Source organism: Lithobates pipiens, unplaced genomic scaffold, assembly GCF_037356315.1.
Source record: "Lithobates pipiens isolate NorthernLeopardFrog02 unplaced genomic scaffold, aLitPip1_a1.2 Scaffold_10, whole genome shotgun sequence".
NCBI classification, from domain to species: domain Eukaryota; kingdom Metazoa; phylum Chordata; class Amphibia; order Anura; family Ranidae; genus Lithobates; species Lithobates pipiens.
Window position 1 is genome coordinate 66,403,622 of NW_027507686.1, and position 144,179 is coordinate 66,547,800.

The 144,179-nt window shown below is 43.9% G+C and overlaps 2 protein-coding genes across 3 annotated transcripts; one reads left to right on the plus strand and one right to left on the minus strand.

The window, feature by feature from the left end:
* Positions 1-1,879: 1,879 nt before the first annotated feature.
* DNAJC4 (DnaJ heat shock protein family (Hsp40) member C4) lies at positions 1,880-60,827 on the minus strand. The gene is made up of 7 exons (XM_077455786.1): positions 60,710-60,827; positions 45,284-45,389; positions 44,595-44,688; positions 27,278-27,504; positions 20,936-21,094; positions 16,685-16,771; positions 1,880-2,067 (listed from the first exon to the last, which is right to left on the minus strand). Exons 2-7 carry the CDS (start codon positions 45,364-45,366, stop codon positions 1,971-1,973), a joined length of 747 nt encoding a protein of 248 aa, XP_077311912.1. The 5' UTR covers positions 45,367-45,389; positions 60,710-60,827; the 3' UTR covers positions 1,880-1,970.
* On the plus strand, positions 60,715-120,303 carry NUDT22 (nudix hydrolase 22). 2 transcript variants are annotated; one of them, XM_077455784.1, is made up of 6 exons: positions 60,715-60,847; positions 91,434-92,038; positions 102,982-103,089; positions 107,194-107,291; positions 107,377-107,470; positions 119,791-120,303. In XM_077455784.1, exons 2-6 carry the CDS (start codon positions 91,445-91,447, stop codon positions 119,890-119,892), a joined length of 996 nt encoding a protein of 331 aa, XP_077311910.1. In that variant the 5' UTR covers positions 60,715-60,847; positions 91,434-91,444; the 3' UTR covers positions 119,893-120,303. The 2 variants fall into 2 exon arrangements, with proteins under 2 accessions (XP_077311910.1, XP_077311911.1); XM_077455785.1 differs by lacking the exon at positions 60,715-60,847 and adding an exon at positions 87,622-87,748.
* The last annotated feature ends 23,876 nt before the right edge of the window (positions 120,304-144,179 follow it).

Here is a 144,179-nt window from a genome sequence, read left to right on the forward strand (position 1 = left end):
CCCCGTTCACCTCAAACATGTGGATGGGGGATTCAAGTCATTCTTTTTGTTCAACCTGCTGGTTGAATATAAACCACTTGCCGACTGCCCCATAGCACATTTTCTGCTATAGGGTGGCCTCGCAGGATGACGTGTGTATATATACACAGTATGTACTCCTGCACTTCCAGGTATTGGGCGTGACTGCGCACCACTGGCAGCTCGCCCCGCTGAGATTCTATACAGCGGGAGCTAATCAGTGGGTCCCGCGGACCCGATGTCCACCAGCACCCACTGATCCTTCTGTACACAGGCAGACCGACGGTCTCTATTTGTGGGGAAAAAAAAGGACATACATTTTGTTTGGGTACAGTGTTGCAAGACCACGCAATTGTCAGTTAAAGTAATGGAGTGCTGCATTGCAAAAAATGGCCTGGTCAGGAACGAGGTAAAAATTCTGGAGGTGAATTATTTGAAAGATGAATTATCTCTGGGCTGACTTACTGATACTAGCACTAAATAACAAAAAAAAAGTTTTAATCCTACCTAACACACACTTACCCTGACCTAGATCAAGTGCTGATTTTGCTATTTTATCTTTAGTTTTCTTTTTCTCTATTTTTTTTTAAAACAGACTTTACATTTGTTTAAAATTTTCTTCTCTAGCAAGGAGAAAACAATAGGATGAATCTTTCCCTCTATTTAGAAGGAGAAAGAGTACAGTTCAAACAAAAGTTTTCCCACCATAGGCTGTACAGTTGCTAATCACTGTGATAATCAATCACAGGCTATTGCAGTGATCATGTGATCTAGAGCCAATCCTCTCTGCTGCTGATCGTACAACACCCAGAGCTGTCAGTGACAGCTCGATCTCAATGCTGCAAGAGTGCAAAACTGTTCCCAGCACAAACACAGGCACATATGCAGCCCCACAAAAAAACAAGTGCTGAAGTGAAGCACTTGTAATGCATACATAAGTCGCGTCCACATATGTTAATGGTGTTCAAACCACACGTGAGGTATTGTAGCGAACGTTAGAGAGATCATTTTAGCACTAAAACTCCTCTGTAACTCTAAACCGGTAACCTGTAAAAAAATATTAAATCGTTGCCCATGGAGATTAAGTATCTTAGTTTGTCACCATTCCACGAACATGCCCAATTTTAAAGCATGACGTTAGGTATCTATTTACTCTACATAACATCATCTTTCACATTATACAAAATTGGGCTAACTTTAGTGTTTTTTTAATTCAGTAAAGTGTATTTTTTTCCAAAAGACTCATGTTTGAAAGACTGCTGCGCAAATACTGTGTGACATAAATTATTGCAACGATCGCCATTTTATTCTCTAGGGTCTATGCTGTTTGGGGGCTCCAAGTAATTTTTTTAGAAAAAAATACAAATTTAAACTTGTAAACAAAAAGTTTCAGAAAAGGCCTAGTCAGCAAGTGGTTAATGTAAGGTGATGATTTAACTTAGATTATGAGAATGAATACACTGTGTCACATATATGTGTCATTGGTTAAATGTAGATCACCTTTATCTGTAGGCACTATATAAACCAATATGTGTTTTCCTGTTCAAATGAGTTAAAAAACAGAACAAAATAACATGGATGTAGTTACTTTTTCACACAACTGTCTATAGGTGTGAACAAGATCCAGCCTGGCCATCCTCAGGAAAATTGTGTGCATTGCAGGACCTACTCTGGTAATAGAAGTGAGACGTGACAAGGGGAGCTCAGGAGGCAGATGACAGCCCTTGCTGAAATTCAAGTGCGATGAACATGATTTAGAAGGACACAATAAAAGGGCGACTTTTGTTAGATGGCTGCAACCAAACACTTGTGGGCCAGTTATTGTACATTCCTAACAAGACAATTAAATAAAATATAGCACTTTTGTTTTACTGTTTTTATTTACACCACAAGCTCATAAAATATATAATGTTTTGAGGAAAACGTTAACGGTTTATCATTTTGGTTCTTCCTTATTTCTTAGCTTCAACATCGAATCCATACAATTTCTTAAGCCTTTCTTCGTGCTTCTGTATTAGAGTTTCTTGTTGCTTGCTAATCCCATTCATCCTGCAGTAAATGGAGGAACATGTGTTATTATCTGGCTGTTTTATCCACAAGCAAATGTTATGCTTCATTAGAAGAAAAATAGCATGCCCTAGTAGTTAAATGCACCATGTAATCACGATCGAATACACATGCCCTCAACATGCACCTTGTCAGCATGTTGATGAGGACAAAGGCCTCTTCCCCACAACCCAGACATGGTTATCAGAATCTGGAAACCCCTTTAACAATAAGGAGGCCCCAAGATACTGGCCCCCTTCTTATGTTAATGAGCAAGGGGAACATAGAACCCCTACTCATTCACAAAAGACGTCAATCAAAAAAATAAAATAAAACACAAGCCTTTCATTACATTTTTCTTTTACACCCCTTTCACACGGGGCGGATCAGTAATGATCCGCCCCGTGATGATCCGCTCGCTCAGCGGGGATCGCTTCGTTGTCCCCGCTGAGCCGGCTGCTGACAGGGCGGTCTCCGCACACTGTACAGGGACCGCCCTGTCAGCTCTCCGCTCTCCTCTATGGGGATTGGATGAACACGGACCGTCTGTCCGTGTTCATCCGATCCGCTCTGCAGACGGATAGAAAAATAGGATTTTCCTCCGTCTGCAGAATCAGACAGTAGCGGAGGCGGGCGATAGCGGGTGTCTGCGGATGTTTATCCGCAAACACCCGCTATCCCATAGGAATGCATGTATGTCCGTATTTCATCCGCAAACGGATGGATGAAATATGGACATACTGTCCGCATGTGTGAAAGAGGCCTTAAATGTCCCACATCCCTTGTCCATCACATTGTCCAGAGATGCAAATCGACATCAATCACGATGAACGTCAATCACAATGAATGGTGTTATTATTATACATGATTTATATTGACCAAATATGTACATTTCCATATTTGGCCAATGACGTCAACCGTTGACCCTACCCTCTTATTTACTTCAGTGGCAGGCTGAAGAGGAGATCTAATTTGTCACAAGGAAAGCGACCGGATAGGTTGGGTCTTAGTGTGCTTTTTTTCTTTTGTGCGGGTCAGTGGCTATCGTTCATCGTGATTGACATGGACCTGCATCGCTGGATGATGTAATTGACAATGGATGTATATCAGGAAAATAAAATAAAGGTCTAGTGACACACCTTCATCCCTAATAGTACAATAAACATAGGTATCGCACTTTGGGACTTTGTATGAGGTGTGCACAATTGGCTGAGGAAATTGACAAATGTAAATACAATAAAAACATCTATTGCAGAAATAATCACACATGAAAGAGTAGCATTAACAAAGGCAAAGCCGATACAATTTTGAACATGTTAAAGATTGCATTACATATGAAATACATGAGTATACATAACATCTATGTGACTCGCTTCAGGGGTGGATGCATGTAGGATATATCTGAAAATAAATGACCAATAATATAATGTAACATCACAGAGACGATCTCCTGTGTTCCTGCTTAAAGACTTGCTTTGCTGACATCCCTTCTGGCTCCAGATCCTGCTTGTTGTTTCACTATGTTGATCCCTGACTGATCGACTGGCTTGGCTGACAATTCGTCAGCCAAGCCTGTGTGATTTAACTGTACTTCTGTCTCAACCTGATTTCATGGTTTCTAACAGTAGGCGAAGGCCATGAATTCAGAAGATGCAGTCAATCCACTTGTTGGTAATTTTTTTCCAGATTGCATGAACTGGATAACTGCATGGATCAGTTCGCCATAGCGTTAGAAACGCTCCTGAGTCGTGCGGCTCACCTGTAATCTCCCACTGTGGCCGCCCTGGTACAATCTATGTTGCAGGCCGAACCTGCTGCTGCACCGCTTCTGCTGCCAAGTGCCTCATGTCCATCGAACAGAGCATGAGAATTGTTGCAGACTACGCCATTGAATTCCAGAGGTTGCGTGGAACAATGAGGCCATCGTGGCTGCTTTTTCTCATGGTCTCTCGGATACCATCAAAGATGAGTTAGCAGCCCAAGATATACCCACTGAGCTGGAGAAGTTGATCACATTTGCCATCCTCATTGACTCCAGACTCAAAGACTTTCTTTTAAGGAGCGCTTGCGGAAGACTCCTGTAAGTTTGTCTCTGAGCTTTGCAGTCCCACCCATGCCTCCCTCACCTCTCTTGCCTCCTGGTACTGAGTGGGTCAGTGAACCCAGGCACTTGGGTTTCATGCGTCTCTCTGTGGATGGGAGAGATTGTGCCTTTATTGTGGCCAGGCAGGCCACTTTTTGAAGTCTTGTCCTACCCTTCCAGGGGATGCCCGAACCTTGAGGTCCTGTCATGGACAGACCTTAGGTGGCATTGTTTAGTCCCCAGTTATCCAGAAGGATAAGCCCCTGGTATCGTTTACCCTTCTTTTTTGGGCTGAGTCGTCCATCGAGATACAGGCTCTAATTGACTCTGGGGCTGCAGGCCTGTTCATTGATGCTGCCTTTGTATCAAAGCACTCGATTTCGCTGCAGCTGCGTGACACTCCACTTGCCATTGAGGCTCTTGACCGGAGACCTTGCCTATGTGACTCATGAGACGGTTCAGTTATCCATGGCCATAGGGGCTCTTCACCATGAGATAATCCAATTCCAAGTTATTTGCTCACCTAAGTTTACATTGGTTATTGGCTATCCTTTGTTACAGAGACACAACCCCTCTTTTGATTGGCTCTGTGCTGAGGTTCTCTCCTGGTCACCACAATGCAGTGAGACATGCTTCCAGAAGGTAGCCAAGGTTCTGTGCACCTCTTCACTCTCCTCCCTGCCAGAGGAGTACCACACTTTCAGCGATATTTTTGACAAAGGTCAAGCCAGTAGTTTGCCTCCACACCGGCCGTATGATTGCGCAATTGACCTTCAACCTGGTGCCATACCCCCTCGTGGCCGGGTTTACCCTTTGTCGCTCTTGAGAGGATAAGACTATGGAGGAGTAGGTTGTAGAAACACTTTCTCAAGGTTTGATCCACAAATCCTCATCTCCTGCTGGTGCTGATTTCTTCTTTGTGAAGAAGAAGAGTGGTGAACTGAGACCTTGTATTGACTATAGGGTTCTCAATCGTTTCACAATTAAGATTGCCTATCCGATTCCGTTGATTACGGAATTATTATTATTATTTTTTTTATTCATTTTAAAAGAAAAGTTACAAAACAGAACCTTGGGGCATTCCCCAGCTCGCATAATACATAACAGTGGGTAAGGCATAACAACCTAAAAACTATCAGCCTAACCCTAAAAACATACATCAAACAACCCCGTAGCTTGCTGCTAAAATTGACAGGAGAAATACATTTCCTAGTGATCGACATTAGGCCTAGTGCTAAGAAGTCCACTAAAACAAACGCCCATAAGTGGGTGTCCATTAGCATGCGGGCAGTTCAGATGCCACCCCAGATGAGGCCATTAGAGTAGTTGTCTAGGGATTAGATTGGGCTGACAGACAGACAGGGCTCCCCTGTTCCACAGCTGTTATCTCAGACTCTAGCCATATATTCCAAACCTTCTGAAACTTTTGAGGGCATCCCTGGTTAGAATATACTTCCTTGTACAAGGGTACTGCGTGGTTAACTAATGACTTCCATGCACTCAGGGTGAGGGCCACTGTGGGGGCCCTCCACCAGAACAGAACAAGTTTCCTGGCATAAAAGAGCAGCAATCCCAGTAATGTGCGGGCTGCCCTTGAGGGGACAGTAATGAAGGAGAGGACCAATGACCTGTAATGTTGCACCTTAGGGCAAGACCAAATCATGTGAATGTACCCCGCCGAGTCTGCCCGACAGCACCAACACTGCGACATGGAGTCAGGGTATATTTTATGAAACCTATATGGGGTATAGTAAAATGTATGCAGTATTTTAAATTGAATCAGCCGGTCTCTAGAGGAGACCAAGTATCTAAAGGGGGAATCCCAAATATCCTCCTAGTCCTCCCCATCCAGCTCCGGCAGCTCCGCCACCCAAAAGTATCGAAGCCTCTCCAAACCACTATGAACAGAGGGCTGGAGAGCCCTGTAAATCGTGGACAACGGCTTAGGCAGCACTTCCTGGCTTAGGAGCAGCTCCATATTAGACTGATATAGGGGCAAGGGAGAACCACCAAACTGAGCTCTGTACGCATGGCGCAGCTGCAGGAACCGGAAGAAGTACACATTGGGTAAGTCAAACCTAGATTTAAGTTGGTCAAATGTCAGTAATGCACCATTCTCACAAATATGATGGAGATACCGAACGCCCCTCGACGCCCACACGATCGGATCTGGAATAGAGTAGAATTCAGGCAGGGAGGGATTGAGCCATAATGGAGTATTAGGAGAGCGAACCTGGGGCTCAGTCGGCCGGTGGCCGACCATCCCGGACCATGCCCTCAGCACTGTCTTTATCGAGGTAGTGAGAGGATGCGGAGCCTTAGGGCCCCTAAACAAAACATTCCGCAGTGCTTCAAATGATCCCACAACTGAAGCCTCCAAGGCAACTGCAGTGTTGGTAGCGTCTGAGGCAAGCCAGCCATGGGCATGTGTGAGCATCGCCGCGATGAAGTAAAGGAAGAAATCTGGGAAGCCAAGCCCCCCTGCATCCAAGGTCTTTGTAGTATGGACAAGCGGAACCGGGGGATGTGGTGCCCCATAAAAAACTAGATATTTGATAGTTCAATCATTGAAAAAGGACCCGGGGTATCCACGTTGGAGAATGGCGCATTACGTATAGGAGAGGGGGGAGCTATTTCATTTTAATTAAATTAATTCGACCTATCAACGTAAGGGGAAGAGCGGCCCACACTTTCAGCCTATTGTGTGTAGTTTGTAGGATAGGAAGAAGATTAAGTTTACAAAAGTCTTGTATTCTGGGGGAAATGGTTATACCAAGATATTTAATGTTTTCTGCCCACTGTAGTGGAAGTGATGGGTCGGCCAGCCTCCCAGCACCCGGGTCCACCGGCAGAATCTGGGACTTGTCCCAGTTGACCTTCAGACCAGACATAGCAGCAAAGCGTGATAGAAGCTCCAGCACCACCCGGAGGGACGGCTCAGGATCCCGGAGGAAGAGAATAATGTTGTCCGCATACAGCGCAATCTTTTTCTCCAAGGATTCCACCCGCACCCCCCGGACAGCGCCCGAGGATCGCAACGCAACCGCTAAGGGTTCAACCATCAAAAAAAAAAAAGGGCTGGGGACAGAGGACAACCCTGTCGGGTGCCCCGCTCCACCGGGAATAAGGAGGACAGCATACGCCCCAATTTAATCTGTGCTGTCGGCTTCTGGTATAACAGTTGGATCCATTTCCTAAAAATGGAGCCGAAGCCATATCATTTGAGTACTTCCTCCATATAGGTCCAGGACACAGAGTCAAATACCTTTTCAAGGTCCAAGGCCACCATTACCCTGGTGTCCTGGTCCATAGAAGGGACTTGCAGATGAGTGAAGACCCTACAGATATTGACATCTGTCAATTTCCCTGGCATAAAACCAGGTTGGTCTATGTTTACCAAAAACGGGAGGATCCCTATCAGTCTGGTGGCCAGCACTTTCATCAGTATCTTTAAATCATAGTTGAGAAGGGATATGGGACGGTATGCTGAACAATAGGAGGCATATTTTCCCGGCTTTTTAACTAATATTATGTGGGCTTGCGACATTGATTCAGGCAGAGATCCCACCTCCAGACTAAGGGCATATAAACTTATGGAGCCGTGGGGCTAAGTCGGCTATGTACATTTTGTACCAGTCACCTGAAAACCCGTCAGGACCTGGCATCTTATTAGGTGGCAGTGAGCGGATTGCTGTTTCTATTTCGGTTATCGAGATGTCGGCTTCTAGCAGGGCCACATCCTCCTCCATCATCGACAATCCCCAGAGAAATGAGAGGTGCTCAGGGGATAGCTGCATAGTGGTAGATTTATACAAGGAGGAGTAAAATATTTGAAGTTCATTAAGGATGTCAGATGGGTTAGAAGTCACTCCCCCTGCCTCAGTGTGTATTATGGGCACAACCGTTTGAAACTTGGGGTCAGCCACCAAACCAGCCAAAAGCCTCCCGTTCCTGTCCCCAGACTCAAATACCCTTGCTCTGAGCGATCTCTCCAAGGAGGGCATCATATTAGACAAATGTAAAGAGAGCCTTCTTTGAGCCTGTGCCAGGGAGGAATATGCCCCAGGAGAAGGATCCAACGCGAACTCCTCCTCTGCTGTACACACTTTAGATTCCATGTTCTTAGTCTCAGAGGCATAGTCCACCCTGGCAGCTTTTATTGCAGATATGTAATCCCCTCTAATAGTTGCTTTAAAGGCATCCCAGGTCACCTGTGCAGTGGACACATCATCATTACAGACCCAATACTGATAAATCTTCCCTCGCCTATTCTCTTCCACCTTCTCATCTTGTAGCCAGCGTGTCGCAAGTCGCCAGCCACCCCTGCGTTCCCTCACTCCAAGCTGCAGAATGACCTCTAGAGGGGAATGATCTGAAATCCCCACTGGCAAGTATGTTGCCGAGGCTACATATGGAAGCATAGCCGGAGAACAAAAGCCCAGATCTATTTTGGAGCCCGAGCGGTGGACCGCAGATAGGTGGGAGAAGCTCCTCACTTGTGGATTTTTCCACCTCCAGACCTTCGTGAGCTGCAGGGCCATGGCCCAGTGCTCCAAATCTGGGTCCGGGAGTCTGGTTGGGTTGGAGGTGTCTAAAGTCTGATCCAGAATGCCATTGAAATCTCCCGCTATGATTAGTCTCGTAACCATATGGGGAGCCAGCCTGTCGTACACCGCATGGAGCACAGACATTGAGAATGGGGGTGGAACATATATGTTCACAAACGCAAACATCTGGGCCTCCACAGTCAGCAGCAATACGACAACCCCCCCCCCCCCCCCTGACAACATGTTCCACCTGACAATTAAGGGATCTATTTAGGAGAATGGACACCCCTCTGGCATAGTTAGAATATGTGGCATGAAAGGACTGTCTCACCAAATGTCTGCTGCCCGTCAGATGGGTCTCCTGCAGGAAGAGAATGTGCGGCTTGTGCGCTTGTAAATACTTAAACATAAGTGCTCTCTTGAACCGACTATTGAGGCCACGCACATTCCATGACACTAATCTAAGCTCCATCTAGCATAAGTACATATAACAGGGTAACCCACCGAAGGAGAGGGAGAGAGGCCAGCCGCTACCACTATTTTAACTGTGTTCTCCAATGCCTCAATGCGGTGGTCATGGCTGGCAGTCTGGTCCTCCGCGGCCGATATGCGTGATTCAGATTCTGTGAGGCGGCCTCTGAACTTGTCCAGGTCGGCCTGTATGCAATTACATTCCTCCGTGAGCTTGTCAATACGGGTCAGCAGTAAGGATCTGCTGTTTTCAATAGCAAGTCATCGCCGTGTCTCCAGAGGTTGAGACCTCCGGAGCAGATGGGCCTCCCTGACTCACCTTCATATTTAGTTCGGCCAGCAAAGCGTGGAGCTTGTTCGCTAGGATGGCGTCAGATCGTTCATCCTGTGCCGGCGGTTGCTTCTTGCTAGAGTGCAGGGTAGCGGTCTTATTCTTTGCCGGCATGAAGAAAAAAATGGATCAATGCGGCAGGTCCCAATATGGTGGAGTGCCAGGCTCGTCCCCTCCAAGGCTATAAGGGGTTCCAATAGAACAAGGGCAGCCAGGTGAATAGGCAGTCAGTGCCTAAAAACAGCCTCCCTTCTCCAGCAAGTGCAGCTGCAGAGTTGGTACTAAAAAAAAAACAAGTGACCAAGGGCATCAGCTAAAATTGGTGTATTTGTTTTAAGACAGCAGAGTCCAGGCAGCAGCAGATGAGAAAACCAGGCACAGATGTTAGGTGGAGGCAGTAAGAAAGTCACCCAAGCCACAGGCACCCCAGACACAGCACCTATACCCCGATGGAGCCCCCGGGCCGGCTCAGGATGCAATGGGTAGACAGGCAGTGGGCCTAACCCTCCTAGCAAAAAATCAGGCCAGCCGCGATGGTCCTCTGCAGGCGACCCCTGTAGGAAATACCGGGGATTTGTAGGCATCACTAGACCGCATCAAGCTGCGGCCTCTGCGTCCGTCCCCAAGGCTCAGCCGGTCAACCGGGGCACACAGGAGGGATAGCTCAGCAGGACAGGAGGGCAGATGAGGGTCCCCTACCTCTGGATGCTTCCCAATGGCAGGTAGACTTCTAGGCCTCAGGCGTGGCAAGATGGCGGCCGCGAGCCTCCGCTATGCTCTGTCTCCCTGGCCAGCTGGAAGAGAGATTCCGCACAATATCGGCACCGATCGCCACAGGACACTCGGAGGAGAAGCTGGATGAATTGGCTAGCTCCCACCAAGTCAGGATTCGCAGGAAGGTAGCAGATGGAGCTCAGGATGTACAGAGCTCTCACATCCGGACACGGCGCGATTACGGAATTATTTGACCACCTCAAGGGAGCAACGGTATTTCAGGAAGCTTGATTGGAGAGGGGCATACAATCTCATGAGGATTAAGGAGGGCGACGAGTGGAAAACTGGGTTTAGTACCAAAACAGGCCATTATGAGTATCTCGTAATGCCTTTTGGCCTTTGTAATACCCAAACAGTTTTCCACAAATTTATTAACAATGTCCTCAGAGATTTGTTGCAGTTAGGTGTTGTGGTTTATCTCAATGATATCCTCATATTTTCCAAGTCCCTGGAGAGCCAGCACAGAGATGTCTGTTGTGTGCTGCAGAAACTAAGGAGAGAACAATCTCTATTGTAAACTGGAGAAGTGCGAGTTCCATCTCCTCGAAGGTACCACTGTGTTGGTTCTCATTCTTACTGACCATAAGAATCTCAGATTCCTGTCTGAGGCTAAACACCTCTCCCCCAGAAGGGCGCGATGGTCTCTTTTCTTGTCAAGTTTCACTTACATTGTCTCATTCTTACCTGGTACTAAGAATGTAAGGGCAGACGCCTTGTCATGACAATTTTCCTCCACTTCCAAATTGGAGTAGGTTCCGGTTCCTTTGATTCCTCCTGATCATATTCTGGCTACGATTCGCACCAGTCTCACTTCTCCTTTGGGTGACAAAATTCTTGCTACTCAGGTCCATGCTCTTCCTGAGAAACCTTGTGACCATTGCTTTGTCCCAGAGAGTCTCTGTACTGCTGTGCTCAAGATTTACCATTCTCTCAAGGCTGCTGGCCACCCTGGAAAGAATCGACTTGTTTGGGCCATTTTCCAACAATCCTGGTGGCCTAGTCTATGTGCTGATGTAACTGCCTTCGTAGCTGCCTGTTGTGTGTGCTCAGAGTAAGATTCCATAACACCTTCCAGTGGGCCTCCTACAACCCATACTTAATGGAGAGAGGCCCTGGACCCACCTGTCTATGGATTTCATTGTGGAGTTACCCAACTCCCAGGGTAACACAGTTAACCTTATGGTGGTTGACCGGTTCTCAAAGATGTGTCATTGTATTCCACTTAAGAAGTTGGCCACTTCTAAGGACTTGGCTTCCATTTTTGCTCGGGAGATCTTTCGCTTACATGGGCTACCCAAGGTGATTGTCGTGGACAGGGGTAGTATGTTTGTGGCCCGGTTCTGGCGAACCTTTTGTGCACAGCTGGGAATTCAGCTTGCTTTCTCCTCTGCATATCACCCGCAGTCTAATGGGGCCACAGAATGAGCCAAGCAGTCCTTGGAGAAATTCCTACGTTGCTATATTTCTGACCATCATAACAACTGGCCATACCTATTACCATGGGCAGAGTTTGCTCACAAAAGCGCCTTGAATTCTGCTTCCCGACTGTCCCAGTTTATGGCGAATTATGGTTTCCAAACTTCCATGTTGCCTGGCTCATTTGTTCCACAGAGTATCCCTGCATTAAAAGGAGCATCTCCGTGGTCTTCGTTCCACTTGGGCACAAGTCCAGGAGGCTTTGAGTCATGCTAATGATAGGTACAGACTCCATGCTGACCGCAGACACCTGCCTGCGCCTTCCTACCAGGTTGAGGACAGGGTCTGGCTGTCATCTCGCAACCTCCAACTTTGTGTTCCCTCACTGAAGTTTGCACCTCTGTTTATTTGGCCTTTCTGTATTCTTCGCAGGATTAACCCAGTGGCTTACGCATTAGACCTTCCTTCTAATATGCGTATTTCAATGTATTTCATGTCTCCTTATTAAAACCTTTAGTCTGCAACCGCTTTACCACCTCAGTGCCACGTCCTCACCCTGTATGGGTTGAGAACCATGAGGAGTATGAAGTACAGTCCATTGTTGACTCCCGCAGGATCCGAGGGTGCATAGAAGACCCAGTGCATTAGAAAGGGTACGGTCTGGAGGAACGCTCTTTGGTCTCATTCTCGGACATACATGCCCCTGTCCTCCTCAGTGATTTCCACAGACATTTCCCCTCAAGCCTGGTGGTTCTTCGGAGGGGGAGGGGTCATTGAGGAGGGGGTTTTGTCAGGGCTGGTCTGGGCTCAGCTGTCGGCTAATTACCAGCTCTCATCTATCTCCACAGTTACTCAACTGTTGATGATATCCTGCTCATCAGTCCTGCCTACTTAAGCCATCCAGTCCAGAAGATCTCTGCCTTGGTCAACATCACAGAGACAATCTCCTGTGTTTTGCGTTTTCACCACGTTGATCCCTGACTTCTGGCTTGGCTGACTATCTGTTCCAGGTACTGAACTTTGTTTGTTGAGCTATGTTTTTACTACGTTTGCTCTTTATTCTTTTATTATTAAAGTGGTTGTAAACCCTTACAACCAACTTTGACCTACAGGTAAGCCTAGATTAAGGCCTACCTGTAGGTCCAAGAAATATCTCCTAAACCTACACGGTAGGGGCGCTGCGGTCAACGGCGATATGCCGCGAGTGGCGGCTCCCGTGCGCATTCGAGGGAGTGACGTCATCGCGGCTTCGCTGAATGACAGAGGCGTGGGAAGCAGCGAGCCTCACCGAGAAGATGGATGCGCCGGACTACAGGGGACAGCGGTGACTTTGCTGGCTCCTGTGTCAGGTAAGTGACACATAATGGACTACTATGCGATGCATAGTAGTCCATTATGCTTTGCCTTTGCAGGGAATGAAAGAGGGAGTAAACCCATCAGGGTTTACTCCCTCTTTAAACAAGTGTGATTTAACTGTACTTATTTCTTGGCCTGATTTTTTGGTTTCTGGCACATGGTTCCTGACACTAGGTGCCTGTGGCCATGTTCACTGAGGATGGAAGCAATATATGTTAGGGAAGACCTGAGGGAGCGTAGCCAAACAAAAAACCCTGACTAAGGAACAATGGGAAGGCGGACATGGCATGGGTAGAAATGAGTGACCTTGGAGGTCCTAGACCTAGATAATCCATTCAGGTGTCAACTATAATATAATATGTATATAATCAAACAAAATAAATCATAAAGTATATAATGGAATGCATGAATGCATGTATAAACCAACCTGTTGCAATGGTAGGATAGATAGTAAGACCGAGGGGGAATGTGTGCAAAACTGCAGATATGTGAACAGGGATGTCAAAAGAGGCAATCCCTAAAAGGGGAAAAAAGGGGAAATGTGAAAAAGTGTGAATGTGAAAAACATAGCCAAGCACAATAAAGTGCTTGTGTGAAGGGTGAAAGTTATGTGTACCTGTATGAGATCGGTAGCTTGCAGCAGCAGAATGAGCTATCCCATGTGAAGAAAAATAGTAAAATGAAAAATCCCAGCCATGTATACTCTCCCATCAATATCCCCGCCAGAGCTCCAGTGGGGGATCCGCCCCCAATGCCATGTATAAAGTGGCAGGACACGCTGGCACTGAAACCCCATCCGCCGAATGAGGGTGTGCATGTGTAGGCTACCAGCCGGCCATTCTCGATGACAGACCATGCCCATACGCGGTGACGACGCTTCCGCAGACATCACTCGATGGGGCTGGAGACATGGTGCTGATGTGCCTGCCCATCCCTAAGGGCAGGGGGGGGGGGGGGGACAGCAGGAGGTATTAGTAACCTCCCTTGGTGCACATCACATCTCCCCACACAAATATGCCACCTTCGCCAGCCATGAGGAACAGAAAAAAGGCATGAACCAGGAGGAACGTGGCCTATGTGTATGAATATACTGAACTAAAACATGTGGCATAGAATATATATTTGCCTGAGGGTGGCAGCAGACCAGGTACGGCTAAATGAGTGTCTTCCACCCGTGGACAATATAAATAAAAAAAAAGGTCTGGTGTCACCAGTGACACACCTCAATCCCTAATAGTACAATAAAAGCATAGATATCACCCTTTGGGACTTTGGTGCCATATTTGGCACCTTTCAGGAGGGGGGGTTGGAGCGGATACCTGACAGGTATCCTGTCCCCACTTCCGGAAGTCCGGGCCACGGCGAATTACGTCACAGCTCGACTGCCTCCTCCTTCCCGTGCCGGGCCAGTAGGAGAGCGCAGCGGTGCCTTGCGCATGTGCAGTATGGACCGGTGTGAAGCCTTAATGCTACACTGCCGAGTTAGCTTACCCGCAATGGCAGCGGCAGCACCTGACAGCCGATGAAAACATCAGCTGTGGTGCTGACATTGCTGGAATCCAGGACAGGTACATTATTAAAAGTCAGCAACTGCAGTATGTATAGCTGCTGGCTTTTAATTTTTGCAGGGGTGGGCAGACCTCCTCTGAGTCTAACATCAGCCTGTTCTGGGGCGTGGCCGGAAGCGCGATGTGTGCTTTGTTAAAGCTCCGGGGAAACCTCCATTATCCTGCCTGATCCTGACTGATTCTACAGACTTTAACTGCCTACAGTTACCCTGTTGCTGCCTGGGAGTGCCTGGCACTGGTACAAAAAGCAGCCTCCGGACAGGATGAATGGCGTGATCTCCTGCCAAGATGGCCACCGCTCCACTGTCCAGCGTCCATCTCCTGTCTCCATACCAGAGCTGTTTGATGAGGCTGCAGATTCCTTACAGCCCGCATCCCCGTCAACCTCAGGATAGTTCTCTCTCAGAGATCCGCTAGCCCCGGGGCTCCGGAGGAGGCACAGGAAACTACACTGTCAGATGTGCTAACTACTCTTAAGGTAAATCACAAAGTTATGATAGGGAAAGTAGAGGAACTGAAACTAGACTTTTATATCCTATGCGAAGATGTACACAAAATAAGGGAGAGGGTTACTGACACTGAGAAATGGATCAGTGACCTGGAAGACACAGTTAACCCTCTCACCCCCAAAATGCCGACCTGCAATCCTAAGCTCCAATCCCTGGAAGACAAGGCAGAGGATTTGGAAAATAGACTCCGCTGAAACAACTTGCATTTGGTGCGCCTGCCTGAAAAGGCGGATGGTTCTGATCCTGCGGCCTTCTTGGAGAGCTGGTTTATACAGGAGTTTGGCAGGGACTGCTTCTCTACATGCTTTGTTATTGAACGGGCTCACAGTGTCCTGGGTAGACCTCTCACCTCTCCCCCTAGGTAAACCCCTCACCCAATGGTAATTAGCTTACTGAACTATCGTGATAGGGATGTGGCCCTACATGCAGCCAGGGTTAAAGATTGCAAGATTACTCCACTGTCTGGAAGCTTCGGGCTCAATTCCAGTTTGCCAAACAGAAGTTATGTGATCATTCCTTACTGTACGCTATGCTGTTCCCTGCAAGATTGCGGGTGACCCACCAAGGGCAAGCACATTTCTTCACTACACCTGAGAGAGTGTCCTTTCCTGGTTGGACTCCATTCAACATACCCTGAAGTCCTCCGCTTCACCTCCACACACTATTTTGGGTTTTTCATTGTTTGGGGGTTCTTTGAATACCCGCAACAGTCAAATAAGACCAAGTATATTTCTTGCTGGACCTTTGCCCCAAGATCACCTATTTCAAAAACAAGAATAAAGTCTACAGACCGAAACATGGCTGTGCAATGGGATTACCATGGTCTCCCATTGTAGATAACCTCTACATCGAGAGGAGAGCCTTGAACTCTTTAAGCAGAACACTACTATGCCTTTGGCTCAGGTATGTGGATAGTACATAGATCAAAATAAAACCTCTGGATTACAAGCTTCAGGTGACCAGAAACTCAGTGGAACAAAAAACCTTAAATGCAAAGACACACAGAAAAACAAATATGCCTTTTTGGACTGTGTGTTTCACTGTTTCACGTCATGTCAGGTTACTTGGACATTGAAGTCTACAGGAAACCTGCCCACACAGACCTAAGGTATAAACAAAAGTTAAACACAGAATCTATAAGATAAAACCCACAGGCATGCCAGGAGTGCGTTAAAAGGGTGAGCGGCTACCCAAATTGGACTTTTGTTAAAATATTCACAAGACCAAGCAAAGACATGGGACCACTGAACAAAAGACAGAAGCAAAATCCATGGAGCAATATAATAATCTAATATGTGGCTGAGGTGTAAAAAAAAAAAGGATTTAAACCGATTATAAAACCCACTAAAAAAAAAACAAAAAAAAAAAACCGTAAGACAAAGGCATACTGAGCTAGTATCCATAGATAACAAAGGGACACCCTTTCAAGGACAGGGAGGTGCATATTTTGGCTAGAGAGGACAACTGGTGGTTCATAAGAAAAAAGAGGCAATCTACGTCATACTGGAAAACCATAATTAAAAACGGTTGGGGCCCTTTAAGACCATCAGTCACTTCATACTTACTGGGCAGTCTCCTTTGTTGTATTATAGATATACAAAATCTTCTTCTGCTGTTTGTCCATGTCCTTATTACGAATGTCTCTTAATGTGCTGCAACACAGAAATTCAGATGTTCCTTTCAATATAGCAGAACTCGACACTCTGTGCATCACATATTGTTCCAGAAATCTTAAGAGAGGAACCCGCTAAGTGTGAATACGGTGAAAAGGGGCTGAGTTTCTAAAACTGGAGAGTGCAAAATCTGGTGCAGTTCTGCATAGAAACCAATCAGCTTCCATGTTATTTTTTCAAAGTTTAAATACACATTAGAATGAATGAATGAATGAAGTTAGAAGCTGATTGGCTATCCTGCACAGCTGAACCAGAGTTTGCACTCTCAAGTTTTAGTAAATAAACCCCATAAACTCAAGACACCAAAGCAAAGCAATAAATAAACTGGTTAGAATGGCAAATATGAATAAAAAAGAGCATTACCTTACAGTAATTCTTATGGCTTGTTCACATCAGATTCATTTAAAAATTAATGCATTAAAGCACCTTGAAGACTGAGGAAGCAGCATTAGTCACAAGGTTTCTGCCAAAAGGACATGAGGGACTCACTTTTGGGCACTGTTGGCAAATCATCAGCCGTGAATAAATAATGATGATCTCCCATTAATTTGAATTGTTTATGTACTAATCATACAACTGTCTACTGGTGGAAACATGAAACGCAATTTTCTTCCAGAACCTTGTGTATGTCAGCCCCTCTTTTACTCTTTAATTATCTATCTCAGCAACCGTTAACATAGTTTTATGTTATCATTTCAGGATAAATGATCTATAATAGATGTGCATTAAGTTAATGTTAATGTCAAGCTAAGGTGAAAATTGCAACTGCGATACATTATGTCATATAATCTAGGCCATGTTTTTAATGTTTTTACTGTGATATTAACACAATATCACAGTTAGTCATAGGCCTTAAGCAAGTATTGTGTCTAAAATCTGGGTATGTGCTAAAGACGTGGTGTATTCATTAGGATGAGATAATCACTTATAATCGAATTCCCTGGCTTTGATCGATCTCCCTGTATGGCTTTTAATGAAGCAGCTGAAACCGTTTCTCCTCCTCTCCCTCACGTGGCTTTCAGCTGCTTCATTGAAAGTCATACAGGGAGATCAGTGCTTGTAACTGCCACCTTGCACCCCCACCCTGCACTGATCACCCCAGACCATCCATCTGATAGCCCTTCCTTTTCTGGGTTACCCTGTGTGCTCCTCAGTCCCCCCCCATCATCTCCCTGCAGCACTGCCGGCTTCCCTCCTCTCCCTCCAGCTGCTGTTGGGAATCTGTCAGGATGGAGAGCAGAGGAAGGGGACAGTAAATATGTAATTTACCGACCCCTTCCTTTTCTGCATGAGCAGAGTCAGTGATCACTGTGTTTACAATGCTTCAGTTTATGAATTAACTCCTAGGAGCCTTTGTCTCCTCTTCATTCATCTTCAGTGCAACTGCGGCCGCAGACAAAGGGACTGGGGAATCTGTGTCCTCAGTCCCTTTCTCTGTCTGAAAGGGGAGATGTCAGGAGTCTCTTTAGACCCCTGATATCCCACCAAAGCCCCTTAAAAGGGCTGATAAAAAAATTTTTTCTAAAAGTTAACAAAAATAAAAAAACTACTGATACCATCCACTGCTTCCCCTCCCCCAAAAAGCATTGTGGAAAAAAAAAAAAAAATGTAAAATAAAATAACAAAAAAAATAAAAAAGTAAAAACATCCTCCACTAACCCCCAAAGCACTGTGAAAATAAATAAATAAAACTGTAAAAATAATAGAAAAATAAAATAATATAAACAAAAAGCTACTGACACCATCCACTGCCTTACTGTCACCATCCTGCACATGTCACCCGCTGCCATATACTCTACACCCTTCGTCGTACACTCCGTACTGTACATTCCCTATTTAACATTACCACATTCTGCACTATGCAAGTCATCTCAGACTCTACTTAACCACACCTCATTTAAGCCACGCCCAATATTTAGCCCAATTTTCCCCACACCCACTTATCACACCGCAAAACATTTTTTTTTTCTTATCAATGCTAGAAGGCCCCCTTTTAGTCTTGCACATGGGCCTATGCCCATGATACGCCTATGTTCTGGTGTCTTCACTGCTGTTAATTTAAGAAAGATTATTGCTATAAAAAGACTTAGGTAAGCCTCTCTATTGGACTCATTTTAGAAAACAAATGTTTATAAAAAGGCCTTACAATAACTAACCTAGCCTTAAAGGAATATGGAGCCCACCTTTCTTGACATACTTCTGAAAATGTTGGTTACCTGGCTGCCTATGGCTTTAGTACATCTTTAGTTAGCAACCTGAAACAAACATGCCAGCAAGTAAAGTCACAACTCCTTGTCTTCATACATGGTTTATTGGTAGCCCTGGAAACTAACTGTAAACCTTACCCTTTCCTAACTCCAGCATTTACCTAACACTAACCTTCAAATCCATGCCAGCCCTCAAGTAACATAAAAAAAGACTTTGTCACATGAAGTTATTAAATCACTTTAACAGAAGCAGGAGAACAATTTCCAGCCTGTTTCAGGAGCAATAAAGCATGGAGCTGCAAATCAATCAGTGGAAGGTGCCATTTCAAAAAATTTGGGGGACCTATTTAGACTTGTTTGTTGCAGTGATGCATTGTAAAATAGGTTTTCACTGCATGTAACTACAATGCACGTACTGAGTTATATTGCTATTCAATGTGAATAGTACAACAACCACTATGTAGTAACAGCAAACATAAATTCAGGGCAGAGCGTCACAGTGCAGGCATGTTGTGGTCCTATGCAATCTCAAAAATGGATCAGTTGGGGTTTTTCATCTGTTGGTGAAATTTAGGGAAAAATCAGAAATCACACTAATTAAATCCATTGTAAGATTTTACTGTAGCAGCTTCCCTCATCTGCTCATCTCTATAACATAGTGGGGAAGGGTTGTGTAATTCCCAGGGGATAACTTTGAAAGATAAAATTATTTAACATTTATTTCAGAACACGGTAAGGCCTCGCTCACCTGGGCCGCCAGGGAGTGGTAAAAACAGGTGACCCCTGACTGCCTATCTAAAGAAGAACATGCAGTCCTTCAGGGCTGCACACATACTTTGACAGTAATTGAACCCACCGCCACGTTCGGCAGGCAGTAGTGCCACAAAACACGGCCCATTCAAGTGAATGGTGCTGTGCTGCAACCGCCTGCAATATACACAGTTGTAGCATGGTGGTGTGACCTTTTCAGGGTTAAAACATATTGCCTCCCAGCTGCCGTCTGAAAAATGATCCAGTACAGATTGCTTTTCAGAGGGGTGTAAAGGGCCAGAAAAAAAAAATGAATGCAGCCACTGAATCTAAGGGCTGGTCAGCTGCAATATATAAAATTTTTATTGTGTTTAGATATCCTTTAATACAGGGGTCCCCAACCCCCTGGGCCGTGGACCGGTACCAGTTTGTGGTCTGTCAAACACCAGGCCGCACTGCCTCCTGTATCCCTTCAGCTATTCGGCATGTGCTGGCTCGAGCCAAAGATTTCCCTGAAAGTACTTAACTCCATAAATGCCAGGCAACTAATAGTGCCAATCCCAGGGACCACACAGGGGGATACAGGATTTCATGGGCGAGACAGTGCCAATACCTAGGGACACACAGGTACTGCTCTCCTCTGCTCTTACACTGTACAAAGAAAATGGAATCTGGTGGCAGGTGAAGGTGGCAAATTACATTACAAATGAGTAGCTGCATCTGGTGGCAGGCAATAATAGCAAGTGACATACTGCATCTGGTGGTAGGTGAAGGTGGCAAGTGACGCTCTGCATCTGGTGGCAGGCGATGGTGGCAAGTGACACGCTGCATCTGGTGGCAGGCGAAGGTGGCAAGTGACAAGCTGCATCTGGTGGCAGGCTGCAGTGACAAGCTCAAGGCTCCCACTGATTCTGCATTATGGCGAGTTCAACGATTTCATTATATACGACAATGTACATAATAGATAATAATAGAAATAATGTGCTTCAATCACTGATGATTGATGTGCTAAGACCAGCCACTCCCCAGACAACACTGCCATCAATCCCTGTTCCAACCCAACCCCGGGTCCTTGCCAAAAATTTTCTTCCATGAAACCAGTCCACGGTGCCAAAAAGGTTGGGGACCACTGTTTTATTATACAATAAATTAAAAAGGTTACTGGTAAATGGAAACATTTTGTTACCTAAAAACAATGAAGTGTAGGTAGATGCTTGAGAAAACCAAAAATATGCAACCCCAAACTACGTTTGTATTGCGCTCTTGTCGCCCCTTTGCAAAATCATTGAAATCCGACTGTGGAGGAAACTGCGACCAAAACCAATTGTCACTGTCTGTAGTGGACCTGAATAGGTTTTGGAGAGACAAAAAGGATGACCATTAGCAATAATATATAAAACACACAAAAAATAAGCAGAAACAAACATTTATAGAAAAGAAAAACAAACAGAGAGCAGCTGGGATCAGCATTTTTACAGTACATTAAATGATTGCTGACAGCTTGTCTCCAGTCTCATTATGCATAACAGTGCATTCCTCTCTCTGCCCCTATGTGTCAATATCAAAGAGACAAGGAATTTCCTGGTATCACAGCATCTTAAAGATAAGAAAGGAAGAACAGAGTAAGGAGCATTAACAGCAGAGGGAAGGAATGAGAGTCAAATTAGGGAAAGTTGAAATAGAGAGTTAAAGAACAAAACAAACTGCAGGTCAAAGACAGCTGTCATTGCCAACTTGGATTAAATGTGCAACTCTGCGGAAGTCATCCTGAGCCTGGCTTGTTCCACATTAATGACTTAGGCCTGGTTCACACCTATACATTTTTTTAGTTTGTTTTCAGTTTTGCAGAAACACAATACAGTCCATTTAACATGGTTTCCTATGGATGTATAGACAGGAAAAATGTGACCTGGCACAACCACCATTTCTATTGTATAACATACAGAAAGAACAGTGGTCATTAGGACTTTAAATCAGGTGTAAAATGTATTTTATTGGGATTTTATGTGCTAGACCAACACATACTGGCACACAATTGTGAAGTAGAAGGAAAATGATAAAGTCAATACTTTGTAGAAACACCTTTCGCTGCAACTACAACTGCAAGTCTTTTTGGGGATGTCTCTACCAGCTTTGCACATCTAGAGAGTGACATTTTTGTCCATTCTTCTGTGCAAAATAGCTTAAGCTCTGTAAAATTGGATGGAGAGTGTCTGTGACCAGCTATTTTTAAGTCTTACCACAGATTCTCAATTGGATTTAGGTCTGGACTTTGACTGGGCCGTTCTAACACATGAATATGCTTTGATCTAAACCATTCCATTGTAGCTCTGGCTGAATGGTTAGGGTTCAAAAGAAGAGCACACACCGCTCCAGGCAAATCTTCAGGTACAAATGGATGGCAGGTGCCGCCCCCCGGCACACCACCATCCAGTGCAAATAAAATAAAAGAGACGGTCACACTCTGAATATACAAAAAACTTGCTTGATGTACCTTTATTTTCACAAGTGCATCAGACAAACACAGGACAAGCAGTTGACATGTTTCACAAGCGATAGCTTGCTTGTTCAGCACTTGGTGAACAAGCAAGCTATCGCTTGTGAAACATGTCAACTGCTTGTCCTGTGTTTGTCTGATGCACTTGTGACAATAAAGGTACATCAAGCAAGTTTTTTGGATATTCAGAGTGTGACCATCTCTTTATTTTATTTGGATGTTTAGGGTTGTTGTCCTGATGGAAGGTGAACCTCCGCCCCAGTCTCAAGTCTTTTGCAGACTCTAAAGCCTCGTACACACGATCGGATTTTCCGTCAGGAATTGTGTGATGACAGGATGTTGGCGGAAAATCTGACTGTTTTTATGCTCCATCGGACAATTGTTGTCAGATTTTCCGAAGACAAATGTTGGATGGCAGGCTTTAAAATTTTCCAGGGACAAATGTCTGTTGTCGGATTTTCCGAGCGTGTGTACACAAGAGTGTCGGACAAAAGTCCAAAAGTACAAACACGCATACTCGGAAGCAAGAAGGAGCCAGAAGCGGTCGGTCTTGTAAACTAGTGTTCGCAATGGAGAACTCGCATTCGTGATGTGACAAATTATGAAATCTCGAAAATGCAACCGCACATTCTCTTAGGATAATAATGAAGCTGCTTTGCTGTTGATACGTTTGGCAGAACGCCATCAGTATTTTAAAAGGCTTTTATTTTCTAGTGATGTCAAGAATTATTATTAGAATATTATTATGCTTTTTTTTTTCTTACGTTACCGCAACACCATTTTCCCATAGTTTTTAAGATCAAAGATACAACTATGTTGGTGTGCCTTGTTAATTTTACATTGTATTTTTTTAAATGTAACTGCCTACTCTCGAACGGTCATTTGAAGTAAAACACATAGCCAGGTATTATTTTCCACAATTTTTTTACTGTGCATTAAAGAAAGAAAACAAATAAAATTAGACATTAGAATAAAATTCTGCCAACAGAACTTAACCAAAAAGTGCATTCTATGCATCCAAAATTATAGAAAATATACCAAATCAAACCATTAAAAACCTGTGCATGTGTCTTGCTTCTTAATATAGGGGGTCACCGATGCCAAGAGTTGGTGAAAGCAGGGGTCCCCGGACTAAGAATGTGGTTCTTGAAATAAAGTCGATAAGGCTGAGACTTGGCCCTTAATAGTACTCAAGGCCAACTTCATCTCTACTCCTAATTGTAGAAAGGAAAGAATTCTGCCTATGATACATCTCCAAGGGCTCGTCTCCACCCACTTTTCTGACCGGCCGGGCTGCGTGCTCGGATAAGGGTCTGCAATGGACTTTGAGGGGACCTCCACACCGTTTTTTTCAGCGTAGGGCTTCCCCTTTAAGTCCATACCAGGTGACAGGGCTAGCGAGGTGTCAATCTTGCTGATGGAGGCGGCGAAATTCACTTCCTTCGCTAGTCCCGTCTACCTGGAGCATGGTGAAAATGAACTGACTTTTCTCCGTGTGTGGGCAAGTTCGTTCATTTTAAAAGTTTGGCGGACTAACACACAGACGGGCAGATTGTCCACCAGACTGCCGAGTCCGGCAGACAATTTTGAGTCAAAACTTCTAAGTCCGCCGGACTTTTGGGAAGAAAAAGTCAGCCAGAGTCCACACACGGGCGGATTGTCCGGCGGACCAGAGTCCGCCGCATTGTCCGATCGTGTGTACGCGGCATTAGAGTCTAACGGTGAAGGCTGTCACCACTGCCTAGAGGCAGCTGCCCTTGGCGCAGGGGAAGGAGTACCTTTAAATAAAAGGATGTTTATACCTTCTTGGACAAAAGAATACCTTTCCTGCTAGAAATCATTTGGCTGTATTTGACTAAATCTTCCCCAATGAAAAGGGAAACTAGTCAGACGCCTTTTTGCAAGATGCTTGGGGCTGACCAACTTTTTCACCACAGGGTCCTACACATGTGTTTTAGCACAAGCGCAAGGCGGGACGCTTGGTGGATACAGTCTTTCATGGTGTCTATGGCAAAACATAGCACCTTTGGTAGGAGGATTTTAAGAAAAAATTCCAACTTCTTTTCTGTTGGATCCTTAAGCATTTATGCATCTTTATTGATGATGGAAATCGCAGCGTCTACTGCTGGTACTTTGCATCCTTTGTGAATTTTTCCTCCATGATAGCGAACCTTGTTTTTTTAAAACAATGAAGGGACCGAACTTTCAGCTCACTCTGTTAGGAGGAGCATAAAAAGTGGAATGAACCATCTCTGTAAGAGTATATACCATGAATCTGTCAGATTGTGAGGTTTGCATAAGGTTCATCAACTGTTGTTTCCACCGCAGAAGAAAATGCGGCCCCGTAATCACCTGAGGGTAATATCTCTTCTTGTGCCCACTGTTCTCTTGGAAAAGGGGTTTTGAGGTGGGGGAGGGGGATCTAGCACGCTTCCTATCCTCTTGGATGGAAGATGCGATTAAAGCTGCCAATATTCCTTCTAAGCCCTGCAGGGCAGAGGAAGATGCATCTTCAGTCACGTATACAGGGACTCAAGTGTGAGAAGCAGTTGCACCACCAATTGCTTCCAATGACTCACCCTGACTTGCCATGTCAGGTATCTCCAGGGAGGATGACAGTGTGGAGGCATGACTGGAGTTCCCAGCGTCTAGGGGTGGAATCCTTGGTACCTTTGTGGTAGCTCTGGAAGTCATAGTGCTAAGCACTATTATGTTTGCTGAACAATACTTTTAGCAAATACCAATGACACCATAAGGATCATCCTTTGATGCTGAGTAACCATAATATTTATGTCAGCAGTGTTTGTTAGGCTCCCAGTTTTAAAAGGAAGACTTTTTACAGTTCCTAGGCTTCTCCCCTTCCTTAGCTTATCCTCGCTGCTGGATACAGATGAAAACAGACCGATCCAAACTTCACCCATCACGGCGGGCAGCGTAGTTAAACCTTCAAAGACTGGGTCCCCTTTAATAGGGGGACCCAGTCTTTACAGGTCCACTCCTTTGGACCTGTAAATCACCCCTCAGGACCACCTTAGGTAATGTAGCAAGACCAAAAAGAGTCCTGGTTCCTAGGGTCCAGCCCTCAATGAGAAGCGTTACAGGCAGAACCTTGTTCTTCTATGCAAGACTCGGGGTACCATCCTGTGGCTACAGTGGCGTGGATGGATCCAGTTGTGGAGGTTTTTTAAATGCAGCATGGATCCCTCCTGGAGCTCCTCGGAGCACAACTTCACTTGTGACCAACACTTTAGACACTGGCGAAAAAACTGATGTGCTCCTGGAAGGAGGTGGAGGGGTTATATAGGGAGTGAACTTCCTAGATTGGGTATACCAGTGTCAACACCTGAAGGTGGCCCATAACCCATTAAGTAATTACTTAAGGCTCTGTGTCCCAAGATGTACGATAAAGAAATAAAAAAAAATTTAAACCGCTCCTTAACGCAGAAGCGGCTAAACACAGTATGTAAACGCGGCAAAACTGACTTTTTAAATGTTGTTTGCCATCTGTCGAGTTGAATCGCTCAGGGGAGGTTTTAAAACGTCCCCTGTACATTAAGACCCCTTTCACACTGGTGCGCTTTTCAAGCCTTCTCCATTGTGAAAGACCAAATGCTTTCACACTGGGGCAGTGCATTTGCAGGACAGGAAAAAAAAAGTCCTGCAAGCAGCATCTTTGGAGAGGTGTGGGAGCGGTGTATACAGCACTCCTCCACTGCCCCTTCCCATTGAAATGAATGGGCAGTGCTACTAAGCTCCTGCAAAGCGTTTCGGCAGCGCCGGAAAATGACGCTATTAACCCTTTCCTCTGCCGCTAAGTTAAAAGCACCTCACTAGCATCCGAAAAGCGACGCTATAACAGTGGTAAAGCACCGCTAGAACTAGTGGCGCTTTACCGCTAACGCCCGCACCACCCCAGTGTGAAATGGGTCTAAGCCTAACAGGTTTTCTAATAAGATTGCCCTGTATTTTTCTCCCTCCATCTTCCCATCAACTGTGACCAGCTTCCCTGTCCCTGCTGAAGAAAAGCATCTGCAAAACATGATGCTGTCACCACCATGTTTCATGGTGGGGATGGTGTGTTCAGGGTGATGTGCAGTGTTAGTTTTCCGCCACATGCGTTTTGCTTTTAGGCCAAAAAGTTCAATTTAAGTCTGATCTGACCAGAGCACCTTCTTTCACATGTTCGCTGTGACCCCCCCATGGCTTCTCACAAACTGAATAAGACATCTTATGGCTTTCTTTCAACAATGGCTTTCTTCTTGCCACTCTTCCATAAAGGCCAGATTTGTGGATACATGACTAATAGTTGTCCTGTGGACAGATTCTCCCACCTGAGCTGTGGATCTCTGCAGCTCCTCCAGAGTTACCATGGTCATCTTTGCTGCTTCTCTGATTAATGCTCTCCTTGCCTGGCCTGTCAGTTTAGGTGAACGGCAATGTCTTGGTAGCTTTACAGTTGTGCCATACTTTCTATTTCCGGATGATGGATTGAACAGTGGTCTGCGAGATGTTCAAAGCTTGGAATATTTTTTTTTTTATATAACCTAACCCTGCTTTAAACTTCTGCACAACTTTATCCCTAACCTGTCTGGTGTGTTCCTTGGCCTTCATGATGCTGTTTGTTCACTACGTGTCTTTAACAAACCTCTGAGGGCTTCACAGAACAGCTTTATTTATACTAAGATTAAATTACACACAGGTGGACTCTATTTAATAATTAGGTTACTTCTGAAGGCAATTGGTTCCACTATATTTTAGCTAGGGGTATCAGATTAAAGGGGTCTGAATACAAATGCACACCACAATTTGCACATATTTGTAAAAAATGTTGAAAACCATTTATAATTTTCCTTCCACTGCACAATTATGTGTCACTTTGTGTTGGTATATCACATAAAATCCCAATAAAATAAATTTATGTTTTTGGTTGTAACACGACAAAATGTGGAAAATGTTAAGGGGTATGAATACTTTTTCAAGGCGCTGTATAATTACAAGGTGACATAAATGACAATAGGAAGAATATATTACCGGTTATGAGGCTCTTCTGTTCTATAAGTGTGTGTTGTGCTATCTGCTCTGCTGTAGGTCTTATACGGACTTTGAGGTCTATAAACCGGGCTATTTCTCCGTAAAGCTTCTAAGATCTGATCATATTCCTTGCGGGAAGACTGTTTGCTCAGCACCCCATATGCCTCATTGATGCGTATAAACTGGGCATGGAGTAGAGGATTTGATGGATCACTGTCAGGATGGCACTAAGAAAAAAAAAAGAAAAAATTATAACAGGCCAAATAAATATGATAGCAGTGGCATGAAGAGGTACACAAAATAAACACAAAAAAATAATGTATTTACTGTATATGTTAAACATGATACAATTTAGAGGTAATCTGTGGCAAAGCAAGACTCGGATGTAAAAAGATGCCCTCATAAGAACTTGCTGAAGCCCCGCTCCAAGTGCTGGGGCCATAGCTAAATTGTTCCATTGCAAGGTAGTGTGCTGGCGTGCATGCTTATCCAGAAAGCTCTGTAATTAACAGAGAAATGCTGCACACTGCTGCTCCAAATGTACACTGTAAGCCCTTGTACACACGGTCGGACATTCCGACGGAAAATGTCCAATCGGACCGTGTTGTCGGATAATCCGACCGTGTGTGGGCTCCATCTGACTTTTTCCATCGGAATGTCCGACCAACAAAGTTTGAGAGCTGGATATAAAATTTTCAGACAACATGATCCAATCGGACTTTGTCTAAACGTTTGTAGAGAATTCTGATTGGACAAAGTGCCACGCACGCTCAGATCAAATTACGAGACCAAAGCTATTGGCTACTAGCCTGAACGTAGTCCCGTCGTAACGAACAAACATAATCACGTTCCAAAGGATCGGATTTTCCGACAACTTTGTCCCGACCGTGTGTATGCAACACCAGTTTCGGACAAAATCCGAAAGAAAAAAATCCGACGGATGTTGTGGTCGGAATGTCCGACTGTGTGTACAAGGGCTTAGAGATTTGAAGAGCTGCCTCAGCCCCAGCTCCTGCCTCTAGCCATGGCTCGGATGCATTTTATCCCACCCTGATCCCTATGACTAAGGTCAGGGGGCGGGGTAAAATGCACAGGAGGCATGGCTATTGAGAGAAACTGGGGCTGTTCTTCACATCTCATTGTTCAGTGTGCAGCATTTCTAGGATGGAAAAAGTTTCAGATGGACACTGTCAGCTGCATGCTAGTTTTACCAAACTGACATTACGCATACTAAAGAATAAAAGATGTACCTTCACAATCCCAGAACTAGAATGTAGCTTAAATTTGAGGCTTCCCACATTAGTGCTTTGCGTCAGGATAGATTGCCTTTGTGTGCAATATCTATTTATGCATCTAAGGACAGGGTAGGGAAAATGAAGTTCCAAACAAACTACAGCATTTACCTGCACTGGAGTTTGCATGTTCTTCCTGTTTGAGTTTCCTCCGGGTACTCCGGTTTCCTCCCACACTCCAAAGACATGCTGGGAGGTTAATTGTATCCTGTCTAAATTGACCCTAGTATGTGTATGTATGAACGTGTGTTAGGGACCTTAGATTGTAAGGACCTTGAGGGCAGGGACTGATGTGAAAGTACAATATATAAATATAGTAAAGCTCTGCGTAAATTGACAACACTACATAAAAGTACCTGTAATAAATAAATGAAAAATAAATAATTTACCTCTTGACACGTTATTAGAAACTAAATATGCTGCAGCAGTAGACTACTGAAATGCAGTGCTTGTAATACATAGAGTCCATGTGAGCTTGTTGTCAGAAAGTCCAACCGTGTGTATGCTCCATAGAACATTTGTTGGCGGAATTTCCTCCAACAAATGTTTGAGAGCAGGTTCTCAAATTTTCCGACAACAAAACTTGTTGTCAGAAATCCTGAACGTGTGTACACAATTCCGATGCACAAAAGTCCACGCATGCTCGGAATCAAGCAGAAGAGCCGCACTGGCTATTGAACTTAATTTTTCTCGGCTCGTCGTACATCACCGCGTTCTTGACATTCGGAATTTCCGACAACATTTGCGCGACCGTGTGCATGCAGACAAGTTTGAGCCAACATCCTTCGGAAAAAAATTCATGGTTTAATTCTCGGGGAAATCCTATCGTGCGTACAGGGCAACAGAGTCCTGTTAGATGGCGTGGCCCTAAACTGTCCAATTTTGCCATCTTGATAGCTCTAGATCACGATCAAAGATCAGGCTGTTTAAAGGTTACCCCAAGGATGCTGTCAGATATTTTACAACTTCCCTGTACAACGGGGACATTCCTTGTCTCTTTTCAGTGAGAAGAGGGAAGGAAGCAATGCATCACCTGAGTGGTGTAAGTAAAGTCACATGATTCTGTGATGGGTCTTGGGTCAATTAAGGATGTGCAGATGTTCTTCAAGAGAAATCAGCCCATCTATGGCCAACCCTATCCAGTCATCACTCCTGACATTATGCAAGATAGTAATCATATTTAAAGCAAACATGTGATATATTTGTTTACTTCTATTTAGAGGTTTTAGTAGGTTCATTTAGAAAGAAAAGACGATTTACGATTAGCTGGAAGGATTACACATCGATGTTGATTTGACGATAATACTGAATAAAGGCCAAGTGTCAGAAGCGCAGTTCCTGTGACAGGAAATATACTCATTAGATGTGAGGTTTTCGAATACAAGCTGGTCATGTTGCATTTGTTTTTCAGGTGTAATATTGTTTTTAGGTGGCTCCCAAACAAAAATTGACATCCTTTTTTTTCCCCACAAATAGAGCTTTCTTTTGGTGGTATTTGATCACCTCTGGGTTTTTTATTTTTTTCACTATAAACAAAAAAAAAGAGCGACACTTTTGAAGAAAAAAAAAAACGCATTTTTTTTTACATTTTGCTATAATAAATATCCCCCAAAAATATATAAAAAAACATTGTTTTGCTCAGTGTAGGCCGATACGTATTCTTCTACATATTTTTGGTAAAAAAAAATAAAAATAAATCGCAATAAGCGATTATTGATTGGTTTGCGCAAAAGTTATAGCGTTTACAAAATAGGGGATAGTTTTATGGCATTTTTATTAATCATTATTTTTAAAATGGCGACGATCAGCAATTTTTATTGTGACTGCGACATTATGGCGGACACATTGGACATTTTTGACACCACTGTAATCTCTACAGCAATCAGTGCTATACAAATGCACCGATTCCTGTGTAAATGACACTGGCATCGAAGGGGTTAACCACTAGGTGGCAGTGTGGGGGTTAAGTGTGTCCCAGGGGTATGTTTTTCCAAACTGTGGGGAGGCGTGGCTGTGTATGGCATGTCACAGATCTATGCTCCGATCACAGGGAGCAGAGATCAGTGACACTGTCACTAGGCAGAACAGGGAGATGCTTGTTTACATTAGCATCTCCCCGTTCTTTCTCCCCGTGAGGCGATCGCGGGTATCCATGCGGCGATCAAGTCCGCGGGACCTGCGACCCGACTCATGGAGTTTGCAACATACAGGTACGCGATTCTGCCTGTACGAGCCATCCTGACGACATATATCGGCGTGAGGCAGTCGGCAAGCGGTTAAGGGGTTATTTATACTTGCTTCAAAATGTGGAATTGGACACGCCTTTTAACCACTTGTCAACCCTTTAACTTAAATATATGGTGGCAAGGTAGCACTGCTACGCCGAATCACATACCTAGTACGTGATCCAACAACATTTCCGGTTTGGGGGCACGCATGCGTGCTGCCCCCGGGCTGCTGTGATTAAATTTAGCGGGAGCTGATCTGCGGGTACCGTGGACTCAATGTCTGCTGGCATCCACCGATCATCCAGCACAGAGTCAGAATGGTGTGACAGGAGGGAAGGCACGGATCCTTTGTTCCTGCAAAGCAGGGACATAAATCCATGTCTTTCTCTAATAAAAGCACCTCCCACAATACACTAAAACACTGGCTAGGAACAGTTAACCCTTTGATTGCCCCTGATGTTTAACCCCTTCCCAGCCAGTGTCATTAGTACAGTGACAGTGTTTATTTTTATCACTGATCACTATATTAGTGTCACTGGTCCCCAAAAAGTGTAAAAAGTGTCACTTAGTGTCCAACTGTCCACTGCACGTTCGCAATTCCGCTATAAGTCGCTGATTGCTGCCATTACTAGTAAAAAATAAATAAAAATATCCCATAGTTTGCAGACTTTTGCACAAACCAATCAATATACACTTATTGGAATTTTTGCAGTGCAGTACTGCAAAAAAATGGCCTGGTCAGGAAGTGGGGTAACTCTTCCAGAGGTCAAATGGTTAAAGCACTCTGAATGCCAATCAAAGCCCCCGTTACTAAATAAAATGGTAAGCTTACAGTCCAGTTCACAGGTTGTGTTTGTTTTGCTTGGCTTCAAAAATTATACATGTCGCTATCATGGTGCTTCAAAGCCTCTATAAAAGTCTATGGCAAAGCTCGCTTACAGCCCCAGCGGCTGTTGAGAGGCTTTTATTTAGCCTTAACTTTGCTTTGTTTTGGAGGTATTGCAGGTATGAGATATCCCAGGATGCAATGGGAGACTAACAAGTGAACCAGAAAGAAGTCATTATCAGTCACTTCCAGGTTTTGTGTATATTAGGGATGCACTGAAATTTTGACAGCTGAAAAAAAACTGCAGAAAATTGTGTTTTTGGCACATTGCCGAAAGGAAAATATTGCAGATAATGGAGCCGAAAATAGGGTGGGGCCTCGCCGTGGTGCCACCAATTGCGGAGGTGTCATCCTGGCATGCTCCAGTCCTCCCCTCCCTCCTACAGAGCGGTGATCTCCCGGCGTTCTGGAGCTGAATTGCACAGGCTGCAGTAACATTGCCCCGCCTCATGTGACAGACGGCACACTGATCCAATGGTGGGACACTGAATCAGTGTGACGTGATCACAGGAGGTGACATGTTGTCACTGCGACCCGAGCAATACAAATACAGCTCCGTGACACATGGAGATCGCCGCCCTGATTCAGGCAATGGCAGGCTGCATGACGGGCACTGGTGAGGCTGCATAACATGCACAGGCGGGCTGCATCTGATGGGCACTGGTAAGGCTGCATAACAGGCAATGGTGAGGCTGCATCTGACAGGCACTGGTGAGGCTGCATTGGTCTCTTGTATAATGTCTGCAGTCTCTGACCATCTCCTGTACTATGTCTGCAGTCTCTGACCATCTCCTGTACTATGTCTGCAGTCTCTGACCATCTCCTGTACTATGTCTGCAGTCTCTGACCATCTCCTGTACTATGTCTGCAGTCTCTGACCATCTCCTGTATCATGTCTGCTAGAGGTGCCCCGAAATTTTGCTAAAACTATTTGTAGTGTGTTTAAGTTTAAGTAAGAGACTGAGGACATGATACAAGAGATGGTTAGAGACTGAGGACATGATACAAGAGATGGTTAGAGACTACGAACATGATAAAAAAATGGTTATAGGCTAGGAACATGATACTAGAGACGGTTAGAGACTGCAGACTGCATTTTTCTTGAGATTTTCTTGCATTAAAGGTGCCAATAATGGCCAACGATAAATTCATATTAATTTAAATTGATGATGTTAATTAAAAAGTATATAATACAACTGTATATAAAATTATAGTGCATCCTTCAGTTTCAGCACCAACATATCCATTCGGTGCACCCCTAATGTATATATTCTGGAACTGTCTGGTGCAGACATCACATCTGGTGTGCAGCATGAAGGTAAACGAGGTCCAGACTGGAGCAGAGCAACTAGCAGATGGCATCCGTAGTGTACAAACATGGGAGTGCTATAGGGGAAGGTGAGCGGAGACTAGAGAGAGAGGACTAAGCAACGAAGGATCAGCAGAGCTTGCAGACCAGAGCAGGAGAAACTAGCAATATCGCACGTGGTGTGCAGTATGGGTGTAATATAGCGGGAGGCGAGTGGTGACCAGAGAGAATGGAGGATCAGCACACCAGAGGATCCACAGAGCTGAGGGTTACTACTGAATAGGGGATCAGCAAAGCTATAATAGCGCTAAGTCCCGGAGGTGACAAGCACCTAATTGGACTTAATGCATGGTGTGCCTGCACTTTTTGCAAAGCAATTTAAAGTGGCTGTAATATCACATGTATTAATTACATTGATCCTCTCTGTTTTAGGTCCCTGTTCAGTACAGTGTGTGTGTTTTCCTATAATTATAAGGCTTCAGGTCCCTATTTTTATAGGACACAGAATGGAGGGGCATGACACAGCCTGTGACTGGCAGAAATCCACCCATACCTTGTTATTAAAATAATAAATATTTGATTTCAGATATATATTTGTATGATCATTAAAAACAGTTTAATGATATTAGTTATTTATTTTTACTCTGTGTTCCAAAGGCTGTTTTTATATTTTATTTTGAACATGTGACCAGTAGCAGAGGACTAGAAAGCCAGATCTATTGTAACTTTGTTACATATTATAAAAGACCAAATGCATCTACACACTAAATCTGATTTGTTTATGAATTTGCACAGGAAAAAGACGTCTGCCCTTACAGACACACTACTTATCAAAAATGGTGACAACTGATAGTCGCATGAAAACAGAATTCCTTCTGACACCATGATGGGGGATATATATAAAAACACAGTAAAAGTGTTTTACATTTTCTTATCATGTACAGTTATTGTGAGCAAACATGTTAGTACTTATCTTGCGTATTGTATTAATCAGATAAGATTCCACATTGTTTAACTTCATAAGCAGCAAAGATGTGCTTAAAGCTGAACTCCCGGCAAACACTAACAGAAAAAAAATACTAAACAGGACTTTAAAGTGGTTGTAAACCCTTTACAACCACTTTTTGCTACAGGTAAGCCTATAATAAGGCTTACCTGTAGCTACCCTGGATATCTCCTAAACCTGCAGAGTTTAGGAGATATCCCCTGTATCTGCATGTGCCGATGTCATCAGCACATGCGCGCTGAAGCAATGGCAGTATGCGCCGTTGCTTCAGTTAGACTGTGCCATTAAAGGCGGCTCCCGGGACGTTATCGCGGCTCCGGCCAATAGCCCACGATACCCGGAAGTAACTCCGGGAGCGCTGTTGCCAGCTGGGGGAGTGAACGAGGACCACTGCGGGGGCTTCGATCTAAGGTAAGTAATACATAATGAGCTAGTATGCTATGCATACTAGCTAATTATGCCTTTGTCTAGCAGGTTTTTTTTTTGTTAGTTTTATTTTTGGGTTTACAACCACTTTAAAAAGGAACTACGCCACTGTGTGATCTACATATAAAAATATTAAACACTTTTATTCCATTTCAAAAGATTAAAAATCCTAAAGGAAGAGAAACAATTGCACACAGTGTTCAGACATCATAAATACATAAGCATACGATCGTTGCACTAAAAACATTCTTAGTCTTAAACGAATACACAACGCGTTCCACAGGTGCAAAGCTTGCTTCTTCAGGAAACTCAAGACTTCATAGTTATCTGATCAACATCAGGCACAATAGCGGACTCCATAGATGATGGACACAAGATCAGCTGCCCCAATGGGAAAGAAAAGTCATTCCTTAGTATATGAAGGAGAAGGCAGATGGCCCAAAGTTAGCAGCACCACATGGAGGAACAGTTAGGATGCATTTTTACAATGAGAATACTACAGAAATTAATGCCATCAAATTTTGGGGGCAATTCCCCGGACGATTGCTGTATTCTTTCTTCTGCCTTCTTTCCTTTTCTATTGGTGCTGTCAGATAACTATGACGTCTTGAGTTTCCTAAAGAAGCAGGCATTGCACCTGTGAAACGTGTCGTGCATCAAGATGAAGCTTGTTTTTGGTGCAGCAATAGTATACTTATGGATTTATGATGTTGGAACATTTTGTGAAATTATTTCACTTCGTTTTTTTGGTTTTAAATATTTTCAAATGGAATAAAAATGTATAATATTTTTATACATATATCATTAGTGGTGTGGTACCTTTAAAGTCCTGTTACGTTTTTTTCTGTTTTACCTGTTTAACCACTTGCCGACCGCCTTCCGCATATATACTGCGGCAAGGTGACTCGGCTGCACAAACCGTTGTACCTGTACGTCCTTCTGTGCATGAGATACAGTGGGCAGGGCAATACTGAGATCGGCTGTTCCTAGTGATCAGGAACATCAAGCTCTGTGTTGTTCCAGTAAGCCCATCCCTGTCATGTTTAACCACTTCAGCCCCAGAAGGATTTGCCCCCTTACTGACCAGGCCATTTTTTGATATGCCGCACTGCGTTGCTTTAACAGACAATTGCGCGGTCATTCGATGCTGTACCCAAACAAAATTGACGTCTTTTCTTCCCCACAAATAGAGCTTTCTTTTGTTGGTATTTGATCACCCCTGCGGTTTTTATTTTTTGCACTATAAACAAAAAAAGAGCGACAATTTTGAAAAAAAAAAAAAACTATTTTTTTTTTTACTTTTTGCTATAATAAATATCCCCCAAAAATTTAGGCCGATACGTATTCTACATATTTTTGGTAAAATCTAAATCGCAATAAGCGATTGATTGGTTTGCGCAAAAGTTATTATTATTTTTTTTTTTTTTACTAGTAATGGCCGCGATCAGCGATTTTTTTTTATTGTGACTGCGACATTATGGCAGACACATCGGACATTTTTGACACATTTTTCGAACCACTGTTATTTATACAGCAATCAGTGCTATACAAATGCACTGATTCCTGTGTAAATGACACTGGCAGTGAAGGGGTTAACCAGGAGGTGGGAGTGTAGGGATTAAGTGTATCCTAGGGGCGTGTTGCTAACTGTGGGGGGTGTGGCTATGTTTTACACATCACTGATCTCTGCTCCAATCACAGGGAGCAGAGATCAGTGTCACTGTTGCTAGGCAGAACAGGGAGATGCTTGTTTACTTTAGCATCTCCCCATTCTTCGTCCCCCGTGAGATGATCGCGAGTATCCCCATGGGGATCGAGTTCACGGGACCCGCAATCGGACTCATGGAGGTCCCAACCGGCGCGTGCCACCGGCGGGGCGCACGAGATGGCTATGCGGCACATTTAAAAGGGATGTACCTGTATGTCCATGCCATTCTGCCAACGTACATCGTCGTACGCCGGTCGGGGAGGGGTTAATAAGCGTATAATGATTGGTCTGCACAAAAGTTATAGCGTCTACAAAATAGGGGATAGATTTATGGTATATATATATCTAGCTATATCTATATCTATATATACACACACATATATACACACACACACACACACACACACACACACACACACACTACGACTTTTTATACTATACTATGACTACAAAAACACGTTGACGTGCGTGAAAGATGTCGATGCGTCACGCTCGTCTCATCTCGCGGGTAAATGGCGGTAATGGCAACGGCTGCTGCTGCTGCTCCTCCTCCTGCTCCCGGGAAAGGGGAAAGTTCCGGTGCAGCACGAAAAGCCAGACCACGACTTTCAAAAGTATGGGAATTCTTTAAACAGAGGCCAGATAAAATGGTCCTTTGTTCCCTCTGCAAAACTGAAATGGTGTACCACGGCAGCACTACTGCGATGCATGAGCACCTCAGAAGAAAACATCCTGGCGCTCTACGACCTTTTAGTTTTGGGAGACAATTATGGGAGCAATTATTACAATTCTGTTGTGGTCAATTAATATATGCTAGTAAATAATTACGTATACATCATTATTAGTGCATGCTCAGGGGTATTACCCATATTTGTTGCTGTGCTGTGCTTTGCGAATTGCTTTTTTGTAGTGGCCATCTCACGTTTTTTTTTAAATGTTTCACAAGGCACTTTGCACTGCAGCCCTCAGTGTCTTGCTGATCTGGGGATCCCTCAGGGCATGGTTGACATTGACAACTAACTGCAATGTATGACCAGCACACCTTTTCTTCCAAAATACGCAGAGCAGCGACGACATTGCATTTGGATATGGCCATGGATATCTCAAACTTTTTCAAATAGATGAAATACAATTAATATTATAATAATTATCATTCATAATCAAACAACATAAACATAGTTATTAATCACATTCAGTTCATATTTAATATTATGCAGAATCTGCATAATATTAAATATGAACTGAATGTGATTAATAACTATGTTTATGTTGTTTAATTATGAATGATAATATTAATTTATTGCAGATTTACTACCCTAACCGTACCCTCTTTAAAATACAGTACAAGTACATTATTAGCTTCGAGCATTCATAGATTGATTTCATGTTGGTTAAACTTGGTTGGTTCCTAAATGTTATTAATTATTGTGTGTTTTGTCGTTTTTTCTCAGGAAGAGGCAAAGCTGTGTACAGGAGTTCTTCTTTCATAAAAAGGATGTCACTGTTTGCACACCCCAAATGGCCGTTGCATATACCAATAGCATACTCAACATGATTGTAAAAGATATGAGACCTCTTTCTATTGTAGACGGTCAAGTATTTTGTGAGATGATCAACACGTTTTACCCAGGATACACACTTCCCTCCAGGTCCCATTTCACTAAGCTGATGGAGAAAAAATGTGAGGAGAATTTTGAAAGATTGAAAGCGTCACTCAAAGATGTGAAATCAATAATAGCTTTCACCACAGACGCATGGACCAGTATTGCCATAGAGGCATACTTGGGTGTCACATGCCCCTTCATTAATGAAGACTGGAATCTTACATCGTACAATCTGACCACTATGCTACTTGAAGATCGGCACACAGCTGAATACATTGCTAACTGGGTGAAAAAAGCAGCTGAAAAGTTTGAGATATCCATGGCCAATGTAAATGTAGTTGTCCATGATAACGCTGCAAATGTTGTCGCTGCTCTGCGTATTTTGGAAGAAAAGCATGGCATCTCTTCTCTCAGGTGTGCTGGTCATACATTGCAGTTAGTGGTCAACCATGCCCTGAGGGATCCCCAGATCAGCAAGACCCTGAGGGCCGCAAAGTGCCTTGTGGAACATTTAAAAAAAAGTGAGCTGGCTACTACAAAGCTTAAAGCAAAGCAGCAACAAATGGGTACCCCTGGGCATGCACTAATAAATGATGTATCCGTAAGATGGAACTGTTTACACATGATCAGCCGCCTGCTTGAACAGAGGTGGCCTATGACTGCAACTCTTTCCGATCCTGATGTCACACCCCAAGGGAAGCGCTTCCTGGATTTAAAACATGATCAGTGGAGCTTACTTGAGGAAGTGGAACAAGTCCTGAAGCCATTTGAGTGTGCTACTGTTTTCTTGAGTGGAGAGTCCTATGTGACTGCTTCCGCTCTACCTCCTCTGGTAAAGGGCCTCCAGAAATCCATACAGAGCACAATTTGCGAGACAGCAGCAGTCAAGGCTTTCCAAAGTGTTGCTGCACAGGAAATTACATGAAGAGGGGGGCGGGAAACTAAATTCAGAGATGATGGTGGAGAAAATATATGTCTTATTGCAGCAGCCCTGGACCTCAGATTCCGCAAACCAAAATTCCTGCCAGCAGAGGACAGTTTAAAAGTTCACCTCAAGGTCCAACTCTTGCTCTTGAAGTGAAAAGAAGATATGAGGAAGAGCAAGCGCAACATCGATATAAGGAACAACAGTCAGCCAGTGCAGACATGACATTTTCTGAGAAGATGCAAGTGTCTCTCTTAGCCCTTGTACACACGGTCGGAGAATCTGTCGGAATGAGTCTTATCGGACCGTGTCGTCAGATAATCCGACTGTGTGTGGTATGTATCAGACCGATTCCGTCCGAATCTCCGTCCCACCCAATTTTCCAACATGTTGGAAATATTTCCCGACCAACTGGGCCGGACGGACGTAATCCTATCATGTGTAGAGCATTTTCATCGGACCAAGTGCCACGCATGCTCAGATCAAATTCCTACATCAAAGCTATTGGCTACTAGCCTGAATGAAGTCCCATCGTAACGAAATTACGTCATCACGTTCTGAAAGATCGGATTTTTCTCCAACTTGGCCCGACGGTGTGTATGCAACAGTTTCGGAAACAATCCGTCGGACTAAATCCGACGGGCAAAATCCAACGGATTTGGTTGACAAAATCTCCTACTGTGTGTACGTGGGCTCAGACACTTTGCTCGGTTCTTCAGATTCAGATGACCACCACAGTAATGGCGAGGATGACATGACTGGTCACATCCAAGATCAAGAAACCCACAGTGAAGTTGTGAGGTATGAAATACACATGTATTTCAGTGAGCAGGCTATTCCAAAAGGAAGAAAATCCACTGAAATGGTGGAAGGAAAATGAAAAGAGGTTTCCCATCTTGGCCATGCTGGCAAAGAGTTAATTGTCTGTGCCTGCAACATCAACACCATCTGAAAGGCTTTTCTCAGTTGCTGGCAACATTGTGACAAAAAAAAAAAAAAAAAGAGCAAGCCTAACTTCAGAGCATGTCGATATGCTAACCTTCTTCCATTGCAATGCTAAAATATAGCATTGCAATGGAGTAAGTAACACAGGCCCCCAACCTTTTGTACTCATACACTGTTCTTGTTGGGCTGTATTTAAGTTGAGATGGCTGCCTTCAGTTTGCATTGTATTGGCCATTATTTTTGCACAGTGTTGAGCAATGATTTTGTTGGGCTTGGTTCCTTGAAAAGTTACCTTACAGGTATGTTTTACATTACAATTACAAGTAACAGACCATAAAAAACTGCTCAATTAACACTCTACAATAACACTATGTAATGATTACATAGTGTTATTGTATGTTGACCATTTTTGTGGTGTTACTTTATAAAAACAACAACACTTTAGGGCAACAGGCATAATGCCATATAAATTCTGCCTAAGGGCCGGTTCACACTGCAGGTGAGGCGAGGCGACTCCGACTTGCCTCGCCGCGACCTGCCGCGACCTCAGCGGCAACTTGCAGATGACTTCTGTATAGAAGTCAATGCAAGTCGCCCCGAGGTCGCCCAAAAGTAGTACAGGAACCTTTTTTCTGAGTCGGAGCGACTCGAGTCGCTCCTCTCAGAACGGTTCCATTGTACAGAACGGGGGCGACTTGCGAGAGCGAGGCGAGGCGAGTCGTGTCGCCTCGCATCGCCCGCTGTGTGAACCGGCTCTAACACTTTGCAAAAGATGCATTCTGAAGCATTATGTGGTTGAAAGTAGTAAGGTTACCACATAATGCCTTCAGAATGCATCTTTTGCAAGGGGTTAGCCCTTGTACACACAGTCCGACATTCCGACCACAAAATGTCCGAAATGTCTGAAACTGGTGTTGCATACACACGGTCAGACAAAGTTGACGGAAAATCCGATCGTTCGGAATGTGATGACGTACGTTCGTTACGATGGGACTACGTTCAGGCTAGTAGCAAATAGCTTTGGTCTCGTAATTTGATCTGAGCATGCGTGGCACTTTGTCCGATCGGAATTCTCTACGATCATGTTGTCATAAAATTTTATATCCAGCTCTCAAACTTTGTTGGTCGGACATTTCGATGGAGCCCACACACAGTCGGATTATCCAACAATACGGTGCGATCGGACATTTTCCATTGGAATTTCCGACCGTATGTACAAGGGCTTAGGCAGAATTTATATGGCATTTTCATGCCTCATGCCCTAAAGTGTTACCTTTTATTTTTTGGCACTTTATTTTTGCATATGTCTTTCATGTGTTTTTGTACACGCAGTGTTGAGAAGCAGTGCAGAGCAGCAGTGCTTTTGTTGCATTTTTATATGGCATTTTTTGATGCTTCTGGCTCTGAATTAATGGCAATGCCATTATTCGTGCCTGATGCTAAAGTGGTGTTTACATTTTATTTTTGGCACATTTTTATACTGTAAAAACTTCAACCACATTGAAGTATTTTTTGGAAAAAATGTAATAAAAGTTGAAATATTATATTAGAAGTTGTTCTTTCATTTTTTGTAAAGTTATCCAAAGGATTAATTGACTAATCACAAAAAGAACACACTAGATTAAAGGGATTGTAAAGTAAATTATTTTATTTTTTTTAAATAACAAATATGTTATACTTACCTCCACTGTGCAGCTCATTTTGCACAGAATGGCCCCGAACCTGCTCTTCTGGGGTCCCTCGGCGGCTGTCTCTGCTTCCTCCCACAGGTACTTCTCACGTTCATGTGAGCTCCCTCGCATGGTGAGAAGCACCTACGGGCGTGCTCCCGTGATACAGCCGGCGGCTATAGCCGCTCGCTGTATCACACGGCCCTGCCCCCGGCGCTCTGCGTCAGTGGATGCGATTGACAGCAGCGCGAGCCAATGGCTGCGCTGCTTACCATCCATCCACTCCAGCCAATCAGCGGCCAGGCTGAGTGGTGAAGAAGAACGGCGGGGACGAGCGTGGGATTTTTGAGGGGTCAGGTAAGTAAAAATGGGGGGGGGGGGGGCTGGGGGCGCAGGCACTGTCAGATGTTTTTTCACCTTAATGCATAGAATGCATTAAGGTGAAAAAACATTTACCTTTACAACCCCTTAAAGTAAAAAAAAAAAATAATCGTTATAGTCGATGACTAATTGAAAATTAAAATAAATCGATAGATTAGTCGACAGACAAACTAATTGTTAGTTGCAGCTCTAATGTATTATAATATATATATATGTTTATTTTTTTTTTTTTTACTAGTAATGGTCGGCGATCTGCAATTTTTATTGGGACTGCGACGTTGCGGCAGACAGATCGGACATTTTTGGGACCACTGACTTATACGATTTATACAGCGACCAGAGCTAAAAAATAGCCACTGATTACTGTATAAATGTCACTGGCAGGGAAGGGGTTAACACTAGGGGGGGGCAATCAAGGGGTTAAATGTGTCCTAGGGAGGTATTTCTAACTGTGGGGGCAGTGTAGTGACTGGGAGTACAGAGACCGGTTGTTTCTATCTACTAGAAACAGCAGATCTCTCTACTCTCCCTGACAGGACAATGGATCTGTCTGTTTACATAGAAAGGGGGGGATCTGTCATTCTCAGGAGCGATCATGGGTACACGGCAGACATTGCGGCCACCACGCACGTGCATCAGCTCCTACTTCACGCTGTGAGCACGCGCCTGCTAAGGCGATTCAAAGGGCTGACGTACAGCTACATCGATTTGCCCATGAGGGCCAACCTGCCTCGGTATAATGACGGTGGCAGGTCAGCTAGTGGTTAAGGAACGGTTTTACCTGTCCAAAGGATTTGTTTTTCTGCCCAACCCATTCTATAATTACACATCTCTGCCACACCAGACAGTCCTGTTTGGCAAGGCAGGACTTTCAATAATTGTCTGAGGCAGTTAAGTAGCACTTGCAGGTCTTGTCCCTCCCACAACCTGTGATTGGACAGTATAAGGAGAAGGAGACTGATGAGCACATTATACACAGTAAAACAGTGGTGTTGGGGGGGAGTTTTACACACACTGCCAATGGTTTCATCCACTGGGAGTGTGTAATACTATGATGGTGGCAATGTATTTACAGCATAAAGTGGAAAGAAACAGACAGAAAGTGGTTGGGTGGCAGTAACTGTGGCGCAGTTGTGCATCTTTACTGCCCCGAAAACACAAGTGAAACAAGACCTAAAATAAAGTATCTCACTTATAGTGTGTGCAGGCAACTGCACCCCCCCCCCCCCCCCCAAACACCAGGGTCTCCAACCTCCAGCATTTTTTGCTGACAAAAGATAGAAAATTTACTGACAGTGCACATTGTTTACTGGCAATCTGAAAAATTACAGAACTCCTATTGAAAACGAACATAGTGAATATTTGAACAGTATAAACATCATATGGAAAATTATCATCCCGATTAGGGATGAGCCCGATGTTCGAGTCGAACGCAAGTGTTGGGTGTTCACCAAATAGCGAACAATTTGGGGTGTTTGCGGCAAATTCGAAAGACACGGAACACCCTTTAAAAGTCTATGGGAGAAATCAAAAGTTTAAGGCTTATATGCATGGCATCATAAAAAGTGTTTGAGGACCCGGGCCCTGCCCCAGGGCACATGTATCAATGCAAAAAAAGGTTTAAAAACAGCCGTTTTTTCGGGAGCAGTGATTTTAATAATGCTTAAGGTGAAACAATAAAAGTGAAATATTCCTTTATATTTTGTACCTGGGCAGTGTCTATAGTATGCCTGTAAAGTGGCGCATGTTTCCATGTTTAGAACAGTCCGAGAGCAAAATTAAATTTCTAAAGAAAACAAAAGTAATTGCGGCTATAATGAATTTTCAGTTCCTGTATTCAGTTGCAATACATATAAAAGTCATTGGAAAAAACAGCATGGGATTCCCCCACAGTCCATTACCAGACCCTTTGGGTCTGGTATGAATATTAAGGGGAACCCCGAACCAAAATTTCCATACCAGGCACTTCAGGTGCAATAAAGGGGAACCCTGTGCCAAAAAAAAAAAAAAAAAAAATAAAAATCCATACCACACCCATATCAGAGCACGCAACCTGGCAGGCCACAGGAAAAAAGGGGGGACAAGAGAGCACCCCCCTCCTGAACCGTACCAGGCCACATGCCCTCAACATGGGGAGGGTGCTTTGGGGTAGCCCCCCAAAGTGCCATGTCCCCGTGTTAATGGGCAAGGGTTGTGGGGGTCTGCGGGTGGGGGGGGGGCTTATCGGAATCTGGAAGCCGCCTTTAACAAGGGGTGGCTGTGGCATTCACCCGCACAGATGTAAACCTCGTCTAAAAATCAGCTGCAGTATTCTCATTAGCATGGATGAGCTCAGGTGTGTTTGGATTCTAGTCTGAATGTGCCTGAGCTATCCTTTCAGGAAGCTATCACTGCAAATTGACAATTATTAGCGGTCAAGGTATTCCCTGCAGAGTGGGGAATGCCTCTGCTGCTTAGAACTGATTTAACGCATTAACCACACTACTTACCAACTTCTGCATCCATAAATGAAAAAAACCATACCCCAGGTTGACTGTTTCATTCAAAGTTAAAGTACTACACCTGGAGACCAATGCTCTGGCTGGGATGCTCCATCCCCGATGCAATTACTGCATAATAAGAAAAGCCAACCAGCCGGTGTACTTCCCGCTGCAAATCTTTATTGACTATATATCAAAAGACACAGTGTACAGACTGTTAAGATGTTGCGGCTATGACAGCCTTCCTCCCATGTGTCTTTTGATATGTAGCCAATAAAGATTTGCAACGGGGAGTACACCGAGTGAACGGCTTTTCTTATTATGGAATATCTTCATCCATAACCTGATCTCATAAGAAATATAACTATACTCTACTGAAACATGTTGTAAATGCATTTTCCATACACATACACATAATATGGAATAAAAAAAAGGAAGAGGATATTGAAAGAATTACCTTCTTTGATAGGGCGAAAAAGGCATCTTTAATTTCACGCCTTGATGCTTCTCTTCCCACACCCAGCACCTGATAATGATCCTTCAAAGCAGAACTAAAAGAAAAGAAATGGTGTGATGTTAGAATCACGGTAACCTGTGTTCCCATACCTAATTCAAGCAGAGTCTGGGCATTTACGGGGACTAGAGATCACTGACATGTAGCTATGCTAAAACTATTTTTACCTCCCAAAATAATAACTTATTATACCAGGCAAAGCGCATTAGTTCAGCTTGGCTTACTCTAATATGTTTTCAAGATTTTTACAGAGACTATCTCCTACAAGAGACCTTTTGTTAGTATCTAAAAAAATCATAAAGATAAAGTAAAGAAACAAACAATCTCCTTGCGATTTTGGCACTGCAGTCTATGGCACTCGTGTCGCAAGGAAGAAGCAAACAAGTAGTGTAGGAACCTTTTTTTTTTTTGTCGCTGCAACACGAGTTGCAGCAATTAAGACAGCCCCATTGAAATTACTGTGTTTTGATTTGTCATGCGACTTTCTGTGTAACAAGTCGTATGAGAAGTCGCAGCAGTGTGAACCAGGGCTTAGGGAATAGTTTACAATGTAAACAAACTGCTGCATACGGGACCAGAGTTACCGGGGTAAGCATGGAATGCAAGGCTATAGTGAAGTGCAAGCATCTCACCGTGAATAAGTTCCAGCAGAGCGCTTAGCCCCTGATGGACATATCTGTATACCTCCTTTACAAAACCCACGCCATGACATCATTGAGTAACGATAATCACTGTGGACTAAAAGAACATGTGATTAATGAATGCCAATCATGAGTCATTTAATGCAATTACAGTTATTAAAAAAGTATAGTATAGAAATACTTTGGATTTCAGCATAAAATGCTCCTAAAATGTAATTCGATCTTCATATACAATAAAAGAGAGAGTTATAATAATAAATACTGTGAAATAGTATATCTATATTCAGAAACCCGTGGCTTTTTTTCTGCCGTAACACCGTTCTGCCACCTCTGGCAGCCCTGTCCTCTCCATCCTGTCACTGAACACAGAAGGTGGTAGAGGATGTTTTTGCACTGCTGCAGATGGGGGTTGGTGGTGAGTTGCAGACAATGGGGAGAAGTGGTGACCTGCGGACTGTGGGAAGAATAGGTGAGCTGTCAATGGGGGGGGTGGCTGAGGGACAAGAGGTGAGCTGCAGACACGGGGGGGGGGGGGGGGGGTGTAAGAAGAGGTGAGCTGCAGACGCGGGGGAGGGAAGAGGTGAGCTGCAGACGCGGGGGAGGGAAGAGGTGAGCTGCAGACGCGGGGGGGAGGGAAGAGGTGAGCTGCAGACGCGGGGGGGAGGGAAGAAGAGGTGAGCTGCAGACGCGGGGGGGAGGGAAGAAGAGGTGAGCTGCAGACGCGGGGGGGAGGGAAGAAGAGGTGAGCTGCAGACGCGGGGGGGAGGGAAGAAGAGGTGAGGTGCAGACGCGGGGGGGAGGGAAGAAGAGGTGAGCTGCAGACGCGGGGGGGAGGGAAGAAGAGGTGAGCTGCAGACGCGGGGGGGAGGGAAGAAGAGGTGAGCTGCAGACGCGGGGGGGAGGGAAGAAGAGGTGAGCTGCAGACGCGGGGGGGAGGGAAGAAGAGGTGAGCTGCAGACGCGGGGGGGAGGGAAGAAGAGGTGAGCTGCAGACGCGGGGGGGAGGGAAGAAGAGGTGAGCTGCAGACGCGGGGGGGGAGAAGAGGTGAGCTGCAGACGCGGGGGGGAGAAGAGGTGAGCTGCAGACGTGGGGGGGGGAGAAGAGGTGAGCTGCAGACGCGGGGGGGGAAGAGGTGAGCTGCAGACGCGGGGGGGGAAGAGAAGAGGTGAGCTGCAGACGCCGGGGGGGGGGGGGAAGAAGAGGTGAGCTGCAGACGTGGGGGGGAAGAAGAGGTGAGCTGCAGACGCGGGGGGGGGGGGAGAAGAGGTGAGCTGCAGACGCGGGGGGGGGGGGAGAAGAGGTGAGCTGCAGACGCGGGGGGGGGGGGAGAAGAGGTGAGCTGCAGACGCGGGGGGGGAAGAAGAGGTGAGCTGCAGACGCGGGGGGGAAGAAGAGGTGAGCTGCAGACGCGGGGGGGAAGAAGAGGTGAGCTGCAGACGCGGGGGGGAAGAAGAGGTGAGCTGCAGACGCGGGGGGGAAGAAGAGGTGAGCTGCAGACGCGGGGGGGAAGAAGAGGTGAGCTGCAGACGCGGGGGGGGAAGAAGAGGTGAGCTGCAGACGCGGGGGGGGAAGAAGAGGTGAGCTGCAGACGCGGGGGGAAGAAGAGGTGAGCTGCAGACGCGGGGGGAAGAAGAGGTGAGCTGCAGACGCGGGGGGGAAGAAGAGGTGAGCTGCAGACGCGGGGGGGGAAGAAGAGGTGAGCTGCAGACGCGGGGGGGGGAAGAAGAGGTGAGCTGCAGACGCGGGGGGAAGAAGAGGTGAGCTGCAGACGCGGGGGGGAAGAAGAGGTGAGCTGCAGACGCGGGGGGGGAGAAGAGGTGAGCTGCAGACGCCGGGGGGGGAAAGAGGTGAGCTGCAGACGCCGGGGGGGGAAGAAGAGGTGAGCTGCAGACGCGGGGGGGGAAGAAGAGGTGAGCTGCAGACGCGGGGGGGGAGAAGAGGTGAGCTGCAGACGCGGGGGGGGGAGAAGAGGTGAGCTGCAGACGCGGGGGGGAAGAAGAGGTGAAGAGGTGAGCTGCAGACGCGGGGGGGGAAGAAGAGGTGAGCTGCAGACGCGGGGGGAAGAAGAGGTGAGCTGCAGACGCGGGGGGAAGAAGAGGTGAGCTGCAGACGCGGGGGGGGGGGAGAAGAGGTGAGCTGCAGACGCCGGGGGGGAGAAGAGGTGAGCTACAGACGCCGGGGGGGGGGAAGAAGAGGTGAGCTGCAGACGCCGGGGGGGGGGAAGAAGAGGTGAGCTGCAGACGTGGGGGGGGAAGAAGAGGTGAGCTGCAGACGCGGGGGGGGGGGGGGGAGAAGAGGTGAGCTGCAGACGCGGGGGGGAAGAAGAGGTGAGCTGCAGACGCGGGGGGGAAGAAGAGGTGAGCTGCAGACGCGGGGGGGAAGAAGAGGTGAGCTGCAGACGCGGGGGGGAAGAAGAGGTGAGCTGCAGACGCGGGGGGGAAGAAGAGGTGAGCTGCAGACGCGGGGGGAAGAAGAGGTGAGCTGCAGACGCGGGGGGGAAGAAGAGGTGAGCTGCAGACGCGGGGGGGAAGAAGAGGTGAGCTGCAGACGCGGGGGGGAAGAAAAGGTGAGCTGCAGACGCGGGGGGGAAGAAGAGGTGAGCTGCAGACGCAGGGGGGAAGAAGAGGTGAGCTGCAGATGTGGGGGGGGGGGGAGAAAAGGTGAGCTGCAGACGCAGGGGGGGGGGGAAGAAGAGGTGAGCTACAGACGCAGGGGGGGGAAGAAGAGGTGAGCTGCAGACGCAGGGGGGGGGAAGAAGAGGTGAGCTGCAGACGCAGGGGGGGAAGAAGAGGTGAGCTGCAGACGCAGGGGGGGAAGAAGAGGTGAGCTGCAGACGCAGGGGGGGAAGAAGAGGTGAGCTGCAGACGCAGGGGGGGGAAGAAGAGGTGAGCTGCAGACGCGGGGGGGGAAGAAGAGGTGAGCTGCAGACGCGGGGGGGAAGAAGAGGTGAGCTGCAGACGCGGGGGGGGGGAGAAGAGGTGAGCTGCAGACGTTGGGGAGAGAGAAGAGGTGAGCTGCAGACATTGGGGAGAGAGAAGAGGTGAGCTGCAGGGGGGGGGGGGAACGTGAGCTGTGGACAAGGGTTGCAGAGATGAGGTTTGAATGGGGGGGCGCAGAGGTGAGCAATAAATGGTTACATTGTGGGAGATATGCAAGTACTGTCCAATGTGCTGATTTTTTTTTCTGTGCCCTGTGTGGTACACGCACCTCATCACTGCAGCATACACTTTCCTGAGCCCTGTGTGTTATGCGCTCCTAAGTGTGTAACTCTGTGCCTTTTGGGCCTATGCAGGTTTGGTGCCACTTTGCTTCTCTACCCGTGGAATGACAGGAATGGGGGCGGAGAGTTGGCTGTGGAGGGCGAGTTCCTGCAACTATTCTCTGAGAAAAAAAAGCCCTGCAAAAACCTATGGATAAAAAAAGTGAATTTATGGAATCATTCACAGCAACCTTATTCAGTATTTCAATGAGATAAGGGTCACAACCTTGACTTGGTTACCTAAAGTGTATGAATAATACAAATTTATACTATATATATATATATATATATATATATATATATATATATATATATATCCCCCTACCTACTACTGACCTCTGCACACTGCCCTACCTGTTACTGAACGCTGTACACTGTACACTGCCCTATCTACTACTGACTCTCAGACACCTCTGTACATTGCCCTACCTACTACTGACCTCTGTACACTTCCCTACATACTGCTGACCCCTGAACACAGCCCTACATACTACTGACCTCTGCACACTGCCCTACCTTCTACTGACCTCTGCACACTGCTTTACATACTACTTACAAAAACGCAGTGCAGACAGCCAGGCTAGTATTGAGGTCAGCCAAGCCTAAATCTAATCAAACAAGTCAGCCTGCAGTCCCAGTGGTTCTGCCCCAAGGCTGGATTCACACCTATGCATTTTTTGGGCTTTTTGCTCTACAGAACGTGTTCCATAGGAAACCATGGTAAATGGACTGTAGTGCAAATCTGCAAAATGCACTAAAAATGCATAGGTGTGAATCCAGCCTTAGGGTGGACTCCAGCATCAGGCTTGTTTAGGTGACCAATTACTCGCCAGGCATGAAAATAATCGTGAATGAAAGTCAGCGACGAGTTTCTCACTGAAGCTAACTTTTAAAGGTAGGCTAAAATATAATTTTACATTGACATTTGTTTTATTCAATTTTCGAAGTTTTCTTCCTGATATCTTTTTCTTTCTTTTTATTGGGGGTTTTCTAGTTCATTTATTAAAAAAAAAAAGAAAGAAAAAAAGGATGCCGCACCCAGGTGATCTTTGATCTCTTCAATGTTGTCCAGATAGATCTCCCCTTTCAAAGGTTGCCTACCCCTGCTGTAGACTGGATTTCACCCACGAAGGACACTTTTGTTTTTCCCAACATTTTGCAGCTACTGTTTTGCACTAATCGTTATAATTACAATATAGCTATTCAATTAAAATCAAATATTACATAATAATGCTGGCATTGTTTTTGGAAATGTTTTGATCTATGGAGTAATCCATTGCTATACTATAAGGCTCCTATTTACATTCCTAATTAAAATGCAGGATGTAATTATCATTCAATAAATGTCATCATTATAGTTCCAATCCAGATAACCGTGTAATCGTCTGCTAGTGCCAGGGAATTTTTGGCTTTCGGTTAAATGTACATTATAATATGTAGCAATTATGGCATACATCTATTACAGGGCACTCTGCTAGAGTCAATTTCCAGAAACCAAACATAAAAGGGATGTGAACGGACAAGGAGGAAAACAATTACGTCTGGCACATTGCATTCAGGGCAGAGGTACTGGAAAAAACTAAAAACGGGGTGAAAAGACCACCAAGCAGCACAAAAGTGCTTCCCTCATAGTTACATAGTAGGAGAGGTCGAAAAAAATACAAGTCCATCAAGTCTAACGTGTGTGTGTGATTATATGTCAGTATTACATTGTATATCCCTGTATGTTGCAGTCGTTCAGGTGCTTATCTAATAGTTTCTTGAAACCATCAATGACCCGTACTGAGACCACCTCCTGTGGAAGAGAATTCCACATCCTTTCTGCTCTTACAGTAAAGAACTCTTTATATAGTTTAAAGTTAAACATTTTTTCTTAAAATTTTTATAAGTGGCCATGTGTCTTGTTAAACTCCCTTCCGCAGAAAAGTTTTATCCCTATTGTGGGATCACCAGTACAGTATATGTATATCGAAATCATATCCCCTCTTAAGCGTCTCTTCTCCAGAGAGAATAAATTCAGTGCTTGCACACCTTTCCTCATGAATAATATCCTCCAGACTCTTTATTATGTTTGTCGCCCTTCTTTGTACTTGCTCCATTTCCAGTACATCCCTCCTGAGGACCGGTGCCCAGAACTGGACAGCATACTCTAGGTGCGGCCGGACCAGAGTCTTGTAGAGCGGGAGAATTATCGTTTTATTCCTGGAATTAATCCCCTTTTTAATGCATGCCAATATTCTGCTTGCTTTGTTAGCAGCAGCTTGGCATTGCATGCCATTGCTGAGTCTATCATCTACTAGTACCCCCAGAGGTTCTCCCCCCAGTGTATAGATTGCATTCATATTTTTGCCACCCAAATGGCACCCTCATTTGCCATGTAGTTGCCCACCCCATTAATTTGCTCAGATCTACTTGCAAGGTTTCCACAACCTGCGGAGAAGTTATTGCCCTGCTTACCTTAGTATGGTCCACAAATACAGAGATTGAACTGTTTACCCCAGGGCTTGACAAATTTGCTTGAAATCTTGGAGCCAGCTAAAAAAGTTAGGAGTCAGGTCCTTAACGGCGATCTGGACCTGTCCCTGGCCTGACATGGAGACGAGTGAGGGGAAGATAGCGCCCCCCCGCGACCTGTCTCCAAGTCATTGCCCATAGCTCTTAGAGGGACATTTTATTTATTTATTTATTTTCAAATGACAATTGTTTTTGAAAATTGCATTTTAGTGTAAATATGAGATCTGAGGTCTCTCTGACCCCATATCTCATATTTAAGAGGACCTGTCATGCTTTTTTCTATTACAAGGGATTTTTACATTCCTTGTAATAGGAATAAAAAAAGATTAAAAGAACAGTGAAAAAATCAAAATAAAAGTTAAAATAAGAAGAAAAAATTTTTTTTAAACGCACCCTGTCCCACCCGCATATGAAAGCGGTGTTCAAACCACACATGTGAGGTATCGCTGTGATCGGTAGAGCGAGAGCAATAATTCTAGCCCTAGACCTCCTCTAACTCAAAACATGCAACCTGTAGAATTTTTTAAACGTCGCCTATGGAGATTTTAAAAGGGTAAAAGTTTGTCGCCATTCCATGAAACGGGTGTAATTTTGAAGCATGACATGTTGGGTATCAATTTACTTGGCGTAACATTATCTTTCAAAATATTAAAAAAATTGAGCTAACTTTACTGTTGTCTTATTTTTTTTTATTAAATAAATTATTTTTCCCCAAAAAACTGCGCTTGTAAGTCCGCTGTGCAAATACGGTGTGACAGACAGTATTGCAACTGTAGGGTGTTAGAATAAAAAATATATATAATGTTTAGGGGTTCTAAATAAAGGGTAGGAGATAGGCAGGCATTGAAAAGAGGCAGGGGAAGCTCCATTAGCATTGCTGGTTGTCATACCAACGGCCACTACAAGAGGGCGCCAGATTCCAGAAGGAATCATAGGACCGCAGAAGGCCTCAAAGCCGCGGCCTCAATTACCAGCCGCCGGCTGAACGGCCGATGCAATCAAGCTGGGGGGGGGTACATGGAGACAGGATACCCCCAGCTGTGCTGCCCCAGGCACCAGGTCGCTAATTCTAGTCGCAAATGCGACCTGGCACCCGGATTTTGTCGAGCCCTGGTTTACCCCATCCCCCAGGTCGTTTATGAACAAATTAAACAGGATTGGTCCCAGCACAGAACCCTGGGCGACCCCACTACCCACCTCTGACCATTCCAAGTACTGCCCATGTATCACCACCCTCTGAACTCATCTTTGTAGCCAGTTTTCAATCCATGTACTCACCCTATGGTCCATGCCAACGGACCTTATTTTGTACACATAAGGGACACCTACTGTTTTGCTCCAATATTCTTGTATAAATGTATCACAAATACTAGCATGCTCTCTACTGCTCTAGTCTGTTAAAGTATGCATATGATTTTGTTCGTTTTGTATAGAGTGGTACACCACATGCAGATGGCATATTACTAAAGTACCATAAAAAACATGACCCACAACAGGTCCATTGCAACAACACCTTGATAAACATTAGCCATGCTTCATATGGGACGTCAATGAAAATATTGCATATTGTGTGCTGGCTACCTAGGTAGAAAAAGCTGTCCAGGTACTGGGGGGGGGGGGGGACTAACATTCATGGGCACTTATGAGGCTGCATTAATTGGAACTGATATGGCTGTGCTGATGGGCACTGATTAGGCTGCATTAATGGGCTCTGGTGAGGCTGCATTAATGGGCACTGGTGAGGCATTAATGGGCACCGGTGTGTCTGTGCCGATGGGCACTGATCAGGCTGCATTAATGGCCACAGGTGTGGCTGCATTAATGGGTACTGCTGTGGATATGCCCTGTCCTATGTCCAATAGTGGAATGTTTTTATTTATGTTTTTTTGCACAATTGCGTATTGTTTATATACGGTTTTTGTGCATGTTTGCAAAATTATAGTGGGCCAGTCTGGATGAAGTCCAAGGCCAAATTTTTGTCCATCTATCCAAAATAAAATAAAAAATTGTCTATAATTCTATGTTAACTTGAATGCCCCGTACAATGCCCCATACACACGATCGGACATTCCGACAACAAAATCAATGGATTTTTTCCGACAGATGTTGGCTCAAACGTGTCTTGCATACACACAGTCACACAAACCTTGTCGGAAATTCTGAACGTCAAGAACGCAATGACGTACAACACGTACGATGAGCCGAGAAAAATAAAGTTCAATAGCCAGTGCGGCTCTTCTGCTTGATTCCGAGCATGCGTGGAACTTTGTGCGTCAGAATTGTGTACACGCGATCGGAATTTACGACAACGGATTTTGTTGTTGGAAAATTTGAGATCCAGATCTCAAATTTTGTGTGACGGAAATTCCAATGGAAAATGTCCGATGGAGCCTACACATGGTTGGAATTTCCGACAAAAAGCTCCCATTGAACATATTCCATCGGAAAATCTGACCGTGTGTACGGGGCATTAGGGCTCTTTCACATGGGGCGGATCCATGCTGATCCGCCCCGTGGATATCCGCTTGGAAGATGACAGGTCCGTCTCTGCACACTGTGTAGGGACAGACCTGTCAAAGCGCCGCTCTCCCCTATGGGACTGCAGAGTCCGTCATCACCCGATCCGATGACAGATGGAAAAGTAGGTTTTTATCTGCGTCACACACACCCGTCGGCACATCGCTTGCCCCCTGAACACTCCCTAAACACGGGCAAATCAGCTTCCCAGCTTGCAAACAGCTGAGCAAGCTTCCCACAGATCACTGTGTGTCCAATGCCAGGACCCTATGGATGGGCCGCCACTGTTTGGGAATTTCATTCCAGATAAAATAGCTGTCAAAAATACCAAGCCATTGACTCTAAATTTAAAGCAACTGTGCAAGATAAAGGAAAACCTGCAAACATGGCCTGTTGCAGGTACTTGAGGACTGAGGTTGAGAACCACTGCCTCATTCTCTCTATCTAGAACAAAAACACTTTTGTCTAAAAGATACATTTTAAAAAGGACGGCAGGACCATCCCTCATTAGAACACGATCCCTACTGTTCAGCACTGACTGCTATCGGTGATGATGTTACCTTGTTCTCTCGCTGTAAGATATTATATTTGTAGCATTTTTGGGAGACATTTTTGTGTCTCCTGCCAAGTTTGGAAAATTATAATATGCTATTCTGTGAAAGTCCGTAAGAAGTTACAATTAGATAATTGTTGGGGAATCAAGAATTTGGATTTAAACATGTTGCAATTTCTTGCCGGATGATCAACAGTATGTGTTGCTGGGAATAACAAGGTAACAAATTAAATCTCAAAACTTTTTTCCAACTGCAATAACCAAGAAAGACGTAATGGAAGGACGCTGTAAAGTATTGAGTAATATATCAATGCTATATAAATATAGGAAGTAATTTAAAAAAAAAGATGACCTCTGGCAAATGCAAGCAAGCTTCCAGTCATGATACGTTTTCAATTACGGGTATTAGGGTTACTGTAATTGAGAAAACTCTGCAATTCCACTATGACAAATACTAAGGGTTTTAATATCTATGGCCCTCAGAAGAGGATTGAATAATTTGCTATTTTAATATTCCTTTTGGTTGATGATATAAAAGACCCGCTACATTGTTTAATCGTACTATTGTATCAGTGTAATGAAGGTTTATATAAAGAGGCAAATCAAATAGAACAATATCCATATACCAAATTCAGAGGGAGGTCATAAAAGGCAGTCTGCTTACAGTACAGATTCCCTTTAATGTACTTCCAACAAGTTGTATTCAAAATGTATTAAAGTTTGAAAAACCACTGACAGGTTCAAGTGGTCTAGACCAGGGGTCTCCAAACTTTCCAAACAAAAGGGCTAGTTTACTGCCTTTCACGCTTTAGGGGGGGCGGAGTGTGGCCAGTGGCATTAGAAAAACTGTTTTGGGGGGTAAACAAAGCCCCATCATTTTAGTGGGATAAATAGTGCTTCATTGTTGGTATCAATGGTAGAAATAGTGCTTCATTGTTGGTATTAGAGGTAGAAATTAGGGGTGCAAATGATCAAAAAAACTTGGGGATCGTTCCTCGGATCAGAGTCACAGATCGGATCATTTTTTGGATCAGCAAAAAAAAAAAAAAAATTTTAAAATGTTAATGTTAACTAAATGTTAAATGTGAAAATCAGAGGTGTTCTGTCACATTAGCAACCATGTGAGGACAGCAGGTTTGCTGCAGATTTTAAAATTTAACATCTAAACAGATACTGTTTACAAATACTGTATTTAAGCATATAAGCTCAGTTTTGTGTTGAAAATAACTATGAAATCTAAAATTCCGGTGGGTATAACAAGATGTGCGCTTCTCACTCTATCATTACTGTGCAGGAGTGTGGGGTGTAGCAAGATGGCGGTGATAAAACGTCACTTCCTGACGAGACAGCCGGGTCTTCCAAGATGGCTGCCGCTCTGGAGCAAGGCTGAAGCTGCACCCTTTCCTATGGCCGAGGAAGCGGAGCGCTCCACAGAGTGCATGGTGTGCCGATCCGAACAGGTTGACCCATTTGGATCACGGATCGATGATCTGTTGCACCCCTACTAGAAATGGTGCAAATTGTTGGTATTAATAGTAGAAATGGTGCCCCATTGTTGGTATCAGTGGGAGAAATGGTGCCCCATTGTTGGTATCAGTGGGAGAAATGGTACCCTATTGTTGGTATCAGTAGTAGAACTGGTGCCCAATTGTTGGTATCAGTGGTAGAGCTGGTGCTATATTATTGGTATCACTGGGAGAAATGGTGCTATATTATTGGTATCACTGGGAGAAATGGTACCCTATTCTTGGTATCAGTAGTAGAACTGGTGCCCGATTGTTGGTATCAGTGGTAGAACTGGTGCTATATTATTGGTATCACTGGGAGAAATGGTGCTATATTATTGGTATCAGTGGGAGAAATGGTACCCTATTGTTGGTATCAGTAGTAGAACTGGTGCCCAATTGTTGGTATCAGTAGTAGAACTGGTGCCCAATTGTTGGTATCAGTAGTAGAACTGGTGCCCAATTGTTGGTATCAGTGGTAGAACTGGTGCTATATTATTGGTATCACTGGGAGAAATGGTGCTATATTATTGGTATCACTGGGAGAAATGGTACCCTATTCTTGGTATCAGTAGTAGAACTGGTGCCCGATTGTTGGTATCAGTGGTAGAACTGGTGCTATATTATTGGTATCACTGGGAGAAATGGTGCTATATTATTGGTATCAGTGAGAGAAATGGTGCCTGATTGATGGTATCAGTAGTAGAACTGGTGCCCGATTGTTGGTATCAGTGGTAGAACTGGTGCTATATTATTGGTATCAGTGGGAGAAATGGTGCCCTATTGTTGGTGTCAGTTAAAGGAATAGTGCCCCAAGGGCCGAATAAAAGCAGGCAAAGGGCCACATCCAGCACCCGGGCTACAGTTGGGAGACCACTGGTCTAGACTCTAGGGGTCTCTTTCACAAATGCCTCTCCCATCCTGTCAGCAGTAATGTAGTCTGAGCCATGCATGCACAGCTCAGACCACATTTAAGGAACCGCTCTGTGCTGTGATGAAGTCACTCACATGCATATGTGCAGGAGTGACATCATTGCGGCCAGAGAAAGTGAACCTAGAACAAAGACCAGGGGAAGATGGAAGTGCCAGGGACCAGCTGGAGCGGTGACAGCGCAGTCCCTGAGGGCTTCCGTTGACCGATAATTCTGTCACAATGTGCTAACATGCAGGGCATACGAGAACATTGTGCTATAAACCACCTGGGGGCCCATTTGATTTTTTTATATAATAATATAATATACCATCCAGGGCCCATTCAAACCAGCTGCCTTGGGACTGTGCACCTTTGCAAGGAGGGTAAAAAAAAGACTAGTTCCCCGTGGGGCCAATTCACACCACTGCTTTACCTGCAGTACTTTTTTTCCCGCATGGCGTCCCCACTGCCTCGCACTACCCTGCCAGCAATAGACAAATGAATGGTGACACTTCAATAAAGTTCTAAAACAGAAATAGTGCAATGTGCCGGATTAATTAGTACGGTTTCCTCCCAGCACTTGCCAGCAGCCATACGTTATCAGTTAGCATCCTTCCCGTGTCCCACTGTCACCTATGTCATAATGACAGGAGGGGAGGCATCCTTTAGTCCCAACACATTTTCTGTTATAGGATGACAACGCTGTGTTTCAGGGACACAGTATGTGGACTGCGCACTGTCACCGCAAGACAGGAAGTGAATTATTGGCAGGATAACCAAATAAAAATAAAGGTAAAAACTAAAAAAAGAAAAGGAATACAGCCACCACTTCTATGGACTGCAATATGAACACAGTATATTACAATTTTGTGCTTGGGTTTAGATACACCATAATGAGCGTACATACTTATAGTCCAACTGACCAAAAACCATTATAGCTTCCCTGTAAAACATTGACTGTAGTGAATTGAATGGTCCCTAAGGCTGGATTCACACCTATGCATTATTAGTGGTTTTTGCAGATTTGCACTATAGTCCATGTAACATGGTTTCCTATGGAACACGTTCTGTAGTACAAATCTGCAAAATGCAAAAAGCACTAAAAATGCATAGTTGTGAATCCAGCCTAAAGCCTGGTACACACATTAAGGCTGAATTCACATTTATGCATTTTTAGTGCTTTTTGTGTTTTGCAGATTTGCACTACAGTCAATTTGACATGGTTTCCTATGGAACATGTTCTGTTGTGCAAATCTGCAAAATGCAAAAAGCACAAAACTGCTTAGGTGTGAATCCAGCCTAACACCAAATAGTGCAGAGACCTCCTTGAGAGCTGCTCCATATTTTTTCTTCTTTCAGCCCACTGAAATCTCCCTACCTAAGTTGCACCTGCTTATTTGCAGCCATTTGTCCTCTACATCCTTGTAAAACAGAGAAGAAATTGATATTTCATGGAGTCACAAAGCAGGGGGCAGGGAGCTGCGGTTACACATTGTACAAGAGCTGATTGGAGGGAAGGGAAGGGACACACCCCCCTTCACACAGCACACAGGAACAGAGCTGAGGCTGTCAATCTTCTGGAGGTCCCTCTGCTGTCACCATTTTTCTCTTGGTGTCAGGAAAACTGGTCAGCAGAGACTCATGCAGATAACAGAGGAACTAGACAGGAGTGACACTTGGTGCTTTGGAGAGGCAAGTAAACACTACAGAAATGGGCTTTGTTAGATTTCATGTCTGAGGTTTACAATCACTTTAAGGTGCAACTAAACCCATCAATTTAACCATTTCCCAAAACATTTACATAGAGACTCGGTTCACACTGCTGTGATGTGAGAACCCGAGAAAATCCAGTACAGGCTCCTGAATCGCATACAAATCGCAGACAGTTCACACTGCCCTATGCGAACCGCTGCGGGTGTCAATACAAAGTTAATGACACCCCCAGATCGGTTTATAGATCGCAGTGAGAACTGTCAATTCGGAACAGGAATCGGATCACATGGGTGTGAACAGCCATGCGATCAGATTCTGGTGCGGACCGAAAAAAGTGTCCTGCACGACTTTGGTCCAAATGCAATGCAAATTCAGCCATACAATCTGTATGGCCGATTTTGCATCGCACAGACATCGCATGTGATTTGCAAAGCAGTGTGGTGCGAATCACACGTGATGTCCGACTTTGCACCAAAGTTATCCTAGCCTTAAGGTATGCCAAAAATGATAACTGTCACATTTGCTTGTGTCCTCAAACCATCCAACAGCTTGTGTCATAACTGATCACATGTGCAGCACCATGGCAGTTGCAGATCAAAAAGAGGCCAAGATAGCAGCTTCCTTGGCTGTAAGGGCTGATTCAGACTGCTGCATGGTGCGAGATCGCATGTGATTCGCACCGCACTGCAAACAACATGTGACGTCCGTACAATACTATCTGTATGGCTGAATTTGCATTGCATTCGGACCAAACTCACACACCGGACTCTTTTTTTTTAGTCCGCAGCATTAACTTTTAATTGACACCCCCAGCAGTTCGCATAGGGTAGTGTGAACGCCGAGACATGCGATGCGGGAACCCGCAGTGGATTCGCAGGGTTAACGCATCGCAGCAGTGTGAACTGAGCCTTAAAAGGGGTTGTAAACCTTCGTGTTTTTTCACCTTAATGCATCCTATGCAGTAAAGTCAGTTTATATAGTGAAATACTTTAACAGTGACTTACAACTCCGTCTGACTACTTAGATTTCGAATTTTAAAAGCAGCGGCATCTCTGCTCATCACACAGGTTTGCTAATCTGACAGAAGTTCGCTGCTTTTAAAATTCAACATCTAAGCAATCAGATGGAGTTCTAAGTCCTGTATTTCACTCTAGAAACTCACTTTACTCTTATAAATATATAAAACTCCGGTGGGTGTAACAACATGTCCGCTTTCCCCCTTCTTAGTGTACCCTTACTGTGGATGAGTGTGGGGTGTAGCAAGATGGCGGTGACAGAACGTCATGTCCGTGGCAAACTGTGATGGGTTGCCAAATATGGCGTTACAAGGGCACTGCAGGGGAAAGGCTCCAGCTCAGTTTTCCTGTGAGCTCCATCTTGTAAACAGGGCTACCCACCGTCTGTAAATGTATGGACACTTGGGAAAAATTGGCTGATTTTTACCGTCTGTAAACGTCTGTTGTTATGAATATGGATGAGCTCAGGCATGTTCGCGTGAAACACGTGCAGAGCCCGCCAGGAAGTCGACGCAGCGCTGCGCTAATCACAGGCAGTGAGACATTGTCCGATCTCTGCAGCTGTGCATCAGGGCAATGTCTCACTGCCTGTGATTAGCGCAGCGCTGCTCCGACTTTCTGGCGGGCTCTGCACGTGTTCCATGCGAACACGCCTGAGCTCATCACTAGTTATGAATTGCAACAGTTGTTTTGCCATCTGTGTCCCATCAATGAGATTTCCCTTCATTTCCTGTCCCATGGCAACAGGAAGTGAGAGAAAATCTCAGGGTGTCACCAGAACTAGTGTCTCCACGGGAAGATTGCCCTCTTTTCCTGTTCTGGTGACCACTTGAAATGTGGGATGTTCTTCCACTTTAGGTGTTAATGGTCACCAGGACTAATAGAGAGGGTGAATCTCCCTAAAGGGGGCACATACATCAATAAAAACTGACAGGGGTTCTAATCCCTTTCCACTTCATCCAATACTAACAAAAAAAGTTTAGTTACACTTTAATTCTGGTAAATGGATGATAATATAACGATATTATATAACTGCAAAGTGGAGTTGTCTGGGGTTCTGTGTCTGTGTGCTGCTATCTCTGCACACAGCACGGGGAGAGCGGCTGGATTCCAGCGGTCATAACATAATACATAACCAACATGGGGACATCGATCAACAACACAGACAGCTCCCCCGCCATTGGTCAGTCACTACAAGCACACTAACAAGATGACAAATGATTGGCTCTTCACTTCCCTTCCTACGCCTCTGTTTCAGTGTGATTGGCTGGAACAGTGACCTCTGTTTTTGTAGACGTCTCTTCCTCGTCTACAGTCCGTACCACCACCATGACTTCTCACCACGTCCATACACTACACCGGAGCCCCTCCATACACCAGGCACACCCCCTCATCCTCGCTAATGTTTACAAACAAGTGCAGCTCACCATCTCCTCAGATGTCACCCACAAGCCGCCTGCGCAGGCGCAGACCAGGAATGCTGTGTGATTGGTGGGGATGCTCTATAGCTGCCGTCCCCAGTGACAAATGGGAGTAGAGGAGGCGGGGCCGAGGTGTGTGTGCAGGTAATGGGGCCTTTGATCACGTAATATCAGTATGAATCTGTGGTGTGTCTGGAGGTGGATGATGATGATGGAGACAGTCAGTGACATGGAAGGGAATGTCCTATGTTATGTGATAGGGACATGGGGACGTGTGTGCTCGGTGCTGCTCCCTTATTCGCTGACAGATCCATCCTACTACTTCCTATATGTCCTATACAGGACCTCTGATGGCTGCCAGACATCAATTACATCCCACAAGTCCTATAGAGGACCGCTTATGGCTGCCAGACATCAACTACATCCCACAAGTCCTATAGAGGACCTCTGATGGCTGACAGACACCAACTACATCATACATGTCCTATAGAGGACCTCTGATGGCTGCCAGACATCAATTACATCCCACAAGTCCTATAGAGGACCGCTTATGGCTGCCAGACATCAACTACATCCCACAAGTCCTATAGAGGACCTCTGATGGCTGCCAAGACACCAACTACATCCTACATGTCCTATAGGAGGACCTCTGATGGCTGCCAGACACCAACTACATCCTACATGTCCTATAGAGGACCTCTGATGGCTGCCAGACATCAACTACATCCCACAAGTCCTATAGAGGACCGCTTATGGCTGCCAGACATCAACTACATCCCACAAGTCCTATAGAGGACCGCTTATGGCTGCCAGACATCAACTACATCCCACAAGTCCTATAGAGGACCGCTTATGGCTGCCAGACATCAACTACATCCCACAAGTCCTATAGAGGACCTCTGATGGCTTCCAGACATCAACTACATCCCAAAAGCCCTATAGAGGACCTCTGATGGCTGCCAGACACCAACTACATCCTACATGTCCTATAGGAGGACCTCTGATGGCTGCCAGACACCAACTACATCCTACATGTCCTATAGGAGGACCTCTGATGGCTGCCAGACACCAACTACATCCTACATGTCCTATAGGAGGACCTCTGATGGCTGCCAGACACCAACTACATCCTACATGTCCTATAGAGGACTTCTGATGGCTGCCAGACATCAACTACATCCCACAAGTCCTATAGAGGACCGCTTATGGCTGCCAGACATCAACTACATCCCACAAGTCCTATAGAGGACCTCTGATGGCTGCCAGACATCAACTACATCCCAAAAGCCCTATAGAGGACCTCTGATGGCTGCCAGACACCAACTACATCCTACATGTCCTATATGAGGACCTCTGATGGCTGCCAGACACCAACTACATCCTACATGTCCTATAGGAGGACCTCTGATGGCTGCCAGACACCAACTACATCCTACATGTCCTATAGAGGACCTCTGATGGCTGCCAGACATCAACTACATTCCACAAGTCCTATACAGGACCTCTGATGGCTGCCAGACATCAACTACAGCCTACATGTCCTATACAGTAGTGATCATCAACCCTGTCCTCAGGGTTCACTAACAGGCCAGGTTTGCAAGATAACTGGAATACATCACAGGTGATATAATTTGCTGCTCAGTGATTGCAGTATTCTAGTCTGCATATCCCCAAGTTAATACATAAAACCTGGCCTGTTATTGGGCCCTGAGGACAGGGTTGATGACCACTGCTATACAGGACCTCTGATGGCTGCCTGAGCTCTATAGAGTATACATATAGCATGCTTGTTCTCAGTCAGTGACTGAGAAAGTGTTGAAGTCAGAGACTGTACAGAAGTACAAACCAAACAGCAAAGTCTAAAGTTATATGGGAATTATTAAAGAGGAGCTGCAGTCTCCCAAAAAAAGTTGGCAGCTACAAACACGGTAGCTGCTGACTTTTAATATAAGGCCATTTACCTGTCCACGGATCCAGTGAAGTTCCTCAATCAGCTTGGGTGCAGGCGCTGGCATCTCTTGGGTAAGGGCAACCAGTAGTGAAGCCCTTCAACTTCCTACTGCGTGTGTGCAAGTCCTGCTGTGCTTTGTGAATGGTCCCGCAGTCTTCTGGGACCCGTGTTGGTCCCAAAAGGTTGTGGTTGAAGGAGGAGGGGGCCGAACATCTTCACAGATTAACACTGCGATCTGACCCAGAAGTGGGAGCTGTTACCTGTTAAAACCAGGTACCCGCCCCCCAAGAAGTGACAAATGTGGCAGTGGGGGGGATGTCTTTTGGGTGAAGTCCTAAAAATACGTCCGTGTCCCTTAAAGTGGTTGTAAAGGCTGAAGGTTTTTTACTTTTCATGCATTCTATGCATGAAGGTAAAAAAAACAACTTCTGTGTGTTGGAGATGCTGGCTGATGTCATTAGTTAAATAAGGCAATGTCCATATGTTTGATCAATGACAGGAATCACATGGGAAGCGGACCTGATGGAGAACTAGTTTCTCAGCAATCTCTTTAGGCTCCACCCATTCATCTATTCATCTCCATGCCACTGCACCCGTTGGGTGGGTGGAGCCTGATGGGAAAGTTGTGAGTCTTGTTCCCCATCAGGTCCACCACGCTTGATTGACAGATGTGGGGTGGATTCCATAGCCATTATTGGGCTGAAAAGCAACTATGGAATACACCCGCTGTTGTCCGCTGTCAATAAAAAGGGAAGTGCACCTGCTATAGAACTATTCTCAGAGTTCCCCATCAAGCTCAGCCCACTCCACAGCAAAATTCTTTGGCCAGGCACCTGTCTGTGTGATGAGTGCAGTGGCTAGGTAGTGTGTTGAGTGTCTGGCCTTCATGTGAAAGGTTCATAGCTTTCGACGGGTACAGTGGATATAAAAAGTCTACACACCCCTGGTAAAATGTCAGGTTTCTGTGATGTAAAAAAATGAGACAAAGATAAATAATTTCAGAACTTTTTCCACCTTTGAATGTGACCTATAAACTACAACTCAGTTGAACAACAAACTGAAATCTTTTAGGTGGAGGGAAGTAAAAATAAAATATGGTTGCATAAGCGTGCACGCCCTTAAACACTTTGCGCCCGCGCTATAGCCAAAAGACGGCTACAGCGTGGACGCTAACTGCTGGGAGGGTGTCCCTGGACGTCCTGTTTACTTCCCCTCTGTGCGCCACCACGAATCTGGGAGGTTCTGTGTTGGCCGTGTCCCTTGGACACAGCCAATCACAGATCGTGTTAAATGGCCAATCACAGCGCCCATTTAGCACTCGATCGGCTTGTCCAATGAGAGGTGATCTCATATGTAAACGATCATCTCTTATCGCTGGCTCTCCCTCCTCACACAGAGACAGCGTGTGAGGAGGGAGAGATGAACGGCTGCAGCGTCAGTGAGAACACACACACACAGTAAAACACACACACATGCCCACCTGTCCCCAGTGCCACCTGTCAGTGTCACGTATTAGTGCCATCTGTCATCAGTGCCACGTATTGGTTCCATCTGTCATCAGTGTCACCTGCCATCAGTGCCACGTCAGTGCCACGTGTCATTGTCCTGGTGCTCCAGGGCCTTCAAAAGTGTAATAGGTAGTCAACAATTTAGATGTGTAATTTATGCTCCTAGAACATGTGACGGCGCTCCCTGCATGTTGGGCCTCTCTAAGTGGCCAGGCTGTGAACAAGTCGTAATACTCAGGAGGAGTAGCAGAATGTATTTTGGGGTGTCATTTGTGGTATACACATGCCATATGAAAGAAATAACCTATTACAATGACAATTTTGTGGGGAAAAAAATAAAACTTCATTTTGCAAAGAATTGTGGGAAAAAATTACAACTTTAAAAACCTCACTATGCCTCTTACTAAATACCTTGGAATGTCTACTTTCCAAAAAGGGGTCATTTGGGGGATATTTGTACTTTCCTGGCTTGTTTGCGTCGCAAGAAATGAGATCCGCCACCAGTACATCAGGTGTGATCAATTTTTTATGATTTGCACCACAACTTATAGACTCTATAACTTTCACAAAGACCAAATAATATCCACTAATTTGGGTTATTTGTGGCCAAAATTCATGAGAAAAAATTAATATTTTGCAAAATGTTATCACAGAAACAAAGAAAAATGTGTTTTGTTTTGTTTTTTCAAAATTTTCGGTCTTTTTTCATTTATAGTGCAAAAAATAAAAAACCCAGAGGTGATCAAATACCACCAAATGAAAGCTCTATTTGTATGAAAAAAAGGACAAAAAATTCAGTTGGGTACAGTATTACATGACTGAGTAATTGTCATTCAAAGTGTGAGAGCACCGAAAGCTGAAAATTGGTCTGGGCATGAGGGGGGTTTAAGTGCCCAGTAGGCAAGTGGTTAAAGGTTCTGTTTTTTTCACCTTAATGTATCCTATGCATTAAGGTGAAAAAACACCTTGCTGTCATGGGCCTTCCAGCCCCCTCCCATTTTACTTACCTGAGCCTGTTCACCTGCTGTGCCCGTCCCCGGCATCCTCTTCTCCACTGGGTCTGGCTGTTGATTGGATAGATTGATAGCAGCGCAGCCATTCGCCCACGCTGCTGTCAATCACATCCAATGATGTGGCTGCCGGGGGGGCGTGACCGAGTCCTACACTTGGCGTCTATGGACACCAACTGTATGACATGGGAGCGCTTCCCCAAGCTAACCCCCTCTGGAAAGAGCTTCCCAGAGGGGGTTAGCTTTAACGGGGAGGAGCCGAGACAGCTGCTGCGGGACCCCAGAACAGCAGGATTGGGGCCACTCTGTGCAAAACGAACTGCACAGTAGAGGTAAGTATAACATGTTTGTTATTTAAAAAAAAAAAAAAATTGAACCTATACAACTTTAAACAAATACTTTGTTGAAGCACCTTTTGATTTTATTACAGCACTCTTTTTGGGTATGCATCTATGAGCATAGCACATCTTGACCTGGCAATATTTGCCCACTCTTCTTGGCAAAAACACTCCAAATCTGTCAGATAGCGAGGGCCTCTCCTGTGCACAGCCCTCTTCAGATCACCCCACAGACTTTCAATTGGATTCAGGTCTGGGCTCTGGCTGGGCCATTCCAAAATCTTCTTCTGGTGAAGCCATTCCTTTGTTGATTTGGATGTATGCTTTGGGTTGTCATGCTGAAAGATGAAGTTCCTCTTCATGTTCAGCTTTCTAGCAGAAGCCTGAAGGTTTTGTGCCAATATTGACTTGGAACTGTTCATAATCTCCTCTACCTTGATTAAGGCCCCCATTCCAGCTGAAGAAAAACAGCCCCAAAGCATGATGCTGCCACCACCATGCTTCACTGTGGGTATGGTGTTCTTTTAGTGATGTGCAGTGGTGTTTTTGCGCCAAACTTCAACCTTGGTTTCATTAGACCATAACACATTTTGCCACATGCTTTTGCAAAATTTAGACGGGATATTGGATATTTTTTCTTTATAAAAAAACAGAAGATTGTTGTCACATGTATCACACAGCCAGTACTTGCCTGATATTCCTGCAGCTCCTTTAATGTTGCTGTAGGCCTCTTGGCAGCCTCCCCAACCAGTTTTCTTCTCTTCTTTTCATCAATTTTGGAGGGACGTCCAGTTCTTGGTAATGTCACTGTTGTGCCATATTTTCTCCACTTGATGATGACTGTCTTCACTGTGTTCCATGGTATATCTAATGCCTTGGAAATTCTTTTGTACTCTTCTCCTGACTGATACCTTTTAACAATGAGATCCCTCTGATGCTTTGGAAGCTCTCTGCGGACCATGGCTTTTGCTGTAAGATGCAACTAAGAAAATGTTAGGAAAGACCTACTAGAACAGCTGAACTTTTATTTGGGGTTAACCAGAGGCACTTTAATTGACAGGTGTACTGACTCCTATTTAACATGAGTTTGAATGTGATTGCTCAATTCTGAACACGGCTACATCCCCAGTTATAAGAGGGTGTGCACACCTATGCTTTTTTATTGAACTTTTAGCATTTTGCAGATTTGCACTACAGATCGTGTTCCATAGGAAACCATGTTAAATGGACTGTTGTGCAAATATGCAAAAAGCAGTAAAAATGCATAGGTGTGAATCCAGCCTTATGCAACCACATTCTTTTATTTTTTATAGTTTTTTTTCAGTAGAGTTTTACAGTTTATAGGTCACATTTAAAGTTGGAAAAAGTTCTGAAATGATTTCTTTGTCTCATCATTTTTTTTTATTTTTTTTTACATCACAGAAAGCTTCCAATGCATACTTGCTATCTGGAGCTTTCAATTATGTGATCGTGTGACCACTGTGATTGCTTGTTACAGCGATCGGATAGCCCACCTCCACCTCCTGGCATTTCGACCCACTTTAAGGGAGGTGGCAGTGGGAAGGGGGTTGAAGTATTTTACATCTCTGGAATACACGCAAATTTCACTATGTTGTATCTTTTTTTTAAACACCCTGTAAGTACACAAAAAAAAAATGTTGCTGTGGCAGAAACCTTGGTGGTGATTCAGTAAAGTATTTGTGATACTTTATGCATCATGGCCATATTGGAAATTGCACTCCGACTGTATGAAAGTGGTACTACAGTTTTCTTGTTTCGACCCGTGACAAATTGCGGTAGTTCTTATGTGTGACACTTTTGGATTCTATCTAGTGGTAGAGGAGTCTAGTGGTTAATGAAGGCTAGGTTCACACCTATGCGGGTGGCTGTGGGTATGGAAATTGCAGAGATACCCGTAACCACACGCAGTGAGAACACCTTCGGAATGCCATTTATATAAAATAGCAGTGACCATGCGATTTCCCTGCGTGCACCTTTTTCTGCTGGAAACTCAGGCATGGCAGCCCATTGAAATGAATAGGCTGCCGTGCCCGCACAAACACGGCCCACAGAAACGCATAGATGTGAACCTAGGGTAAGAGTGAGAGGTACATTATTGTTAACTAAAAGTTTATTTCACCCTAAAATGTATCCTTTACTCTATGGGTCTGTATGTCCATGTGGATGTTTACAAATGTAATCTGTAATGCCGCGTACACACAACCGGACTTTTCAACGGCCTAGGTCCGGTGGTCTTCCCGACGGACTTTCCGAGCGAACGGACTTGGCCACACACAATCGCACCAAAGTCTGATGGATTCGAACATGATGACGTACGACCGGACTAGAATAAGGAAGTTCATAGCCAGTACCCAATAGCTGCCCTAGCGTCAGTTTTCGTCCGTCGGACTAGCATACAGACAAACTGATTTTTCGACCGGACTCAAGTCTGTCGGAAAGATTTGAAACATATTTTAAATCTAAAGTCCGTCTGATTTTTAGACAGCAAAGGTCCGATGAAGCCCACACACTGATTCGTTCCAATCGGACCTTTGCTGTGGAAAAGTCCGGTCGTTTGTACCCGGCATTAGCTGCTCATTATTTTTATTTTATTTTTTTTGGTTTCGTGTTCAATACCTGGTGATCCTGCCAGTCCTCCTTCCCTCTCACAGTCTCACCCACCCAAGCACAGAAACAAATTTTGTGTGCGTGGTCCATTTGCATATCAGTCTTTTTTCTTGGAGTTCGGTGACGTCATGCGTAGCATTCCTGTAACGTCTGTAGTCTTTGTCACTTTGACTCCCACCCAGCCCTGCCTAATGGAAACCATTGACAATGATTTCCATTAGGAGCCTCGCTGTCAAACTGCCTCTGGAACGCAGCATATGCATTCCATAAACTGTTTGTCAACTTTATAAACAGGCCCGCTGTATGGAAAGTAGAATGCCCTCTGCTGTGTGTAAGTGGGACCATAAGGAAGTCGGCGCGGTCACGTGATTACAAAATAAAACTACTAAGTGCAAGTACGGTACACAAATAGAATTGTCTGCATTACTATCTTTTTTGATGTGGTATGGTCACATTTACTTGGGTTTAGTTCATAAACCTTCTTCTTCTTCTTCTTCTTTTTTATTTATTTTTTTCTTTTTTTATTTTTCTTTTTTAATCAGCACAACAAAGGGTACTTACATTTCATGAGAAGTGTCCCTTGTGCTGGTGGCTGCTCTGCTCTGTGAAATGTTCATTCCTCTGCACCCCAAGATACCCTCTTAGCTGTGGTCTTCTGGTGCTGCAGGGGTTAATTAGAGAAGCTGGACCTGTCACAGAAACTTTACAGAAGTGCTATACCTGCATTTTCTCCCTTCCTGCTCCATTCATAAAAGCTGTAATTTCTATTTCCACAATGAAAAGTGCTTTATGAATAGGGCACTTTTCATTGTGGCAAGCATTGGTATGGCCTTTATGAATGGAGCAGGTGGATGGAAAAGGCAGGCATTGTTAACATTTTTGACAAGTGTCTGTGACCGGTCCAGTGGCTTGTATTAAACCCCCTAGGGCAGGAAGATCAAAGCTGCAGGGCTATGGGGATTAAAAAAATCAAATGAATAGGTTATGGCGCTAAACCCACCATATGTATGAATATATAAATAATTGTGCTCGTAGTGACCTATCCTCAAGCTTAGTGGTATGAAAAGTGCTAATTAGATCCTGTACGGGTTAAAGTGCAAATGCATCCTAAATATGTTTGATTGAAAAATAAAAATATATGATGTTTTAAAACACCGATTATAAGTGCCATTTAACAATGAGTTAAACTCCAAAGAATTCATATAAGAAATATTCATATAGATCATAATGGATATTGAATTCTTATATAAAAAGGAAGAAAATTATTTTAAACAACATAAAGTCACTAAATATGTCCTTCAGTGTCCTGATCCAAGATAAAAAGTGAACGGTGCAAATAAGTGCAAGGAAAGTGCAAAAAAATTAAAAGTCAAATCTAAGTTCAATAAATAGTCGCATAAGGACGCATGTGTATTTGCTACCCGTATCCAATATTGGTGTTTTGGCTGGTGATGCTGCCACCACAAATTACTGGTACAAACAGTGCAGATCTTCAATGGAAAACATTCATCCCCGGTGCGCCACTCAGTGTTATAATATGTGAATGCTCTCACCAGAACTTACGCCCCTATGGGGCTGGATGGACCTTCACAATGTAAGCCACTGTGTCGCTGTCTGACTGCTGCTGGTGCACTGGGGAGAGTTTCACTGTTCCGTTCGTACGGACTCCATTAAAGGGTATACATAAGGCAAAACATATCCATAGTGTAGTACGTTTTTAAACAGAAACCTTCGTTTATTAAGTTAAAAACTACTCACATTTGGCATTAAAAACACATGCATATAATCTCTGCCGGCCGTCTCTGTCTATTGGAATGGGTGCACGCAACGTGGCCACGCCCTACGCGTTTCGTCACACTGACGTCTTCTGGAGCGTTCATATTGGTGAACCTTACGATCTAAATAGGGTGCAGTGCCCCACTGCGCTTGCGCCAAACTAACAGCGCCATTTTAGGTATGGGATGCCCTTACTCTACGATCCCAACACTTCTACTCTGACGATAGCGGTCACAATTTCTTCCCCCTGGGTACATAACCCACCGGAGGGTAACCCTGATCGTGTCTGTTTTAGATCTCACATTAGTGGTGGAATTCATATCGACCTTGGAGCACTGCAGCCTACTTCCGTATATGAACTATGAACATCATCCCACACTGCTGACATCCACTAACAATATCTAACATAAGGCTCAGCTATTATCCATATCTTTTTTAAAACCACTATTAAAACCCACTGTTAAAATATTTCATTTAAATCTCCAATGCAAACAAATTGTAACAGTATAGGCTTGGATATGTGTATATGATTACTTCCAAAGGGGGGACCCTAGCATAACTTAGATGTGTATGTATAATTCTTTCCAAAAGGGGGGGGGGGACCCTAATGATACTTGTATTACTTTCTCAAGCAGATACATTTTTTGTTATTTAGGCAAATAACATCATGTTTCCTAGTTGTTGTCGAGGAGGACATATAAAAATATGAAAGTTTTGGGGATTCTTTTAGGGAACAAGGGGCTTTTTATGTATATGTAAATGGGATGGGATTAACATTTCATTAACCAGGTAAGTCACCAACACAAGGAACACTTTTTGTAATTGACGTTTTTTTTTTATTTATTTTTTAGTTTTTTTTTTGTTTTTTTACTTCAACATTAACGCAGAGGTTTCCAAAGTTTCTAAACAAAGGGCCAGTTTACTGTCCTACAGACTGTTGCCATCAGGAGTAAAAAAATTACCCTGCATCATTTGGAGTAAACGACCTCCACCACTGGTGTCATTGGGGGGGAAGTGTGCCCATCCCTGGTGTCATTGGGACCCATTGTTGGTGTCATTATGAGAAATTGTGCCCCATACTGGGTGTCATTGGGAGGAATTGGGACCCATCCTTGGTGCTGTTGGGACCCATCCTTGGTGCTGTTGGGACCCATCCTTGGTGCCGTTGGGACCCATCCTTGGTGTCATTGGGAGAAATTGTGTGCTTCACTGGTAAAAGTAAGCAAAGGGCCGCAGTTTGGAGACCACTGCTTTAAAATGAACAATGCCATTTGTCTTGCTGTCACATCTAATCATACCCCTGTGCATTGAGGCTGTTGCAAGCATTTTATTAATCCCTCGCTCACGTGTGACTGCTTCCCCCCCCCCCCCCCCAACCAATTCACACGCTACAGATTCACACGTAGTTCATTATCTGTGCTAATCTCATCAGGTGACCACACTCCAGCTGTACAGTGCCTTGCGAAAGTATTCGGCCCCCTTGAACTTTTCAACCTTTTGCCACATTTCAGGCTTCAAACATAAAGATATAAAATGTAATTTTTTTTGTGAAGAATCACCAACAAGTGGGACACAATTGTGAAGTGGAACGAAATCTATTGGATTTTTTAAACTTTTTTAACTAATTAAAAAAAATGAAAAGTGGGGCGTGCAAAATTATTCGGCCCCCTTGCGTTAATACTGTAGAGCCATTTTTTGCTGCGATTACAGCTGCAAGTCGCTTGGGGTATGTCTCTATCAGTTTTGCACATCGAGAGACTGAAATTCTTGCCCATTCTTCCTTGCAAAACAGCTCGAGCTCAGTGAGGTTGGATGGAGAGCGTTTGTGAACAGCAGTTTTCAGCTCTTTCCACAGATTCTCGATTGGATTCAGGCCTGGACTTTGACTTGGCCATTCTAACACCTGGATACGTTTATTTGTGAACCATTCCTTTGTAGATTTTGCTGTATGTTTGGGATCATTGTCTTGTTGGAAGATAAATCTCCGTCCCAGTTTCAGGTCTTTTGCAGACTCCAACAGGTTTTCATCCAGAATGGTCCTGTATTTGGCTGCATCCATCTTCCCCTCAATTTTAACCATCTTCCCTGTCCCTGCTGAAGAAAAGAAGGCCCAAACCATGATGCTGCCACCACCATGTTTGACAGTGGGGATGGTGTGTTGAGGGTGATGAGCTGTGTTGCTTTTACGCCAAACATATAGTTTTTTGCATTGTGGGCAAAAGGTTTGATTTTGGTTTCATCTGACCAGAGCACCTTCTTCCACATGTTTGGTGTGTCTCCCAGGTGGCTTGTGGCAAACTTTAGACAAGACTTTTTATGGATATCTTTGAGAAATGGCTTTCTTCTTGCCACTCTTCCATAAAGGCCAGATTTGTGCAGTGTACGACTGATTGTTATCCTATGGACAGACTCTCCCACCTCTCCTTCCATTTCAAAATGATCGCTTGCACAGTGCTCCTTGGGATGTTTAAAGCTTGGGAAATCTTTTTGTATCCAAATCCGGCTTTAAACTTCTCCACAACAGTATTACGGACCTGCCTGGTGTGTTCCTTGGTCTTCATGATGCTCTCTGCGCTTTCAACAGAACCCTGAGACTATCACAGAGCAGGTGCATTTATACAGAGACTTGATTACACACAGGTGGATTCTATTTATCATCATCAGTCATTTAGGACAACATTGGATCATTCAGAGATCCTCGCTGAACTTCTGGAGTGAGTTTGCTGCACTGAAAGTAAAGGGGCCGAATAATTTTGCACGCACCACTTTTCAGTTTTTTATTTGCTAAAAAAGTTTAAAATATCCAATAGATTTCGTTCCACTTCACAATGGTGTCCCACTTGTTGGTGATTCTTCAAAAAAAATTAAAATTTTATATTTTTGTTCGAAGCCTGAAATGTGGCAAAAGGTTGAAAAGTTCAAGGGGGCCAAATACTTTCACAAGGCACTGTATGTCTATTATTTTTAATAATATTTCACAAGGTCAGTATAATAATTGTATAGTACATTCTTATATGACCTGCGTATCCCACAGGGTGACTAGGTCATTATATCCTATTGTATTATAAGTCCACTTGAAGCAATATCATTGGCTAAGCAAGAATAAACTCTTGCTTCTAAATATCTACTCTAGTCATTGTGGTTACCCTGTTGAGAATGAGGATATCTAATTTTCAAGCTGCATCCTGGTAGTTTGAGTAGAGACAACATGATTACATGCATTCATGGCATCCAAATGACAGCGGCAAAAGAATAGGTCACAATTGACCATGGGGAGGTCAGCATTTGGGACTATTTAAATTTGACAGTACATATTCAAAATACTAGGGTGTCAATCCTCTGCAGTCACCAGTATAGTATGGCAAATATTATAGCATACAACACTGTAAGATGCAAAGAGCAACTTTTAAATGCACCTAGGATATTTGTTAATGTAATGGAACCTATGAGAATATTTAATATTTGTTTTAACCATTGGTTGTCCTGGGCAATTTTTTACTCCCAAACATAATAAGTGTGTGTGTGTGTGTGTGTGTGTGTGTGTGTCATTTACTAAAGACAAATCCACTGTGCACTTGGAAGTGCAGTCTGTGTAGATCCGAGGGGGACATGCAAGGAAAAAAAAACAGCATTTATTTTTCATACATCATGGGACACAGAGCGCCATGGTGATAACTATATGGGTTATAGGCCACCTTTTAGGTGAATGGACACTGGTATATAACCAAAAGGGAAACATGAAGTGCCCCTCCTATACCAGGGGTATCTCAAGTAATCCCTGACGGGATCAAGGGGCTGTGCAAACGGATCCATCTAAAATGCTTGACAGCCAAACGATGGTAACCGGGCCTCGTACAAGGAGAAACAAGGTTTTTGCCTGTAATTCTTCTCTTTTGAGAGCTGGACCCTGGGATCTGACACCTTGGTCATGTTAATATAGCCAAAGAGTTTTCCGGCAGTGGTGCCGTATAGGTCCAAGGGAGTGGACACATGAAAGCGGCCCGATCCTTGAAGGTCTGGCAAGACACGGCCCGCTGTGATGGGTGAAGGCTGGATCTGTCTGTGATAATTTCCAGCAGTCCTGCGGCAGGGATCAGGTAAGTCAGAAAGACAGGGAGTGTGTGTGTGTGTGTGTGTGTGTGTGTGTGTGTGTAAAATATATGCATCTCTATCTTTTGATCTTTCTGGAGTGAGTATGCAATGTCTTGCCTGTGTTTTGCCACTACAGGGTATAAAAGCTACATACCTGGCTTCCAGCATTCCATGCTTCCCCTGTGATGTGCTCAAGTATTGGCAAAGGCTTCCTGCAGCAGCATTGCTATTTCTCCTGCTCTGTCAGCCATCAGTAGGGATTTGGGGGGACCATCCACCATCAGAGAAGTCAGGTTCCCCCCTGCTGAAGACCTCCCCCGCCCCCCAGATCCATGCTCGCTATCTCCACGCGGGAAAGGGAGCCTAAGTCCATGGGGGCGTGGCTTAAACACTGCTGGCGTGCACGTGGAGCACAAGGCTTACTGCTTAACCACTTAAGGACCAGCCTCGTTTTGAGATTTAGGTGTTTTACATGTTTTAAAACAGTTTTTTTTTGCTACAAAATTACTTAGAACCCCCAAACATTATATATTGTTTTTTTTCTAACACCCTAGAGAATAAAATGGCGGTCGTTGCAATACTTTTTTTCACACCGTATTTGCGCAGGGGTCTTACAAGCACACTTTTTTTGGAAAAATTAACTTTTTTGAATAAAATAAGACTGCAGTAAAATTAGCCCCCTTTTTTATTTTTTTTTTTTTGTGAAAGATAATGTTACGCCGAGTAAATTGATACCCAACATGTCATGCTTCAAAATTGCGCCCGCTCGTGGAAGGGCAACATTCAATGTTTACCCTTAAAAATCTCCATAGGCGATGTTCAAAAAATTTGACAGGTTGCATGTTTTGCTTTACAGAGGAGACCTAGTGCTAGAATTACTGCTCTCGCTCTACCGATCGTGGCAATACCTCACGTGTGGTTTGAACACTGTTTTCATATGCGAGCGCTACTCACGCATGCGAGCTCGGACGGGGCACGTTTACAAAAAAAAAAATTTTCACTTTTATTCCTATTACAAGGAATGTAAACATCCCTTGTAATAGAAAAAAACATGGGAGGGCCTCTTAAATATGAGATCTGAGGTCAAAAAGTCCTCAGATCTCATATTTAGACTAAAATACAATAAGAAGAAAAAAAAGATAAAATAAAAATGTAATTTTTAAAAATCGTTAAAAAAAAAAAAAAAAATTGGCCCTTTTAAGACCTCTGGACAGAAGTGACGTTTTGACGTCGCTTCCGACCAGCAATTGTATGGAGACAGGTGGGGGCCATCTTCCCCCCCCCCCCTCACTCGTCTCCATACTGAACAAAAGGCAAGACGCAATTGCCTCCACCGCTGCCGACAGCTCCGGTAAGCGGTGGAGGGCACCGGATCGCGGCGGGAGGGGGGTCCCCCTCTCCCGCCACGATAAAAATGATCTTGCGGCATATCCGCCACAGGGACCACTTTTATCTTATAGCGGACTGCACACTGAAGAAGAGGATACCGGGGTTATGGCAGCTAGCGGCTACCATAACAACGATATTCCTCTTCGAACAGTTGCCATAAAACTGCGGCGGGCGGTCCGTAAGTGGTTAAAAGCTTTACACTCTGAGAGTGTCTGGTTGGCTGACGGAGGGACACAGAGCACACAAGGGCATGTAAGCTGTATGGTTGTGTGGATACAGGCATTTCCAAGGGGCATGTTTACTCAGCATTGAGACTGAGTATTTATAGCAGCATATTATGTAGATTGCTAGACTAAAGCTTAGCAGTAGATGCATTTTGGGTACCTCTGCTTTTTTTGTGTTTAGGACTATGTTAGCCCGTAGGAGAGGTAATTCATCAGGAGGGAGTGCAAAGTCCCTGCAGTCAGAGCCTGAGGCTCCTAGTCGCACGCCCGCAGTTCCGTCCTTCCCTGCAGGATCTGGTGAATCTGAGCCATCTTGTCTCACAGGCATGGTGGCTATGGTGGCTACCCAACATCTTCATCCGTCACCAAGGAAGATTTAGCTTTGGCTCTGGCTGGTTTGGAGGGAAAAATAGCCGATTTGTTCTCATGCTTCCCCTATGCACCCGTTGCTGGAGCAACTGATTTACGCTGATTGGGATCCCCCAGATAAGCAGTTTCTTTCCCTAAGAAATTTTAATTTCTTTACCCTATGGAGAAAAAGTTCTCAGAGATGGAATTTGGCAGCAGTGGATGCTGCTATGTCCTCTGTGAACAGGAGTTTAAATTGTCCGGTGGACAATGTACAAGTATTTAGAGATCCAGCTGGTAAAAACTTGGAATCTCTACTAAAAGCCTCATTTACTGTAGCCGGTGCGTTGGTACAGCCTGCAGTAGCAGCAATAGGCATCTGTCAATCCCTTCAGGATGAACTCAAGCAGGTTATTAAAGTTCCTGCTCAAGCTGATGAGGCCCAAAGTTTAGCTGAGCTACCTAGGGCCCTATACTCTGTAGTGGATGCTATCAAGGATTCCATCCATCAGGCGTCTCGCCTTGCGATTATGTTGATACATATGCGCAGGACTTAAAAAATGGTCAGCTGAGTTACCATGCAAGAAGCTCTTGGCTGGATTTCCCTTTCTTGGAGAGGGGTTGTTTGGGGAAGATTTGGATAAGTATATCCAAAAGATTTCTGGGGGTAAGAGTACCTTTCTGCTGGTTAAGAAAAGGAATAGTTGGCCTTCTTTCAAGACTTCCCCCTCCTATGCCTGGGGCAACAGCCTCCAGGCAGTATAGACGGCCTCCACCGTCGGGGGCAAAGGGTAAGCCTCATAACCAGACACAGGGTTACAAAAAGCCCTGGGTTGGGAAGTCCACAAAACAGAATCCAAAGGCTTCCTTGTGAAGGGTCGCCACCGCTCGATCGAGTGGGGGGAAGACTGCTGTGGTTTTCAGAGACTTGGCAAATGGAAATCCAAGAGAAGTGGGTCCTCTCTGTAGTAGCCCTAGGCTGTTTAAGTTAAGCTGTTTGAGGATGATTGGGACAAATATATCCAAAAAATATCAAGTGGGAAAAGTACCCTTTTGCCAGTTAAAAAAGAGCCTGTTTAAATGAGGGACATTTTACTCTTTCTCCAGTGCCAGGGGCATCAGCCTCCAGGCAATCGCGACAGCCTCCACTGCCTGCCCTGGGGCTACTTTGAGCTGTGGCGCCCTGGGCCTATCCAAGTGCAGAGTCCTCCTCTCTCCCTCCTCCCCCTCTTGTGCAATCGCAGCGATCTCCCGCTGTGCCATGGTGCTGGGATCTGAAATGTTCAGCTACACTTTAACAAAGTCCCGCCTCCGAGACCATGATAGATGGAACACTGATCCAATGGTTGGATCAGTGTTCCATCTAGGAGGTGGGACTTTGTTACAGTGGCTGGCCGCCAAACATTTCAGACCCCAGTTCCATGACCCAGTGGGCATCTCGCACTGATGAGGCTGCATTGATGGCACTGGTGAGGCTGCATTGATCTCTTGTACTATGTTTGCAGTGTCTAATCATCTTCTGTATTATGTCTGCAATCTTTGACCATCTCTTGTATCCTGTCCGCAGCCTCTGACCATCAGTGCGGCCGGCCCAGTCTGAGGGGCGTCATTAATGTAAGGGGGGAGTGAATATGATAATGTAAGGGGGCACTGCTATAAAAGTTCCCCCTTATATCCGTAACACCCCCCCCCCCCCGGTGTATTGTTTCTGTGGAAGGTGGTCAAGATCTCTCTATCCCTAGCCCTATGTGCTTTCATTGTGTGTGTGTGTGTGTGTGTGTGTGTGTGTGTGTGTGTGTGTGTGTGTGTGTGTGTGTGTGTGTGCGTGATATATAGATAGATAGATATATATATATATATATATATATATATATATATATATATATATATATAATTTTACACTCTTCAAATGTTCTTTAAAATGTATGGCTTTCCCTTTTTGTGAACAAGAAAATGACGTTGGGCTGGTATAATAATGCGGTGGGGCTGGTGTGAATTTTTTTTCCAGGGCTGGTTTTTATTCTCAGTCCGGCCCTGGTGTGAACCGAGCCTAACTGTCTTCCATAATGAAAGCCCTGCAAACTTCCAGTCTGGCCTTTGGAGTATACAAATAATCGCACAGTTTAGATGACCCTGCCCACAAAGTCTGTGGCCTGGCTGTTCCTTGGACTTCCTGGATTCCTTACATTGAGACATTATCTTTTAAAAAAATGTAGATGAGGAAATTTTGAAGACGTCAGAAGCCTTTATCTGCATACTTGTTCAGACTATGAGAAGTAGGATTTTAATAAGGGTGGCTTACTTAACCGCTTAAGCGCCGGACCATTTGGCTGGGCAAAGACCAGACCAGTTTTTGTGATTCGGCACTGTGTCGCTTTAACTAACAATTGCGCGGTCGTGTGACGTGGCTCCCATACAAAATTTACGTCCTTTTTTTTCCCCACAAATAGAGCTTTCCTTTGGTATTTGATCAACCCCGCGTGTTTATTTTTTGCACCATAGACCAAAAAAAGTGACAATTTTGAAAAATATTATTATTAACTTTTTTTGCTATAATGTCCCCCCAAAAAAATATAAAAAAAATGTTTCTTTCCTCAGTTTAGGCGATACGTATTCTTCTACATATTTTTAGTAAAAAAAAAAAAAAAACGCAATAAGCGTATATAAATTGCTTTGCGCAAAAGTTATAGCGTCTACAAAATAGGGGCTAGTTTTATGACATTTTTATTCATTATTTTTATTTTTATTTTTTTTACTAGTAAGGGTGGCGATTTTTTTTTTTTTTTAAATAAGGACGAGCCCACGATGTCAGCCCCCCGAGACCGATCGGCTGCTGGCACCGCCATCTTAAGGAAGGGAAATGGGCAGTGGAGACTTGAAGCTTTACTGTCCATTTCCTACTGCGCATGCGCGAGTCGCGCAGCGCTTTGTGAATGGCCCCATTGTTTTATGGGATACACGCATCCCAGAACACAATGGGACAGCTCGCCAAGGAGGAGAAAGTGCATTTTTTTTTATCAGCCCTGTTGGGGGGGGGGGGGCGCTATGGTGAGATATCAGGGGTCTTAACAGACCTCTGACATCTCCCATTTGAGACAGGGAAAGGGACTGTAGACAGATTCCCCAGTCCCTTTTTCTGCTGCACTGATAATGAATGGAGAGAAGACAGCGGCTTCTCTCCATTCATTAACTGAGACATCGTAATCACAGGAGGTTACAATGTTTCAGTTATGTGAATGGACAGTGTCAGTGGTTACTGACTCTGTCCATTCTGAAAACGAAGGAGCCGGGTTTACCGGCTCCTACCTCCGCTCTCCATCCTGAGATACCGAGAGGGGCGGCAGCATGGAGGGGGAGAAGAGAGAGGGGGGGAGGGAGACAGAGAAGAGAGAGGGGGCGGCAGCACGGAGGGGGAGAAGAGAGAGGGGGGCGGCAGCACGGAGGGGGAGAAGAGAGAGGGGGGCGGCAGCACGGAGGGGGAGAGGGGGAGGTGGCTAGGGGTGCAACGGATCAAAAAACTCACGGATCGGATCGTTCCTCGGATCAGAGTTACAGATCGGATCATTTTTCAGATCAGCAAATAATTTAATTTGCAAAAACCTGTGAAAATTCCACCACCATATAGTCCCCACTGTAATATCCACAATCTCCCCCACTGTAATATTGGCAGAGTATGGGCTGGCAGGGTACTGTCGGGGTATGAAGGGATGGCTGCTTCCATCCGATCTCTCCCCTCCACTGTACAGATTAGTACAGAGAGGGGAGAGAGGAACCGGCGTCATGACGTGACGCCGGTTTGTTTATAAGTGATCGCTCCGTCTGAGCGATCACAGTGTAAACAGCCTGGGTGTAGAAAGATGGCCGCCGCTTCGGAGATAGGATCGCGGCATGTGCCGATCCGAGTGGGGTGACCGCTGTACCCCTAGGGACAGTGGCATGGTGGGTGAGAAGAGAGGGGGACGGCGGCACGGAGGGGGAGAGGAGAGTGGGATGGCAGCACAAAGGAGAGTGGGAGATAATGAGAGATACTGACACATCGACGCCCTGCACGCACGTCAAAGTATTTTTGTAGTCGACGTAATCGATTACGTTGACTCGTCGTGCCAGCTCTAGTATATAGCATATATTGCAACACATTAGTGGCATTATGTTATTAAAAATTCCCTTTCCTTTTCAATCTGCAGCCGCTGTAATTTTCTGTAAAATGCAATACGGCTACCTGGAGGTGTTGTGTACACAGAATGTGTTCAGAACGCCCCCCAGAAACATAATTTCCTGCTTTATATGTTCAGCTCACTGATTTACCTAGAAGTCTACACTAAGGCCCCTCTTACACTGTGGCGTCAGCGATAAAGCACCACTATTTTTAGCAGTGCTTTACCATCGTATTTGCGGGGGGTATTCGGCCACTAGCGGGGCGCTTTTAACCCCCACTAGCGGCCAAACAAGGGTTGAAACCACCCGCAAAGCGCCCTCTGGCTTTCACACTGAAGAGACAGAAGCGGCTCCTTCTGGGCGCTTTGCAGGCGCTATTTTTAATGTTGTAGAGCCTGCAAAGCGTCCCAGCGTGAAAGGGGTCTAAGATACAAATCTGATTTTTTGCATCCCCTGCAACAAAAATATCATTTTTGGTAAGATACTCCCAATAGAAAATCGCATCTAAAGGGATGCAGACCCTGCAGTTTTCCTCATTAGAGCCCTACAGCTGTAGAAGCTGGTTGAGAATTATGAAACCACTCCCATTAGACTCACTCAGCACAGGGGCACAAACTGATTTCTTCAATAATAACAAAAGGTAGGAATCTGCAACAAAGTTTGTTAAAATCCTTTCAATGTACATAGATCACCCAGAGGGGAATTTTTTGTTCTCAACAAAAATGGAGTTGCGCTTTAATCAAGATGCCCTTTAGCACTTGTCGTGAAAAGCAAATGAGGATTGACTGTACAAGTGACAATGCCAAAGGATTTGTCTCTGGTTTCAGTACCTTAGATTGCCGTTTTGCAGCAAGTCGGGTAGGAGTGTCAAAACACAGAATTCCTTCGATGCATACCGGATCAATGACTCAGACAAACTAAAGCTAATAAATGAATTTAACAGCCAGGCAACAGCAGAAAATCAACAACAATAGCCTTCATATCTTTCTTTATTAATCCCATTGATGGTGCTAAATGTTATGAATTGAATCACCTGGGCAACACTGGTGGAGATTTGTCCCGTATCTTTTGACATTGTTCATTTCCCATCATGGCGTTTGCTTTCTAATTTATTATAGTAGAGAGAACAGCCAGTAGACTGACAGCGCTGGTAACTAGACTACACTCTGGCTATGGCCACACATTCAACATGGTTGTAAACCTGCAACATAAAAAATGGAGAGGGCATATCCTCCTATAATGTGTTCTTGCCTCAGTCCAATGCACCTAGTGGATTACTGTCTCCTGTCATTCCTTTTCTATTTGCATGAGTCACTTCTGAAAGGTCATGTCGACGTCGCAGAATTTCTGGAGACTGACCCCCCCCCCCCCCCCCCCCAGCACACAGAAGGATTGACAGCCTCTGCTATGCATGTTTCTCTATAAGACTGTTTAGAATGGGGGGGGGGGTGTCAATTCCCTCTACTCAGGTCTCAGATTACACTCAGCTGTCCTCTTCTATGCTGTGCAGTGTGTGATGCCGGATCCCCACATTTTATTTTACTTTTGCTTAAATAAATATCCCCAAAAATATATTAAAAAAAAACATATTTTTTTTTCCTCAGTTTAGGCTGATACATATTCTTCTACATATTTTTGGTAAAATAAGCGATTGGTTTGTGCAAAAGTTATAGCCTCTACAAAATAGGGGATAGATTTATGGCATTTTTATTAATAATTCTTTTTTTTTTTTTTTTTTTACTAGTAATGGCAGCGATCAGCCATTATAATATATTTTTTATTTTTTTATTTTTTTGTGACTGCAACATTGTGGCAGGCACATCGGACAATTTTGACACATTTTTGGGACCATTGGCATTAATACAGCGATCGATGCTATAAAATAGTATTGATTACTGTAAAAATGTCATTGGCAGTGAAGCGGTTAACCACTAGGGGGCGGGGAGGGGTTAAGTGTGTCCTGGGGAGTGTTTCTAACTGTCTGGGGGATGGGCTAGCAGTGACATAACATTGATCGCTACTCCCGATGATCAGTGTCCTGTCGTTAGGCAGAATGGGGAGAAGTTCAAAGTAATGTACGGGTACGTTACTTTGCCCAGCCATGCCATTCAGCTGACGTGTGTATATATATATATATATATATATATATATATATATATATATATATATATATATATATATATAATATACACATACATACATACTGGCGGCAGTCGGCAAGTGGTTCAAATTACACTACACTTCTTTTTTTTTCTTTTTTTTTTTTTTATTATAATTTATATTATTTTATTTTTTTTAGGTTTTTATCTGCTTTATTGAAACAATATTAATCCAACTAATGGATTATGAAAATAATTAATTGAAGCCTTCGTTCTAATCAAGCTTGTAAGCGCTACAGGTAATCATTTTTAGATTGTGTGGCAGATGGATACTTGCTTCTAAGGTGATCTTGGCCTCTTCCCAATTGAAGCTCTCCTAACATAAAGGAATCGTGATTTAAGTGAAAGACACACCTGGCGCCACATAGCTGACTGTACAATGTGAGCGAAAGTTGAAGGCGTTGTAAGAATTTGGCTGCAAGCTATTAACACCTTCCTTCCACGTGTGGGCCTCTTCTTTCTTCTTTCATTTAGATTAGCTAATTTTTTTTGACTGTTTTCACCATACACTTATGCAGATGCATCATATATCTTGTGCAGACGGTCAAATCGGGACATAAGGGGGACCGGCTCAACTGGTCCAAGCAGGTTTGGCTTGCAATCTTCATTTCTTTTTTTTTCAGCTAGGGAACAAATTCTGTTTGGATGTAGAAGGGATTTGTACATATAGTCCATAGGGGGCAAAGAAAAACTCTGCTTACATTTTATTCTAAAATCAAATTATATTTTGAAATCATCGAATGTACAAAGAATTTTTGTCCAAATTTTTGTATGAATGTTCATTCGAAAAAATGTACTATTGTGAGGCCTGCTTTGGATGTACTTGGCTTTTTTGTTGTTTTTCTAGTACTGTACATATTCCATTTTGTGAGGCTTTGCGCTCAGCTGCTCGAAGAGGAAACGCTCTCCATCTCGCACAAAAGACCTCTTGTGCTGGATTAAATATATAGATAATAACAGCGCTAGCGGAATAAAGTGCTACCATATAATACTATCTAACACCCTGAACAATGTGAAAAAAATATTCAAAAGGTGCTAAGTGCTTCCAATATGTAAATATAAAATTGGCGCTAGCAAAATAAAAGTGCTACTATATGACACAATGTAACACACTAAACTATTTGAGAGAATATTCAAAAAGTACTGCGTGCTTCCAATAGTCATCGATATTGCTGGATAAGGGCTTCCAATTAGATTATCTTCCCTCTCGTGACCCCACTCACCAGAGTTAATGGACCCTCAGCTTTGCAGTCCAGGGGTCAAACAGGCATAAGGCCCATACACACCATCAGATTTTCTGATTGTGTTTTTTTTTTTTTTTTTTCCTTCAGATTTACCAAAACCATATAATATGAGGTCAAACCTTAGGACAGTGATTCTCAACCATGGTTCCGTGGAACCTTAAGGTTCCTCCAGAGGTTGCTAGGGGTTCCTTCAGCATTGGGCCATTTCTGCCTCTCGGATAAGTTCCCACTGACATAATTGTTCCTTTTAGCTATCTATAAGGAGGTAATTCTTCCCAATGACCACAAGTGTAAGGACCATTCTTCCCACTGACCATCACACTAATGTATCGTGAGTTGTAGATTTCTCATTTTTAGCAGGGGTTCCCCGAGACTCGAGAACTGTTTCAAGGGTTCCTCTGTGTTGAAAAGGTTGACAAAGGCTGCCTTAGGAGTTTCAATCAGGCAGGTCCTTGCACTACATGGTTTTGGTAAAGCTGAAGGAAAAAAATCAGCAGGGAATCTTATAGTGTGTATGGGGCTTTAGAGGTTTGAGGAGGTGTAACATAAATATCCAAGTTTCCAAAGGTGATAGATCTCGGCGGAATCCAGGGTATTGATATATAAGGAGGTAAAAGAGAGAAACATACACGTGAAGTACTGCCGGTACAAAACACACTGCGCTGCTAATATGTCACTCACGAGACAATGGGCAAAAACCGGCATTAGTGTGCATCGGCATGCGTTACACGGAAACCGCAAGTAGCGTCACTGGTTCACTATACTGGAAATACATCAACGTATTTCGCCCCCCCCCCCCCCCCCAAGGGCGTCATCAAGGATGGTGTTTAACACCATTGGGTTTGAACGCCAATGGTGCGAACCCGGAAACACGCTGAGGGAGGGGGGTGAGTCATAGGAGGGCCAATGAGAGCTGCAAAGCTGGAGGTGTGTGTCTGTGTAAATCCAGGAAGTGAACATTCCGCTTCAGCTGCCCACAGTTAAAGCGGGAGTCCGCCGGGACTCCGCGTTTTTTTTTTAAAGTCAGCAGCTACAAATACTGCAGCTGCTGACTTTTAAAATAGTGACACTTACCTGTCCAGCGCGCCCGCGATGTCGGCACCCGAAGCCGATCTCTAGATCGACACTCGAGTGCTGCCGCCGCCATCTTGGGTATGGGAATCAGGAAATGGAGCCTTTCGGTTCCCTACTGCGCATGCGCGAGCCGCACTGCGCAATGAGGACGGTCCCCGCTGCCTCTGGGATCTGTGTGTTTCCCAGCAGGCAGCGGGGCATTTGCGGAAGGGGGCGGGCACTTGCGGAAAGGGGCGTAATGTACGCCCCTTTCCGCAGAGAGCTAGCCCGGAAGTGGGTGCAGTTACCTGGATTATCCAGGTAACTGCACCCCCCTCCCCCCTGAAAGGTGCCAATTGTGGCGCCGGAGGGGGGGAGGAATCCGATGAGCGGAAGGTCCATTTTAGGGTGGACCTCCGCTTTAAATAGATTGCAGCCAGACAGTGGAGAGAGATTTCTGCAGCATATTTGGCAAGTACAGAATCACAGTATATATAAAATAATATGCAAAGTGGTTGGAGGGAAGCTTCAGAATACAAAGATGTTTTTATTACAAATTATGTGAACACGCTGCAGTTCCTCTTTAAGATTTTTCACCTTAATGCATTCTGTGCAATATGGTGAAAAACCTGTGCTGCAGCTTCTCCCAGACCCCCGCAGAGGCTCCAACCTCTGTATCTCTCCTCATTGGATAGCAGCAGGAGAAAAGTGGTAACAGGGGAGGGACCTCCAGCTGGTTGACAGCCTCGGCTCTGTTCCTGTGTGCTGTGTGAAGATGGGTGTGTCCCTTCCCTCCAATCAGCAAGATGTCCAAAGTCCGGCCCGCATTCTGGTTTTCAATGCCCCCCCCCCCCCGATTATTTGGACATGTATATGTTTTGTGGCCCCCAATGATATCCCAGCTCAGGGGCCACAAAAGAGATTGTATATAATATGCTAGTTGCCCTGGAGGGGACGAGTGCCGTACACACAGGAGAATTTCCTGTTTACATGGCAGCTTCTTTAATAGGAAGTCCTGTTTCCTCCGCTGCCATTGGACGAAAACAGGAGTTTTTCTTGTATGTAATCTTGTGGCGCCCCCCCCCCCCCCCCCCCCCCCTTCCAAGGCTGCAGATGGATGAGCATCAATCAGGCTGCACTGATGGCAATGGTGGGTGCTGCATTACTGGCAATGGTGGGGGGCTGCACTAATGGCAATGCTGCATTGATGGCACTTGTGAGGCTGCAGATGGGCACTGACCCTTTATTTTGCTTCCTGGTTCGTTATTTAAAATTTAAATCCTTTTTTTTTTTTTTTTTTTCCCTGAAACTTCCCTCTTAAAGTGAAGGTGCGTGTTATAAGCCAATAAATACAGTATCTCAAAATAACATGCCGGAGCCCATCTCTTTACTCACACAACCACAAAGGCAAGAGAATTCTTGTTGGGCCACGTATTAGTGCTCGGATGGACACACTTAGACCGAATTTTTAATGGTTCAAAGAATGTCGGGCAAAATGGTCGGCCCTCACGCATGTTCACTTCATCAAATCTGGCCCTCTTTGTAAAAAGTTTGGACACCCCTGCACTAATGCAATAGGCTGTGCACACCTATGGTCAGTACAGTCCACAATTCAACACCGCTGGAGCACGGGGGTACTGTCTGGATGGACAAGCAGAGCAGCGGCTCGAGCGAGCCTGCTTAGGTGCCCCCATAGCAAGATGCTTGCTTTGGGGGGGCTTGGCAGGAGGGAGGCGCAAGGAGCCCCGGCGGGGTACCCAAGGAGAGGAGAATCTGGGCTGCTCTGTGCAAAACCACTTCACAGAGCAGGTAAGTATGACATCATACCTCCCAACTATCCCTGATTTCGAGGGACTGTCCCTCATTCGGAACAAAGTCCCTCCATCCCTCTTTTCTCCTCATTTTTTCCTCATTTTGGTCTGATCTATATAGTTGTATAAAAAAAATTCACTACTTAGCTATCAAAAAGTGTTTCTTAGTACTAAACCTTTCATCCTATATTGAAATAGTAGTGGTAAAAAACACTTGTGGGTTTAACCAATCCTTGTTCTTCCCTTTGCCTGTTCTTCTTCTTCTTTTTTTTTTTTTTTTGTACAATTTTCATTTTTAAAGGGGGTGTCTCCTATACCTACATACTTTTGCTAATGTGTCCCTCATTCCCATTTCTGAAAGTTGGGAAACATGATAACACGTTTGTTATTTTTTTACAAAAAAAAAAAAAAAACTAAAGCGGAGCTCCATACTGCATTTTTTTTTTAAATACTGTAGCTGCTGACTTGTATTAGGGCACTTACCTGTCCTGACATCCAGCGGTTTCTTCAACCCAGCCAATTTTTCAATTGGCTGTCGGGTGCTGCCGCCAACATCTCCCCTAAGGAAAGCCGCCAGTAAAGCCTTGCGGTTTCACAGCTGGTTCCCTTCTGTGTATGCCCAAGGCTTGCTGCACTTTATGACTGGCCCGGTGGCGGAGGGGGAGGGAGGAGAGGGGCCAAACTTCCTGCTGACTTCTCCGCTCTGAGATCAGCTAGAAGTGGGAGCGGGTACCTGTCAAAATCTCGTACCCACTCCTCCCCGAAAGGAGTCAAATGTGTGAGAAAAGGTGGGAGGATGCAAATAAGGGGAGTGTCCCCCTTTTGGGTAGAGCTCCACTTTAAATTGCCTTTTTACTGTGCAGTGCAGGCAGAGCGCCACTGTATGGAAACTTTTTATTTTTTTTTGCCTGGAGGGTGCCAAGACGCATCCAGGCAGTGCTGGAGTTTTGTGTTTGAAAAATGAACATGCTAAGCAAACCATGGCATGGATGCAATCTTTAATAAACATGAATTAAACCGATTTTTACATAACTTAGGTTATTAAAATAAATTTCAAAGAAAACTTCCTATGACATAAGTTTTCTAGTTTTAGTGTTTTTGAAAGTGTTCTGTGCACTACCTTGCAGTTCATTTTGTGATCAGCACAAGATCCACCCTGTGCATTGTGGATGCTGACAGATTCCCTCGTCACACATACACGTTCAGGTGTCCTTAGGGATGGGCAGGAACCCTAACAATGGCAAACCTAGTGACATTCTTGGGACATCAGCAATTATGTGTCAGAATGTCTGAGAAGGGCGGAGTTTTGTCTGTGAAATGATTGTGGTCGATACTGTATCTGAGCAGGAGACTGAACAGGTAAGCCATCTGTATAGATTGTGATTGTTATGTTCAGACTAAATTCTTTGCAATAGGAACCCCGATATGTATTCGTGTGTTTTTACTATTATGTTTCCTTGTACTGTCTTTGTGTTCTTTCACACACATGGTACGATTGTCTCTGGGATGGTGGGGGTCTCAGTATGCTGTTATAGCAGTCATTCTGCTAAGATTATGTAATCGTTGTATAAGAAGCATTATTTATCAAATTATAACAAATATATGTTTTATTATTATTATTATTTTTTTATATAGCCACTTAGTTAGCAGCTGTAAAGACTGCTTTGCTACCAAAACAGCAGACGCCCAAACCCCCCCCCTGCACCACTTTAAATGTTAGCATTTTAACCTAAACGAGGGCTAAATATTAAATGATATCCTAGGACTCAGACTTTTCGACAACAAAGGTCCGACAGACCAAATCCATCAGACAATTTGAACGTGTGTGGGCTCCATCGGACCTTTGCTGTCCAAAAATCTGACTGACTTTAGAAATAGAACATGTTTCAAATTTTTCTTCCGGGAACTCCGCCGGACCCAGCTCCTATCCAGAAATCCGCTCGTGTGTATGCTAGTCCGACGGACAAAAGCCAACGCTAGGGCAGCTATTGGCTACTGGCTATGAACTTCCTTATTCTAGTCCGGTCGTACGTCATCACGTTCTAATCCGTCTGACTTTGGTGTGATTGTGTGTGGGAAGTCCATTTATATGGAAAGTCCATCAGAACTCCGCCGAAAGTCAGTCGGGAAGACCTAGTCCGTCAAAGTCCTGTCGTGTGAATGCGGCATAAGACTTTATCCACAGTGCCTTGAAAAATATTCATTCATACCCCTTGAAATGTTACAACCAAAAGGGTAAATGTATTTTATTGGGACTTGCAGTATATGATAAACCAACGCAAAGTGGCACATCATTTTGAAGTGGAAGAAAAATGATAAATTCTTTGCAAAATATCTCAAGCTCTGTCAGATTGGATGGAGAGCGTCTGTGAACAGCAATTTTCAAGTCTTGTCACAGATTCTGCGTTGGATTTAGGTCTGGACTTTGACTGAGCCATTCTAACACATGAATATGCTTTGATCTAAAACATTCCATTGTAGCTCTGGCTGTATGTTTAGGATCGTTGTCATGCTGGAAGGTGAACCTTTACCCCAGTCTCGCATCTTTTGCAGACTCTTAACAGGTTTTTCTTGTAAGATTGTCCTGTATTTGGCTACATCATCCCATCAACTCTGACCAGCTTCCCTGTCCCTGCTGAAGAAAAGCATCCCCACAACATGATGCTGCCACCACCATGTTTCACAGTGGGGATGGTGTTTTCAGGGCGATGTGCAATTTTCCGCCACACATAGCATTTTGCTTTTAGGCCAAAGCACCTTCTTCACCGTGTTTGCTGTGCTCCCCACATGGCAAACTGCAAACAGGACTTCTTATGGCTTTCTTTCAACAATGGCTTTCTTCTTGCCACTCTTCCATAAAGGCCAGATTTGTGGAGTGCACGACTATTAGTTGTCCTGTGGACAGATTCTCCCACCTGAGCTGTGGATCTCTGCAACTCCTCCATAGTTACCATGAACCTCTTGGCTGCTTCCCTGATTGATGCTCTCCTTGCCGGGCCTGTCAGTTTAGATGGACGGCCATGTCTTGATAGGTTTTGCAGTTGTGCAGTACTCTTTCCCTTTTCCGGTGATGGATTGAACTGTGCTCCGTAAGATGTTCAAAGCTTGGGATATTTTTTATTTTATTTTTATAACCCAACCCTGCTTTAAACTTCTCCAACTTTATCCCTGACCTGTCTGAGGCTTCACAGAACAGCTGTATTTATACTGAAATTAAATTACACAGGTGGACTCTATTTACTAATTGGGTGACTTCTGAAGGCAATTGGTTTAACTAGATTTTAGTCAGGGGTATCTGAGTAAAGGGGGCTGAATACAAATTCATGCCACACTTTCACATAGTTACATAGTTAGTCAGGTTGAAAAAAGAGTCCATCCAGTTCAACCACAAAAAAAATGAATAAATAAATAAATAATATCATGCAATCCCATATACCCAATTCTATACCCACAGTTGATCCAGAGGAAGGCAAAGAAACCCAGCAGAGCATTATCCAATTTGCTAAAGCAGGGAAAAAATTCCTTCCTGATCCTCCGAGAGGCAATCGGATTTTCCCTGGATCAACTTTACCTATAAATGGCAGTACCCAGTTATATTATGTACATTTAGGAAATAATCCAGGCCCTTCTTAAAGCAATCCACTGAGCAGGCCAGAACCACCTCTGCAGGGAGTCTATTTCACATTTTCACAGCTCTTACTGTGAAGAAACCTTTCCGTATTAATTTGTAAAAAAAAAAAAAATTAAAAACCATTTATCAATTTCCTTCCACTTCACAATTCTGTGCCACTTTGTGTTGGTCTATCACATATCCAAATAAAATACATTTGTTTTTGGTTGTAACATGCCAAAATGTGGAAAATTTTCAAGGGGTATGTATACTTTTTCAAGGCACTGTAAATCGGAAGAAACTTTTGAAGTGCTGTCTTTACTGATATTATGCCATATAAAGTGGACTCGTATACTTAAGTAATTAAGTTAACTATCAGTCACCAGCTCTCTGCTCTGCCCCTCCAGCGCTCACTGGAGCACCAGGCTGTGGAGGGGATGGGAGCGGCTGGCCTAGACTGTCAACAGTGCATTGAAAGTCTGAGCCAGCCACTGGTGTGGGTATCTGGGGGGATCCTGACATTAAAGTCAGGATCTCACCAGAGTCGGGACCAGCTGAGTGACGTCAGCGGGCTTTAGCCCGCTTTCCACTGAATACCAGTCACAGGAGTGCAGAACAAAAGTGATCCCCAGGAGAAGTAGAGCAAAAAGAGCTTTGGCTTAAAAGTGGATGTCTCATATGTCTCATATCAATTATTTGATATTATTTATTATCAATTTACCAAGGAGAAAACCCCAAGAAATGAAAGCGAGAGGTAGCCTGACTCTTCTCTCGCACAACAGAACATTTTTCTCTGGGCTTCAGCGGTGGATCAGGGAGGTGGGAGATTGCATAGTAAAAAGGAACAGGTGTCTGCTGTGCATATGATATACATTATAGGGAGCATTTCTAAAAATTTGTATGATATAAATTTGAAATATGGTCCAGCCAATAAGTACAGATGTGAAGGTCACATTAAAAGAGAAGTTCGGGATTCCTTAAGTTATTCTACTCGCCTAGGTGGTTGCAGCATCGCTCCCATGCTGCATCTGTCCCCCACTGGCTCAAAGACTGAGACTCAAACACCACTGATCACTCAGCTCTCGGTCTTTAAGCTGCAGAGAGCTGGTGACTGCCAGTCACCACCGGCTCTTTGCTCTGCTCTTTCGGGATTCACTGGAGCACCAGGCTGTGGAGAGGGGCGGGAGGTGCTGACTCGGGCTCTCGGTGGCTTACTGAACAGTTGAGCCAGCTGCCGGTCCAGGCATCTGGGTGGATCTCAACCATATGGCCCAGATCTTTACAGAGCCTGGACAGATTATACTGGCTATACTTCTCTTTTAAATATTGCCCTATTCTTGGGCTGGGTAATAATGGTAGAATGAAGGTGATGGGTCATAATCTAGTGCTTTGTGTTGCTGTAGTTATTTTCTTACTCTCTCTTTATCTGTTCAGTTGCAGTTATCATGGATCCTGAGATATCTATCTTGTACTGCAGCCCCTCACCTCAAGGGATCCCCCAACGTAAAGTGCACGTCCAGCTTTCTCCACTTTACCAGCGGCGAAAACTTCCACCCCCATTGGAAGAGCAGATTCTTGTAGATTGGGAGGAACGCCAGCGCAAACAACCATGGGTGTTTAATGGAGCAAAATTTAGGCTTCATTCTGTCCAGCCTGAAGAAAATCCAAAAACAGAAGAACAAGAAAAGACAATGAAGACTAAAGCGACCCTAAAACCTGAAAGTAGAACAGAAGAGAACGAGGGACAGAAATGTGGAGAACGTGACCTTAAGATGGGTGAAGGTGGAGGTCTTACTCTACACCTGGCACTCACATGTTACAGAGACTTCTTGGGTACCAACTGGTCAGGTGATGCCAGCGCCTTACAGGAACGAGGAGGACGGGAGTACGGGGACACTGAAGCTTATCTGGCACAGCCACTTGGCGTAGGAGCTGCTCTACAGTGTAAAGACGATCGCTTTGTTTTACTGAGGAGAAGCCTCAGGGTAGGAGAAGCACCTGGTCAGCTGGATGTTCCAGGAGGACACCCTGAGCCCAAGGTAAGGCAATATGGCAATGAAGCTCCTTCTGCTTGATTAAACTGCAATATAACGTTGAGGTACATTTGTAATGCGAGTGATTGAGTGGCTGTCTGGCGCTGTGTGTTGAATGTGTACTACTTTTCTTCTACTTGTGCCACTTGCATATCATGACCTAAGGCAGCAAGACCACCTTGGGTGATTCCCAGCTACCTCCAATTGAGCTGTTGACAGTCCATTTCATATTCTTGTATATACAGCGAAGTTCCAGTGCTGTATAGCTAGGTCCTCATTGTTGCTGCACTTGCAAAGCAAAATCAGTTCTGCTGAATAGAATTGTGTACTGTGTTCTTTGATTTTACCCACTCTGTTTCCATATGTCTGGAAATGAATTGCTAGCTGGAGTAAGATGGTTGCATAAAATCAATAAACGGAGTGCCGGTCTTCTCAAGCGCATAAGAGAAGACCAATACAACACATTACGGTGGCTTAAGGTTCCCCTTCAGCAGGGCTTGGACACACAATTGTAAGGCAATTCAAGTTATAATGATGGCAGCATACTCTCCAACTGACAACCTTAAAGCGGTACTTCATCCAAAAGGGGAAGGTCTGCTTATTTGCACTCCCACCCCCTTTAACTATTGCCACCTTTTCTTGGGAAGGTGGGGGGAGGGGGGTGGAGCGTGTGCCTGGTTTTGACACATCACAGGTCCCAGAAGACTGTGGGACCATTCGTCCCAGAGCGAGTCACACATGCACAGTGGGATGCCAGATTTGCAAGGCTTCACTGCCAGTTGCCCTTAGTAAAGATCCCATCACCTGAACCCGATTGAAGAATCGGCTCGGGAGAGGACAGCGCTGGATCTCTGAACGGGTAAGATTCCTTCTATTTAAAGTCAGAGGACCAGACAGGGCTGCTCCCTGTCCCCTCTACTTTTCGCCATTGCCATAGAGCCTATGGCAGCCTTGGTGCCCTCCAACTCCCTAATAACGGGCTTTAAGTATGAGCAGTTACACAAAAAACTACTGTTATATGCTGACGATGCCATGCTGCTACTGGGGGATACGTCGGGGTCCCTGGGTGAGGCCATGGTGGTAGTGGAGAGATTTGGGACTTTTTCAGGTCTAGTGATTAATTGGACCAAATCAAACCTTATGCTATTAGACTCTACGTCTCCACAAGACCCCACACTACATGACATCCCGGTGTCTACAAAATTTAAGTACCTAGGGATATGGATCACTCCACAGCCCTGTGAATATATACCAACGGAGCCGATGTGAGTGCCCGGCAGTCGCGATCACCGCCGGGCTCCCGCAAATCGCTCGGGGGAACACCGAGAACCAGGACCTGTGCGTGTAAGCTCACAGTTTCCGGTTCTCTGAGGGGAGAACAGACAGATCGTCTCTTCATACAGAGTATGAAGAGACGATCTGTCATCTCGCCTGCACAGTCCTCTCCCCCCCCCTTCAGTTAGAACATGTACTAGGACACACTTAACCCCTTCACTGCCCCCTAGTGGTTAACCCCTTCACTGCCAGTGACATTTTCACAGTAATCAATGCAATTTTATAGCATTGATCGCTGTAAAAATGCCAATGGTCCCAAAAATGTGTCAATAATGTCACAGTCCCGATAAAAATCGCAGATCGCCGCCATTACTAGTAAAAAATAATAATAATAAAAAAAGCCATAAAACTATTTTGTAGACGCTATAACTTTTGCGCGCTGCAAACCAATCGATTTATATACACTTTTATTGCGATTTTTACCAAAAATATGTAGAAGAATACAAATCGGCCTAAACTGAGGAAATTATATATATATATATATATATATATATATATATATATATATATATATATATATATATTTATATTTGTCGCTCTTTTTTGTTTATAGCGCAAAAAATAAAAACCACAGAGGCGATTAAATACCACAAAAATGAAGCTCTATTTGTGGGGGAAAAAAGGACGTCCCTTTTGTTTGGGTGCAACGTCGCACGACCGCGCAATTGTCAGTTAAAACTATGCAGTGCCGAATCGCAAAAACTGCTCAGGTTAGGAAGGGGGTAAAATCTTCTGGGGCTGAAGTGGTTAAGAGAGGCAGCCTCCATCCACCTCGCTTATGTGGATGAAGGAATTGGTTTGTGGGTGATGATGTGTGTGTTTTTTATTTATTTATTTTCACTATTTTTGGCCTGCTAAAACTGAAAACGACCAATCTAAGGCCAGCTTAAGAAGGGAATTCAATTCGCCTGCCAAATTGGCCGACATATACAGGGCCGTCTTTAATATTGATTAGACCCTGGGCAAAAATGTTCTTAGGACCCCCCATGCAATTTCGATCTCCAACTTCTCTGAGACATACAATAAATAGCAGCTAGACTTAAAATCAGTTTACTGTATCAGATCAGGCAGCGATTGTGATTGGTTGCCAGAGGTTACAGCATATCATTACTGCTCACTGACTGGTTGCTAGAGGTTACAGCACTTCTTAAGGCTCACTGATTAGTTGCTAGAGGTTACAGCACATTTCTGCTTGTTGATTGGCTGCTAGAGATTGCTGTACAGTAATACTGCTCACTGGTTGCTATAGGTTACAGCACATCTTCTCCTCACTGCAGGGGGGCATGATATACCTATGAATGCTGCCTTTATTTACATATCAATGCAGTTGGCCTCAGCTATTTACATATGCATGGCACTTCTATTTACATATGAATGCCGGTATTTACATGTAAACACAGGTCTGCAGGTGAGTCATCTGTACACAACAATACGGCAGAGCTGGGGAGCATTAGTAGCAGCACAGGACCAAAACTTCAAGGCAAGGGCCCAGGGCAGCTGCCCCTTTTTCCCTGCCTTAAAGACGGCCCTGGGCATATATAGATCCTCCCCGGTGGAATGCTAGTGGTGCACTTTCTCCCCGGCGGATATAGACCATACTCTTTGGCATCACCAGGAGGTTACATTTTGGAAGGGGCTGTTGAAGACTCTAAAAAATGTTGCAGCTCTCCCAATCCCAATGACCATTTCAGACTGTCTGCTAGGGTTGGTGGAGGAAGAGGTCCCCCTTAGGGCCCAAAGAGCGCTCCTAACTATTTTGTTATTTTATGCATGTAAGGCAGTCAGGGCTGGACTGGGACAGAAATTTGGCCCTGGACTTCATCCAGACCGGCTCACTTACATTTTGACCCATCAGCAGCCCCCTTACATCAAAGTGTCCCCCTCCCACATGTACTCACAGTTCTGAAGGCAGCTTCTCTTCTTCCTTTCTCCAGTCATGTGATCAGTAACAAGTGATAAGGGGAGAGAGGAAGGAAAGTCTTCCGGCTGTCTATCTCCCCCTGCAGGCTGGAGGGAGCTTAACGCCTAATGCTCTCTCCAGCATATGACAGAAACTTCTCCTGACAGGATTGAAATCGCAATCGCTCACTGTCAGAGAACAGCGGCTCCAGGACTGCACCTGACCTGCCCACTGAGTCATCGGCCCACCGGGTAGTCCCGATGGCCAGTATATGCCTGAAGGCAGTAATCCTGTGTTGGAAGAAGCCAGAAGCCCCCACTCTGACCTTTTTTGAAGGAATTAATGTTACCGCTGTACAAGGCCACCTACTAAAATAGAGGCTGCCCAAAAAAAATGAGGTTTGGCACAGCTGGCTCTATGAGTCTGCCACCATCACCTGATGCCCTTATTCCATTTACTATGTTCAAGCATGTAGAGACTGATAAGGACCAGGCCTACAGCTATTTTTGAAAGTTGTCCAGGTATTCGATTAGCCACCCCTACAAATTTAGGTTGCCTCGTCTATGTGTGGTTCTTCGATCAGACATCTGGGTGATGAACTATAGAATCCTGGATGTTTCACATGACAAGGCCCCTTCATACATAGCTGCAGAGGAAGCCGTATCTTGCCTGTACCTATACCAGGGGGAGTACTGCATGAGGGTAGGGGGATATTGCTGAGAGGGATTAGGATAATTCTGTGTTTTGTTTGGGCTTAATTCTTGCATTTTCAGTATATTATATTTTTTCTTTTTTTCTTTTCTATACTACCTCTACCTGGTAATCCAGGGGAGTGTCTGTTCCTTTTTGTTATTTGTAAGTCTATTGTCTGTATGTGTCTGTGTATTTGGTTGTTTGGTGCACCATGGTGTGTCGCTTTCTGATATTTAACAAAATCGGTTTACATTAGCCTTACGGCCAAGTAATTTTAGATAATTGTGACTTTGATATATAATAAAATATTATTTAAAATTGATTATTTTCCTCCCATATGTGTCCATTTCTGCCTCAAGTAGCTGTCTTTTCTTCCTAAGGGGGGTTTCTTCTTTCTCTTTAGTGACCCCACTTGGAAGTTACTTTATTTATTATTTATTATTTTTAATGTCTGCTCCTGGCTGGGCCAGGAAGTGTATGGATCGCTAGCGACATTTTTGTAATGAAGCTTGTATTTTTTTGCACTTCTTGTGACACTTATTTTTTTTTCTTGCCATTACAAAAATCTGCTATGAAGAAGAAAAAAATTCAAAAATAAAATTTCCCAAAAAAGTGAAGTCGCCTATTTTTGTTTTTTCCAAAACGGGAAGTGAGGTAAAGGCTCAGCAGCGGGACACAACATTTTAAACACTTCCCTACTCTATTCAAAGTTAAAAAGAAATGTTTTGGCTATACATACCCTTTAATAAAAGCAGGTTTACTTTTGTATGAGCTTTATGTATAAGAATAATGCTCTTGGGCGTTGCTTATATAAGTTTTACTGTGGATACATTATTAAATGCAATTAAAGTAACCCATTATCTGATATAAAGGCTTTCATAATTAAAGTGTAAAAACAATCTTCCCATTAGGGAGAAGGAACAGAAAATTCTGAGAAAAGGAACAAGATGTAATCTGTAGAATTTTTAAAGAGGAACTTCACTTTAAAGGGGAAGTTTTGCTTTTATGTCATCCTTCTTTTCTCCCTCCTCTAACAACACTTTATTTTTTTTTTGGGGGGGGGGGCGGGGAGTGGGTACCTAATTTTGGTAGATACCCGCTCCCATTTCTGATCGGATCACCTGGGCGATTCCTCCAGAGGTTTTCCCCGACCCCCTCCCTGCCCTGCAACCTCTTGGGAGATATATCAGAGGTCACGGGAGGCTGCGGGACCATTCATTCACACAGAACAGCATGGCTCTTGCATGTGCTGTGGGCAGCCAGCTGTGATGCCATCACAGCCAGCTTTCCACCGTAAACATGCCGGTGCCAGGGACCTGAAGACCACCGAAGAACCTGCCTGGGTGAGGACACCACTGGAGCCTTTGACAGGTAAGTTTCCTTCTTATTAAAGTCACAGTATTTGTAGCTGTTGACTTTTTGTTATTTTTTATTTTTTTATTGTTTTGCAAACAGGCTGAAGATCCTCCGTTTTTAATGAGATATTTTCCTATTGGTGTTAGTAGCTCAACAAAAAGCTACAAGCGGCTGTTCTAATGCTTTGCATTTCTTCCCCATCTTTCACGTCTTTGGCAGCCTCCTCCAGTATGATCTCCCTACCAGCATTCCCAGATACCATCAATTTCCCTCCGCCATTCTCAAGCAAAGAGATTTAGGCTGATTAAAGCGGAACTTCAGTAATTTTTTCATCTTTTCATCCATCAAATCCTCTGCCCTTGTTTTAACTTTGGATAGTAAAACATTTGTTTCTGCCAGTAAATACCTTATACAGCCCACTTCCTGTTTCTTGTCTGGTAAAAAGCCTAGGCTTATGACATCATGCATCGAGAGAGAGATTGCCAGGAAGGGGGGGGGGGGGGCTAATGAGAGCTGCAGAGCTGCAGGTGTCTGTGTAAATCCAGTGACCAGGCAGCAGCTTCAGCTGCCCACAGTTAGAATGGATACAGCCAGACTCAGTGGAGGGAGATTTCTGCAGCATATTTGGCAAGTACAGAATCACAGTATATATAAAATAATATGCAGAGTGGTTGGAGGGAAGCTTCAGAATGGAAAGATGTTTTTATTACAAATGATGTGAGCAGACTGCAGTTCCTCTTTAAAGGATTTGAACATTTTTCTTTATTTTAACCTCTTGGCGACCAGCTGCCATCCTTATACTGCGACAGGTCGGCAGGATCCTGCGAGCAGTCGCAACTATACGTCTGCTCCTTTAAGTGGCATAGCAGGCGTGCCGACTGCAATGCGGGGGTGCCAATGCTCATGCCAGACGGTCGCGATGACCGCCGGCCACGAGCGATTGCAGGCACGAGAGGCAGAACAAGGATGTGTGTGTGTGTGTGTGTGTAAACACATAAATCCTTGTTCTGTTCTGTGAGGAGAGACTGATCGTGAGTTCCTAATAGCTAGGAACCACAATCTCTCATTGCCTCTAGTCATTCCCCTCCCCCTGCAGTTAGAACACACAGTCTGGGAACAAAGTTAACCCCTTGATCGGCCCCTAGTGTTAACCCCTTCCCTGCCAGTGACATTTATACAGTAATCAGTGTATTTTTATAGCACTGATCGCTGTATAATTGTCAATGGTCCCAGAAATGTGTCAAGTGTCCGCTGTGTCCGCCATAATGTCACAGATCGCCGCCATTACTAGTAAAAAAAAAAAAATAATAATAAAAATGCCATAAATCTATCCCCTATTTTATAAACGCTATAAATTTTGTGCAAACCAATCTAAATACGCTTATTGCAATGCCATATAAATATATATTTTTTTTAATTGGGGATGTTTATTATAACAAAAAGTACTAAATATTGTGTGTGGGTTTTTTTTTTTTTTTTTTTAAATGTATGCTCTTTTTGTTTATAGCGCAAAACCTAAAAACCGCAGAGATGATCAAATACCACCATAAGAAATCTCTATTTGTGGGGAAAGAGAGGACATTAATTTTGTTTGGGTACGGCGGCGCATGACCGCGCAGTTGTCAGTTACAGCGATGTAGTGCCAAATCGCAAAAAATGCTCTGGTCATTGAGCAGCCAAATCTTCCGGGGCTGAAGTGGTTAATTATTTTTTTTTTTGCCAGTGGTCTTCAACAGTTTATTGCTGGAAAATTTTCCAGCAAGGCAAGAGAGCCCACATACTGAATGAAATTTGTCCAGCCAAATTTAAATAGGCGTATGGCCAGCTTAAAGTGATATTAAACCTTTCTTTTTTAATTATTATTTTTTGTTAAAATAACAAACCTGTCTATAATTGCCTGCTCTGTGCAATGCTTTTGCACCCCAGATAGCAAGCAATTGAACTGCAAGTTTGAAAATGACTTGCTAAGCTATTACTAGACTTGTCAGGCTTCACAAGTTTGTTGCACAATTGCAGCAGATCTGCATTGTATGACTCCAGATCAACTTTCTTTGCAAACATTCAGCAAGTCTGCTGCAAGTTCTGGTTCAGTTATGTTGTGCAATAGTCATCCCACCACAGGGGTCACTGTGACTTGAAAAGCTCTTGCTGTAGACTCGCCACTGTAACTTTACTCTTGCTATACACTTGCTACACAAATTTGCTACAAATTGGAAAAGTGTCAACTAGAGTTGCCACGACGAGTCGACATAATCTACTACGTCAACTAGAAAAATCCGTGGACGTGCGTGAAAGGCGTCGATGCATCACACGTTGCGAGTTGCAGGTCACTACACCCCCACTGCGGTTTTCAGCGTGGTGCTTCTCTCCCACACACGATCACCGCTGACTGTCCTCTATCCTCCTCCAGTCCCCATTCGTCCTTCTCCATGCTGCTCCGTGTCTCCCGCTCTCCTCCGTGCTTCTGTCCCCCTCCATGCTGCTCCGTGTCTCCCGCTCTTCTCCGTGCTTCTGTCCCCCTCCATGCTGCTCCGTGTCTCCCGCTCTTCTCTGTGCTTCTGTCCCCCCTCCATGCTGCTCCGTGTCTCCCGCTCTTCTCTGTGCTTCTGTCCCCCCTCCATGCTGCTCCGTGTCTCCCGCTCTTCTCTGTGCTTCTGTCCCCCTCCATGCTGCTCCGTGTCTCCCGCTCTTCTCTGTGCTTCTGTCCCCCTCCATGCTGCTCCGTGTCTCCCGCTCTTCTCTGTGCTTCTGTCCCCCTCCATGCTGCTCCGTGTCTCCTGCTCTTCTCTGTGCTTCTGTCCCCCCTCCATGCTGCTCCGTGTCTCCCGTGCTTCTGTCCCCCTCCATGCTGCTCCGTGTCTCCCGCTCTTCTCTGTGCTTCTGTCCCCCCTCCATGCTGCTCCGTGTCTCCCGTTCTTCTGTCCCCCTCCATGCTGCTCCGTGTCTCCCGCTCTTCTCTGGGCTTCTGTCCCCCTCCATGCTGCTCTGTGTCTCCCGCTCTCCTCCGTGTCCCCCTCCGTGCTGCTGTCCCACTCAGGATGGAGGGCGGCGGTAGGAGCCGGTAAACCCAGCTCCTTCGTTTTCTGAATGGACAGAGTCAGTGACCACTGACTCTGTCCATTCACATAACTGAAACATTGTAACCTCCTGTGATTACGATGTCTCAGTTAATGAATGAAGAGAAGCCGCTGTCTTCTCTTCATTATCAGTGCAGCAGAGGCTGCGGAGAAAGGGACTGGGGAATCTGTGTCCCCAGTCCCTTTCCCTGTCTCAAATGGGAGATGTCAGAGGTCTGTTAAGACCAATGATATCTCACCATAGCCCCCACAACAGGGCTGATAAAAAATAAAATAAAAATTGCAATAAATAATAAAAAAAAAAAAAATTGTAACAAATTATATATATATTATATTATATTATACAGATATATTCTGCAACAGTTGGAGGTCCGCTAATTGCATATCCCTGCTATATAGGGTATTTTAGCTGGGAGTCAGATATGAAGCTACATGAAGGGTGGGAGGAGTGGTGTTCACAATATGAAGAGTGCTGCACAAAACCAGGGCAATCGCTTCTACCGATTGGATGCAGGTATTCTTCAGCTGAAACATTTTTCAATCCACTTTTTTTCCAACAAAAGGGAGGCGATATTTGGCAGTGGCTTTCTGCAGCATGGAAAGCCAAGAGTTGCCAATATAAGGCATTAGCCCCAATTCTTGGATTGTTTAATGTTCTTTAAATAAAACAGTGATCTGATCCCCTGAATTAAGTATGACAGGAGAATGTAACATGTTAAATTAACATGGTGTGTGTGTGTGTGTGTGTGTGTGTGTGTGTGTGTGTGTGTGTGTGTGTGTGTATATATATATGTATATATATATATATATATATATATATATGTGTATGTAGTTATATTCTTTTATCTTAACTTTTTTTTTTTTTGTAAAGTTATCCAAAGGATTAATTAGCTAATGAAAAAAAAACACTAGATTAAGTAAAAAAATAAAATAAAAATAATCGTTTATAGTCGATAACTAATCGAAAAAAAAAAATAATCTCTAGATTAGTCGACAGACAAAATAATCGTTAGTTGCAGCTCTAGTGTCAACTAGAACTTGTGCTTCACATGCTCTGCAAGTGTACAATTTGCCAGGGAAAATGTGCAGCAAGTTAACAGACTTGCAGTTCAACATCACCATGAATTTGTGGAAAGTTATTCTTGCTATCTGAGACAGAGCAGCCCAGACCCTCTTCTTCTAGGGTCCCCCTCCGGGACTCCAGGCCCCTCCTCTTTGGTTTGTGCCCCCACCAAAAGCTGCTTTCTATGGGGGCACCAGTGCATGCTCGCTCCTGATCCCTGCTGCTACATCCATTGACACAGACAGCGGGAGCCAATGCTCCTGCTGCTATCAATCTGCCCAATGAATAGCGGTGTGAGCTACTGCTCTTGTGCACATCCCTGGATCAGATTGGGCTTGGGTAAGAAAAGGGGGGGAGGGAAGGTGAGACGAGCTACGGCACAGGTTTTTCACCTTAATGTATAGAATGCATTAAGGTGAAAAACCTTTAAAATCCCAGTTTACTTGTTTGATGTGCACGATTGGACAACTGAAGTGAATATTCACACAAACTGTGTGAACGTTCGCAAATCCTTTAGTAAATTGGCCTTCTAGTGTCCTACTTACTTAATATTATTATTATTATATATATATATATTTTTTTTCATGGGTTCTTCTTAAAGTGTTTGTCAACCCCAAAAAAAGATTTTTTATATATATATATATATATATATATATATATATATATATATATATATATACAGATCCTGATCCATTAAAGCAGCTAACACAGCACAGTGCTTGTGCTGTGCAATCTGCCCCCCTCTAAACTGTAAAAAAAAAAAAAAAAAAACTGAAACTGGCACTTCCTGTATGCACTGACCACGAAAATCATAGCTGTTCAGCACTGATCACTGTGGTCAGAGTACGTCCTTGCATTATACGTATCGGTTCCCTCAGCTCTCCTCTCTCACCCCCTCCTTCCTGCCTGTCATCTCCCTCTGTGTCTGTCTCCAGCCCGCCCCCCTCCGCTATTCTTGGAAAATAAAAACTTAAAATTGTCACTGCCAGCCTCTATATTAGAGGCTGACATAGCATACTATGTCAGTAGTTTTCAAAAACAAGCGTTCTAAATACCAAATTTGAGCTGACTTCGGGCCGGTCACATGACTCAATGGCCGTTTTACAGCTATGATACAGAGCTTCTGCGGAGGTGACGAGCGGCCACGTGATCTCCCCGGCAGACATCAGAGGGAGATCACGGCCCCTCCCGTAGAAGCAATCCATCGGAGCTGTAAAGCGGCCACAAGTAATGTGATCGGCCTGAAGACAGCTCAGATTGTGTATTTAGACTGCTCGTTTTTGAAAAACTCCTGACATAGGGGGTTGTTTACTAAAGGAAAATCCACTTTACACTGCAAGTGCACTTGGCTATGGAACAAGAAGTGCAGAGAAATCATCCCAATGGAACACAGATCACAAAAAAAAAAGAGTTTAACCCTCCCTTATCCTGTCCAAAATGTAAGAAACTTTTTTCTTTTTAGCGCTACTTTAGCTGAAAGTTCATTTGGGATTTAAAATGTTTTTCTTTTATTCATTCTCACTAGGCTGTTGCTCCCAATGTTCCTGAGGAAGAACTGAGCTTGGAAGTTTTAGAGCCAGAATTGGTCATCAGAGAGCTTTTCTCATCTATCCTGGCTGAAATACGGGATGAGGTAATTGATATGCAATGCTACCACATATACTTGACAAATTTTGTTACTTTTAATCATTATCCAGTCACAATCCTTCATTTATTTCAAGAAAAACAACAAAAAAATTAAGTACCCAGTGGGGTTGCTGCAGAAAAATACCTTAGGAGGTCCCCAATCTGTCCAGACTTAATTCTGACGTTTCTAGGTGTGGCAATTTATACATAGCTTGGGCCAATGTAAGGCCATACCCCTTAGAATCCCCATGGAAGCTGGAAATCACTGTAGGGAAGGCACTGCTATTATAGTGCTCTCCACTGACCACTTGTTTGGCACAAGCGCCATTCAGGGAACACTTTTTTTTTTTTTTTTTGCATTTTCTCAATTTTATACAATGTGTTCTCTGATTGGACGAGGTGGAGGAGTAGGGTGGTGATGTCACAATCTTCATCTCATCCATTTTGATAATACTTTTCATTCTCTGGTATTTTTGTGAATCGAGCAACTACTTCCCAGATTGGCAAGGTTGTCAAAGGTCCTCTGTTAACATGTCCTCTAAGTTCTACCAGGTGGATGTTTCAGCCTCATCTAACAGCATTGGGTGTAATATCCTTGAGGTGGCTCCCAGAGCTCCAAGCAGTGCCCTTCCCTTTTTTTTCTTGGTCCTGATGGCAATAGTTTGCTGTGTTGCCTACCTCTCGGTTGGACTGCTTTTGCACAGCCCAAAGTTGAAAGACGTCCCATGTCCCTCATTGGATGAGAAAGATGGTAGGATTTTTGTACTCGCTGCTCTTAGTACTACTTTGCTAATAGAAAAATGGAGACATGCTGATAGTAAAAGAGAGTATCCTGGGCAGACCTACAATTTTGTCAGCATCCCTGAAGGCGCAGTATAACCCAAAGGTAATACCTTCCTGTGTTCCTCAATGGACCCCAAGAATCAGATTTTATGATGAGGCTTTTTGAACTATTTTTCAAACGTGTTCAATTTCAAATACACTGAAATGAATTTAAATAGGACAACAATCCTTCTGTAGGTATGACGATCATCTGGTCTCATGCATACAGTATGGATCCTAGATTTATGTGCCGTCCTCAGCTGGCTGTATCTCCATATGCTCCGCTGTACATCTAGAAAGAAAACATCTGCATATAGTGTAGTATGTTCTAACAGGCGCATATTACACAGCCACTGCTGAGGTTAAATACAGTACTTGCATTTTATTAATGTATAAAAAGCATTTAAAAAGTGCCAACATGGCACTCACAAGTAAGGTTCCAATAACGCTGGGTATAGGACTGACATTATGAGGCTTCTGGGTAATCGCTGATGTCACTTCCTGTCCCAACCGGTACCAGATCGAGGCTTGGAACGCATCCGATCCTGGGAAACTAAGCGGTGGAACTAACTCAAAAAATACACTGCTGGAATGACTAAGTGCCGGTCTAAAGACACTTGAATTGTGAGTGCACATTTTTATAATTGAGGATGTTTACCTTGTTGGTTTAAATACATTTTACAAAAGCATATTGCGCAATGATGGCTTCTTATGAGATATCAAGATTTGAGGAGTAACTAGTGGCAATCTAGTTGGAGAAACAGCAGGAAAGTGGAGTGGTTATCTTTAATATGAACCAAAGGCAAAGGTGTGTTTTATTTTTTTATTTTTTTTTATTTTATTTTTTTTCCCTTTTTCCTTCTAGGCTCTAGTGAGTGACCATTTCAGAAGGTGGTGATGCACAAAGTGGTGAAAAGGCTTCTAAAATAGCACAGATGTGATTTTGAGCACACTACGCACATGAGATTTAAATGATAGAATTGTGAAGTGGATTTTGGGAAATATTGTTAAAAACCTGTGTCCTGCAGTTTTTGATAACTTTTAACAATTTTGCACTTGATTTAATAATTTGCACTATAACTTTGCATGATAGAGTTATACAGTTTTGATGTTTGTGCACATTTCACTGATACTGTTTTTAGTGATAACATTGTACAAGCATTTAATGATCAGCGCAGTTACACTTTCTATATGATATGGGACTGACGTCACCTGGCTCTGCAGCCACGTGTAACGCCACTAACTCACATGGCTTTGTCAGGACTTTACTTGTGAGTGCCGTGTTGGCACTTTTTAAATCATGTCTTGATAAAGTACTGTCCAAATTCTAGAGACCCTTTGCCAGACCATTAATTTCAAGGACAATAAAATTCCGCATTTAAATTTTTTTTTATTTTTTTGTACATTTTTTTTTTATTTTTTTAATGCCTGTTATTTACCTGTAAACATTGAATAGCCCTGAGACTGCTACTGGCCGTGGCCATCTTGGATGAGATCTTGGCACCTCCAGCATGCTCAGAGCTGTCATTCAAGTGAGTGACCAAACACTCCCAGAAGAAGAGCAGGCTGTTATGTGCAAGAAGAGAGGGGGCTGTGCTAGGAAATGGACTCCTGAGTAGTCAAATTTTCTAGAAAGCTCAAAGGCACCTTGCAAGTGGATCCAGGCAGCGCAGTTCTGTGCAAAACCATTGCACAGAGCACATAAGTAGGACATGTTTATTGAGAAGAAAAAATACGTTTTTCGATGTGCAGGGTTCCCCCCCTTTTGTTTTTATCCCCTTCTCTCATCCCCACCCCCTCTCTTCTTTTTTTTTTTTTTTTTTTCCCCCCCACCTGTCCCCTTTTAATTCCCCCGTTTGCTTCTCCCCTCATTTTTTTTATTTTTTTTTATTTTTTTTTTTATATAAAAATTGGAAAATTGAAGTGTCCATCTGAGTTAGTTCTGGGATTTTAGGAGATTTTTCTATTTTTTATTTTTTTCATTTATTGTTTCAGATCACTTGATATTTGGCATTCTCTCCATCTCTCACTATTGTCAATATTTTGCGAGATACTGTTCTAATTTTGTGTATGGCATTGTATTGTTCTGCTCCTGGTGGATACTTTATTTCTATAAAGTCTTTAGAATCCCTTAAAATGGAGCTCCAGTCATTTTTGTGTCAAGTCAGCAGCTACAAAAACTGTAGCTGCTGACTTTTAATAAACAAACATACACTCACATTCACCTGTCCCAGGATCCAGCAGTGCGCTCAACCCAGTCGTGTTCTGCCCGTGTCTGAACCCCTGCGCATGCGCGTGTGGAGCTGCTCTCTGTGACTGGTCCTGAAGACTTCAGGAGGGGGAAGTAGAGCTTCTGCTTCTAATCTAATTCTGTCAAAATCGGTACCTTCTCCCCGCTCCTCCCCAAAAGCTCCATTTCACAAACGGGAGCCAGGGAGGAGGCCTTAACGTGGAAGGTCCACTTTTGGGTGGAACTCCGCTTTTAAGTAACACTTCCTTATTGTTTAAAAAAAATTTTTGTTTTGTAACTTCCTGATCAGCTTTGTTCTGCTGGTGTTTTTATGTTTATATAAATCTTTTTAATGTACTTGTACCTCTTTTCTCTGAAGTCCTTGTGTCCGCTGCAGTTAAAGCAGAAGTACACTGTATCTGAGCACCACCAAAAAACACTATTTCATTTGTTTTTATTAATTAAAGCAAACGCCTCCATCCATCCATGCCTTCATGCTTTATTTAACTGAGGAAATCTCTCTATCTAGCATTTTTGGCCATGGCCATCTTGAGAAAGGGCAGATGATTCATGTAGCATTTACTTTCTGGAATTCATCTGCCCTTAGCTCCGACGTACAGGTAGGAGGTGTACTTCTCTCAGAAAGCCCCTCCTGAAGACTCCTGGGATGTATGACATCATTTACCTAGGCTAGGAACCAGGAAATCACTGAAGAAATGTAAAAAACAAAAAACAAAGTTTAAAACTTGTAAATATGATATATACTCTCATTATCTATTTTATTAACATACTTTTCTACCTATTTACTAATACTGGCAGCATACAGATGAAAAATAGTTGATGTTGACTGAGCAAGTGAAGTCCCACTTTAATAAACATATCTGAGATTCTTAATCCTATTCTTTGCTGTAGTACTCACTATGGCCACAAGATGTCAACCTGTCACACCCAGAAATCGCTGCTTTGCTGTAGTAGTAGATGGATATAGCAATGGAATATATTGATATGTAATATAACAAATGTTTTATATCATTTATTAAAACATCTTCTTTTCATTAGGTTAATTTACCTTTGTCTACATTAAGTGAACCTCTTCTGCTTGGCATTGCCCGTAATCATACAAGTGCAGGGCGACCAAGTGCAGAATTCTATGTAAGGTGAGCAGCACATTGTTGACGTGTCCATTGTGATTTCATCTCTCCTACTTTTCTTTCTCAACTGACCTGAAATGTCACTTCTCAGGTGCAGTCTGACCTCAGAAGAAGTGAAGGATAAGTACTTACAGGGAGGACCAGAGGCACAGGAATCTACAGATATTCTTTTTCTAGACAGAGAGGTAAGGATGGAGTAATTGATGCCACAATCAGTTTTTTTTTTGTTTTTTTTCTAAAAACAAACGGCTATGTGCCTAAAAAAACAAATGTGTATTTTTATTTTGCGGTATTCATAAAAATGTGTTGCTGCAATACCTGCAACTGATGCATTAAAGCGGTATTAAATCCAAATCCAAAAATGTAATATATTGCAGCTTACCAATAAATAGATGTGGTGGCTGCATTCATTTTTTAACCACTTGCCGCCCACCCTATAACAAAAGCACGGCGGCAAAGTGGTTTCAAAATCCTGACCGGACGTCATATGACGTGATCAGGATTTTGAGCCGCTGCGCGATCGAGGCGATCGTTGTTGTGAGGTGTCAGTCTGACACCCCGCAACTACAATCTCGGTAAAGAATTTCCACGGAGACTCTTTACCATGTGATCAGCACAGTTGGACAGCAGCATTGACCGTATCATGGGAGGGGAGTGTTCGATGGAAAAACTAATAGTGAAATACAGTTTGGCAGATGGTTAATGCGCAAATGTGGATAGGTACTTAGACTACAAACCTTAAGCATCGAAATGGCAAGGATAAACAGCAGATAATGCCACATCCAGCGTGCATTCCACCAAAACTGGAAGCAATGTCGTTTGGACTTGAAAACCAGAAAATTGTGTCAATGCGTTTCAGCCTCCCTGCTTGATGTTTGTAGCCTGTAAGTACCTATCTATGTTTGCGCATTAAAGATCTGCCAAACTGTATCTCACTATTAGTCCCTCTTTTCATTTTTGGTGACAATCACGATTATGGGGGAAATCTTCATTGGATCCTTTTGCCATGTATGGCCACATTCTAGCCTGAATGTCCCCTGGACTGAAAAGATGGTGGTCCATTATTTCCGGTGAGCGGGGACACAGGAGGGGTGTGTGGCGCACCTTTAAGTTTGGAGCGCATTTGCACAGTGTATAGGAACGTATTTTTTTTTCTTCTTTTTTTTTTTTTCACTCATTCATTTCATTTGTTTATGTTGCGAGTGCTGTAATTGTATACTTTTTTATTCAGCCAAGTGAACAGCACTTTGTGTGCAGCAGCTGCATTCACTAGCATTACTAATTGGACCTCACTTCTAGCACGCGTGTGATAGAGATATATATATATATATATATATATATATATATATATATATATATATATATATATATATATATATATATATATATATATATATATATATAATATATATCTCGCTAATATAATAAAGGCAATTATAAAAAAAAAAATTCACTAAAAGGAAAAAACAAATGCAGCCATCACATCTAAAGCTATCAGATTTTCTGCTGATTTTTGTTTTCAGATTTACCAAAACCTTGTAGTGCAAGGGCCTATCTGATTGCATACAAATTGAAACTCCTGAGGTTTGACCTCATATATTATATGGTTTTGGTAAATCTGAAAAAAAAAAAACAGCAGAAAATCTGATAGTGTGTATGGGACTTAAGAATTAGTAAGCTGGAATATAAAGTTTGCTTTTGGGTTTAATACTGCTTTAAAATTTAGAGAAAAAAGGGCACAAAATTTAGGCTGTTATTGATGAAAGCCAATCCAGTTTCTCTTCCTTTTCTTTTTTTTAAGGGAAACATTAAACCTGAATTCTGATTGGCTGTCATGGGCAACATTCTTCAATGTTGTGCTCATTTTCTTTTGATGCATGAACCCAGTGTATTTGAAATAGTTTTGTGATTTAATTTCACTTTAAATTAACAGCTAATATGCATTCTCCCACTTTTTTGGTGGATGTGGTGAAGTTCACTTTTGAACATTCAATTTTCTAAGAAGCAAAGTTCCACTAAGCCCTGATCCTTAATTAACTAGATTTTCCAGACCATTTAGATGCCCCAGTATGCAAATACATGGTCTACGTACAACATTTGCTTCAAAAATAGTATTAATATGTTGAAAAATATGTTACCGACTTAGGACATCTCCAGATAAGGTGAATGAAATCTCCCAGAACCTGTCCACATCTAGTACAATTAGGAATGTCCCAAAGCCTTGTTCAATGAACTGAACAAGAATTTCTATACCTGCTATGGACAACAAATAATTGAGTTACTGTCTGAGAGGTTTGTATTGAGACAGAGGGAATTTCCCTTTTGGTCCTGTTCACAGATAGTATGGTGATCTATGTTTTACCGCACTCTAAGAATGTAGGTGACTGCTAGGACACAGCGAAAGTCATCTACAAGGTGGTATCAAGATTTTTCAAGTATCCCGCCAACTGATGGCAGCACGAGGCTACGCGCACAGTCACAGGGAGCACCGACCTTCATAAGTCAGTATGCCAAAGGACATTGTCCTGTGTACATCGGGAGCTGTGCAACTTGTGCTATTCTGACCACGTGCGTTACCATGTCTGCCATTTCATCATGGACAGCAATGATGTCTGTGGTGACAACAACGGCGATGCTGCAATGAGTCATTCGAGGTGTTTTGAGTGGCATGCATGCTTCAAGAGTGGAAGAACATCACTGGAAGACAAGAGATCAGAAAGACCTTTAACAAACTCAAACCCCCAAAAATGTCAAAACCCTTCGGCAACTTATGCATTGGAGAACAATCGCGCATGCCACTCAAAACACCTTGAATGACTCATTGCAGCATCACCGTAAACTTGCCGAATCATGTCAAGCATCTCTGTGGCAGATTTGCCCAATAGAAAACCTGCTCTCAATCTTTTGTTGGCTGGAATTCAGCCAGAAAAAGTCAGATGGAGCATACACACGGTCACATTTTCAGACGAAAAGCTCTCATCGGTCTTTTGCTGGCCGAAATTTCCACTCGTGTGTAGGCAGCATAAGTGCTCTGGATTGAGACAAGTGCACACTATAGAAGAATCTGCTTTGCTCATATTTCATGTCTGAGGTTTACAACCACTTTAAGTAAACCTTTTCTAAAGATCAGCTTGTATCTCCTAAAAATAACAGCACATCACCCACGTACAGAGTTTTTTCTTCTTCTATAGAACTTGTTTAAAGCCATTGATGTCCAAGGATTGTCTCATTTCTACTGCCAACAGTTCAGTAGCTATTTCAAATAATGAGGATTAGGGGCATCCTGTAATTAGTGCCATATTGTAATTTTCAATTTGAGGATACAATTATTCATTCTAATTCTTTCACTAGGATCCTAATATAAAATTTGAATTTATTTGATAAACCTGAGGCCACAATTAAATTTTTCTATCACTCAAAATGAGGCCATTTGATACTAATAAAGACTTTAGTTGCTTCTAGAGATCATATCATTGGGGTTCATTTACTACCTCGGAACATCTGGTTTCCACAGATCTCCACCTGCTTCTTCTGGATGGAGCCCGGCAGTTGTAGATAGGAGGCTGTCTGAGCCGAAGGTTAGACCAGGGTTTCTCAGCTCCAATCCTCAAGGCGCCCCAACAGGTCATGTTTTCAGGCGTTTCATTATTTTGCACAGGTGCTTTGATCAGTTTCACTGCCTTAGTAATTACCACAGCTGTTTCATCTGAGGGAAATCCTGAAAACATGACCTGTTACTGGGCCATGAGGACTGGAGTTGAGAAACACTGGTTAGACCATCAATGGCTGTTATCTGCAGCCTGAAGGTGGTTGTTCTAGTAGGATGGCGGGGGCTGGACTGGGTAGTTAACCCTCACACACTGCCACACACTCTAACTTCATACTGATATATAAACGCCCCCTGAACGAGACTTGCTCCTTGTCTGTAGGCTTTACAGATTGTCAACTAGAGCAGCACACTGTCTTATCTGTGCAGGATTAACCCTTTTGCTACCAGAGCTGTGTTTAGCACCCATGCTTAAAAAAATAAATTTAGGTCTGAAGATTTCATAAACGCCCCCCAAACATTATATATTTTCTTTAAAGCAGACAGGTTCATGTAAATGTGCACTACATGGTGGCATCATGCAAGGAGTATTTTTATTTTTATTTTAACATTACACTTCTGTCAAAACAAAATTCTTGTAACAAAAACGTGGTCTACTTTAACCACTTCAGCTCCGGACCAATAAACACCTTAAGGACCAGAGGTCTTTTTGCAATTTCGCACTGCGCTGCTTTAACTGGTAATTGCGCGGTCATGCAATATTGCACCCAAACGAAATTTGCGTCCTTTTCTTCCCACAAATAGAGCTTTCTTTTGATGGTATTTGATTGCCTCTGCGATTTTTTTTTTTTTGCGATATAAATGGAAAAAGAGCGAAAATTTTGAAAAAAAAAGATATTTTCTTCTTTTTGTTATAAGAAAAATCGAATAAACTAAATTTTAGTCATACATTGAGGGCAAAATTTATTCAGCCACATGTCTTTAGTAAAAAAAATGTCAATAAGCGTATATTTTTTGGTTTGCGCAAAAGTTATAGCGTCTACAAACTAGAGTACATTTTCTGGAATTTACACAGCTTTTAATTTATGACTGCCGATCTCATTTCTTGAGGTGCTAAAATGGCAGGGCAGTACAAATCCCCCCCCCAAATGACCCCATTTTGGAAAGTAGACACCCCAAGGAAATTGCTGATGGGTATGTTGAGCCCATTGAATATTTATTTTTTTTGTCCTAAGGGATTGAATAATGACAAAAAAAAAAAAAAATTTTTTTACAAAAAGTTGTCACTAAATGATATATTGCTCACACATGCCATAGTTATATGTGGAATTGCACCCCAAAATATATTCCGCTACTTCTCCCGAGTATGGGAATACCACATGTGTGGGACTTTTTGGGAGTCTAGTCGCGCACGGCACCCCGAAAACCAATCACCACCTTCAGGATTTCTAAGGGTGCAAATTTTTGATTTAACTCCTCACTACCTATCACAGTTTCGAAGGCCATAAAATGCCAAAATAGCACAAAACCCCCCCAAAATGACCCCATTTTGGAAAGTAGACACCCCAAGCTATTTACTGAGAGGCATGTTGAGTCCATGGAATATTTTATATTTTGCCAAAAGTTGCGGGAATATTACAAACTTTTTTTTTTTTTTGCACAAAGTTGTCACTAAATGATATATTGCTCACACATGCTATGGGCAGAAGTCAAATTACACCCCAAAATAAATTCTGCTGCTTCTCCCGAGTACGGGGATACCACATGTGGGGGACTTTTTGGGAGCCTAGCCACGTACGGGACCCCGAAAACCAAGCACTGCCTTCCGGATTTAAATATAAAATGCTACCAAAAAACCTGTTAGCGATGGCAGGGATCAGGCCTGACTCTGCGATCGCTGCAGTTATGTGTTTAGTGTTTTGTAAGTGACAGTGATCGATCGATACTGCACTTGGGTGGGCTGGGCAGAGGGGCAAAACGCAGGTGCTAGCAGGTATTTGGGCTGATCCCGCTAACAATGCGTTTTTTTGGAACCCTAAACTGCTGGGGACGCTAGTATAGATCTGATCAGATCAGATATTGATCTGTTCAGATTCTATACCACTACGGAAGGTGTATGCTTTGCGTGTGGGTGTTAGAGGTACTGGCACTAACCTAGCGCTGCCTGGGGCGACGCAGACCCTGACCCTAAAACCTAATTGATATCACCCGCCGGGTGATCAGGGGGTTAAACCTTTATTGGGTAATAAATGGTGGGTGCCCTGATGCTATAAAAAACAAACTAACCAGAGTCACCCGTAACACTTATACGGTGATCAGTGGTGAAAGGGTTAACTAGGGGCAATCAGGGGGTTCAAATTTTTATTAGGTAGTATATGGGGGTCCCTGGCGCTATATAAAAACCTGACGGGGAACCTAAATAACTAACTGGCTAACCAGCGTCACCAGTGACACTTATACTGTGATCGCTGGTGAAAGGGGGTGAAAGGGTTAACTAGCAGCAATCAGGGGGTTAAAACCATTATTGGGTAGTATATCGGGGTACCTAGCGCTATAAAAACCTGGCGGTGAACCTAAAACAATAACTAGCTACCTAGCGACACTAGCGACACTGATGCAGCGTTCAGAAAAATTATCGCTTAGTGACACTGGCAAAAGGGGGTGAAAGGGTTAACTAGCGGAAATCAGGGGGTTAAAACCATTATTGGGTAGTATATCGGGCTACCTAGCGCTATAAAAACCTGGCGGTGAACCTAAAAAAATAACTAGCTACCTAGCGACTGTAGCGACACTAATGCAGCGATCAGAAAAACGATCGCTTAGTGACACTGGCAAAAGGGGGTGAAAGGGTTAACTAGCGGCAATCAGGGGGTTAAAACCCATTATTGGGTAGTATATCGGGGTACCTAGCGATATAAAAACCTGGCGGTGAACCTAAAAAAATAACTAGCTACCTAGCGACACATGCAGCGATCAGAAAAATGATCGCTTAGTGACACTGGCAAAAGGGGGTGAAAGGGTTAACTAGCGGCAATCAGGGGGTTAAAACCATTATTGGGTAGTATATCGGGGTACCTAGCGCTATAAAAACCTGGCGGTGAACCTAAAAAAATAACTAGCTACCTAGCGACTGTAGCGACACTAATGCAGCGATCAGAAAAACGATCGCTTAGTGACACTGGCAAAAGGGGGTGAAAGGGTTAACTAGCGGCAATCAGGGGGTTAAAACCATTATTGGGTAGTATATCGGGGTACCTAGCGATATAAAAACCTGGCGGTGAACCTAAAAAAAATAACTAGCTACCTAGCGACACATGCAGCGATCAGAAAAATGATCGCTTAGTGACACTGGCAAAAGGGGGTGAAAGGGTTAACTCTAGGGGCAATCAGGGGGTTAAATCTTTATTGGGGGGTGATGGGGGGCTACCCTGGACCTAACACTAACTGTCCTGACAGTTTTTACTGTCACAACTGACACTGAATGCATTGATCAGTAAAGAAATGATCAATGCAATCAGTGACACTGTGACTGGGGGGGGAGGGGGGGGCGGGGGGCGATCGGGGGGGGGGGTTTGTGTGCCTGTGTGTACCTACATGTCAGTGTAGTGTTGGTGCACACTTACTATTAGTCTTCTCCTCGTAGTCCGGTCAAAAAGACCGCCCCGAGGAGAATGACATCACTTCCTCCTTCCTGTGTAAACAATACACAGTGGGAGGAAGCTTCTCATTGGCCAGGAGCGATCCAGAGGGGGTGGCCGAAAACCAACGGCCATCCCCTCATCACGGAGCGCTCCTGGAACGAACCGGACCGCCGTAACCAGCGGGAGGGGGTCCGATCGGACCCCCCACCCGCTGGAAGGCAATCACGTACATCTACGTGATTGTGCCTGCCTGTGCCATTGTGTTGACGTACATTGGCAATACGGCGGTCCTGAAGTGGTTAAAGACCGTATCTCACAAAAGTACACCCCTCACATTTTTGTAAATATTTTATTATATCTTTTTATGTGACAACACTGAAGAAATGACACTTTGCTACAATGTAAAGTAGTGAGTGTACAGCTTGTATAACTGTACATTTGCTGTGCCCTCAAAATAGCTCAACACGCAGCCATTAATCTCTAAACTGCTGGCAACAAAAGTGAGTACACCCCTAAGTGAAAATTTTCTAATTGGGCTCAAAGTGTCAATATTTTGTGTGGTCACCATTATTTTCAAGCACTGCCTTAACCCTCTTGGGCATGGAGTTCACCAGAGCTTCACAGGTTGCCACTGGAGTCCTCTTCTACTCCTCCATGACAACATCACAGAGCTGGTGGATGTTGGAGACCTTGCGCTCCCCCACCTTCCGTTTTGAGGATGCTCCACAGATGCTCAATAGGGTTTAGGTCTGGAGACATGCTTGGCTAGTCGATCACCTTTACCCTCCGCTTCTTTAGCAAGACGGTGGTCGTCTTGTAGGTATGTTTGGGGTCGTTATGTTGGAATACTGCTCTACGGCCCAGTCTCTAAAGAGAGGGGATCATGCTCTGCTTCAGTAGGTCACAGTACATGTTGGCATTCATGGTTCCCTCAAACTGTAGCTCCCCAGTGCTGGCAGCACTCATGCAGCCCCAGACCACTAAAACTCCCACCACCGTGCATGAATGCAGGCTAAACACCCTTGTCTTTGTACTCCTCACCTGGTTGCCGACACACACGCTTGACACCATCTGAATCAAATAAGTTCATCTTGGTCTCATCAGACCACAGAACTTTGTCTTCAGCAAACTGTTTTGCTTTCTTATGCATCATCTTTAAAAGAGGCTTCCTTCTGGGATGACAGCCATGCAGACCAATTTGATGCCTCGTATGGTCTGAGCACTGACAGGCTGAAACCCCCCCATTCTTCAACCTCTGCAGCAATGCTGGCAGCACTCATGTCTATTTCCGAAAGACAACCTCTGGATATGACTCTGAGCACATGCACTCAACTTCTTTGGTCGACCATGGCGAGGCCTGTTCTGAGTGGAACCTGTCCTGTTAAATGGCTGTATGGTCATGGCCACTATGCTGCAGCACAGTTTCGGGGTCTTGGCCATTTTCTTATAGCCTTGGCCAGTAATGGTGTACCTTGGCACCCCAGATGTTTTGGAACTAAATGTCCCATGATGTTCAACTACAATGTAGAGTGCATGAGCATCATGGGAAATGTAGTTCCAAAACATCTGGGGTGCCAAGGTGCACCACCCTGGGCCATGGCATCTTTGTGAAGAGCAACAATTCTTCTTCTTTTTTTTTTTTTTTCAAAGAGTTCTTTGCCATGAGGTACCATGTTGAACTTCCAGTGACCAGTATGAGAGAGTGACAGCGATAACACCAAATTTTAACACAGCTGCTTCCCATTCACACCTGAAACTTTGTAACACTAATGAGTCACATGGCACAGGGGAAGGAAAATGGCTAATTGGGCCCAATTTGAAAATTTTAACATGGTGGTGTACTCGCTTTTGTTGCCAGCAGTTTAGACATTAATGGCTGTGTGTTGAGTAATTTTGAGGGGACAGCAAATTTATACTGTTATACAAGCTGTACACTCACTACTTTACATTGTAGCAAAGTGTAATTTCTTCAGTGTTGTTACATGAAAAGATATAATAAAATACTCACAAAAATGTGCGGGGTTTACTTTTGTGAGATATAATATAATGATTAAATCTGTGTCTGTAATGCATGTTCAAACCTTAATACCATAAATAATAACTAATTATTATTATTATAATAATTAGATTTTTCACTCCAGAAGTATATGCGTTTGGAAATTGTAGAGAAATGCTTAAATAAGGCATTACAATGCAAGTAAACCCATTTGATCTTAGTCGACTAAAATGTATTGGAGATTTAGTCAACTAAAAACGACTAAAACAATTGAAGACTAAAATGGCATTTTAGTCAAGACTATGACTAAAACTAAATCAAAATTTGCTGCCAAAATTTACACTGTGGGAGAATATAAATGTTGCAAAACGATGAACTATATCTACCTTTTTAAAATCCACCTCTTTCTGAATGCAAGTAAACTGGACCAGCCTGTGTATAAGTATAACAACACAACGTTAATATGAAGAATAGCAAGCCTGTATGCCCTGAGTGTAATTGGACCATTGTAGAGCCCTCTCTGTATCTGGGATAACATGTCTCCTGCAGACTAGTTTTGTTTAAAAAAAGTAAAAAATGAAATTCCATTTCATGGTACCCCTATCCCTTGTACATTCCAATCATGAGACCACAATTGTAGGACTATTCCTGTCTCAAATAACTGTTCTCAACAAATCTATATTTCATGTAATACCATATCTTCCACAATTCAAACTACACAACATACAGTATGTATAAATTATAATGTGAAATAATATCATTTCCCATAAACAAGAACAACTGCTCCAGTCTGGTGTTAAAAGCAACAAAAAGACAAAAAATATTTAGCACAATTTATATCCTACAATAATACATAGCTTATAAAGTAAAAATGATACAATTCACCATAACAGAAGCCATTTTGACCAGTCTTGTGCTCGGAGGTTTAGGTAAATCTATCTCCATTCACTAATCCCCTAGACAAAAACGAGTAGTTAACCTGTGCAGTGCGGGCAGAGCGTTTTTTTTTAATTTATTTATTTTTTATTTTGGGGTTTTTTGCCCGGAGTTGGGCTTTAATCTCTCCAGTATGTTACTTTGTTAGAATTTTTTAAGTGGTTTGTAGCTTCAGGTAATACACAGAGATGAAACAAATCCTCCTCCATCCATTGTACCTGTTTATCTACATCCCTCTTTCCCCACCTACATTCATGCAAAGTGCAGAATTTACACATGATCTCTCGGCTCTGATAAACAGGGGGCAGAGAGCTAAACTCGCATCAATGAGGAGAGCTTTAAGAGCTGATTGGAGGGAGGGGAGACACCCCCCTTACACAGGAACAGAGCTGAGGCTGCCAATCTGTTGGAGTTCCCTCCCCTGTCACCATTTTTTCTTTTGATGTCAGGAAAACTTGTCAGAAGTGATTCATGCTGATTGCAGAGGAACAAAGCAGTGGACAGAAATAAAGCTTTGTGCTATGGGTTGAGATATGTACACACTAGATACATTGCCATGAAAAATTATTCATACCCCTTGAAATTTTTCTACATTTTGTCATGTTACAACCAAAAACGTAAATATATTTCATTGGGCTTTTATGTTATAGACCAACACAAAGTGGCACTTAATTGTGACGTGGAAAGGAAATGATAAATGGTTTTCAAATTTTTTTTACAAATAAATATCTGAAAAGTGTGGCGTGCATTTGTATTCAACACTTTGTAGAACCACCTTTCACTGCAATTACAGCTGCAAGTCTTTTTGGGGATGTCTCTACCAGCTTTGCACATCTAGAGTGAAATGTTTGCCCATTCTTTGCAAAATAGCTCATCTGTCAGATTGGATGGAGAGTGTCTCTTTTCAAGTCTTGCCACAGATTCTTCGTTGGATTTAGGCCTGGACTTTGACTGAGCCATTCTAACACATGAATATGCTTTGATCTAAACCATTCCATTGTAGCTCTGACGGTATATGTTTAGGGTCGTTATCCTGCTGGAAGGTGAACCTCCACCCCAGTCTCAAGTCTTTTGGAGACTCTAACAGGTTTTCTTCTAAGATTGCCCTGTATTTGGATCCATCCATCTTTCCATCGACTCTGACCAGCTTCCCTTCCCTGCAGCAGAAAAGCATCCTCACAACATGATGCTGCCACCACCATGTTTCACCGTGGGGGATGGTGTGTTCAGAGTGATGTGCAGTGTTTGTTTTCAACCACACATAGCGTTTTTGCTTTTAGGCCAAAAAGTTAAATTTTGGTCTCATCTGACCAGAGCACCTTCTTTCACATGTTGTCTGTGTCCCTCACATGGCTTCTCGCAACCTGCAAACTGGACTTCTTATAGATTTCTGTCAACAATGGCTTTCTTCTTGTAACTCAGCGCCTAGAGGCGATTCAGTTCGCATTGTGCGCTATACAAGTATTTCATTCATTCATTCATTCACTCTTCCATAATTGTGGAGCACATGACTAAGAGTTGTCCTGTGGACAGATTCTCCCACCTGAGCTGTGGATCTCTGCAGCTCCTCCAGATTTACTATGGTCCTCTTGGCTGCTTCTCTGATTAATGCTCTCCTTGCCTGGCCTGTCAGTTTAGGTAGATCGCCATGTCTTGGTAGGTTTGCAGTTGTACCATTCTCTATCCAATTTCGGATGATGGATTGAACTGTGCTCTGTGAGATGTTCAAAGCTTGGGATATATTTTTTTTATAACCTAACCTGCTTTAATCTTCTCCACAACTTTATCCCTGACCTGTCTGGTGTGTTCCTTGGCCTTCATGATGCGTGTTTGTTCACTAATGTTCTCTAACAAACCTCTGAGTGCTTCACAGAACAGCTGTATTTATACAGAGATTAAATTGCACACAGGTGTAATTTATTTACTAGTTAGATGACTTCTGTCACAATTGATTCCACTAGATTTTGAGTTTCAGTGTAAAGGGGGCTGAATACAAATGCACGCCACACATTCAGATATTTATTTGTAAAAATTCTTAAACCATTTATCATTTTCCTTCCACTTCACAATTATGTGCCACTTTGTGTTGGTCTATCACATAAAATCCCAATAAAATACATTTATGTTTTTGGTTGTAACATGACAAAATGTGGAATATTTTCCAAGGGAGTAATGAATACTTTTTGAAGGCACTGTAGGGCTATGCTTTGTTCATATTTCATGTCTGACATTTACAACCACTTTTAAGTGCTTTCGCTCACTACATGTGTTATGTTCTTCATATGTTAATGGACTTTTTACTAGCGCAGATCACGTTATCTGAAAAGGTTTAATGATGTAATCAGGCTCTGTTGCTGATGCAGCAATTTTGTGATTGATTTACAGGATCTGCTCACCATCGAAAGCTCAGAACTGTGGAAGGAGCTGTGTCCCTCAGCGAAGGGTTGTATGAAACTTTATCTCTTAGTACGAGAACAACAATCCTAGGATGAGCTTGAGACAACTCAAGTATCGTGGTCTGTTTGAAGTAGAGAAGAACTACTCCATTTTATCCAACAACTTTCATAGTAATTTATAAAGTCTAACATTTCGTCATGATCAAGGACCCTGTGAAAAAAACATGAACGTTTTGTGTAGCTTTTACATAGGAAATATATATATATATTTTTTTTTAATAAAGAGATCACTGCCTGTTTTAGGGAATGTGAAGGGATCCTATAAAATCCGCTCTTTGTTTAAATTGTGACGGTTTCATGCTATTGTTTTTTTCCCAGTTGCGTTTTAAAAATCAATGTTTAAATTAAGTAAGGTTATTAAGTTGACATTCCATTTGCCAAAACATTGTGTGTAATGAACCTTTTTAATGGCATTTTTAAAATAAAATACTGCTTTCATTTTTTTTAGAGTCCAATATGTTTTTATTGTTAACAGAATAAGGTAAAGTAGCGTTCAGATGTCAATACCATAGGTTAGTATAAAGTATGTCACATTTCCAGTATACAATATGAACCAGTACTAACAAGAGCACCAACATTCCATCACCTTCCCAGAGCAAACGGTAATCACCTATTCAAGGACCCGTGAGGGCTAATATGGTTGAAGGGTATAACAACATCTGACACTGGAGTGAGAGGTTACAATTGTAGGAAGAGAGAAGGAAGAAGAAAAGTAGGGGGGAGAAGAGGGAGGGAAAGAAAGGGCAGGGGTAAAGGTGAAGGGGGCTTGAGCAGACCCCAGTGCAATAAACCTGTATGGTGTAATCAGGATGTGTCCGGGTTGACCCTGGGGTGTCAACAAAGTTTTCAGGGAGTCCGAGGCAGAGTAGTCGATCCAGATGAGCCATAGGATCTTAAATTTGTTAAAGGTGTCATTATCAAGGGCTAACATCTCCTCCATGGGTATGATATCTGCCTTTGGAGACCCATAATGCCAGGGGGGGCTAGTGGTAGTTTTCCAGAAGTCTGACGGCTTATAGGAAGAAGCACAATAAGGTATGTTTCTGGGAGGCTATGGAGTCGGGGAGCATGGATAGTAGAGCTATCTCTGGGGAAGGCTGCAGGGGCCGATCATATAGACCAGTGTCTCTCAACTCCAGTCCTCAAGGCGCCCCAACAGGTCATGTTTTCAGGATTCCCATTATTTTGCACAGGTGATTTTATCAGTTTCACTGCCTTAGTAATTACCACAGCCGTTTCATCTGAGGGAAATCCTGAAAACATGACCTTTTGGGGGGCCTTGAGGACTGGAGTTGAGAAACACTGATATAGACTGCTGTATATGGCAAAGACCTGTGACCAGAGGGGCTAAATAGACTGACAGTCCCACCATATGTGTAAATAACTTCCATCTGCCGACCCTCATCTCCAGCATGAGAGCGGTACGGATGGAAATATTTTGTGGAGAGATTGAGTGTACCATCGGTAGAGAAGTTTGAAGTTTTTCTCCTGGGTGTAACAAGATATTGAGGATTTGTGTGTAAAGTAGTATGATTTTGCCAATCTACCAAGTGAAGTTCCTTTCCCAGATCTGTGGACCACCTCCTGGTGTAGGGTGCTTTCATTTTTTTTAAACTTTGTTGCATCTCAGTGCTGTTAATCTTCTGCATCCCTTTGCAGCCACTTCACAGCTGCAAGCCCTGCAGTGTTCGCTTTCTCAGGACAGTTTTTCTGAAAATGATAGGTAATGATAGATAAAAGGGCTGCTTGTAGTCTCCTTCAAAAGCCAATGTGGAAATGCAGGAGCACAGTGAGACAGGGACATGGCGCTGTCACTCTAACAAACATCTGAACAAGGATCTTAATGGCAGGATCAACAGATCATACATAAAATATATATACACACACACACATGCAGTTTGAGGAAGGACACTTGCTGTTTGAAACTGTGCAGTCGCTTGTAACATTTTATATGCATGAAGATTGAAGTAAAGGAATTCAAATTAAACAGAGACTGTATCTCCTATTTTTTTGAGATTATATATAGGATCACCCCCACTCATCCAGGAGGTCCTAAAATAACCCAGAACAACATCTAAAGAAATGCAGGCCTCACTTGCCTCAGGTAAGATCAGCGTTCATGATTCAACAATAAGAAAGAGACTGGACAAAAATGGCATCCATTGGAAAGTTCCAAGACCAAAGCCACCGCTGACCAAAAAGAACACAAAGGCTCATCTTGCGTTTACCAAAAAACATCTTGATTATCACCAAGAATTTTAGGCAAATAATGTAACATTTTGGAAGGTGTGCGTCCCGTTATATCTGGCATAAAACTATTACAGCATTTCATAACAAGAACATCATGCCAACAGTCAGACATGGTGGTGGTAGCCTGATGGTCCCAGGCTGTTTTGCAGCTTCAGGACCTGGACAACTTACCATAATTGATGGAACAATGGATTCTTAGCCCTACCAGAAAATCCTAAAGGAGAATGTCAGGTAATCCGTTTGTGACCTCAAGCTCAAGTGCACTTGGGTTATGCAGCAGGACAATGATCCGAAACACAACAGCAAGTCCACCTCCAAATGGTTCAAACAAAGTAAAATTTAGGTTTTGGAGTAGCCTAGTCAAAGCCCAGACTTAAATCCAATTGCGATGCTGTATCATGACCTTACACAGGCCGTTCATGCTCCAACGTGGCTGAAAAAACAATTCTGCAAAGAGTGGGCCAAAATTGCTCAACAGCAATTTGAAAGACTCCTTGCCAATTATAGCAAACGCTTGATTGCAGTTGTTGATGCCAAGGGTGGCACAACCAGTTATTAGGTTTAAGGGGTAACTACTTTTTCACATAAAGCCAGGCAGGTTTGGAATGCTTTTTTTGCCTTGTATTTACTCGGGTTATCTTTGTGTAATATAAACTTTGCTTGATAATCCTTTAAGTGTGACAAATATGCAGAAAAATCAGAAAGGGGCAAATACTTTTTCACAGCATTGTGTGTATGTGTAAAACGTATATAATGTGTGTGTGTGTGTGTGTGCGTGGAAAAGAACCTTTTAAAATATTCACATTCTGTTATTTTGCAGCCTGAAATGAAGACAGGCATTGGTTTTCTTTTATCCAGTTGTATTTACTAGTGCAACTTATTACATCCAAGTAAAAGATATAACACCAACATGTTAGATTTTTTTTTTTTCTAAAGAATCCAAAACAGAATCGCTGAGTTGGAAAAAGGATCACCCTCCTCATGTTCGTATTTTGTTGAACCACCTTTTGATTTAATTACAACCTTTAGTCAGGGTATGTTTCTACTAACTTTGCACATCTAGACTTTGCAATATTTGCCCACTCTTCTTTGCAGAACTGCTCAGGTTCAGTTAAATTTAATAGTGACTGTTAGTGGACTGCAGTCTTTATTTATTTATTTATGTTACTTATATAGCGCCATCAATTTACGCAGCGCTTTACATGTACATTATACATTCACATCAGTCCCTACCCTCAAGGAGCTTACAATCTAAGGTCCCCAACACACATTCATACATACTAGGGACAATTTAGACAGGATCCAATTAACCTACCAGCATGTCTTTGGAGTGTGGGAGGAAACCGGAGTACCCGGAGGAAACCCACGCAGGCACAGAGAGAACATGCAAACTCCAGGCAGGTCTTCAAGTCATTCCACAGATTGTCAACAGGGTTTAAGTTTGGGTTCTGACTAGGCCATGCAAGGACATTCACCTTTTTCTCCTTTCAACCACTGTGTGGTCATTTTTTGCTGTGAGCTTTGGGTCATTGTCATGTTGGAAGTAGGGGTTGACCATTTTTTTTTTGTTTGTTTTTTTACACTGTCCATTACATTTTTTTTTACGTTTTTTTTCTTTTTTTTTTCTTACTTTTATTGCTGTCACAAGGAATATAAAAATCCCTTGTGACCATAATAGGCAGTGACAGGTACTCTTTATGGAGGGATCTGGGCTCTATAAGACCCCAAACCCTTCTGTATTTTAAAGTATTCAAAACACCAAGATCAGCATTTTTGAATACTTTCTATATTTTAAAACTAGTGCCTTTAGGATGCCAGTAATCCGGAAGTGATGTCTTGTCATTGCTTCCAATTTGCTAGATCCGAGACCCAATTAAAGCCGATTTTGGCTTTGTTCTGGGTGCCGGCTAGTCGATCGGGCCTCCCGGGGGAGGGGAGACCCAAGCGGAGTGGCAGAAGATAGCGGGAGGGGCATCCCCTCCTGCTGCTTGGGATAACAGCCGATCTGTTTAGCTTCAGACCTTCCTGAGCGAAAAATGCAAACCTCAACAAAAGAGGTTTTTTTTTGTGAGCGAAAAGAATGTCCACAGAAGAAGAAAAAGGTTATCCCAAGAAGCACTGGACGGTCACAAGGGGAAGCCGAAGAGTATCCTCCTCTTTGGCTCTTCTAGCCAAACCCCCAAAACAGTAACTACAGAATGCCAGTAGGGGGAAGGCTGGCTACAATCCTACCTCAATGGCAGAAGACAGCCAACCAATATATTCTAGACATCATCGCAAGGGCTTACTCCCTGAAATCAATTGTCATCCTCCAGAGAGATTTCTATTAACAAAACTTCCCAGGGATCCCGAAAAGGGAAGGGCTCTCCCACTGTTACTGGGGGAGATTGTAGACCAGAAGGTTCTTACTCCAGTCCCAGAGGAAGAAAAATGAAAGATTTTCTACGTGCGATTTTGTGATTAAAACAACCTTCTGGGAAGTTTCAACTAATAATCTAAAACCCAAATGAATCAAGCGATACAATACAAGAAATTCCACATGGAATCTATATCCTCAGTCAAGAACATTCGTCAGCCAGGAACCTTCACGGTGACCATGGATCTCAGGGATGCCTTTCTCCACATTCCCGTATGAGAAGATTCCCAGAGATACTTGAGGTTGGCAGTGGAGATTGAGGGAAAGGAGTATCATTTCCAAAGCTATCCTCGTCACCGAGGCTATTTACCAAAGTCCTAGAAGTAGCCCTGGCCCCTCTGAGGTTAAAGAGAATGACCGTAGTGCCTTACCTAGATGACCTGTTCTTCATGGCACCATCGGAAGTACAGCTGGTAAAAGACCTGGTAGGAGCCCAACTAGGGATGAAGTCATTAGGATGGATTTTAAACATCGAAAAATTCAACCTGTGTCCTACTCCAAACATACGGTTTCTGGGATATCTGCTCAACTCCACAGAGCAGAAAACATCCCTACCAGAATAGAAAGTTCAAGGCCTTACCATGAGAGACAGAACAACCTCCCAATATTCATCAGAGAGCTGATGTCGGTTCTGGGTCTGAACGATACCTGTAGTACAATGGGTCAAGTATCATCTGAGGCCTGTACAAACCTTTCTCGTAAAAGAACAGCAAAAGGATCTGGACAAAACACTCTTAGCCCCTGTACGCACGGCCGGAGAATCTGTCGGAATGCGTCTTATCGGACCGTGTCGTCAGATAATCCGACTGTGTGTGGTATGCATCGGACTGATTCCGTCCAAATCTCCGTCCGACCCAATTTTCCAACATGTTGGAAATATTTCCCGACCAACTGGGCCGGTCAGACCTAATCCGATCATGTGTATAGCATTTTGATCGGACCAAGTGCCACGCATGCTCAGATCAAATTCCTACATCAAAGCTATTGGCTACTAGCCTGAATGTAGTCCCATCGTAACTAAATTACGTCATCACGTTCTGATAGATCAGATTTTTCGCCAACTTGGCCCAAAGGTGTGTATGCAACAGTTTCGGACACAATCCGTCGGGCTAAATCCGACGGGCAAAATCCGACGGATTTGGTTGGCAAAATCTCCGACTGTGTGTACAGGGGCTTACTTCCAACCTTGGTGAAAAGGTCTCTCTGGTGGTGGAGGGACCACACAAATTTGAACCAGGGTCTGGCATGGTCTTCCCTAATCTCACGGAAGTTGACCACAGACGCGAGCAGTGGTGTGGCTACGCTGATGGGCACTGATCAGGCTGCATTAATGGTCACTGGTGTGGCTGTGCTGATGGGCACTGATCGGGCTGTATTAATGGGCACTGGTGTGGCTGCATTAATGGGCAATGATCAGGCTGCATTAATGGGCACTGGTGTGACTATGCCCTGTCCTTTGCCCAATAGTTTAATGTTTTTACTTATGTTTTTTTGCGCAAATGCGTATCGTGTATATACTGTTTTTGTTTGTGTTTGCACAGTTAAAGTGGGTAGGTCTGGATGAAGTCCGGGGACAAATTTTTGTTCCAGTCCAGCCCTGACAATATACTGTATATATGTAAAGCGCTGCATAAATTAGCGGTGCTGTATAAGTCCCTGAAATAAATAAATAGCCGGTTTTGTCTGTTAGTCACTGGACTCATTCATGTTAAGGTCTGAAATTAGTAAGAGCACAAAGACTACATCAGGCCACACAGGTCAGATGACAGTAAGCCCTGCAGGCATCATCCAACCATATGAATATGCATATTTTTTGGCAAGATACCAGCATAAATCCAAATGTCTAGCAAGCAAACAGTAGATGCCTCCCTTCCCATACAAGCTTATCTCTAGGGCAACATTAGCATTGAGGCAAGAACTTTAAATTGTCTGATGGATCACCTTCTCCTAAGAGAGTGAATAGCCAATGGTGTCTTGCATGCTTGTGTGACATAAGCAAGATGGGGATCTAGATTTCATGTCCATATCCAGCTTATGGGGAAGTCTACTCTAGTCACAGCTTACTATAGACAAGATCAGGCAGTCGTATGTGAGGAGACAGGCAATGCTGTTCCCTTCGATGAAAAGAACACAGAGTTTTTGGCTGCTCAAAAAAGAATAATCATAATGTATCAATATCCCTGTCTACTCCATGTGATCTTCCATCCATGCTGGCTAAATGAAATGCAAGCAAATTGCTGTTGTGTTATAATTGATTTTACTCCATAATTTTTTATACAGGTATTGCACCAGACCATATTTACAAAACAATTTACAGAAGCCAAAACATGTTAACATAAATTGATCGAGATCTCGAAGTGGAAGGATGTAGTGACTAAAAAGACGAGGAAATATGTATTGTGTCATCAGATTAAAAAAAATGTTAACAGCAAAAATGGTAAAACGTGTGTTTAAACCCATGGTGTGTGATGTGGTCTGGCCGAGATCAGCACATCACACTTTTTTTTTTTAAACAAACTTTATTGAGATGTCACACAGACCTCTTAAGAAATGCCATTCATTTCCAACCATGTGGTGTGGGAAGCAGATTGCCTTGCGCTGTGCCCAAAAACGCACGGTGCCTGTACACCACCACAATATGGGGCTGTGAATCGGGCAAATAGGGAGAAAAACTATTTTGCCTTATCACATGGCGGGACTATTCTGGAATAAATGTCCTACAGTTCCACCACATATGGTGTAAATGTACAGTAACACTGATGTAACATGTTGGTCCAAGCTAGTCATATAGACTGGAAAGCCAAGGAGAGACACACCGCTTCCAGGCTAGCTTTGGCAGATACCAGGTGCAGACCTCGGCTCACCACCATTCGCAATGAATAAGAAACTAAAAATGTCACACATTGGAAATCCAAAAACTTGTTTGAATGTAATCTTTATTGTCAAAGGTTTGCCAAATGGATACAAAGATTGCAGTTGATGTGTTTCACAAGCGTGTAGCTTACTTGTTCACAACAACGATAGTGCTCACAAAACAGGCGTTTAAGGTGATCGCCTAAATTAGGCTACATCCAAAGAACACCTGTTTCAGGCAGTACCATGTGCAAAAATGGGAACATTTCAAATGACATGTTTAAAAAACATTACATGGATTAAAAATATATGTGTGTATATATACAATCGGCAACAGACAAACAAAAATAAAAACAAAATATCAATAAATATATTTTTATGAGATTAAATAAGTTAAAAAAAAGAGAAAGAAGACAACAAAAAAAATGATAAATAAAAAGTAATATAATATAAAGGTTTTCTGTGCCCAGAAAAACCCCATTCACTTAATTCTATAAACACTCGTGTGCATAATAATATCAGAATGTGTGAATGGAAAATGGACATATGAAGCGAGATATTGGACCAAAATACCACAGCCAGTTTTCAAGTTTAAAAATTGTAATAAACTAAGATATATGATATTCAAATAATTGTTAGGAAATATCCTCTACATTTTCATAATTGAATTCTCCCATTGATTTTTTTTGCTCCATTTTTCTGTTTCATGTGGTTTTCAGTGTTTTTGTTTTAATATCTAATTATTTATACTGCTTTTAGTAGAGGATATTTCCTAACAATTATTTGAATAGCTTATATCTTAGTTTATTACAATTTTTAAACTGCCCATTTTCCCTTCACACATTCTTATTGTTATGCACACGTGTGTTTATAGAATTAAGTGAATGGGGGTTTTCTGGGCACAGAAAACCTTTTATATTATATTACTTTTTATTTTTCATTTTTTTTCTTATTTTTTCTCTTTTCTTTCTTTTCATCTTATTTAATCTCATAAAAATTGATTTATTGATATTTTGTTTTTGTTTTTTGTTTGTCTATTGGTGATTGTATATATACACAAACAAACAAAAACACTGAAAACCACATGAAACAGAAAAACGGAGCAAAAAAAAATCAATGGGAGAATTCAATTATGAAAATGTAGAGGATATTTCCTAACAATTATTTGAATATCATATATCTTAGTTTATTACAATTTTTAAACTTGAAAACTGGCTGTGGTATTTTGGTCAAATATCTCGCTTCATATGTCCATTTTCCATTCACACATTCTGATATTATTATGCACACGAGTGTTTATAGAATTAAGTAATTGGGGTTTTTCTGGGCATAGAAAACCTTTATATTATATTACTTTTTATTTATAATTTTTTTGTTGTCTTCTTTCTCTTTTTTTCAACTTATTTAATCTCACAAAAATATATTTATTGATATTTTGTTTTTATTTTTGTTTGTCTGTTGGCGATTCTATATATACATACATATATTTTTAATCCATGTAATGTTTTTAAACATGTCAGTTAAAATGTTCCCATTTTTGCATGTGGTTCTGCCTGAAACAGGTGTTCTTTGGGTGTAGCCTAATTTTGGTGATCACCTTAAATGCCTGTTTTGTGAGCACTATCGATGTTGTGAACAAGCAAGCTACACGCTTGTGAAACGCATCAACTGCAGTCCCTGTATCTTCCTGGCAAACCTTTGACAATAAAGATTACATTCAAGCAAGTTTTTGGGTTTCCAGTGTGCGGCCATTTTCGCTTCTTGGTCATATAGACTGTTCAGTTTTTCTGCCATTGTGGTAGGAATGAGAGGATTTGGGTACAAGTGTTTGGAACGGGGCATCATCTTTTAGTATAGTGTATAATAAACTTTTGTATATACTTATAGTAGTGTGCACATTATACAAAGTTCTTATACAGGTGGCTAACAAGAGGTTTTCCACTCTAGAGGTTAGGGTAAAGCTGTCTGGAGACATTAGGTGACATTCACATCAAGCATGCACAATCCAACCACTTAGTGATAATTGTCAAACGATATGAACATAATGAATTGTATTTATTAAAAGCCGCAATAATCCTGTAGGAAAGGAGGTAGTAACAGGTTTAACAATAGTAAATACAGCAAGGTGAATAAGGTTAGCATTCGTTCTCTTTACCACCAGTGAATGGCATAGCCTGAAAAACACTAGGCGAGTAAAGAAGGGCACTGCATGCAGTACTGTATAAAGCAGCAATCAATACAACAAATATCCTCCAAAGCACAGAGAGAAGAATAGGGCTAACTACGGGGCCTAACTAATCAAATAGATCTTATCTAATCATTGACGATTTTCAAAAAGTCTGCCAGCAGTGGGACCCTTTATACTTTAAAGTGAAGATATTTGTAATCCACAAAGGTAAAAGGTTATCTTTGAAAAGTGACCCAATGCCAGGCAGTGAATGGATGGTGTATTTCCCTTTTAAGTAAAGCTCTTCCAGTGGCAGTAGTGTCCCAACATGTATAGGAAAAGTTAAACACAAGAAAAGGGTCAAGTTTGCTTGTCACTCTATTGTCTGATGACCGACCATGCAGATGCAGTCTGCCCTTTGATGGCACTTCCTGCAGGCTGGAGGAAGTGAATGAGAAGTAGGCCATACTCTCCTAGCTGGATGTGGGCAGATGAGAGGTAGGTTGTGCTGTCTTTAGCAGTTTTTTTCCTTGGGCTTCTTGGTCACTTCTCTCTGGCAGTCTTCCTAGTTCTGCAGGGCAGAGATGGTTGTAGGTTGCAGTTTCAGAGCTCCCCTGGTCACTTTTCTCACTTTCCTAGCCGATCCATGTCCTCCACTTGGCTCTCTTTCAGGCTCCAGCTGACTAAATCTCCCTCTTGGCTGCTAATTCTAATTCACTTCCTGGTGCCTATTGGGTTTCCCTCTCTCCCTCTAGTAGATTTCGTTCCTCACTCACTCTTTTCAAACACTGGATCTTTTTCCCAGTTCTCTTCTTTTCCCAGGATTGCCCTTGCTCTTCCATGTCTGGTGGGCAGGGCTAAGTCCCAATATCCAATTATGTTCCCCCCTCCTGTTACTAGGGGTGGACTAAATTCCCATGCCACTCATGTGGCCAGTCAGAGTCCTCCTTTACCCTCCCTCTCCCTATGGCCTCTAGGTCACCAGGAGAAAGTAAGAGATGAGCTGCAGCAAGTCTGCGATGCCCAGGCTGAGTGACATAAAGAGGCCACTGGCCAGGGCTACACTGATATCACACCACTATTACTGGAGTACAGTTGTTCTGGTTTCGGCTTACACTGAGTTAGATCTCTGAATACTTTCAGGTTAGAGGGCTGCTTTGATGTTTATGGTTATGTCTAGAGCAGCAGTCCTTAAACTATGGCCCATTGGTTGATGTAGACTGGCCCCTGCAATGAGAGGGACCGGAAGGGCTGACGTATGAGGAACAAGGTAGTGTCCAGGCATAGGTTTCCAGTATGAAGGATGGAGGTAATACAGCTAACCGGTGCTGCAGAACTGGTTTTAAGGCGATGCCATCGTCTTAGTGCATATTGTTACATATACCAAGGCTCTGTTTTATTATAAGAAATGTGAGTCTATATATTGGGTTGTTTTATTTGAAAAGCACTATTGCAAGCTTCTGTTGCTTTATATGTGGGTGATATGAGAATGGAGATTACTGGCTAATATCAGGAATGCTGATCCAGCACCCGTGTTAAAGAACAGCCCATAGGAAGGAGGAATACCAGAAGGAATATCCCAGACCATTAATCTATATTTAAGTGCTTGAAGTACTGTAAGCCTATAAGGTGAGGGTACATCTGGTGGAGGGTTGTGCAAGGATTCTGTGTGCACACAGGTGGAGCAGTGTGAAGATACCACGTTTTCACAAATTATTCTTCAAATAATATATAATAGACTGTCATATTATGGATTGGAGTGCATAAGGACACCGTGTGGAGTATTAAGCACATTGCACTTTATGTTTGGACATTTTATTGTTTTTTTGCACTAAAAGCAGTTTATTATTGCATTTTGTTAGACACAGTGCACTTTAAGAGATTTCATTTATTTAATCTTTATTCATTTGTAGTATTTATTTAGCGCTGCACTAACTGCTTTAATTTTATTTGTATTGTCACAGGAAGTGTGGGGAGTGTTGGCAGCTTTATTTGCATTATACATAGCAGCTCACAAGGTTTTACACATATATTCACCATGCAATGAGAATGCCCTGCCTGCATGAGTGGACAGCACCAGCAAGAGACTGCCAAAGAGGAGGTAAGGTATTTTCTGAGCAATTGGGTTTTATTTTAAGAAAAAAACAGTTTTTAATATCACTTTAAGTAATTTCTGTAACACTTTTAGTTTTCTGGTATTTATGTCTGTTTTGTAATATCTTCTCTGTAAATATTTTGTGAACCTTTTACTTATCAAAAAAATTATTATTGGGGGGGCGTGGCTTGCGCGCAATCCGGATGGCCGCTTGTGCTTGAAGCTCCCGCTAGCCGACCGAACAATCACCGCTAAACGGGCAAGTTTCAACCCATCGAAGGTCTTACCGAACTCCGGTAGCCTTGCACAACCCGCCGACATGTCGTCCCGCAAACGGAAGGACGAAAGAAACGTCCAGAAGCTGACGGCCCTCTCATTCCAGCGCGGAGGCCTCAGGCAAGATGGCGCCGCCGGAGCAGCAGCGCGGAATTCGACGGCATATACCGATCTTCCTGACGGGGATCCAGGAGACCTGGCCAGAGAATGTTCATCCTCGCCCCGGGCAGAATCTCCTCCGCTAACTTCGAACTCCCAGAGCCCAGCCAAAGCGCGGATGCGCCTGGATGCAGCTTACCAGGCCGGAGCCTGGTTAACAGCTGGAGCAGCTTAACAGACCTCCATAATGCTAACGCTATAGCCTCACTACAATCCTCCATAGCGGCCTTTCCTACAACAGGGCAACCAGTCCTAGACTCAACCATGAAAGACATGTTACTTTCCCTCCAGTCTTCCCTCATGTCCAATTTATCCTCACTGATACACAACTTCTCAGCAGATATGAGACGCATGGGGGACAGGGTGTAGTACATGGAGGACAAAATGGAGGAATGTACAGAGACTGTAAATGATTTAGTTGACTCCTGCATGGCCCAGAAGGAGGACACGGAATGGATCAAACATAAATTGGCGGACCTCGAGGACCGCTCACGCCGCAATAATGTGAAAATACGCGGAATACCGGAAATGGTGCCCCCCGCAGATCTTCACAATTTTGCTAGCACCATGTTTTCTGTTATGCTCCCTGAGCTGTCTCCTATAGAATTGACAATTGACCGCATACACAGGATCCCTAAGCCAAAGCACCTAGCGGACTCAGTTCCACGTGATGTGCTCCTGAGAATCCATTTCTTTCAGGCAAAAGAACAGATCCTGTCTAAAGCCAGGGCAATGGTTACGCTCCCGGCACCCTATGCAGACATCCAGCTGTTCGCTGATTTATCGCAGTACACGCTCCAATCAAGGAGGCAACTGAAGCCAATCACGAAAGCCTTAACCAATCACAAAATAGTCTACAAATGGCGCCATCCGGCTACCATTATGGTGGCATTCAACGGCATCCCGCACACGATCTCTACCCTGGAAGGGGGTCTGAAACTGCTTAATTCCTGGGGCATACACCAGGATCCCCATCAGAATCACCAGCCAGGCCCTAACAAGCAGGCCTCTCCACCCCACAGCCGTCAGAGGGACCGCCCTCACCCCAAATCAAAATGAAAGCTCTTGCCCGTTCTTACTACGAGCTACTGTATATAATCTGGGCCGGCTAGAGGCCTGCTTCTTCTGAGTCTGAACTTTACCCCCTAGTCTACGCAGCTCCCGCTCAGGCGGGTGTTAGCTGATCCGTTTAGCTGTGAGGCTCAGCTCCTGTTAGCTGCATTCTGAACTGTTAACATTTCAATTTTCTTTTTTTCTTTTTTTCTCTTTTTCAAGTGTTTTTGTTCCCAGCCTACACTAGTGTTCCTGTTTCTAAGGCACACCAGCCCCAGCAGCAACGTGACTGATCGGTGACCCCTCGTACCTCCAAGTGCGCTCATCGGAATCCTGCTACTCCCATCGTGAACATCGCAACTGCTCAACCACCGCGAATACCTACGCAACTAAGGTACAACAGCGCAGAGCGGTCGTAAGCTTGAAATCTTCCAGCTGTAAGTGCAACCTAATCTTCACCTACGACCACTAGTCACCATGTCATTTACAGTCCTCTCCCTAAATGCAAAGGGGTTAAACCACCCGGCTAAACGTGCATCCCTATGGAAAACAGCCCTGTCGCTTAATAGCGATGTGCTATGTGTACAAGAAACACATTTCACTACGGACTCTCCTCCCACGTGCCAGCATAAGCTATTCCCTCATATCTTTAAAGCATCCTTCACGAAGAAACAAAGAGGAGTTCTCATTGCAATTCGTGACACTGTTGACTTTCAACTTCAACAATGCACCACGGACATTGAGGGTCGCTACATTATCCTGATATGCAAGATTAACAACACTCTGTATACTCTGGTGTCCCTCTATGCCCCCAACCATCGCCAAATGGCGTTTATAAAGTCCCTATGGAGGAAGGTCGAATCCCTCCAGCAGGGGCATGTCCTCTGGTGCGGGGACTTTAATCTTGTTCCTAACTTCAATTTAGATTCTACAGCAGGCTGTAAGAGACTTGCTTCACCATTAGATGGGTTTTTACGATCGAATGACTTGTTTGATGTATGGAGGTGTTGTCATGCGAATGAACGTGATTGTACGTTTCTTTCACCGCGTCATAACACCTACTCACGTATAGATCTATTTTTATCTGATAAGATTTTGCTTTCCAGAATTTCAGCCTCGGTGATTCACACTACCACCTGGTCGGACCACGCTCCTATTAGTATCACTATTGACTCGAACTCACAACACCCTAACTCCAAACTATGGAGGCTCAATAGCTATCTTCTTAATGATCCGTCCACAGCCACTCATATCCAACAACAATTGGAAGAATTTTTCTCTATTAACGCCAATTCTGTGTCCGACCCGGAGTTAGTGTGGAACGCCCACAAGGCAGTTATTAGAGGTGTTCTCATTCAGGCAGGAGCCAGAGCGAAAAAAAAGAGAGCTCAACATCTAGACAATCTGACAACCACTATAGCGGCTGCTGAAACTCTCAACAAACACAACCCATCCCCCGCTACACAATCGCAGATATTTAAACTCCGCCATGAACTACGGTCTCTATTATTAGAGTCCTTTGAGAAAGCGTTCACTAAGTTAAGGGCGACAAACTACTCCACGGGCAACAAGGCGGGCAAACTTATGGCCCTGAGATTAAAAGGTCATAGGACCAAATCCAAGATTCCATATATCTATCATCCTCACACTAAAGCTAAAGTTCTCAAACCTACTGAAATTGCGGATGCATTTGGCACGTACTATAGTGACCTGTACAATCTAAGAAAGGACAAGAGTACCATACAACCCACGCAATCGGACATACTAGACTTTCTCGCCCACGTAGATCTTCCCGCTCTATCCCCCACTCAACTAACTTCCCTTAATGAGCCCTTCACGGTCCCTGAGATAGAATTTACGATCAAAAAACTCCCCATCGCTAAAGCCCCTGGCCCAGATGGATTCAATGGGGAATATTACAAAAGATTCCACAAACTACTAGCTCCTGTTCTATGCGAAGTTTACAACTCGGCAGCTCAATCCTCGACATTCTCAAAAGACATGCTTAGCGCAACTGTAATAACTCTTCCAAAGCCAGGCAAGGAGCCTAATGTACCTCAGAATTTCCGCCCCATCTCCCTACTCAACGTCGACATAAAAATCTACGCAAAAATGATCGCCAATAGACTATTAGACATTATCCCAGCCCTGATACATCCAGACCAATCGGGGTTCACGAAGGGTCGCCAGGCTTCGGATGCCACCAGACGAATGGTGGATATCATTCACCATGTGCCGCACACGGGTGCCCCCTCTGTACTCCTGTCCTTGGACGCTGAAAAAGCGTTCGACAGAGTGCACTGGGGGTATCTGTCTGCGGTACTGGGAAAATTTGGCTTCACGGGTCCCATTTACAGCGCTATAATGGCTCTTTATTCCTCCCCCTCTGCCCGGGTATATTCGGCGGACGCACTATCATCCCCGTTTGACATCTCCAACGGTACTAGACAGGGGTGCCCCCTGTCCCCCCTAATTTTCAATCTAGTAATAGAACCCCTTGCGCAATCCATCCGAATGACTGATAACATACAAGGTATAACCATAGGCAAGAACGTCCATAAGATAAGTTTATTTGCGGACGACGTGATTCTCATGCTCTCTGAACCCACCACCTCCCTCCCGGCAGCTCAAAGTATCCTTGCACAATTCAGCAAAGTATCTTTTTACAAAGTTAATGAAGCCAAATCGCAAATTTTGAACCTGGGCCTAGTTGCCTCCACCAGCTCCATGCTACAAAACCTGTTTCCATACTCATAGGCAGACAGGAGCATCACTTATCTAGGGGTTCAACTAACCAATAACACTGCAGACCTTTTCTCCCGCAACTTCATCCCCTTTCGCACTCAATTACAGAATGACCTCCGCAAACTGGCATCCTTTGAGCTGTCGTGGATGGGCCGCCTTGCAGCCTTCAAAATGCTTCATCTACCCCAAGTACTGTACCTATTCCGGACCTTACCGATCACCATTCCCCACTCCTTTCTTAAATCATTACAAACTATTCTTTCAGCCTTTATATGGCAAGGTAAAAAGGCCAGAAGTGCACACAAACTCCTTGTTAAACATCGCTCGGCAGGAGGGGCAGGCTGCATTGACTTCCACGACTACTACATGGCCTCTATCTTGACACAAATGCGAGAATGGATAGCCCCCTCTCAAACTACTCTCTGGGGACAGTTAGAAGCATCACTAACCCCGGGGAATCACCTACATGTATGGTTGCTCTCCTCCAAGTGCCATCTCACCAAACATCCACATTTTCCCCCCACTATGTTAGCCACCCTCAGGACATGGAACAGATTTCTACACCTCACCAACAATCATACTAACAGGGCCACTTTAAAAACTCCGCTACTCGTCCTCCAAGAGAAAATTGACTTGGTGTCCTATGCATCTTGGCGAGCCAAAGGTATATCGCATGTTAATGATCTCTTCGCATCGGGGCAACTAAAATCATTCCCTGACCTGCAGAAAGAGTACCAACTTCCAAACTCGGACCTCTACTTGTACCTTAGAACCAAGCATTACCTCCATGCATCCCCAAACTGGTCCTGCAAAATCCCCCACCCTGCATGGCTCTTCCTTACGAACCCGTCTTGTAAACACAAAGGCATATCTCTCTTCTACGCCATACTCCAACAAAAACACATACTTGATAAATCAGCTCCTATGCTCAAATGGGAAAGAGACCTCAGCCGCACGTACACACCCGAACAATGGGCCAAGGCAATCAAAACTACTTACCAGTATACTAGATGTGTCACATTATGGGAACTGATGATTAAATTAACCCAACGGTGGTACTTAACTCCAGACAAGATGTCAAAGTTCTCTGATCAGCATTCTACGAAGTGCTGGAGGCAGTGTGGGAACAAAGGGGATGTTCTCCATATTTTCTGGAGCTGCCCCAAACTGGCACCCTTTTGGGAGTCGACCTTTAAGTTAATATCTGCCATATCCCACGTTGTAACTACTCCACGTCCTGACCTAGCTCTGCTCTCCCTGAATAGGGATGAGCTTCGTGTTCGAGTCGAACGTACGTTCGACTCGAACATTGGCCGTTCGGCCGTTCGGCGAATTCCGAACGTTTTGGCCGTTCGCGTCAAAATTTGAGTGACGCGCGCGCGGACCACAATGCACTGCGTTGGCGCAGTGCATTGCTGCCCGATGATTGGCCAAGCATGCACTGTGACCCCGCATGCTTGGCCAATCGCAGCGCCGGCAGCGAGGAGAGCCATGATTGGCCACAGGCATCCTGCCTGTGGCCAATCATAGCTCAGGCTGTGTAGTGCACGCCCCACACTATATAAGGCCGCCTTTAAGGCGGCCTCCTGTAGTGTGTTACTTTGCATCTGAAGCAGTGGGTGTTCTGTGTACCTTCAACACAGTACACACCAATCGTTTTTGGCTGATTTCCTATCTTGCTGCTGTGTAGTGGTTGTTGTCTGTGCCCTGACTGCAGTATACACCACTATATTCACCTCACCTATATAGCTAGTGATCTAGCTTTAACCACTTAACAACTGCCCATTGCCGATTAACGGCTTCAGGGCGGTTGTTTAACTCAGAGAGGCCGTTAATTAACGGCCTCCCAGAATTCTGCTCTCGCGTGCCCCGAGGTGTGCGCACTCGAGAGCATCCGTGACCGCCGGGTCCATAGGACCCGGCGCATCACGGTAAACTGCCGCTCATAGCGGCCGTTTACCACGTGATTGCTCCGTCAAATGACGGAGTGATCACTTGGAAACAAACCGGCGTCATGTTATGACGCCTGTTCCTCCCTCCCCTTTCTGTACCGATCGGTACAGCGGAGGGGAAAGAGATCGGTGTCCTCAGCGATGTGGGCTGCATCTGCAGTGCCCACATCGCTGCTCACCGAATTTAACCCCTCAATTCCCTGCCAATACTCTGCAATACCAGTGCATACTCTGCAGTACCCTGCCATTACTCTGCAGTACCCCGCCATTACTCTGCAGTACCCCGCCATTACTCTGCAGTGCAGTACCCCGCCATTACTCTGCAGTGCAGTACCCTGCCATTACTCTGCAGTGCAGTACCCTGCCATTACTCTGTAGTACCCCGCCATTACTCTGCAGTGCAGTACCCCGCCATTACTCTGCAGTGCAGTACCCTGCCATTACTCTGCAGTGCAGTACCCCGCCATTACTCTGCAGTGCAGTACCCCGCCATTACTCTGCAGTGCAGTACCCCGCCATTACTCTGCAGTGCAGTACCCCGCCATTACTCTGCAGTGCAGTACCCTGCCATTACTCTGCAGTGCAGTACCCTGCTATTACTCTGTAGTACCCCGCCAATACCCCGCCAATACTCTGTAATACCCTGCCATAAATTGCCATACCCAGCCATACTCAGAGATACCCAGCCATACTCGGTGATACCCTGAAATACCCAGCCATAGACGCCCCCCACCCCTCACCGCCCTCCGGTGCTTCTACCAACTCGCCAGTACGATCAAAGCCAGAATCTTTTTTTTATTTTTTATTTCAGGCTTCCCAGCCTAGAGGTGAGATGTGGGGTCATATTGACCCCCCAGATTTCACTGTAAAGAGGACCTGTCACCCCATATTCCTATTACAAGGGATGTTTACATTTCTTGTAATAGGAATAAAAGTGATCAAAAATATATTTTTGGGGAAAAAAATGTCAAACTAAAATAAATAAAGTAAAATGAACAATAAAAAAATAAAATAAAAATTAAAGCGCCCATGTCCCCATGTGCTCGCATGTGCCACACATGTGAGGTATCGCCGAGAATGTTAGAGCGAGAGCAATAATTCTAGTCCTAGACCTCCTCTGCAACTCAAAACATGTAACCAGTAAAAAAATATTTAAAGTGTCGCCTATGGGGATTTTTTAAGTAGCGACGTTTGGCGCCATTCCACGGGCATGTGCAATTTTGAAGAGTGACATGTTTGATATCTATTTACTCAGCATAACTTCATCTTTCACTTTATGCAAACATTGGGCTAACAAGTGGTTAATAATAGAGCTTGCAGTCAGTAGTGTTAGGAGATAGTGCGTGCTGTCTGCGTGCTCTGTACCCAGTACATACCGCTATAATATAGGGCAGGCCCCTACTTTCAAACATCCAACTTACAAACATCTCCTACTTGCAAACGCAAGGAGACAGCAGCAAGTGAGATGAAAAAAGATGGACGACAAAACAAATTATACAGGGGTGATAACCCTTCCCTATGTTTTCCAAAAAGCTTAAAGATAGTTTTTTTGACTGGAGCTACACTTTAAAAATGTACCGGTTGAAAATGACAAACAGATTCAACTTAACACAACAAACCTACACAGTCCCTGTCTTGTTTGCACCGCCTGTATACTGCTGTTCTGAGTATATAGGGCCTGGGGGCCACACGCATTTCCTTTTTTTAATATGGGTACGGGGTTCCCCTTAATATGCGTACAAGACCCAAATAGGCTGGTAATGGGCAGGGAGGGCTACCCATGCCATGTTTCTCAATGATTTTCAACCATATTGCAGGAACCAGATATAACATTAAAACCGCAAGCAGTTTTAAATGGTGTTATTTCCGTTTAATGTCATTTTGTGCAGGGACTGTTCTAAACACGGGAAACACGTGGCACTTCACAGGCATACTACAGACACCCCGTAGGCACCATATTTAAAGGAATATTTCACTTTTTTTTTTCACTTTAATCGTCATTAAAATCAGTGCTCCCGCCAAAACGGTAGTTTTTAAAACTTTTTTTTGCAGTGACCCATGTCCCCTGAGGCAGGAGGCAGGTCGCCAAACCCTTTTTAGGACACTATCTTGCATATTAGCCGTTAAAATGAGCACTTTCCAATTCGAACGTTCGAGTCCCATAGACTTCAATGGGGTTCTAACGTTCGTACCGAACGCGGGGGTCGTTCGCAAGTTCTGGTGCGAACCGAACCGGGGGGTGTTCGGCTCATCCCTATCCCTGAACCTTGATCAATTCCCAACGAAGATGAGGCACTCTATCTCACATGTCTTGCTGGCAGCTAGACTGGGAATAACCAGACGGTGGAAAAACCCTACTCCACCGACTTTAGCGGAAGTAATAAGCACCACACATCTACATCACATTTACGAACTAACACTTGCACGCAGTAATCCCAAGAGGGACCAGGTGATCCAAAACTGGACCCCCTGGTCAACATGGGTTACACACTCCAACATTCTCCCGCTGGAAAATTGCTCTCACCCACCCTGAGGTTCTTCTTCACTGGGATTAACAGACGTTACATTAGAGAATCTCTGTTCCACTTTCGATATGATAATGTGCCCAGTTGTTGTACTTATGTTATTACCGTATTATGGTTTGGAAACAAATGGATCACGAAACGAATGGGATCCCGAGCCGCTTCTTGGGGGCACTGCTCTCCTCCCGGACACAGAATTGATCCCGTAAGGGGTGTCTAGGTGGAGAGGAGATCCCCGCCAAATTTTGGGTTGCGCTCTCTAGCTTTACATTTAAGAGATGTTCGCACCAAGGGTCATCATCTGGTTGTCTACATAGACCTATGTATAATGTTCATCCAGTTGCTAGTTATTTTGTATGCTACCTTTACAGTTGATATGTAAGAAAATGTTCGTCATGTGATACTTGTAATATGTGAAAACCTAATAAAAATCTAACTTTTAAAAAAAAATTATTATTTTAAATAATTTTAAACCCAAAGACTTTTGATTCTGTGAATAGCTACTGTAGTGTACACATAGTTACATAATTAGTCAGGTTGAAAAAAGACACAAGTCCATCTGGTTCAACCATAAAATAAATAAATAAAATAAAAAATATCATACAGTCCCATATACCTAATCCTATACCCACAGTTGATTCGGAGGAAGGTGAAAACCCCCCAGAAAAGCAGTATCCAATTTGCTACAGCAGGGGAAAATATTCCCCTGCTGTAGCAGACAATCGGCAATCGGATTTTCCCTGGTTCAGCTTTACCTATAAATGTCAGTACCCAGTTATATTATGTACATGTAGTAAAGAATCGAGGCCTGGTAATAGGTGGACAATGGCTGATGGGCAAGAAGAGACCAATTGTCGGTGTATTGTGGGTGTGGACTGAAGATGGCAGAGTAGAGAGACACATGCTCACGTGGCTCCGTCCATTCCCCCAGGCTATTCAGCTGTTCAGGGCAGTCTTAATGCAGTCATACCCAGGAGTAGTTTAGCTGTTTCTCCTTGATATCCGAACCGGAATGAAAAAGAAGGAAGAGAAAGAACACAGGATAATGGTTCAGCCAGAGATTCCTCAGTACTTTCCTCGCACAAGAGCAGCGGTGTCTCGGAGCCGTGTACTGGAGGCAAGAGGAACAGTGACGGACAGGGAGTTCAGAGAGTCGGTGAGCTCCACCCTGCCTACACAGTCAGCTATGCCAAGTACGGAAGTCAGAGCCCACAGCGAGGTGGAGGAACAGCCACAGCGAGCCCAGGAGCCACAGGAAGCACCTCTTAAAGCGGGAGTCCACCGGGACTCCGCGTTTTTTTTTTTTTTTTTTTAAAAGCCAGCAGCTACAAATACTGCAGCTGCTGACTTTTAAATAGTGACACTTACCTGTCCAGCGCGCCCGCGATGTCGGCACCCGAAGCCGATCGCTCGCTCGGCTGCCGGGTCCCGCCGCCATCTTGGGTATGGGAATCAGGAAATGGAGCCTTTCGGCTTCATTTCCCGGTTCCCTACTGCGCATGCGCGAGCCGCGCGGCGCAATCCGGACGGTCCCCGCTGCCTCTGGGAGCTGTGTGTTTCCCAGCAGGCAGCGGGGCACTTGCTGAAGGGGGCGGGCGCTTGCGGAACGGAGGCGTAACCTACGCTCGTTCCGCAGAGCGCTAGCCCGGAAGTGGGTGCAGTTACCTGGATTATCCAGGTAACTGCACCCCCCTCCCCCCTGAAAGGTGCCGATTGTGGCGCCGGAGGGGGGGGGGATTCCGATGAGCGGAGGTCCATTTTAGGGTGGACCTCCGCTTTAAGACACTGGGACCTCCCTCTGTTAACATAGATAGACCTAGAGATGTGATATGTTACTTTCACCGCTATGCCCATAAAGAGCTAATAAGCATCAAGGCCCGGGACAGGAGAAGTGGTCTATGAGGGATTCCAGGTAAAAATCTTGCCAGACCTATCCTGAGCCACCCTACAGCAAAGAGCCATGTTGCGCCCTCTCTTGGATAAAATTAAGAGGTCTTTAGGTAATTACTAGTGGGGCTACCCAATTTCATTAATAATTAAGAAAGACTCATCAACATTTGTCTTGCAACACCCCACCGACCACCCGGAGTTATTTCCTTTTCTGGGAATAGAAGCATTGGAGATACCAAATTGGCTACAAAACATTTCACATAAAATGAACAGTAATCCCATTAGGAACAGAAGATCCAATACCCCAGAAAAGAGGGGAGAGTGGGGTTCAGGATACCACCTCCTAAAGAGACGGACATGAGACATAGATTAATCTGTTGTGGAGGGTATCTTTTGGAGAATAAAGAGATGTGTTGCCCTCCCCACCTCTTGCTCTCTGTTTTTTTTTTCTCCCCTGCCTCCCTCTCTCTTTTTTATGGAGGCAACTTCCTCCCGCCCTTTTTTTTCTCTCTCCCCCTTGCCCCCACCCCGATTTCCCCAGCCAGTGGGGATTCTCATTGACCTTACTGCACAGTGGAATAGACACTACTGATAAAATATATTTAATAATATTTTGTATTTGTTTACAGTGTTTTTTTTATGTTTGGGTATTTTAGTTCAGGTTTTTTTTTTTTTTTTGGGGGGGGGGGGATTTAAGAAATGCACTTCACGTAATTTTTTTATGTTTCTTTTAGCACTAAATAGAAGTGATATAAAGTATAGACCATGAATGGGGCACTTTATTGGGTACCGTAAGAGGTAAGGCACCCTATGGAAATTATCAGATCAACTTTTAGGAATACAGCATGACTAGACTGGATAGACACTTCGTATAAGATAACTATATGTGATTTTGTACTATATACTTTAGGAGCGGGGGGGGGGGGATCTAAGAGGGGGAATTCAGGATGGGAATTGAGGGTTGTAGTGGGCCGTAGGAGGGGGGAGGGATCTAGAAAGCACCTTTGTCGGCACTGGAGGAATACCTCTCCTCAGCACGCCTCCCCTGGTTACTATCTTTAACATGTCGTAAACTGGAGGCTCCTATATCAGCAGAGGAGCTGAATGTGGTGATAAAAACGGTTGAACCTGGGAAGGCCCCAGGCCCTGACAGTTTCACCTTACAATATTATAAAAACTTTATCCCATTGTTAAGCAGTCAAATGATAAAGGTCTTTATGCATTAGGTCAGACTGTCGCATTCCCCCTGGATACACTCTTTGCACACATAACGGTTATTCCAAAGGAGGGGAAGGATCGTCGGAATGGGGCAGTTATAGGCCGATCTCCTTATTGAACGTAGATTTAAAACTTTTTACTAAAGTGCTAGCCTCCCGTTTACAACCATTGTTTAATCAGTTAGTGGACTTGGATCAAGTAGGATTTATTCCCTCGTGGAAAGCGAGGGATAATACCATCAAGATGCTTAATTTGGGCCACCATGCCAATAAGACAAATACCCCTTGTGTTTTCTTGAGTACCGACACAGAGAAAGCGTTCAATAGAGTTAATTGTTTTTTTTTGTTTGCAGTACTGAGGTATGTTGGTCTAGGAGACCAAATGACCCAGTGGATTGCTAGTGTACCCTACCCTACCACGTGCTGCAGTGAGAGTGAACGGAGTATTCTCAAAACCCTTTAAAATTTAAAACGGAACACGTTAGGGATGTCCTCTTTCACCCTTGCTGTTCTCTCTTTCGATAGAGCCCCTATTAAATAAAATTATACAAAATCCTGACATTCAAGGACTACGATTAGGAGACCGCAACTATAAAATTTCAGCTTATGCAGATGACTTGTTGTTCTCCATGTCTAATCCACATGTCTCACTGCACAATCTTATGAAGGAGTTTGAAATCTATGGAACCCTATCAAATGTAAAAATAAATTATACCAAATCAG

Coding starts and splice junctions, on each gene's coding strand:
- DNAJC4 (XM_077455786.1), bottom strand. CDS start 45,366: ATGATGTCATGGCGTGGGTTTTGTAAAGGAGGTATACAGATATGTCCA. Junction 27,505..44,594: donor TTTTCGCCCTATCAAAGAAG/GTAATTCTTTCA, acceptor TTTTTTTCTTAG/TGCCATCCTGACAGTGATCC. Junction 21,095..27,277: donor ACAGAAGAGCCTCATAACCG/GTAATATATTCT, acceptor AAACCTATTCAG/GTCCACTACAGACAGTGACA.
- NUDT22 (XM_077455784.1), top strand. CDS start 91,445: ATGGATCCTGAGATATCTATCTTGTACTGCAGCCCCTCACCTCAAGGG. Junction 92,039..102,981: donor GAGGACACCCTGAGCCCAAG/GTAAGGCAATAT, acceptor CATTCTCACTAG/GCTGTTGCTCCCAATGTTCC. Junction 107,292..107,376: donor AGTGCAGAATTCTATGTAAG/GTGAGCAGCACA, acceptor GTCACTTCTCAG/GTGCAGTCTGACCTCAGAAG.